Raw genomic sequence first — 106,808 nt, forward strand, 5'->3', positions numbered from 1 at the left:
AGATTTGTTGTTGGAATAAGGCTATTTGCTATAGCTAATACAGGCAGTGCATGGAACTATTGCCTACACTTTAGCACTTTGAAGAAGAGTACCAATGTTCAAATGTAAGTGGATTATACACATTGCACCATATACATTTAGGAAGGAAATTGGTGGCACCACAAATCATTTTCAAAGAGTCAGTGATAGAGTTGTGTCTAGTGTGCATACACCCAGAAGTGTTTATCTTGCTAAGAAATTCCATGTACACAATGAAAGTCTTTGAAACAAAATAATGGATTAGGGCATGCAGGAACAGTCTTTTGTCCTCCAGTTCTATAGCTTGAATGTTACATGGGATTGATATGAGTCTGGCACATACAAGAACTGATTGATTGCCTGTTTTGTTGTTCAGACTATACATACAGTAAATTGCTTCATACACACAGACTGCCTGTTTGGAAATTGCAAACTGTAACAATAGTTAATTTGAGAATACAAATCAACTGTCAAACTGATTATGTTTTGTGATCTAATGCAGTGGTGATTCTAGACTTGAAGGGGCATAGCATGAATGTTGCTGTACAACTGCAGAATTTCAAAGGGTTTTGGGGTACAACCCTGGAAGTTGCAGGATTTTTTTTTTTGCAATTTAAAGACTTTAAATGGCTTAAAATTGATGATAAAACATACTTAGAAAATTGCTAACAGTTACTGCAATGGCAATCTATGCTGCAACCTTTCCCCTTGAGTTTTTTCACCAGAAGGAGGCGTGGTATCCTCTTTAAAATTGCCTATCCATTCATGGTTAACTATACTTACTACTGTTCAGTTTACTTTTGTCAACTGGGTATCGGATTGTGTAGGAGTGGGTGAGATCATTTGAAAAAAGGTTCTTCAGCACTGGACATATTGAAACTATGAAAGGGAACATAGTTGTAGTAGTGAAAATTTCATGGCTGTATTGTCCTTTGCAAGCTGCACTGAAACATATCAAGTTGTGATTGGAACAAATTGTCCCAAGGTAAAATATGAATATGTAAAAATATACAATTGACCTGGTCTGACAAAACCAGCCTTCTCAATTGGCTGACAACTGTATGGACAAATTATTATTTGGGTTGTGAAAAAGGAACAACTTAAAACTTGGACAGCAATAATGTGGTAATGTGTCAAGTAGATTTGGAAAGTTACATTTTGATACTTGGAAAGGCTAGAGAAGATGACATGGATTTTGTCAGATCAGGTCACTATAATATGAATTATATGCAATATTATATTGTTGATACTTCAGTGGAATGGTTAAACCCATGATGAAATAGTGCATAGGCAGCCATCCAACATAGAGAGTTTTCTGTGGTCAAGTCCATGTAACACTGTGAGAAATCCATAATGAAAACAGATCAGTGTTATATTGTTGCTTCTCTTCAATAGATTCATTAAATGCATAACATTGAAGTATGCAACCATCTAACATGAACAACTTTCTATGAGAAAACATTTGTTTTAGTTTGACTATGAATTCTTCAGGTGGAATTAGTCTTGCTTTGTCAATCAAAATTCCATCATACATACTTATATGAAGTGTCAATAAGTCAGGAGAGTTCTCTACAAGTACTGTGATGCCTCTATTGGTCACTGTTTTCCGACACAACACTACATGTACCAGTCCACCGTGAGCCGATATGCTACTCATAAAGGTGTCGGGAAAGTCAAAATAAAGACATCGGACACATATCTGCTGTAGCTTACAAATGTCTACAAATGACACCGGATGACTAGCACTAGCATAGTAAAAATATTTAAGCTTCCCACAGTTGATCAATATATAGTGAAAAACAGTACTATTGTAGCTACTGAAATCAATAAATATACAGTGAATAAGTGAAGGGAAATGGGACAGAATAAACAGACTCTTTGCATTTAATTTTGCTATGCATTCATTGCAAAATAATGATAGTTGTAATGCTTGTAACCATAGGCGGATCTAGGAGGCACTGTCAGGGGGGGCCAAGGGGGGGGCAAAAAGTTTTAGTGTACAACAGTGTCTATCCCACTAAGAGGAATTCTAATACACAGGTTATACTCAGTTGCATAACTATATTCAGTATAGCTGGATGAATGATAGACATACAATTGTAAGATTGTAGTTAGGGAAAATTTTTAAAAATTAGACCTCCTAGGTTTGGATTTGGGAGCATTTTTGGTAACATTTAGCTAAAAAGTGTATGCTTGCAATGTATATAAAGATTAGTTAGCCTATCTGAGATAAAACCTGTTTGATGGTAAAGTGTGCTAAATCAAAATAGCTATAAAGGTGTACGTAGCTAGTATTGTTATAATGACATTAGAATTGTGACTGTTGTATTAGAGTAGTGACTACTCTATTAGAGTATCTCGATCTTGGCACAAAAACTTAAACTTACTTTCTTTACAGTGTACAGTATAACTGTAAAGTACATTTATAACTGTTGTCTTCTATTTGTCCATTGGCTTTCTATACTTCTGAATACTGTGTGAATGCATGATTCCACGGTTTCTAGTATCAATATAGTACTGTGAATCCAAGGGGGGCAAGAGAAGGGCCAGGGGGGGCACAGCACCCCTTGGCCCCCCCTCAGATCCGCCTATGCTTGTAACCTCCTACATTTGCTAAATAAGTTAATCAAATTTTGTTCATCATTCACAGTTGGTAACAACACACACAGTTCTACTGCTAGGTGAGTAAACTTCATGCCACTCAATATTTCCCACAATTGTGTCTGATTCTCTACCTCATTGACTGGTATATTCAACAAGTTTAGTCCTTGTAGGTTGTGGCATAAATTGGCAATGGCATGGAGACCTCGTAAACTTATTAAACACTGTGTACTGTGCACTCCCAAATCATGATCATGTGACATTTTTTGCCTCAAGTTAAGTCGTTGAAGGTTAGGACATGCAATGGCTAGTTGTTCAAGATGCTCAGAGCACAGTCTACCAGAAGAAACATCAAATTCAACCACAGACCCAAGATTAGAGATACACAGACTCATTGAAGCAATCTTCTTTGTAAACAACTGAAGGAATTGATGTCAAAACTGCCTTCTGCATTACCTTATCACCACAAGTGCAGTCAGTTATGCCTAAAACACAATCCTTTGATCCCAATAATAAACCAACACTGCTGGGTTTCACAATAGGTAGTGTTAACTTTTTACCAAAGTCTAGCTGAAATTCTGGTAGTACAGGATACATGTTCAATTGGGCTTTCAAGCTTTTGTAAACCTTAGTATGACCAGCAAAGGCAGCAGGTGATCTGTGCTTTAATTTTTCCCAACCATGGCACGGTACTTTAACAAACGTGGATGTTGGACAAGTTACAATCATTAAATTTTGTGGAACAAAACCTGTTGACAACCAGTAATCTAAAAATGAGTTCTTACCAGCTATGTTGTATACAATAGATGGTTTTAGTCTAATTGTAAGTTGTCTCAAGCTGAAGTTCATGCCGATGACCTGAAGTAGGTCTTTAATATTTATATCCCATTGGACATCCAGTCTCTGTAGTCGTCTCATGTGGTGTAAAATCGCACCTAGTTGTTTAGGCTCTAACTTAGTTCTTGATAGACTAAGCTCTATCAGATTGTTACAATGCTTCAACTCAACATACTCATGCATGCTAGTGGTGTCACGTGATGTGGAAAGGATAATAATTTCACATGGTGTCCATACATCTTCAACACTTTCTTCAGACAACCTTCATCACCAGTGTAGTAATAAGGCCATACGAACTTCCTCCAAAGTGATGGTGTTTCGCATACAATTCGCTCCATGACACGTGTCGCACGTGCTTCACCTTGTCATGTGTTGTTAAAAACGATATGATATAAACTAGCAACTTCACTGGAACAGGTTGCCTTGGCCATTACCTTACAGAGACAGTAACATCTATGAAAAGAGTTTCAAATCTGAGTTTTTCCAAGACGAAAGCATTGCTTGATAGAGCAGCTGCTGTGGCTATAACTTCCTCTCAGAGAATCTTTTATGCACGTAGTAATCCAACCTGGACACTTTAAGTTAAGTTTTGTAGTTAATTATTTTTGTATGTATCCTTGCCATGCCTACGCGGATCTTATCTTTGTAGTCGCATGTGTCCGAGGCTCTGTATGTAATTTTGTCATTTCATCATTATTCTGATGGTTAAAAAAAAATAAATAAATAAAAAAAAATAAATAAAAAAGTTAGAAGATGATTTGTCTCAGTTTCCATTTCCAAAGTGCATATACGATGCCCCACCCCGGAGCTCCTCCCATAAAATCGCTATCAAATAACAGTTCAGATAGCATGCGCCACTCCAAATAAATTCTCTGTTTCCCGTCCTGGACTCTAGCACATTTTCATGCGGGCGGGCGGTTCATTTCCATTATTCATTATGAGATTGGCAGCTTTTCAAGCCATTACAACCATAAAAAAAACTGCATAAAAGCATGCTTAAGCTTGTTCCTTCCCTTTTAAGTTGCAAAAATAGCACAAACCTGAAGTTTGTGCCGAATTCATAACACTGCTGACACGTGAGCTGACCTTGTTTCAAGATGGTTTTTACTGAGCCTGTCAGTATGCAAGAATAACCGGAAAATAATGGAAGAATACGAAATAATGGAGCATTTAGAGCTGACAGTAACTAGATGCGGGCGGTGGAGAATTTAGGCCTAATGGTCAATGCCACTGCAGTGCAGCAGCCCTTCAGTTCCTCAAACCTTAATATTGTCAAAAAGTTTCCCAGGAGGTAGCTACACCCCGAGGTACACCAGTCCCAGACTCTTTAGTATAGAGAATGCTTCAAGACATGATGTACTCCATCATCCTCAATGACTATCAACTCTGGACTCATCTAGCTGATCATGCAGTCCTGACAACATACCAGCTACATACTGTTGTGATGAAATAGCTCCAGTTTTAACAGTATGTAGTATTTACCCAACTATTAAATCCAGGCAGCTTACCAGAAGACTGGCTAACAGCCAATGTATTAAACACCAAATAATATTCAAAAAAGACACAGAGTTAACCCTATACCAATTATCGACCTATCTCTTTAACATCCACATGTTGTGAAGTGTTGGAAGTTGGAACATATTCTCTATCATTGCATAGCAAGAACACCTAAAGACCTATCAAATAAGTGATAAACAATACTGCTTTAGACTCAATCATTTATGTGAGACCAAGTTATTTAGTGTTGTAGAAGAAATACAACTAGCAATGCCATGGACCTTCAGTTGACTTAATATTAATTTTATTGACTTTTGCAAAGCGTTTGATATTGTACCACATCAACGTTTGCATAAGAAATTACGCCACTATGCATGGAATTCAAGGAACTGTCTATAACTGGATATCCACCTGGCTTACCAAAAGAACACAACGTTCTGTCATCAAAGGTCACCCTTTACAACCATTCCTTAGCAATATATATGCATGCAGTTTGTAGTGCACCAAACTTTTGTATAATAAGACAGTATCAACAATAATTAATAAATAAATATTAATTTGTGGAACAAAACCCAATAATGCAAGATATAGATGTGGAGATGGCTTCTAGTTCTTTCAAGTTCATGCCAACCACCTGGCACCTGCAGTAATTGTCTGATATTTGTATCCCACTGAACATTCAGTCTCTACAGTATAATCTCATGTGCTGTAAAACTGTACCTGGTTGCTTAGGCTCTAACATAGTTCTCGATAGACTAGCTAAATATGCTGCACCAGAAAAGGCATTTTAAAGTAATTTATCTGAGTTGTGACCTGCTCCTACATGGAGAATGCATGGTGTCGCTTTAAGGAATAATTTATGATGAAGAATTTGATGAAATACAGTCAGTGAAAATCAATTGTAGCTACCATATTTATTGCTCCAAAAAAGGTTTGCTGTTTATAGTTATTCAGGGTGAGCTACAATGTGAAACTATTGATAAATTCATTTATACTTTCTGTATTCAATCTGTGATTACAACAATCTCTTTATCAGAATCATTGTCAGAAACAAATTCCCTGCATGGAATTTGATTACTGAATATTGATATAGCTATTACTCATCGTAACTTTGATTGTCACAAATTAAATTTGTGCATATAATATATCATATAGCTATACATCTCTCATTTAGACTAAGCATGTGTTGTTTGGCTACCTTATCTTCTTAAAAATATCAGAGCATTGGAAAGAGTTACTAGTCTTCATTGTATTACAGAAGATTGAGGATGGACATGAATATGATACACAAAATACCGCATGGCTTTATGGATATACCATTAGTTTTTTAAACAACATTGGCTCCTGTACAAGATCTGAAGTTATGTTAAAACAAACGTGATGAAATAATTATAGTTTCGCATGTAATAAAATAATGATTGAAATTCTTTATCATCTGATGTAGTTATGGCTACTAACACCAGTTCTTTTAAAATTTACATTGGACAAATTGTAGATTTACTATATTGTAATGTGTGGTATTATAAGCTTTGCTTTTTTAGAACTAGCTACTACTAAATAAAAATATATACCATACATAATAGTCATGCTGTTCCCTGTACAAATACTGTCTGTGCAGTAATTCAAATTGAAAAAGTTTGTACATGTTGCAATGATGAATGTGATTATGCACAAGAAAGCTTGCTGGAAGAGAAGATCGCAAATTATATTGCAGTATGATATGCCCCCCTATACTACACTATGATGCATAATACAGCAGACCGGCTACTCTAGTACATTATTCAATGTTCAAGTGTAACATATTCCAAACTAAATAAGAAACCAAAACTTTAAGTTGTGGCAATTTTTTCTCAAAAACACAGCAAATTTTCTATGATGCACCAAAATTTACCCTTGTGTAGGAAGCATGGTTCCTACACATGTAGGGCAACATTAAGAAATTTTGTAGGAAATATTCCTGCACTGTTGAGTTTTGTAAGAAAGATTTCTACACATGACATAATGTGTAGGAATAATTCATACAAGTGTAGGAATTATAGGAACAATTCCTACACTTGTAAGAATGATTCCTACACTGCAAGAAGATGTCTTATACTTTGTGCCAAGTGTAGGAATCTTTCTTACAAAATTCAACAGTGTGGGAATATTTCCTACAAAATTCTGGCAAAATTCTCAATAAAGCACTACACGTGTAGGAACCATGTTTCCTACACAAGTGTAAAATTCCTTCCAGCACTTTACCTCAAAATTATGATTTCTTATTTAGTTTGGAATATATTGTGTATGTTGTAATTGTAATTGCAAGTGGCATGGCTGAAAAATGATCATTTCGACCCTGTTGAGCAGCTTGAGCTATTGTACCCCAGCAGCCATTCTCAGCCTATTGTTTCATAGAATGAAGTACATGTATATATATAGTATAGATACAATACAAATTAATGCTTATTTTGTATATATATATATGAATTATACGTAACTTTTCACTCTTCATCCATATATTGACTATGTACTCCAGCAGCACCAGAAATATTGTCTCGATCAGAAAATTATGCTGGCACAATTAACAGCCGGTCACCAATAATATGGATCAAGGTACATGACAACCATGTACGCAGAATTAACTATTGTCAAATATTAAAATACTTTGTCAGAAATGCTGTGTAAGGATGACAGCATACAAGCAGATGCATTTGTAAGAGCTTTTATAGCAAACTGATTAGTGTAACACTCAATTCTCACTATGTTACTTGTGTATTAAGCTTTCATTTTTCTTGATACTTTTACCATATTTGCATATGTGACCAAAATTTCAAAAAAGTCTTCCACTTATAATGACGATTAATAACTACCAATTGATAAACATTATTGGCTTGAAATGTAGTCAGAAGTGAGCAATAAGATAGCTCAGTGGATAGAACAACATTCAGACTGAATGGTTATAAAGATATGGCTTTTCAAGTTCATAGAATTGGATGTGCATGTGTGCCCATTTGCAAATCCACTCACATGATAATTATGTGCAACAGTAGTGTATGTGGCATACCACATCTACAAAAATAAAGTTAATATTCTTTATGTTTTCGGTTATACTTTCTAGCGTACTTCACTCTTGAAATCCTCTGTTGAAGTACAAAATGATAGACTAAGGACAGCTATACCATACAGCGTAATAATTTGACAGGGGAAAAGTTTGACAAATTCTTTATCTCTTGAATATTGACGATTGTCCTGCATCAGAAGTTTTCTAATTATTATAGTCACGTGAACTTTGACGAGGAAAATTTTGACAAATGGCAAGCATTTTGTTAAAATTTCCCCCATCAAATTTTATGCTGTACGGTATACTGTGCAACTGTACTACAGCTACCAAAAAAAAAAAATTGCTACAAAATGCAATATTCTGCACTTACTTTCATAATTCCAAACTATTTATTGTAAACTACATATTATAAAAATACATTGAATCCAAGTAGCACATTATTTTATAATCTTTCACAAGGAATTAGTCATTACAACACTTCCTAAATAATGTCCACCCAATTGTTTCATTTCCTGGACCGAGTCTTGTAAGGATACAGTGTGGTGGACATATGGCTTAACTATCCCATCTTCTAACTTGGATATTGTATTCATCAACATGTCTAAGTGATTGGTTGTTAAGGAAGTAAAGTATGTAGACCCTTATTATATATCTGACCATTACAGTACCTAAAATTGAAACAATTGTACTATAGAGTATTTGACTAGAGTTCTGTATAAATGAATGGGCTTCACTTATCCGAACACTTTATCATAAAATATTGGAGTTTGGATAACCAGTCAACTGCATAGTAAAGGTTTTCAAACTTTTCATGCAAAAAATTTTCTACAAGTTTTATTGATGAATGCTTGTATGCCAAGATGGAAAGTTGTTTAGCACAAATAGTTAGTTAAATTGGTCATTATCAAATCCTAGAAAATGATTTGAAACATATAATGTTATTATACCATTAATAAAAGATTTGGTGGTAAGGATACCAAGATATTTTCCTTGAAATCCTAAGGAAACAAACAAACAAACAAACAAAAAGTTTAGTTCAGGAAATATTATCATACTTGACTTACTTCCTGACAGTAACCAGGTGGCACTAAATAGAAAGTGCAGACTGATGGACTTGAGATACAAAGTTTGAGACTCAGGTGGATCCAACTAGGAAAAAAGTGTTAAAAATTCATGTCTTCCAAACAAAAGATACCATACAACAGGATACGATAATTACTATTATTATGCACAGGGTCTGAAATTTGCAAATTGTGCAAAAATTTTCATATTTTCGAGTGAGCAGAGTGGAGGTTGGAAGTGTAGTGATATGTAAATTGTATTTTTGAGATTGTAAAGTGGAGTATAGGATTGAAGGAGGGCAACAACAATATTGAATGGTGGCCACGAAACTCGTCTCCAACTTCTTCAAAGTGGTCAACTGTTGCTATCGTTTCTTTGTCTTGTGTGATTCTCACATGTTACTACAGTCTTTGTGAAGTACACAACATACGATGACTTGTTGGGTGTTTATTTATACCATTTCTTGACTAGGACTCCTCTCTGTATCTTTGTAGCTTGACAACAAGACATTTACTGCATCTTACTAGGTAGCCCAAGTTGAAAAAAAGTCTATTCAGGTCATTGTCATGTACTTGTTGTATTCCATCAATCTGAATTATTTCAGCACTCAAAGAGGTCCAGTATGCTTTTTAATATAAATATATTGGGTACACATGCACACTTCCAACCTCCTCTTAGCTTTGTCTAAACCTTCTGTGTTCTTAAGTTTTCATAATTTTTCCATAGTATCCAAGAGATGCATAGAATTACAAAGAAATCTTCTGTGTCTCGCATATTTCATGATTGTAGAAATATACGCTGGAGGCTATTTTAACTGCTCCACAAAAAATTGGACCTTGCAGCAATAACCCGCTATGCGTTACTCTAATACATAATTCAAGACCCTGTGGCTACTATTCAAGCACACACAGAATACCTGTAAGTCAGGTTGGGTGGTTACCCAGTGACCATGTACAGACATACAGTTGAGGATTTGTTGTTTGGTTGGTAACACTCTGGGTAGGGTCACCTCATTCTCATAGTCATGACGATTTTGTGCCTCCTCCAGTTCAGTACGGAAACTACGAGGCTCAATAACAAATGAGTCCAGTGAATAACCCGGAGCAACTGGAATTGAACAGGTTAAACAGGATTGGCACATACTGTAGAGTCGGGTTGTTAAGCGCATATTACTTGTTAAGCACATACACATTTCTTGTAATTAACCTGGTTGATAAACGCACATGATCAAATGCGAAGCTCAACATGCGACAAAGCTACACATAGGAAGAAAAGCTGGAAGTGCTGGAAAATTAATGTCTACTCGAGCGCTTACATCTACCTTGAGGTCTCCCTTCACTATGTATACAGCAAATCAGCCTTCTGGATTGCAATATTCTTGTTCATTACAAAGGATTTCGCCCAGAACTGGAGTCAAATATCCTATACACTGGTGTGGTGACCAGCATGAACTACTAGCTACTCTATTACATCGTAGTGATTCCGTGTTAACACACCATAATTATTTATTAGGCGTATGCTCCTGACAGATAACACGATTTTTACCAACAGTTTTCTCCGAAAATTATAAGCGCATGCGCTTAACAACCCGACTCTACAGTATACATCTACAGAAAATATATACACTACAGCTCAACTTTTATCTATATCAAATAGTAATCTCAAATTCCCAATATGTGCCACAGACCATACCCCTTTGAGACATCTATATACAATTAGGAACTTGTTCAAAATACTTGAACAATTAAAGAGTTTGCTATTTTTGAGTAAAGGTGTGAACAGTAATTATGTCTTAGCAGTGGAGAGTTGATCATCCAAGGGGGAAGCAGTGGCAGATTTAGGATTTTTAAAAGGGGGTTGGTGAAAGTTGGTATAAGGCACTTGATGACATTTCTTCAGAAAATTTTGAGATTTTAGGAACTCTCTGAGTGGATTTTAGGCTACTTTTAGTTAAGAAATTACAATAAATGCAGTAAACTGTAACTAACTATAGGGCAAAGATGGTGACTATAAGCTGTAGCTTTGATTGCTCTATTAGAGTAGTTACTTGACTGCTCTATTAGAATATTTTAATATTTTAATGCAGTGGGAGATGAAAAGTAAAGTGTTGCTGAGGGTTTAATAGCTATAAATGGTGTTAGTTAAGTGCAACTGCATGATACTGAAATATGGTGGTAATTGTTTGCTATGACAAATTTTCAGTACAACAACGTTTATGTATTTAGACTGCCACTGAGATAATTTTAAAAAGGGGTTTCCCAGAAACCCATCTAGATCTGCCACTGGGAAGGGTGTTCACATGATGCAAACCTCACTTAGCGGCCATCTTCAACAAGACCACCTCGTTATAGTGGGTGGTCCCAAACACAGATAAGGTTTACTTCATGATCTCATCAACAAGCCCGCCTCATTATAGTGACCATGTAAAGTAGGTACCAAACATAGCTAAGGTGTACTTCATGACCTCAAAAATAGGGCCACCTTAGTGGTATTAGTGAGTACAGGGTTTTGTTAAACTACTCTAATAGAGCATACACCTGTTGACAAAATACTCTATTTGAACAGTCATTACTGGTATCAGCAATGTATAATTGCTACATTGTATAATACAAGTTCCATACCTCCATCATCCACAACACAGTCCACTCCTAGTCCTCCAGTTTCCTGCAGGCAAATATCAACTAGTGACTTCTCTTGGGAGGACATATCAATGATCCGTGATGGACGTGGCTCCAAAGATGATAAGAGCTTAGCACCATCACTATTATCAACCACAGCAATCACCTTTGCACCATATGATGCAAACAGTTGCATCAGAATCACACCAGTGGCTGAACAACCAGAGAAAATGAGAACAGTGCTCCCGGGAGTGAGACGTGCTTGATGCAAGATTGCGGTCAGACCAATTATGCCAGGCTCCATTACTGCAGCACAGTCAATATGGCTGACTGTCTTGGGCTTCTTCACCAGACAATACTCTGGTATTACACAATGATCAGCACAACCTGAACATGTTGTGTCCATTGGCAACACGCCTGTAAATAAGACACACCATCAATTAATAGTGTAAACATAGTTGTCAAGGGTAACTAACAATACAGTACAGTACTTTTCATGGGAACATCAAAGTGCCAAAGCATGCAGTATCAGTAACAACTTTACAAGGATATTGTACGGATAATAGACATGCAGTCACATACAGTCTAATAAAGGAAAATACTTTTATTGATAGCACGATAACCATGAGTGTATCATTTTAAATCGTTAAAACTAGCCCAAATTGTGTTATGATTAGACCAAAGATTTTATGGACACACACATACTAATAGTCACAAAGAGTCACAGCTCTTTCAGTTCAACAGGTCAAATAACAACTTATCGCGTTACTTCGCAGTAACAAGTACTTCATCATGCATTACATGATGAAGTAGCGAGTAACCATCTGGAATTATAATGAATGTAATTTGTTACTTCTTTTTAAGGAATATTGTAGTCAGCCTCATGATTGGTCACATTTTGGACCCAGACAACACTGGAGACCTTGCTTGTGACAGAGTTGAAGACATGAACAAAGAGTGATACTACATGGGGAGTGCCTTTGAGGTGAAGACACTACAACAAAGTTTGTTTTAGTGGCTGAATTACAACCAGAGAAACCTGTATCATGCTCGTGTCACTAGGCTGGTAGCTTTCATTTAGAAGATTGGACTTACTATATAGCTAGTGACAAATAAATGTAATTTAATATATGACTGGTTATAGCCCTCAAAGTAACAAGTAACATGTACTGAAAACTGAAGCAGGTTGAGTACTCAACATCAAGGCTTTAAAGATGACTATTGGCAAGTACAGTAAAAAGCTCAAAGCAAATTTTAATCAATAAAACACCTGTGACAGAGTCTTGAGAACAGCATTTATTAATCTCTCAACTATACCAACTTGTGCATCATTTCCTTGTAACAACATTCACAAACAACATCCTTTGGAAACAAGTTGATGTTGTACTACTTCTAAACCAGCTGCAGTTATCCATTAATACTTTATAATAAAATACTACTATAGTAGGGACGTCAAAAGTGTGGGCGTGGCCTGAGATAAAATATCACCCAAAAATCTGCCTTGATTTTCCCTCATGATAACATGACAGAATTGGTTGGGTATAATCTAGCCAAAAAATGCCTTCAGATTGACTCAAAATGTTTTCGTCAAGTTGCTACAGAATTTAAATATGGAATTTTCTACTGCCTGATGCATTCAGTCAAGAAAAGTGGCTACAGCTACAGTCATATTTCTTTCACAGAAACACTTAGAATTCACTTAAGAAGAAACCTTTGGCATATTGTTAGCCATGTTTGTTATTGTCTTACCTTTATCCTTCCATACACTATGATGGCCATAGCACAGTAGTATGGCTTTAACCTCTGGGTGTGCATGTTTCACATTATTATTGCACCAACATATTGGAATACACATGTCTTGGTTCCAGGCGAGGTTCCAGGTGGGTAGTCAGTGAGCTGTGCTCCACTGTAAATGAAAAGTCGCCTGCCCCAGGAGATGGACTGCTAGTAGAATGGTATGCACAAAAAAGTGAGTTGTTCTCCGTTGCAGACAATACTGTATGTTGCCTACCACCAGGAATGGACTGGCTGTAGAATCACAAAGCGTATGTACTAAAGTAGAATACTGTTGTAAGTGAATTAGTCTGGGTTAGATGTGTGTAAGTGAATTAACGTCAGACCTTAGTACTTGGTGTTTCGCTTGGTGTGTATGTCAGTAGTAGGCTGATGTACAGGTGGCTGGAATGAAAGTGGACAGCCTTGCATATATCATAGCTGAAAGTGAATCGTAATGGCCACTACACTTTCAAGTCAGATAAATGGGATGCATGAATTGTCCATATTTTTATGGTGACTGGATCGATTGCAGAAACGCGTTTACTGTTCTTCACTTGTAGCATTGTGTAATGGACTGAAACATACGGTACTGCCCAAGTGCAATGTCGCACTCGCTCACACACGCAACTTTGCTCGAGATTTTAAAAATCGCTAATTGAGGGGCATGGCAACTGTTTCGCTCATGAGACAATGTGGCAGCTGTTTCGTTCACAAAAATCATGAGCAAAACAATTGCCATGCTCCTTAATTAGCGATTTTTAAAATCTTGAGCAAAGTGCGAGCGAGTGGGACGTTGCACTTGGGCGGTACCGTATATTGCAGAAAGCAAAGTGTAATGGCCACTTCACTTTCCAGTCAGGAATTGATAGTAGGGGTACATGTTCAGTCAAAAAAACCACCTCTGGTACCTTTTTTCTTTTGATGTAGTATGTACGAGTTCACCAGTCATAATAATGTTACAAACAAACACGTATCTGTATATCATAAGTTAGTGATCACAGAAATAACAAGGGAGGTCACCTACACCTGCAGATATACTAGGGAACATTTAATCCCTAATTCAGTCATGGTTTTAGACTGAATCAGGGATTAAATATCACCATTATATGCTCTCATTTGTCTGTGTGTGAGGTCCCCTAAGGAACCTTTCTAAAAATTATGATTAAACACAAAAGATGGAGTAAGGTATCCCTTCCCTTTGTCAAGGTTTTCACTGTACTTATATAGTAGTTCATGTAAGAAGAGATTGTGGGTTTCAGTTTATTTCACGTCTAAACAACAAAACTAAACAACAAAACTAAACAACAAAACTAAACAACAAAACTAAACAACAAAACTAAACAACAAAACTAAACAACACACAACACATATTTTACATGTTCCATTACATACCCCTAGTCCAGACCTTATCAACTCAACAAGTACAAGGAATTCCAAGTTCAATAATTTCAAGTTCGATAATTTCTAGTTCAATAATTTCAAGTTCAATAATTTCAAGTTCAACAATTTCAAGTTCAATAATTTCAAGTTCAATTAGGTATAATAGAAAAAAGTAGGGAAACAAGGAAGGTTTAGTATATCTGCAGGTGTAGGCAACCTCCCTTGTTTTCCTGCTGTTTTTCTATGATCCCTAAAATTAGGGATTACGTGTCCATGCACAAGTATATCTGCAGGTATAGGCAACTTCTCTTGTTTCACAACTTTCAGCTGTTCCATTGTTTCCCTGCTTTTTTGTTTTTTATCCCTAATCCAGCTTAAAATTCCTAATTTTCCCTTCTACTTGTTTGTTAACTTTTTAAATAACACAATTATGACTACTGAATCCACGTGTACCAGATTAAAAGAAAGAATGGCACCAGGCATTTCATAAAATAATTTGCACCTAAATGCACGTCCCAATAATCAATTACGCACTGAAAAATGAGGTGGCTAATACACTTCATTTGTAGCTATGCTCTGCTCGTTACATAGCGTTACAAATGAAGAAACAGTACAAGAAACTTCTCTGCAATGAATCCAGTCGTTGAGGAAAATTCAGGCGAAAAGCATGACACAGCCAGAGAGAAGCCATACCACGCTATTGCAAATTGACGCCTTGCGTTGTCAGCGAAAGAACTGGAACACAAAGGAGGACAAAGGTAACTCCATGATATGTGCATTGTACCTACCGCGGTTGGCAAAAAGGTACGTCTCTGGACGAAGCGACATCAAACAGTGAAAAACTCAACCCATAGTCTTATTCATTGCTGACTTATGCTTGGCTGAAGGCATCAGTTATTCAGAATAAAATTCTGTTAAATAGAAAATTTTTAAAATTCTGTAGAAATTTGTTGGAAGGGTTTGGGGTCACTCTGAAGGCATTTTTGGGCTTGGCTATGCCTAACCAAATCTGCCAAGCTGTTATGAAGGAAATTTGAGGCTGATTTTAGGGTGATATTTTTGGGCAAGAAAGCCCAAAACTGCACGATCCCTAATATACAGTACTACTGTACTGTATGATGTACATTATTTAGTGACTAAAATTGAACATATGTGACTGGATCTACAAAAACCGTTCTTATCGCCCAAGACAGGAAGTTTGATTTTTTCACACAAACACAAAGCTTAATGAATGCACTATCAAGTTACACTGCCACATTTGACCAGAGTGAAGCGGTCTGCTTTTGCTGGCTGCTTTTTTAAAGCACATTGGCAAGCCGTATGAGTGATCTGGGGTCTTGATGGAGCCCTGGCCAACCAGGAGATGGCTGTGTGTGGTTGTACAGCTCTGTGGTGCTGGACAATGACCTGTGCTGTAAATTTCCTTTCATTTTAGCCAGTTCTGAGCCCTGAATGGCCCATAACTTGGCATAATTCATCCCAACACGTTTCTTTTCAATTTTTGAACACCATCTTGCCCGCCTTCCAGGGCCCCCACCTCCCACCCTTCTGGAGCTCACCTGATACAGACAACCTCGGTTTAAAAACTATCTAAAATGGAGGGAAACTTAGCTATTGACTACTTCTTCAGTGGATGATCTGGAAGGTAAGAAATTGTTGTGAAACATGTGAAAATTTGGTATGCGTAGCTACCACCATTGGCCAGCTACAACACTCTGAATATTTAAAACCAACGTTTCTCAATACTTTTAAATGGGCGATACGACCGGTTCTCCCAGAGACAGTCACACATTCTAAAGGATATATCATACCCAGTAGTCTGCTTTAAAAGCTTACACATATGGTACGAGCAAGTTGTTGCAAAAGGTCACATGAAAACTGCAGTAACACAAAACTAAAAGGTTGGATGTGTAATTTTATGGTAGAGGAAACTTTATACAGAGCATGTTGACAATTACAATTTAACAGTACAGTAGAACCTCTCTTATACGGGCTAGGAAATGCTTGTGCCGAATAACAATGAGCTATAACAAGCAAACAATAATTAATAAGCTTTTGATTATTTAGGAGCTTAATAAAAACACACTGAAAGTGCTGCGAGGAAGTGTAGAACCAGCTGAAATTAGTCATGCAATGTAATAGCCACCATGCTTAAACTATTGGATACTCCTTTCACCAAGAATATTAATGCGTCTTCAGAGTGTATACGTCAAATAGTCTACTGATAGTATGGTATGTTGTAACCATTTTGTAGAACAGTTTAGCTTGCTGCATGGCCAACAGAAGAAAATATTCTTGGTAAGGCCGAGTTGGCCAGCCAAGAATGCATTCACACTGTATTCTATCCTGGGTCAACCCATGCCAGTCCACCTCTCCTTGTTGTATCATGCTGGACCTAGTTTGGGATGGTTCAATTGATCCGCCCTACAATTTATTTCGAGTTGCATTCGGGTCAGAAGGTAGTGTGAACGGGATATTAGAAAGCAGCATGAATAATTCTCTTTAATGTCGACACAGTTAATGAGGTTATCAATACACTTTGAGACCTGACGTTTCAGTTAGAGATCTGTGCTTCGGTACTTTATATTACCGCAGTACTGCATTGTCCCTACTCTAGTTGAAAATTCCTAAGTTTTCTTCTTATAGCTGTATAATAAGGAATCAAACAACTAATAATACAACTGTATAATAGGGATCACGGAGGTCTGGGTTTTCCAAATATATCACCAAAAAACCAGCTTCACAATACCTGTCCATCTTGGAATCTTGGCAGTTTTGCTTAGGTATAACCAAGCCTTCAATATGACCCTAAATGCTTCCAGTAGATTGCTACAAAATTTTAAAAATTTCATTCAGTGGAATATCTTACTGACTAACTGACTGCCTGCCTGACGCCTTCAGATAAGCGCAACTTGATAATGACTAAGGGCTTTTTCACTGTTCGACATCGCTTAAACCCAACAGGTGCCTTTTGACATATCACAGTACGTACAATGCATGCATCATGGACTTACCTTTGTCCTCCTTTATGTTCCATTTCCTTATCCCAAGGTGTTGATTAGCGGTAACTCGATGGCTTCCCTATGTTCGTAAACGAGAATTGTCTGCATTTTCTGTGGTGACTGGATTGGTTGCAGAGGTGTTTCTCCTACTGTTCTTCATTTGCAATGCTGTGAAATGGGCTGAACATAGCTGAAAGTGAATCATAATCGCCACTTTACTTAAGTCAGTAATTGATAAATGGGACGCATGAATTGTCTATACTGTTATGGTGACTGGATTGATTGCAGAAGCACCTTTACTGTTCTTCACTTGTAGCATTGTGTAATGGACTGAAACATATATAGCAGAAAGCAAAGTGTAATGGCCACTTCACTTTCCAGTCAGTAATTGATAGTAGGGGTACATGTTCAGTTGAAAACACCACCTCTGGTACCTTCCTTTCTTTTGATGTAGTATGCATGAGTTCACCAGTCATAATAATGTTACAAACAAACACGTATCTGTATATCATAAGTTAGTGATCACAGAAATAACAGGGGAGGTCACCTACACCTGCAGATATACTAGGGAACATTTAATCCATAATTCAGTCATGGGTTGATTAAATATCACTATTATATGTTCTCATTTGTCTGTGTGTGAGGTCCCCTAAGGAACCTTTCTAAAAATTATAAGTACAACAATTAAAAGTACAGCAATAAAGAGTTTATGTTTGTCAAGTTTTCATTGTTCTTATATAGTAGTACATGTGAGAAGTGATTGTGGGTTTTAGTTTATTTCACCATTAAACATGTCTACACACAACACATATTTTACATGTTCCAGTAGTCCAGACGTCATCAACTCAACAAGTATAAGGAATTTCAAGTTCAATAATTTCAAGTTCAATTAGGTATAATAGAAAAAAAGTAGGGAAACAAGGAAGGTCTAGTATATCTGCAGGTGTAAGTGACCTCCCTTGTTTTGTTTTCTATGATCCCTAGAACTTAAACGTCTTATCTAATCCACATACTTGTAAAATTAAGAAATAACATACACCATGCTGTTAACTATTTGTTAAATACAGTGGAACCTGTGTTACGGTCACCTGGATTAAGCGGTCACCTCTGCATAACGGCCATGGTCACGAGGCCCCAAATATTTTCCCATACAAATGTATGCATTGTGGTCTGCATTAAGCGGTCACCTGTCTAAAGCGTATAACGGCCAACCAACAATTTGCCTATGAATCACTGTATACATAACTTTCTCCTTCGTATAGCGGTCGCTACCTTTTATGGTGGCTTGTTAAGCCAATTTCCTGGTACCACGGCACTGTTTCAATTAATGCGCAATTATCACACTTCCTGCCTTTCAATGAATACTATATAATCAATCAGGCTTTATTGCTTAAGCGTATTCAATAGCTATAACCAACATTCATAGACTCACCTTACCCTTTCTGTACTAAATATTCAGACTGTATTGTGGTTGGCGCGAGCCTCTTAATAATAATTACTCATTTATTACGGTCATAGCCACTAAAATGCTGCTGACCACCTTATGCAGGTTTTCTCTATAACAGCCACCTGTATATAAAGGCCAGATATATCTGGTCCCAAGGTGACCGTTATAGACAGGTTCTACTGTACATGTAAATCATTCAGTAAATAAAATTAAACACATTCTAAAGGATATACCATACCCAGGGTAGAAGAAACTTTATACAGAGCATATTCACAATTACAATTTAACAGTACAGTAGAACCTCTCTTATCTTATACAGGCTAGGAATTGCTTGCACCAAATAAGAATGAACTATAACAAGCGCACAATAATTAATAAGCTTTGATTATTTAGGAGCTTAATAAAACACACTGAAAGTGCTGCAAAGAAGCGTAGAACCAGCTGAAATTAGTCATACAATGTAATAGCCACCATGCTTAAACTATTGGATACTCCTTTCACCAAAACTATCAATGTGTCTTCAGAGTGTATATGTCAAATAGTCTACTGATAGTATGGTATGTCGTAACCATTTGTAGAACAGTTTAGCTTGCTGCATAGCCAACAGAAGAAAATATTCTTTGTCAGGCTGAGTTGGCCAACCAAGAATGCATTCACACTGTATTCTATCCCGGGTCAACCCATGCTAGTCCACCTCTCCTTGTCATGCCATGCTGGACCTAGTTTGGGATGGTTTAATTGATCCGCCCTACAATTTATTTCAGGCTGCATCCGGGTCAGAAGGTAGTGTGAACGGGGTGTTAGAAAGCAGCATGAATAATTCTCTTCAATGTTGACACAGTTAATGAGGTTATCAATACACTTTCAGACCTGAGGTTTCATTTAGAGACCTGTGCTTCGCTACTTTATATTGCAGCAGTACTACATTGTCTCTACTCTAGCTTAAAATTTCTAATTTTCTTAATAGTTGTATAATAAGGAATCAAACAACTAATCATACAACTATATATTATGGATCACGGAGGTCTGAGTTTTCTGGCCAAAACTATTACCCAAAAACCAGCTTCACAATACCTGTCCATCCTGGCACCTTGGCAGTATTGGTTAGGTATAACCAAGGCTTCAATATGACCCTAAATGCTTCCAGTAGATTGCTACAAATTTTTAAAAATTTCATTCAGTGGAATATTTTATTGACAAACTGGCTGCCTGCCCGATGCATTCAGATAAGCATAACTTGATAACAACTAAGGCTTTTCACTGTTCAGCATTGCTTCAGGTGCCTTTTGGCATATCACAGTATGTACAATGCACGCATCACAGATTTACCTTTGTCCTCCTTTGAGTTCCGTTCTCTTTTGCTGACAGCCCAAGGTGTTAATTAGCGGTAATTTGATGGCTTCCCTACGTTTGTAAATGAGAATTGTCCAAATTATTCTGTGGTGACTGGATTGATTGCAGAGGTGTTCTCCTACTATTACTATTCTTCATTTGTAACAACTGTGAAATGGGCTGAGCATAGCTGAAAGTTATTAGAACCCTACATTTGTCAAGCTTTCCATTGTACTTAATAGTAGTACTTGTGAGAAGTGATTGTGGGTTTTAGTATAATTATGTCTAAACAACACACAACATATATTTTACATGTTCCATAACATACCCTTAGTCCACACCTACAACTAGTCATCAACTCAACAAGTATTACAAATTTCAAGTTGGATTAGGCATCATAGAAAAAAGATAGGTAAACAAGGGGGTCACCTACACCAGCGTTGAAACCAGGTCACCACTGCTGACCCGGATAGCAACCCGCATGTGACCCGGGTTAATTAAAGCCCAGGCGCGCGATAAGAGCTATGTTTCGGGTAGTCACGAGCGAGCGAGACAACGTGTTTTGAGCGTTCGATTCGTGTTGAGTAAACGAGTAGTTATGTGATAACTAAGCCGGTAAATTTATAATTTAAAATCAGCCAGTAGGTTTGGTTCCACGTAGCTACTGTTAGTTTACAGATAGAAATTGGGTATGGCTTCGTGCATACCTAGTATTACAATTTCCTGAGATATATTAAAGTGGGTGTGGCTCACAAAAGTACTTATCCTGTTGCAAGTCTAGACTATGTACAACTTGTACAATAATCAATTAGTGGGCGTGGCTCCACGTAAGCTTGCAGACAGCAATGGAAACGGTTTTGTGCTACCAACTGTACTTACTAATAAATGGGTGTGACTGAGCGTATGTTTGTAACGTGATAAGTGGGCGTGGCTCACGAATGAGCTGCACGATTAGCGTTATTAAGTTTCCACATCGTCAAACTAACAATTTAGTTTCTCACGTGATCCAATCCGGGTCAGACCTGGATACTCTGTAAACCGGGTCTGACCCGGAGAAAATGTGACCCGGTTGACCCGACCCGGTTTCAACGCTGACCTACACCTAGTATATCTGACCTTTTTTTTTTGGTCTTCAACCTACAGCTAGGCTGAAGTTGCGTCTGGATCCACCCCTGTTTACTCAACACGATTCGAACGCTCAAAAAGGTAGTCTCCCTTGCCTGAGACTAGCCGAAACATAGCTCTTATCACATGCCTCGGCTTTAATTAATCCGGGTCAGTGGGTCATCCGGGTCAGCAGTAGTGACCCGGATTCAACATTGGCCTACACTTGCATCACCTACTAACAATAGCTACCCCTCACCATAGATACCCTCAGTTTCGTGCTACATACTGCACTTACTAATAAATGGGCGTGGCTGAGCGTATGTTTGCATCGCGATAAGTGGGCATGGCTCATGAAAGAGCTACGCGATAGCATTAATAAGTTTCCACGTCGTCAAATGAACAATTTCGTTTCTCACGTGATCCAATCCGGGTCAGACCCGGATAACCCAGAGAAAATGTGACCCGGTTGACCCGACCCGGTTTCAACGCAGGTGTAGGCACATCATGCTGTTAACTATTTGTTATATACATGTACATTATTTAGTAACTAATATTCTAAAGGATATACCATACCCAGTAGCCTGCTAGATTTTTTGGTTGCTAAACAGCACATGCATAATAAACAGTTTTGGTGTTGGGCCTTACTTCCTTCAAGTAGACATGATGAAAACGGTATATAAGAAAGCTAAGAGGGTCCATGTACAGCCTTCATTCATAGAACTGAGGCTTATGTCTGCAACTTCAAGTTTGTTTGTTCATGTGAGTGTGTGGACTGACATGCATACATGCAGATCTACATTTTTCTTAACCTAATTTCAGCAAGAGTTTATAATAGCATAGGGAGAGTATCCAACTTTGCTTTACCTAATGAAAACTGAGCCTGCAAAGTAGCCCGTATATCTTTGTGTCCTTTTATAGGTAACCTGACTGCTAAAGATTGCCCAGATTTAACACCTTCTTAGTTTGGTTGGGTGGTCAGCACTGAATCCCTCTAGACGTGTCACTTTCATTATCAGTTACCAGAATGGCGACCATGATGAAATCTCATGATTAAATCTCGTACTAAGATGTAATCTCATACCAAGATGTCACACTCGAAGTTGATATTTATGGTTTTCCAGGTTAGTTGCCTGTGTCTTTCTCTTTGTACTAAGTTCCTCAGCTCATGTGTCATAGTTTTCTCGAGTACACTGTTCTTCACTCTGTAGCTTCAGTCTCTCAACCTGTATGTGTGCCCACTGTACTTATAATTAGTCACCAATCAACACAAATCACTGAGTCATTTGAACGATGCCATAGGACTTTACAGGCTCATTTTTTACAGGGTATAGCTTAGTTCGATACTCTCCCTGTGAACAGGGTATTAGAAAGCAGCATAAATAATTCTCTTCGATGTTGACACAGTTAATGAAGTTATCAATACACTTTAGAAACCTGATATGAGGTTTGTAAATTGACCTGTCCTGCTGTCAGGAGCTGTGGTAGATATATTTTAAACTGTTGTGAAGTTTTACAACTCTGCTAGTGTTTGCTTAGTAGTCACTGCTGCAACCACTACCCACAATTGTCCCCTTTGGCAATATTTGTCACAGTAAAAAAAACAACAAAAAAAACCATGATGTGGCTATAAACAAGGCTTAGTTGACTGTAATAAAGCTTGCTACTTTGTGGATAGCTGTAAAAAAAGCTTTCTCTTCATGGCCAGCTAAATAAAATCTTATCACTTTGTGGCTAGCTTGTTCCTGAACTTGCTTCATGGCCAGTTTCCCTGTAACAAGCTTTGTCCTTCATGGTTAGCTACAATAAAGTTCGCTGTTTTGTGGCCAGCTGTAACAAATCTTTTTTACAACCACAAAACAAGATGATGTGTTTACATGTAGTAAACAAGTCCTGGACAGTAAATAGCAGCTGCTAAAATACAAAACCATTTTTTTGAAACAAAACAATGCCACCTGTTTGGTGTTTAGGTTTTCTAATAATTGGTTGCTAATTGATAATATATCTTTTATGGCCAGGGAAGTGACCATGAATGCTCTGTAGCAACTTCCCTCTCTGTCTACTAAACTACATAGCACTAGTGAGTGATAACATTACTTGTATTTAACTCAGTACTTCAAAGCACACTAGCATGCATTAGTTGAACCCAAACAGTCTCAGCAAGAGTTATTAACTCTTGGTCTCAGGCATACGGAAGAGTACATTTCTGTGTATCTCTGCATATACGAACATACTCCACTGCAGGAAAAATTCAAGATTCATTCGTTAGGTCAAAACCCAGGTAGTGGAGCTTGACTTTAATAGGTGAATAACACATGACCTATATACAATACCTGCTACTTCGTCTCCTAGTGATATCAGCTTCACATCTGACCCAACTACAAAAAGGGAACATTAACAAGTGAGGTATAATAAACACATTGTGATACCTTTAGTAACACTGCCTGATATGGAGAATCCAATGGGAATCGGCTCATCTTTTCTTTGAGTGACTTGTAATATGGTCTATAATGATACAGAATTGTAGTCCAGGTTGGAGATTGTGTGGTAGTCTTGTACCCAGACCATCCACTGCAATGAGTGACAGGTTCTGGGCACGAGACTAATTGTGTGGTTTATTACCTTAGTGTCTACTCTTGTTAGCGCGCAGGCACTTATCTTGACCATCACGTCATTGCTACCGAGCTGTGGTAATGTAATCTAGAAATATTAAATAACGAATCTGGAACTTGAAAACAATCATCTTCTAACCTTTTCTCTCAATACCACTTCATATTTGGCTTTCCCTCCTGCAGTAGAGGCAGCAGGAATCTTGATAAGATATAACGCCTTCATTTAATCTACTATAATTAATTGCTGAGGCGTGTATAGTAAAATTTTACACGTGGCTCTACACGTGGAAATGTGCGTGGAAGGCTCGTGGAAGAGATGCATGATCGCATCTGATGTAAGTAGACAAGGTAGAGAGAAGGTACAATCACTGTAACAAAGGACCGCTGTTTTTTTACGAGCGCATTTAGTCATAAACCCGCGTCCTTTGTACGTAACGTTTGATCCCGCCTTGTGTACTTGTGTGGGTGAAAGTTTCGTGAGAATGTTCACTTGTTTCACACTAGTGTTTGATGATAATGTTGAGGAATGAAGATTGAAGACGTGGAAAAGTACAACACGCCGTTTATGCACCACTTTGTGATAACATACTGACACACTGGAGTGGTCCAGCCTTACAATCCAGATGTGAGTTACTAGTAGCTGCGTGTGTGGTGATGTAGAGGCGTGTATGTGTGGTGAATGAAAACAGTAGAATACTGTATTAATTAGGCCCCTATTCGGTGATTATTAGTTTCTCATCCAGCCTTTCTAATTGTTATGATGCGGGCGGAAGGGTATTACCATTATGCCATTATTTTATAGTATTAACACACTGATGTACAGACCTTGTCCAAATTGTCTTTCTTTCTTACTACAAACATTTCCTTCACCAGCTGATTCTACTTTTCGTGATCGCCAACTGTTTTTCGACAGTCAACTGAAAGCCTGCTTTGATGAAGTCGATAGAACACGATTGCAACTGGCACTGCAGCAATTTGCTAAGGAAAACAACAGTTCTCTTGACGATATATAGCGCATTGTAGCGTTCGTCAACAAAAATTATAACAGTTTGGTATCACGTGTTCTTCAGAGTAAATAATGGCTTACCATCAGGGGTTAATCTAGGGGGGGGCGGGGGGGGGCACAGGCCCCCTCTGGGTTAGCTATTGCCCCCCCTAGGTTTATACCTAAAGCCTTGAGAAATGGAAAGGTTTAATTGGTCCCAAAGTTGTATAATCCAATGGTCAATATTCAATGGCATCACAGTAAAATTTCACCAAAATTGAGTATATTTACACCTAAATTTTCAAAATTTTCCTGGGAGAGCATGCCCCCAGACCCCCCTAGAATCCGAAGCAACTTACTTCGCCCCCTCTAGGTTTATATTCTGGGTTGAGCCCTGCCCATGCGGTAGCTTGAGGAGGATGCGGGCGGTGGATGAGAAACTAATAATCACCAAATAGGAGCCTTAAATTGAAACTATTATCCTATGAGCTTTATCCGAAATCACATCACAAACATACAATGGCCGCTGTAGCGTGGGGACGTTCATAAAATTTGTATGGGCGACTGGGAAGAAAAAAATTTTGAATGGCGATATCTCAGCTAAGACAGAAGATGTTGAGCAGGTATGGTTATAAATTAGCTGAAAGAATAGGAATCTAGTGTTGTTTTGAAAATCAACCAAAAATCGTTTTTACGCACTTATTGTAATGTCCTATAGCCATACCTGCTAGTTAGAGTTCGATATCTTCCTTCTTGGCTGAGATATTGCCATTCAAAATTTTTCTTCCCATAGTTGCCCATACAAATTTACAAATGTCCCCACACTACAGCGACCATTTTTATGTCTGTGACATAATTTCGGATGAAGCTCATTGATACCATTAGCCATGGAAAGAAATAGCACATTTATTTCAGTAATAGTTTGTTAAATGGTAAAATATATGTATGTATTAGCAAGAGTAAATAATGGAAGAGAGAGTATCCAACTGCCATATACTGCATCAAAAATGAGCACTCAAGTAGAGAAGCCATCCTGTAGTGCTTTCAAAGACAGTGTTGAATGAAGTAATAAACACCTGCTAGGTCAGTCTGTTTGAAGTGCCCAGGCATGATTTGAAGTCAAACAGTCTGAGCTAGAAGTTGTTTATTACTTCATTCAACACTTACTTTGATAGCACTACGGGATGGCTTCTCTACTTGACCTGCTCATTTTTGATGCAGTATATGGCAGTTGGATACTCTCTCTTCCATTATTTACTCTTGGTATTAGATATTAAGTTGTTTAGTATATATTGGTGTAGTGACCAAGAAAGGGCTAGCTCTCAACTCCTCCCACTACTTTTTCCCTTTGACAATTCAACGTTAGAACAATCTTTGGAATCTTTAATTAATGTAATTTCCATTTGTCACTAGAAGCATTTCTACCAAAGCCAGATGATGTTTACACTTAACTGAATCTATACATGATCAACACAACTATTGTTAGCTTCCTCCAATTATCTAGTGTGCAGAGTTCACGAATCCTTCTAGTTAATTATTTAATTGGGTGCAGCATGGTAAAGAGGATATATTTACAGCTATATACGTAAAAATATGTATATTCTTTGACTTTTTCCGACTATGTGTTTAAATAATTATACAACCAAGTACTAAAGATAATACGAAATGCGGTTAAAATTACGTCATTAATAATTAATGAATGAATAAATAATGTTTGAGAAAACTACAAGACCTAAGGCTTTGCACTCACTGGGAATAGAATCCATGTTGTATGAAGAGACAGTCGTATAATGGACGGCTGTTTTCATGGAGGTGATATAAACATACTACAATTCTATTCAAAACAGTTAGCACGTGATGCCCACTAGACAAGCGAACTACTGTTCATTTGTGTTTAAAGTGGGCAACAGCGACTATTTTGATTGGAAGACGAGTGGTTGCTACGTCTGTTTAATAAACAATATGATAGTTGCTACTAATCGCTGGAGGTTAGTTTGTGTTGGTTAAAACACTTTAATAGTCTTGTTTCTTTAGTCTCACGTTACTAAGTTACCTTCACTCGTGTATGGGATGGGAGAAAGCCTCACCTGGCTTTCAGCCACTTTTGTTCTCAAATTTTTTTTGGTCTTGTAGCATATCCACAGCATCATGTGATCATCTTAGTACAAATGACCCAGCTCATGTTAAACTCAGATATTAGTTGTAGGTGACAGACAGTTGAATTACTCTGCTTTTATCCCGATCTTACTGTGGTCTGCTTTTGGCAACTCCAACCATGTCAGTGTTGAATGATAAGCTTTATAGTGGATAGTGTTGAATGATAAGCTTTATAGTGGATAGTAGAGTATTGAGTTGATGACTATAAGTTGTAGGTGTGGACCAGGGGTATGTTATGGAACATGTGTGTTGTGCGTTGTGTGTTGTGCGTTGTGTGTTGTACGTTGTGCGTTGTGCGTTGTGCGTTGTGCGTTGTGTGTTGCTTAGCCATGTTTAATGGTGAAATAAACTAAAACCCACAATCACTTCTTAGATGTACTACTATATAAGTACAGTGGAAACCTTGACAAAGTAGCCACAGTTACAAAATAACCTACTTTGTTCCATAATAATTTTTGCAAAGGTCCTTAGGGACCTCACACATACGTATACAATTGAAAACAAGTAGTGATGATTGGCATATTGAAGAGCTCATAGTACTAAGTAGTAAGGGAGAGTGTCTATATTTAGAAATTCAATATATAGAGCAAAGACTTTACTATTCAACAGTTTTCAACAATCCTCTATCACCAGAACAACTATTAATGTGATGAAAGATCATCATCTATTAAACCATACCCACAGTGATTTTTGTACATGCTGCTCTGGTAGTTACGTACTCTCCTTCATTATGAACTCTTGGTATAATATCCACCTTTTCAAACATACTTTATGTTGTGTGATACTTTTTGTGTGTGTGTGTGTGTGTGTGTGTGTGTGTGTGTGTGTGTGTGTGTGTGTGTGTGTGTGTGTGTGTGTGTGTGTGTGTGTGTGTGTGTGGGAGGGTGGGTGGGTGAGTGCAAATGTATAAGGTATGCTGAAGTTGGCCAGTGGCTATGATGCAAAAAGTGGACCATGTAGCTGTGCATAGTCAAAAATGTCTTCTTTTTCTTTCTATCAATATACCCATGATATGGTGCACCAGCTTTCTTAACCATATGACACTCTACCATGTGTCTTGATTATCACTTAAATAATCACTTCAAAATGCCACCATAATACAGATAACATTCAGTGTTGGGTCGCTACTTTTAACAAGCAATATACATGTATTCCTCATTGCTGCCACTGCAATGAAACGCGTTACTGTGATATGTGACCCATTGAATGAAAGGCTGTTTTCGCAAAATTTCATTTTCCCATAAAACCATACTGAAATACACTGTGTAGAAATATGCGTGCTACTTGAAAATTTACGCACACTTTAATCTCATTTGTATACACTGAAATTAAGCTTAAATTAATAAACCTATATACCACTGGATTTGTCTGTTTATGGAGAGTAAGAAAATCTTTGTTTCATGTTCGCACAGCAAAGGATACATGAGGTATGGGCGTTAATTTACAATGCGGTAAAAAAACAATGTTCACCGTTGTAATTTCTTAGTTGGAATGGCTTTCTTCTTTGTCAACATGGAGGAGTACAAGGAAAGCACTATACCTTGATTGATTTCCCAGTTCGTGGTGCACAGATTAAGCCAAGTCCCATCTTCATAGCTTGTTTCAATCGTGAGCTTTGATCGATTATCTAAGCACATGTAATTTATTTCCTGTATTGTTACTGTACAAATTGAGTTTATCACTGTTCCAACTGTCAAGTGCTATAACTGCAAGACCATTCATCATAAAAGGCTGAAACTTTGGCTGTCCACTCTTTTGTTACTATAAATTACAGAGATGTAATAAAATGGAATTCGAGGAATGTGTGAAAATGGCTGATTTTTGCTCAGCGGATCACATTACTACTAATATATTCTTATATATTGTATGAAGGTACTTTGTTCAGTACTTAGTTAGGTAATAATATTACAGTAACGAGTAGTAATGCTCTACTTTAGTAATGCATTATGTATGTAAAGTAATTGGGTTTATATGAACAAGGCAAAGTCAAGCATACCAATGGTGCTACAACTGGTTTCCTAGAGTTACAGCTAGTTGGTCGTTAATTAGAACAAGATACAATGCACGTAAGCTGTTGCTCATGCACAATGAATCCTGATAAAATTTGCCATGCTTTCACACCTTTGGCCTTTTGAGAGTGAGCATGGGTGGGTGGGACCATTGATATGGATGACTTCGCCTTCTTCATATAATCCCAAATGGCATGCAATCATTACATGATCTGAGCCATTTGGAAATTATATTCTAGCAGGCTCCGTCTCACATATCAATGGTGTTATTCATAGCTCTGAAGTTAAGCAAGTGTATTACACCTGAGAACACTAACACAATACATGATAGTTCAGATCTCACTACTTGATGAAGATAACACAGCCTGGCCATAACATGGGTCATATTTAGGATGATAGTAGAACTTCCTGAATACTGACTCTGTGTTCCAGTCTGCAGCACTCAGGATGCCACTGGTTGTTACTCCAGAGTCTGTAGTAGCTGATATTGATGCACTCCTTGTAGAGTGAGCTGTGCATATGTTGACATCAATACCTGAAAGTTTTAGCACTTCATTTAGCCATCAGACAATTATACAGGATGCCACTGGTTTGTGAGGTTTAACTATGGTCACTAAAGCTGATCAGACTCCTTTCTCACGAAATATGGTACTATCCGGTAACAACGAAGAGTCTCTACTGGGTACAGTTCTTTTGTTACCAGAAAAGGTAGCAAAAATATGTCAGTCAGGGACTTACCCTGTCTAGACTGTTTGGCCAGATTGCAGGGTAAGAAAGACACTCCCTCCGGTTTTAAATTGACATCCACTCATGAACTTATAATTCTTAATAATTCCTATTACAGTAGAACCTGTGTTACGGCCACCTGGATTAAGCGGTCACCTTTGCGTAAAGACCATGGTCACGAGGTCCCAAGTATTTTCCCATACAAATGTATGCATTATTGTCTGCATTAAGTAGTCACCTATCTGATGCATATAACGGCCAACCAAGAATTTGCTTATGAATCACCTTATACATAACTTCATACTTCGTATAGTGCTTTTACCTGGCTTGTTAAGCCAATTGTCTGGCACCAGGCAACATTTCAATTAATGCGCAATTATCACACTTCCCTCCTTTCATTGAATGCTATATAATCTATCAGGCTTCATTGCTTAAATGTTTTCAATAGCTATAATTCATAACAGGCTCATCACCTTGCCCTCTCTGTACTAAAAATTATGGTTGGCCCGAGCCTTTTAATATTAATTACTCATTTATAATGGTCATAGCCACTGAAATGCTACTGACCACCTTATTAAGGTTTTCTCTATAACGGCCACCTGTATATAAAGGCCAGATATGTCTAGTCCCAAGGTGACCATTATAGACAGGTTCCGCTGTAATTTCCCAGTAACTTGCAAAGCATTTTTTGGTTCATACATAATAAACAGTTTTGGTGTTGGGTAGAGCTGGGCGGTATGAGATTTGTCAAAGCTGGTATGGTATAGAAAATACCATAGTACAAATACATACCACGATTTGGATTGTAAATTTTACAAATTTATATGTCAAATGAACTTTGGTTTGGAAAGTGTAATATTTAGTTGATGAAACATTGCTAATATGACTTGAATGCAGTTAGAAGGTTATCTTTCACATTAGTAAAGGCTGGAAATAACAGGATGGTGTTATAAATCAACTGTCATCTACGTAACTCTAGACGGCATTCTTTAATCTGCTCAGTACGGTAACGGTATCATTAAAATACCTTCTCCCATAATACATACTGGCATATCGCCCGGCTCTAGTGTTGGGCTTCACTCCCTTCAAGTAGACACGATGAAATGGTGTATAAGAAAACTAACATCCAAGAGAGTCTGTGAACAGTCTTAATTCATACAATTGAGTCTTCTTAAAGCTTGCTTGCTCATGTGGGCATGTGGACTGACATGATCCACAGATCCACATTTTTCTCAAACCAATTTCAGGAAGCCTGGTTTAAAATTTTACACATACGGTATGAGCAAATTGTTACCAAAGGTCACATGAAAACTGCAGTAACACAAAACTAATTGTTGGATGCGTAATTTTATGGTAGAGGAAACTTATGAGCATGTTAGCATATTCACAATTAAACTTTGTACAAATTTTTAGAGCTTTCTATTTAACAGTACAGTAGAACCTCTCTTATCTGGACCTTTGCACCCCATTCATTCAACTCAGGCCAACCTGGGGTATCAAACTTGAATCAGCCCTTGTTTACACTATTACTCAACAAGCAGGCTAGGGATCGCACACACTGAATCACAATAGGCTACAATAATTAATAAGCTGTTGATTATTTAGGAGCTTAATATAAACACACTGAAATTGTAGTGAGGAAGCATAGAACCAGCTGAAATAAGTCATATAATGTAATAGTCACCATGTTTAAACTATTGGATACTCCTTTCACCAGAACATTAATGCATCGTTAGAGCGTATCCGTCACATAGTCTACTAACAGTACAGTATGTCGTAATCATTTTGTAGAACAGTTTTAATATACTTGCTGGTTGACCAACAGAAGCAAATATTATTGTCAGCCCAAGTTGGTCGGCCCAGAATGCATTCACACTAGTGTTTTTCTAGTATAGGTATAGTGTTCTAGTACAGTTCTAGTTCAGTTGCCAGAATTAGTGTTAGTTCTAGTATTCATTGTTTAAAACAATTTTAGTTAGTGTTAGTTCTAGTATTCTTGTTAGAAACAATAATAGTTTGTATTAGTTCTATAATATCCATGGCTGAAACAATTTTAGTTAGTATTATAGTACCTGCAATTTAGTAAGTGTTAGTTATAGTGCAGTACTGATGCTAATTGTCATACTTATTCATTGCTTTTACAAAAAACTGATCACTAACTAGGTGAATTAGAACTATCATCCTATACCACTTTGGGGAGTAGAACCTACGTAACCAAAGATATAAAAAACATCCTACCTGAACAATATACTTTTTGTTTCTACGTAAGAAGACCTCTCTAAGTTTTGTCTGTCACACAGTTTTGTTTCCCCTTGTCATGCACCTCTCCACCAGAAGAAAATATTCTTTCCACCGGAGCGGTGGCTGCTGAAGTGTCACAAACCACTTGAGCTAGTAATGGATAGCTACATGTCAATATGTACTTCAAAGTCAGGCTTTAATGTGCCAGATAGTTAGTTTACCAATCAGGTTCCTACTAATCTCAAACATTAGTTGCAGTATATAGTAGTTGCAGTACTAAAAGTTTTAGTTTAGTTCTTTTTTAAATATATTGTAATGGAATTATAGTCTAGTTCCTAGAACTAAAAAGAAAAGGCTGTACTAAAACCACTTTTGTTATTGTTATTAGTGCTTTACAGTGACCAGCACTGAAGGTCTGTAGCAACATGTGCTGCAGCCTTAGGATTACCTAACCTAATTGCAAGGACTTAGACTTAGTGACTTATAACTGAAAAGGTGTAACAGAAAAGGGGCCAAAGAAAGGAAAAAAATCCTTCCAACCCCAGGATTCGAACTGCAGGTCACCCAATGTCTAGTCGGGGCCACACTCAGTCTCCTCCAGGAGGGATGGATTTTCTTCCTTAAACCTAAAGTATTTATTGTTATTAGTGCTTTACAGTGACCAGCGCTGAAGGTCTGACAGCAACATGTTTTAGTTCTAGTTCTAGTATAGTAGAAAAACACTAGTTCACACTGTATTTTATTCCTGGCTAACCTGTGCCAGCCCATTTTTGTCATGCATGCTATACTGATTCGCACTACAATTTATATTGAGCTGTACCTCTATTGGAAGGTAGTGTGAACGGAGTATTGGAAAGCAGCATGAATAATTCTCTTCGATGTTGACACAGTTAATGAGGTTATCAATACACTTAGAGACTTGATACGAGGTTTGTAAATTTCATTTAGAGGCCTGCTCACTTAGTGGGCTGCTGTCAGATGTAACGCTACTTCAAAAGTGATGAATATGTCAGTGATTTAATTAGTGGTTGTATTATTCGGTCAAGTGATTTGGGCCTCTATTAGCTACAATAGCACTACAGTTATAGCAATAAGCCTTATTCACAACTATAGCTTGTCTATTAGCATTGCTAATACACCCACAAGCCACAAGCTACCTTTTAAACTGTTGTAAAGTTTTACAACTCTGCGATCACGTTTACTCACTACCCACACTTGTCCCTCTGTGGCAGTATTTGTCAACCCATGCCGTGGCTATAAACAAGATTTATGTAGTTGGCTGTAATAAAGCTTGTTGCCTTATGGCTTGCTGTAATAAAGCTTTTTCCTTCACGGCCAGCTACAGCAAACCCTATTGCTTGAACTTGGGTCATGGCCAACTTCCTTGTAACAAGCCTTGTTCTTCATGGCTAGCTGAAATAAAGCTTATTTCTTTGTGGCCAGCTGTAACAAACCATGTCACAGCCACGAAACAAGGATGGTGTAGTAAACACGTCCTGAACACTAAACAACAACTAACTGATTGTAATAAAAACATTACTTGTATTTAAGTACTTAAGGCCACTCCAAATATATTCTCTGTTGCCTGTCCTCCACCTGCATCTCTTTACTATCAACATTTTAATGTTCCATTATTTCATATTCTTCCATTATTTTCTGGTTATTCTTGCATACTATACTGTACAGGCTCAGTATATAAAATGATCTTGTAAGCATGTCAGCTCATGTGTAGGCATGCTATCAAGTCAGTGCAAATTCATCTTTGTGTTATTCCTGCAACTTAAATGATCAAAGAACAACTATAAGTATGCTTTCATACAGCTTGCTATGGTTGTGCCAGGCAAATAATAGCTTAAAAAGCTGCTAATCTCACAATGAAATTCTTGAAAACTGTTAATCTTACAATGAAATTAAGGAAATAAACTGCTTACCCACATGCAAGTATGTTTGAGTATACAGGATGGGAAACAAAGAATTTATTTGGAGTGGCCTTATAGCATATTAGTATACGGATCTTAGCTACGGACATTTCTGGGATATCAACAGTAGAATGTACCAGATAAGAGAAGTTCCACTGTACCTCTTATGACCTCACACACACATTAATCAATGACAAAGTTAACTTGGTTAATACCCAAATATTTTCAGGTATACGGAAAATTAAATTTCTGTGTATCTCTACGTAGTACAAACATACTCTAATTTCAGCACTGCAATTGTAAAATTCCAGCATTAGGTCAAAACCCACACCAATCTCTACAATGAGGATAGTAAAGCTTGGCTTCAATAGGTGAATAATATACAACCTATATACAATACATGCTACTTCTGATCATCTCTAGTGATATCAGCTTCACGTCTGGCCCAACTGAAATGGGAACATTAACAAGTGAGGTATAATTATGACTTATACATACACAATAAGACCTTTAGTAACACTGCCCAGTATGGAGAATCCAATGGGAATTGGTTAAGGGCGACAGAGAATGGGGGGCAAGGGGGGCTGCAACCCCTGTGGAAAAAATTATGGGGGGCTTAGTCCCTCTAAAATTATCTGTAACTGTGATACACTAGAGAAACCCATATCATGCTCGTGTCACTTGTAGTTGTAAGCTGGTAGCTTTTGTTTAGAAGCTTTATAGCTAGTGACAAACAAATGTAATATTTAATATTTGACTAGCTATAACCCTCAAAGTAACAAGTAACATATAACCATAGTGCATTACATGGCATAGAAGTATTGAGTAATATGTAACGAGTTATATTTTAATTCTAACAACCCCAACTCTGCTAATAGTTTAACTTCTGAAAACTGAAGCAGGTTGAGTACTCAACATCAAGGCTTTAAAGAAGACTATTGGCAAGTACAGTAAAAAGCTCAAAGCAAATTTTAATCAATAAAACACCTGTGACAGAGTATTAAGGACAGCATTTATTAATCTCTCAACTATACCAACTTGTGCATCATTTCCTTGTAACAACATTCACAAACAACATCCTTTGGAAACATGTTGATGTTGTACTACTTCTAAACCAGCTGCAGTTATCCATTTAACACTTTATAATAAAATACTATTATAGTAGGGATGTCAAATGTGTGGGTGTAGCCTGAGATAAAATATCACCCAAAAATCTGCCTTGATTTCCCCTCATGATGACATGACAGAATTGGTTGGGTAAAATCTAGTCAAAAAATGCCTTCAGATCGACTCAAAATGTTTTCACCAAGTTGCCACAGAATTTAAATACAGTCAAAGGAATTTTCTACTGCCTGCCTGCCCGATGCATTCGGTCAAGAAAATTGGCTATAGCTATGGTCATATTTCTTTCACAGAAACACTTAGAATTCACTTAAGAAGAAACCTTTGGCATATTAATAGCCATGTTTGCTATTGTCTTACCTTTATCCTTCCATATACTATGGTGGCCATAGCATAGTAGTTAGTAGTATGGCTTCGACCTCTGGGTGTGCATGTTTCACAATATTATTGCACCAACATATTGGAATACACATATGTCTTGGTTCCAGGCGAGGTTCCAGGTGGGTAGTCAGTGAGCTGTGCTCCACTGTAGATGAAAAGTCGCCTGCAACCAGGAGATGGACTGCTAGTAGAATGGTATGCACAAAGAAAGTGAGCTGTTCTCCGTTTAGGAATTTAAACTAGAGCGTAGTACCACTGCAATAAAAAGTACTGAAACAAGTTGGATCAGAGTAGTACATAATGTCCAGATACTGTTAAACAACAAGGAGTGAATATCCCTGCTGCGCTCAGTACTTTTTATTGTAGTAGTACTACATTGTTCCTACTCTAATTTAGTTTTCTTCTTATAGTAGAAATCAAACAACTAATTATACAAGTATATATTAGGATCACAGAGGTCTGGGTTTTCTGGCCAAAAGTATCACCCAAAAACCAGGTTCACAATACCTGACCATCCTGGCACCTTGGCAGTATTAGTTAGGTATAACCAAGCTTTCGGTATGACCCTAAATGCTAATCTACTACAAACTTTTAAAAATTTCATTCAGTGGAATATTTTACTGACTAACTGGCTGCCTGCCTGATGCCTTCAGATAAGCATAACTTGATAACGACTAAGGCTTTTTTCACTGTTCAACATTGCTTCAGCCCAACAGGTGCCTTTTGGCATATCACAGTAGGTACAATGCACGCATCACAGACTTACCTTTGTCCTCTTTTGGGTTCCATTTCCTTGTGCTGCCAGCCCAAGGTGTTAATTATCGGTAACTCGATGGCTTCCCTACATTTGTAAACGAGAATTGTCCGCATTTTCTGTGGTGACTGGATTGATTGCAGAACTGTTTCTCCTACTGTTCTTCATTTGCAACACTGTGAAATGGGCTGAACATAGCTGAAAGCAGGCCTTAAATTAACGTGCAGTCAACGGACAAAATCTACACAAATAGCACAATGTCTGCACATAATTAGTTTTGGGCAGACACACATGTCCTTGCAAAACCAATAGTGGTACCATAAAAGCTGATGTGTACAAGTTTGTTTGTAGTGCTAACAATAACTGTCACTTGGTTGCTAGGAGATCCTACATTTTCCCAACCCAATGCCACCTCCCTTTGTGTACTGCTATCACCAGCAGCTGTTATGACCACAGTCTGGTGATATGTTGCAGCTATTTGGTTGTGTTTAACCTCAAAACTTTCAATGGAAACTCCCTATTCCAATTCCAGCAGTCTATACAAAGTGCTCCTCTAGCTCATGTCTGTACAATTTGATGCTATGTCTGTACATTTGTGAATATGTAAGGACATTTGTCCTTGGCACCTTAAAAATTAAATTAAGGCCTGTGAAAGTGAATCATAATGGCCACTACACTTTCGAGTCAGTAATTGATAAATGGGATGCATGAATTGTCCATATTGTTATGGTGACTGGATTGATTGCAGAAGTCCCTTTACTGTTCTTCACTTGTAGCATTGTGTAATGGACTGAAAAACATATGGCAGAAAGGAAAGTGTAATGGTCACTTCACTTTCCAGTCAGTAATTGATAGTAGGGATACATGTTCAGTTGAAAACACCACCTCTGGTACCTTCCTTTCTTTTGATGTAGTATGTACAAGTTCACTAGTCATAATAATGTTACAATAAGCAAACAAACAAGTATCTGTATATCATAAGTTAGTGATCACAGAAATAACAAGGGAGGTCACCTACACCTGCAGATATACTAGGGAACATTTAATCCATAATTCAGTTAACAAGCGCACAATAATTAATAAGCTTTTGATTATTTAGGAGCTTAATAAAAACACTGAAAGTGCTGCAAGGAAGCGTAGAACCAGCTGAAATTAGTCATACAATGTAATAGCCACCATGCTTAAACTATTGGATACTCCTTTCACCAAAACTATCAATGTTTCTTCAGAGTGTATATGTCAAATAGTCTACTGATAGTATGGTATGTCGTAACCATTTTGTAGAACAGTTTAACTTGCTGCATGGCCAACAGAAGCAAATATTCTTTGTCAGGCTGAGTTGGCCAGCCAAGAATGCATTCACACTGTATTCTATCCCTGGTCAACCCATGCCAGTCCACCTCTCCTTGTTGTACCATGCTGGACCTAGTTTGGGACGGTTCAATTGATCCGCCCTACAATTTATTTCGAGCTGCATCCGGGTCAGAAGGTAGTGTGAACGGGGTGTTAGAAAGCAGCATGAATAATTCTCTTCAATATTGACACAGTTAATGAGGTTATCAATACATTTTGAGACCTGAGGTTTCATTTAGAGACCTGTACTTTGGTCCTTTGTATTTCAGCAGTACTACATTGTCCCTACTCTAGTTTAAAACTCCTAATTTTCTTATAGTTGTATAATAAGGAAGCAAACAACTAATCATACAACTATATATTAGGGATCACGGAGGTCTGGGTTTTCTGGCCAAAACTATTACCCAAAAACCAGCTTCACAATACCTGTCCATCCTGGCACCTTGGCAGTATTGATTAGGTATAACCAAGGCTTCAATATGACCCTAAATGCTTCCAGTAGATTGCTACAAATTTCATCTTGTGGAATATTTTACTGACTAACTGGCTGCCTGCCTGATGCCTTCAGATAAGTGTAACTTGCTAACGACTAAGCCTTTTTCATTGTTCCGACATCGCTTCAGCCCAACAGGTGCCTTTTGGCATATCACAGTACGTACAATGCACGCATCACTGACTTACCTTTGTCCTCCTTTGAGTTCCATTTCCTTTTGCTGACAGCCCAAGGTGTTAATTAGTGGTAATTTGATGGCTTCTTTATGTTTGTAAATGAGAATCGTCCGCATTTTCCATGGTGACTGGATTGATTGCAGAGATGTTCTCCTACTATTCTTCATTTGTAACAACTATGAAACAGGCTGAACATAGCTGAAAGTGAATTGTAATGGCTACTTCACTTTCGAGTCAATAATTGATAGCAGGAGTACATGTTCAGTTGAAAACACCACCTCTGGTGCCTTCCTTTCTTTTGATGTAGTATGCACGAGTTCACCAGTCATAATAATGTTACAAAAAATGTATAAGGAATCTTAAGGATTGATTAGGGATTGCAGAAAAAACAAGGGAGGTCACCTACACCTGCAGATATTGGGGACCATTTAATCCCTAATTCAGTCATGGGTTTAGACTGAATCAGGGATTAAATGTCACCATTATATGTACTCGTCTGTCTGTGTGTGAGGTCCCCTAAGGAACCATTCAAAAAATTATGATAAACCAGTTCAGACTATGATGCAAATACACATTTATCAAGGTTTCCACTGTACTTATATAGTAGTACATGTGAGAACTGATTGTGGGTTTTAGTATATTTCACCATTAAACATGTCTGAACAACACACAATACATATTTTACATGTTTCATTATATACCCCTCAGGTGTAGGCACACCATGCTGTTAACTATTTGTTAAATACATGTACAGTAACTGAACATATTCTAAAGGATATACCCTGTACTATACCCAGTAGCCTGCTACAATTTTTGGTTGTTAAACAGCACATACATAATAAACAGTTTTGGCGTTGGGCCTCACTCCCTTCAAGTAGACATGATAAAAACGAAAGTTTAAGAGGGTCCGTGTACAGCCTTCATTCATAGAACTGAGGCTTATGTCTGCAACTTCAAGCTTGTTTGTTCATGTGGGTGTGTGGACTGACATGCATACATGCAGATCTACATTTTTCTCAAACTTATTTCAGCAAGAGTTTAAAATGGCGTAGGGAGAGTATTCAACTTTGCTTTACCCAATGAAAATTGAGCCTGCAAAGTAGCCCGCATATCTTTGTGTCCTTTTATAAGAAACCTGACTGCTAAAGATTGCCCAGATTTAACACCTTCTTAGTTTGGTTGGGTGGTCAGCACTGAATCCCTATATATATGGCTAAAACCCCATCTAGACGTGTCACTTTCATTATCAGTTACTAGAATGGTAGCCATGATGAAATCTCATGATTACATCTTGTACTAAGATGTAATCTCGTACCAAGATGTCACACTCAAAGTTAATATTTATGGCTTTCCAGGTTAGTTGGCTGTGTCTTTCTCTTTGTACTAAGTTCCTCAGCTCACGTGTCATAGTTTTCTCGAGTACACTGTTCTTCACTCTGTAGCTTCAGTCTCTCAATGTGTATGTGTGCCCACTGTACTTATAATTAGTCACCAATCAACACAAATCACTGAGTCATTTGAACAATGCCATATGACTTTACATGCTCATTTTTCACAGGGTATAGCTTAGTTCAACATTCTCCCTAAACCATTATAAACTCTTGATTTCAGGAAGCCTGATTTAAAAGCTTACACATATGTTATGATCAAGTTGTTGTAAAAGGCCACATGAAAACTGCAGTAACACAAAACTAAGAGGTTAGATGTGTAATTTTATGGTAGAGGAAACGTTATACAGAGCATGTTCACAATTACAATTTGTACAGATTTTTAGAGCTTTTAATTAAACAGTACAGTAGAACCTTTCTTATCTGGACCTTTACACCCCATTAACATTGTCCCGGGTTACTTTCAACTCGGACCAACCTGGGTTATCGAAATCGAGTCAGCCCTTGTTCCCACTACCGCTCAACAAGCAGACTAGGCATTGTGCTTGCCAAATAACAATGAGCTATAACAAGCACACAACAATTAATAAGCTTTTGATTATTTAGGAGCTTACTTACTGAAATTGTAGTGAGGAAGCGTAAAACCAGCTGAAAAAGTCATACAATGTAATAAGTCATACAACATAATGGCCATCATGTTTAAACTACTGGATACTAACCACGTATATTCGAATAGTTTGATGCAATGTTAAACTAACTACGTATATTCAAATAGTTTGATGCAATGTTAAACTAACCACGTATATTCGAATAGTTTGATGCAATGTTAAACTAACCACGTATATTCGAATAGTTTGATGCAATGTTAAACTAACCACGTATATTCGAATAGTTTGATGCAATGTTAAACTAACGACGTATATTCGAATAGTTTGATGCAATGTTAAACTAATGGACTCACGGACTGGACTCACACACTGAGCTGGAAACAGCTTTTAAACAATAATCCAGACATTATCCATCTCTTGCAACACTGGAGACACCACTATCGAGCTACAACTGCTGATACTGCTCTTCCTTACAGGTAAACAAACTAGCGGTGCACTAATTAATTAGAATACACTTATGATACACGAGTACTAGCAGTGATAAAGCGTGGTAGAGGCTATATTGTTGTAGCTTAGATGTTTTTCGTTTATTGCTTTAGCACTAGTGCTAGGGTTGTAGAGATGAGCCAGTAATAATTCTTAGCAGGATAGCTACAGGTGGCACTGCCCAGCGAGGTGATGGGGCTATGCAAATAAACTGACTCATCACTACAGTCCTAACACCAGTGCTAAGTACTGGAGCAACAAAGGAAAAACAGCTGAGCTACAACAATAGCCTGTATCACACTTTATCACCGCTAGTACTCGTGTATCGTAAGTGTATTCTAATAAATTAGTGCAATCGCTAGTTTTTTAACTTGTAAGGAAGAGCAGTATCAGCAGTTGTAACTCGATAGTGGTGTATCCAGTGTTGCAAGAAATGGATAATTCCTGGGTTATTGTTTAAAAATTGTTTCCAGCTCAGTGCGTGAGTCCAGTCCGCGAAATACATTAGGCCTATTTGACTAGAGTTCTGTATAAATGAATGGGCTTCACTTATCCGAACATTTTTATCATAAAATATTGGAGTTTGGATAACCAGTCAACTGCATAGTAAAGGTTTTCAAACTTTTCATGCAAAAAATTTTCTACAAGTTTTATTGACGAATGCTTGTATACCAAGATGACAAGTTGTTTAGCACAAAATAGTTAGTTAAATTGGTCATTATCAAATCCTAGAAAATGATTTGAAACATATAATGTTATTATACCATTAATAAAAGATTTGGTGGTAAGGATACCAAGATATTTTCCTTGAAATCCTAAGGAAACAAACAAACAAACAAACAAACAAAAGTTTAGTTCAGGTAAATATTATCATACTTGACTTACTTCCTGACAGTAACCAGGTGGCACTAAATAGAAAGTGCAGACTGATGGACTTGAGATACAAAGTCTGAGACTCAGGTGGATCCAACTAGGAAAAAAGTGTTAAAAATTCATGTCTTCCAAACAAAAGATACCATATAACAGGATACGATAAGTTATAGTTATATCCCGGTACGAGGGTGATATCATTGTTATTACACGAGTCCGAGGCGGAGCCGAGGACGAGTGTAATAACAATGATATCATCCGAGTATACGGGATATAACTGTTTTATATCCCAGTGCGCGGGAGTGCGCAGAAGTTTACGGATAGTAAATTAAGTTCCGGTTTGAGTTCCTGTCACTGTGCTCAAGATTTCGTCCGAATTGTGTGGAGATTCTACTTCGTAGCCACAAGAGAGACCTTACATACTGCCTAAAAACTGTAGCGAAGGGCGGTGTTATGAAGTAGCGGTTCCAGGTACGATTCGCCTTCGTCAGAAATTGGTATAGTGGTGTCGCGTGGTGTGCAAGAGAAAAATAAAGACCAACAAGTGGATACCATAGTCCAAGATAGAACGATGAAACTAGAGGAAGTTAGTTCTTCACCAGTAACCGTTGGGAGTGATTGCTGGAGCGAAAATCGTCACGTTCTATATATGACATTTGTTAAACTATCGTATTGGTAACTTGTAGTGTTATTATGTAAAGGATTAACAGTTTTCTTGTAAAATTTAGTTAGTTTTAAGTGCTGTATTGGTGTGTTTTGTATCAATATTTCCTTATTTGGCTCTTTGTTCCATTGGTAAACAATGCCATTCGCGGTTATTATGATGAAAGAGACTGAGTGGCTCCGGAACAGGGTGATAAGTTAGTTATCACTGGGTGATAACTAATATATTGTACAGTAGCAGCGCCGCTCTGTCTAGCTGTATGGTAGTTATAACCCAGCGCGACGCTTTGATACTCCCACGCACTGGGGTTTAATTGCTATTATTATGCACAGGGTCTGAAATTTGCAAATTGTGCAAAAAATTTCATATTTTCGAGTGAGCAGAGTGGAGGTTGGAAGTGTAGTGATATGTAAATTGTATTTTTGAGATTGTAAAGTGGAGTATAGGATTGAAGGAGGGCAACAACAATATTGAATGGTGGCCACGAAACTCGTCTCTGACTTCTTCAAAGTGGTCAACTGTTGCTATCGTTTCTTTGTCTTGTGTGATTCTCACATGTTACTACAGTCTTTGTGAAGTACACAACATAAGATGACTTGTTGGGTGTTTATTTATACTATTTCTTGACTAGGACTCCTCTCTGTATCTTTGTAGCTTGACAACAAGACATTTACTGCATCTTACTAGGTAGCCCAATTAAAAAAGTCTATTCAGGTCATTGTCATGTACTTGTTGTATTCCATCAATCTGAATTATTTCAGCACTCAAAGAGGTCTAGTATGCTTTTTAATATAAATATATTGGGCACACATGCACACTTCCAACCTCCTCTTAGCTTTATCTAAACCTTCTGTATTCTTAAGTTTTCATAATTTTTCCATAGTATCCAAGAGATACATAGAATTACAAAGAAATCTTCTGTGTCTCGCATATTTCGTGATTGTAGAAATATACGCTGGAGGCTATTTTAATTGCTCCACAAAAAATTGGACCTTGCAGCAATAACCGGCTATGCATTACTCTAATACATAATTCAAGACCCTGTGGCTACTATTCAAACACACACAGAATACCTGTAAGTCAGGTTGGGTGGTTACCCAGTGACCATGTACAGACATACAGTTGAGGATTTGTTGTTTGGTTGGTAACACTCTGGGTAGGGTCACCTCATTCTCATAGTCATGACGATTTTGTGCCTCCTCCAGTTCAGTACGGAAACTACGAGGCTCAATAACAAATGAGTCCAGTGATTAACCCGGAGCAACTGGAATTGAACAGGTTAAACAGGATTGGCACATACTGTAGAGTCGGGTTGTTAAGCGCATATTGCACATACACATTTCTTGTAATTAACCTGGTTGATAAACGTACATGATCAAATGCGAAGCTCAACATGCGACAAAGCTACACATAGGAAGAAAAGCTGGAAGTGCTTGAAAATTAATGTCTACTCGAGTGCTTACATCTACCTTGAGGTCTCCCTTCACTATGTATACAGCAAATCACCCATCTGGATTGTAATATTCTTGTTCATTACAAAGGATTTCGCCCAGAACTGGAGTCAAATATCCTATACACTGGCATGGTGACCAGCATGAACTACTAGCTACTCTATTACATCATATTACATCATAGTGATTCCGTGTTAGCACACCATAATTATTTATTAGGCGTATGCTCCTGACAGATAACACGATTTTTACCAACAGTTTTCTCCGAAAATTATAAGCGCATGCGCTCTACAGTATACATCTACAGAAAATATATACACTACAGTTCAACTTTTATCTATATCAAATAGTAATCTCAAATTCCCAATATGTGCCACAGACCATACCCCTTTGAGACATCTATATACAATTAGGAACTTGTTCAAAATACTTGAACAATTAAAGAGTTTGCTATTTTTGAGTACAGGTGTGAACAGTAATTATGTCTTAGCAGTGGAGAGTTGATCATCAAAGGGGGAAGCAGTGGCGGATTTAGGATTTTTAAAAGGGGGTTTGTGAAAGTTGGTATAAGGCACTTGATGACATTTCTTCAGAAACTTTTGAGATTTTAGGAACTCTCGGAGTGGATTTTAGGCTACTTTTAGTTAGAAATTACAATAAATGCAGTAAACTGTAACTAACTATAGGGCAAAGATGGTGACTATAAGCTGTAGCTTTGATTGTTCTATTAGAGTAGTTACTTGACTGCTCTATTAGAGTATTTCGATCATTTTTAATGCAGTGGGAGATGAAAAGTGAAGTGTTGCTGAGGGTTTAATAGCTATAAATGGTGTTAGTTAAGTGCAACTGCATGATACTGAAATATGGTGGTAATTGTTTGCTATGACAAATTGTCAGTACAACAAAGTTTATGTATTTAGACTGCCACTGAGCCAATTTTAAAAAAGGAGTTTCTGTCGAAACCCCAGAAACCCATCTAGATCCGCCACTGGGAAGGGTGTTCACATGATGCAAACCTCACTTAGCAGGAGTGTACGGAGGGGGGTTTCCAGGGGTTTCAGGAAACCCCTTACAGTGCTTTAAACATTAAGAAATTGACACTTCAGGTTTCCAGAATCTGGAATCTGTCATTGAACAGGACACATTTCAAACTTTTATCTTAGTTAAATAATAGTTTCTAACATGATAGCAACGTTTATAGCATTGTTCTGAATTATGATTTTGGTAAAAAGATCAAGATACTCTAATAGAGCAGTCAAGCAATTATAAACTACTCTAATATAACAGTCACTTAGCTGTAGTGGAAACCCCTTTTCAAAATTCCTGTGTACGCCCCTGCTTAGCAGCCATCTTCAACAAGACCACCTCGTTATAGTGGGTAGTCCCAAACACAGATAAGGTTTACTTCATGATCTCATCAACAAGCCCGCCTCATTATAGTGACCATGTAAAGTAGGTACCAAACATAACTAAGGTGTACTTCATGACCTCAAAAATAAGGCCACCTTAGTGGTATTAGTGAGTACAGGGTTTTGTTAAACTACTCTAATAGAGCATACACCTGTTGACAAAATACTCTAACAGAACAGTCATTACTGGTATCAGCAATGTATAATTGTTACAATGTATAAAACAGGTTCCATACCTCCATCATCCACAACACAGTCCACTCCTAGTCCTCCAGTTTCCTGCAGACAAATATCAACTAGTGACTTCCCTTGGGAGGACATATCAATGATCCGTGATGGACGTGGCTCCAAAGATGATAAGAGCTTAGCACCATCACTATTATCAACCACAGCAATCACCTTTGCACCGTATGATGTAAACAGTTGCATCAGAATCACACCAGTGGCTGAACAACCAGAGAAAATGAGAACAGTACTCCCGGAAGTGAGACGTGCTTGATGCAAGATGGCGGTCAGACCCATTATACTGGGCTCCATTATTGCAGCACAGTCAATATGGCTGACTGCCTTGGGCTTCTTCACCAGACAATACTCTGGTATTACACAATGATCAGCACAACCTGAGCATGTTGTGTCCATTGGCAACACACCTGTAAATAAGACACACCATCAATTAATAGTGTAAACATAGTCGTCAAGGGTAAGAATACAGTACAGTATTTTTCATGGGAACATCAAAGTGCCAAAGCATGCAGTATCAGTAACAAGGATGTTGTATGGATAATAGCCATGCAGTCACATACAATCTTTTAAAGGAAAATACTTCTACTGATAGCATGATAACCACAAGTGTATCATTGTAAATCGCCAAAAAGTTTATGAACACTCATATACTAATAGTCACAATTAGGGATTTATTTATTTATTTTTTGGAAACAAGTTGATGTTGTACTACTTCTAAACCAGCTGCAGTTATCCATTTAACACTTTATAATAAAATACTATTATAGTAGGGACGTCAAAAGTGTGGGCGTGGTCTGAGATCAAATATCACCCAAAAATCTGCCTCAGTTTCCCCTCATGATGACATGACAGAATTGGTTGGGTAAAATCTAGCCAAAAAATGCCTTCAGATCGACTCCTTCCATATACTATGGTGGCCATAGTACAGTAGTATGGCTTTGACTTCTGGGTGTGCATGTTTCACAATATTATTGCACCAACATATTGGAATACACATATGTCTTGGTTCCAGGCGAGGTTCCAGGTGGGTAGTGAAGTGAGCTGAGCTCCTAAATAATCAAAAGCTTATTAATTATTGTGCGCTTGTTATAGCTCATTGTTATTCAGCGCAAACAATTCCTAGCCCGTATAAGAGAGGTTCTACTGTACTGTTAAATTGTAATTGTGAACATGCTCTGTATAAAGTTTCCCCTATCATAAAATTACACATCTAACCTTTCAGTTTTGTGTCACTGCAGTTTTTATGTGACATTTTGCAACAACTTGCTTGTACCATATGTGTAAGCTTTTAAAGCAGACTACTGGGTATGGTATATTCTTTGAATATGTTCAATTTTAGTTACTAAATAATGTACATCATACAGTGTGGTAGTACTGTATATTAGAGATCATGCAGTTTTGGGCTTTCTTTCCCAAAAATATCACCCTAAAACCAGTCTCAAATTTCCTTCATAACAGCTTGGCAGATTTGGTTAGGCATAGTCAAGCCCTAAAATGCCTTTAGAGTGATCCCAAACCTTTCCAACAAACTTCTACAATTTTTTTAAAATTTTCTATTTAACAGAATTTTATTCTGACTAACTAGCTGATGCCTTCAGCCAAGCATAAGTCAACAATGAATAAGGCTAGGGGTTGAGTTTTTAACTATTTGATGTCACTTCGTCCCGAGACGTGCCTTTTTGCCAACCGCAGTAGGTACAATGCACATATCATGGACTTACCTTTGTCCTCCTTTGTGTTCCAGTTCTTTCGCTGACAAAGCAAGGCGTCAATTTGCGATAGCGCGGTATGGCTTCCCTCTGGTTGTGTCATGCTTTTTGCCTGAATTTTCCATAATGACTGGATTCATTGCAGAGAAGTTTCTTGTACTGTTTCTTCATTTGTAACTCTGTGTAACAAGCAGAGCATAGCTACAAACGAAGTGTATTAGCCACCTCACTTTTCAGTGCGTAATTGATTATTGGGACGTACGTTTAGGTGCAAATTATTTTATGGAATGCCTGGTGCCATTCTTTCTTTTAATCTGGTACACGTGGATTCAGTAGTCATAATTGTGTTATCAAAAAAGTTAACAAACAAGTAGAAGGAAAAATTAGGAATTTTAAGCTGGATTAGGGATAAAAAACAAAAAAGCAGGGAAACAATGGAACAGCTGAAAGTTGTGAAACAAGGGAAGTTGCCTATACCTGCAGATATACTTGTGCATGGACATGTAATCCCTAGGTTATAGACTGAAGAGTAGGGGTTTGATGTCCACCAGTAGATCTGCAGATATAGGCAACCTCCCTTGTTTCACAACTTTTATCTGTTCCCTTGTTTCCCTCCTTTTTTTTTTGTTTTTGGGTCCATAATCCAGCTTAAAATTCCTAAACAGCAGGGAAACAAGGGAGGTTGCCTACACCTGCAGATATACTAGACCTTCCTTGTTTCCCTACTTTTTTCTATTGAACTTGAAATTATTGACCTTGGAATTCCTTGTACTTGTTGAGTTGATAAGGTCTAGACCAGGGGTATGTAATGGAACATGTAAAATATGTGTTGTGTGTTGTGTGTTGTGTGTTGTGTGTTGTGTGTTGTGTGTTGTGTGTTGTGTGTTGTGTGTTGTGTGTTGTGTGTTGTTTAGACATGTTCAATGGTGAAATAAACTAAAACCCACAATCACTTCTCACATGTACTACTATATAAGTACAGTGGAAACCTTGACAAAGTTGCATCTGAACATCACAATCCTTAGTTAATCATAATTTTTAGAAAGGCTCCTTAGGGGACCTCACACACAGACAAATGAGAGTATATGATTCAGTCTGAACCCATGACTGAATTAGGGATTAAATGTTCCCTAGTATATCTGCAGGTGTAGGTGACCTCCCTTGTTATTTCTGTGATCCCTAACTTATGATATACAGATACTTGTTTATATTATATAGTTATACAACGGCCACGAGTGCTCTGCCTGATATAAACGCACGAGCCTGAGGGCCGTTAGGCCCGAAGGCAAGTGCGTTCATACAGGCAGAGCACGAGTGCACGTCGTATAACTGTTATGTACCACTCACCTAATAGGTGGGGAGAGTCTCACAAGACAGCTGTAACACTTATAAAGGCCAGGTTTCTAACATTGATTGTGGGTAACCAAGCCGGACGTTGCGATGACGTTCCCCTTGCAGTACTGCAGCCACCTGAGATATTGAAAGCTAGTACACTATGGGCTATATCACTAACCTGCATTTGCTGTTCGACTCTCATCATGTAGTGCTCAGCATCCCATATAGACTAAGCACCAGACTAATCGCCATAGTGATTCTCTCGAGCGAAAAAAAGCAGCTAAATAGACGGTTTAAGTAAACAAAACCTAACTACTAAACGATACTAGTATAATTCTTACTATTCACACTGGCTAAACTCGAATCTGGTGGCATGACAAAACTGGTTACCACAATCGAACGTAAAGGTTAGTATTATTTAGAATATATTTGTTTTATTGAGTCATTGTCGAAGTGGACTACAGTTTAATCTGGGCTAAGGTGGCACCAGACTAGTAAGGTGTATAAGTACGTTTATATATATGTAGACTAGAGTTGTGGCCACCCGCGTTGGCTTTTTCGATCGCCATTGGCTGCTTGTAAACATTATACGTATTGGTGATGTTATGGCCCACAATCGACCTTTACATGTCAGGCTATAAAAGAATTCAAGTGATCTGTGAAGTGTCTTTCCACCTATTAGGTGAGGTGTCGTAGTGGTCTTCACCACCGGCACTTGTGCTATGCTGCACAAAACCGCAGCCAGTGCAATATCTGTATATTGCACTGCGGTCGGTGCATTATAACTTATAATGCACTCGTTGTGGTCTACAAAACCGCAACCAGTGCGTTATAAGTTATAATGCACTCGCTGCGGTCTGCAGCAGTGCAATATACAAATTATGGCACTGGCGGTGCCTTTGAACTGCCCACGCAGAGTGGTACATATGCAGTATGAGTATGCAATATGCAGTGTATGCAGTATGCAACTTATGATATACAGATACTTGTTTGTTTGCTTTTTGTAACATTATTATGACTGGTGAGCTCATGCATACTACATCAAAAAAAAGAAATGCACAAGAGGTGGTGTTTTCAACTGAACATGTACCCCTACTATCAATTATTGACTCGAAAGTGAAGTGGCCATTACACTTTGCTTTCTGCTATATATGTTTCAGTCCACTACACAATGCTACAAGTGAAGAACAGTAAATGCGTTTCTGCAATCAATCCAGTCACCATAAAAGTACGGACAATTCATACGTCCCATTTATTTGACTTGAAAGTGTAGTGGCCATTACGATTCCCTTTCAGCTATGATATATGCAAGGCTGTCCACTTTCATTCCAGCTACCTGTACATCAGCCTACTACTGACATACACACCAAGCGAAATACCAAGTACTAAGGTCTGACGTTAATTCACGTACACACATCTAAGCCAGACTATATCACTTACAACAGTAGTCTACTTTAATACATACGCTTTGTGATTCTACAACCAGTCCATTCTTAGTGGCAGGCAACATATGTGACCGGATCTGCGAAAACAGGACATAATCGCATTTTTTCTGAATTCCTGTTTATTGAATATTTATGATCTATGTAACCAAGTGTACCCCCTGGCAAAATTACAGCTTCCATATGCCAAATACTCTGGGAGTTACAGCCCTACAAAGTAGCAACAACAGAAAAATCGATTTGTACAGTAAGTATAGGGAGAATAAATTACAGGTGCTTACAAAAACGGTTGTAACTTACCAACAGATCGAGGTACAGAGCTAAACCTTTCACCATCGTGTTCGCCATGAACAGGGGAATACATTACTGGGTAAGTTTTTCCTTTACTCACCCTTCTTCACTGCATACAAAGGCAAAATTCATGAAGAAAAATCGATCGCGTACGATCGCTTCGACATGACGTAAACAGACGCTCATAATTTATGTATCCTTGGGTCTACTGCAACTAAACAAAGAGTTTCCAACTCCTCTTGAGCAGGCGAATAAGATGATATCCAGGTTTTTATTGTTAGTCCCTTCCTTCACTAAAAAAGAGGGATTAACAAAATTTATGGAATTTTTCAATAATACGCAAGTATTTCACCCAATGTATTCAATGCTTTACACTGTAAATTTAGGCTTGTGCAATTATGTCCCTTTTTCGCAGATCCGGTCACATATTGTCTGCAACAGAGAACAGCTCACTTTCTTTGTGCATACCATTCTACTAGCAGTCCATCTCCTGGTGGCAGGCGACTTCTCATCTACAGTGGAGCTAATAAAAACACTGAAAGTGCTGCAAGGAAGCGTAGAACCAGCTGAAATTTTTCATGCAATGTAATAGCCACCATGTTTAAACTATTGGATACTCCTTTCACCAAGAATATTAATACATCTTCAAAATGTATATGTCAAATAGTCCACTGATGGTATGGTATGTCATAACCATTTTGCAGAACAGTTTAGCTTGCTGCGTAGCCAACAGAAGCAAATATTCTTTGTCAGGCCAAGTTGGCCAGCCAAGAATGCATTCACACTGTATTCTATCCCGGGACAACCCATGCCAGTCAACCTCTCCTTGTCGTGTCATGCTGAACCTAGTTTGGGACGGTTTAATTGATCCGCCCTACAATTTATTTTGAGTTGCATTCGAGTCAGAAGGTAGTGTGAACGGGATATCAGAAAGCAGCATGAATAATTCTCTTCAATGTCGACACAGTTAATGAGATTATCAATACACTTTGAGACCTGAGGTTTCATTTAGAGACCTGTGCTTCGGTACTTTTTATTGCCCTACTCTAGTTTAAAAATTCCTAATTTTTATTCTTACAGTTGTATAATAGGGAATTAAACAACTAATCATACAACTGTATAATAGGGATCACGGAGGTCTGGGTTTTCCAAATATATAACCCAAAAACCAGCTTCACAATACCTGTCCATCCTGGCACCTTGGCAGTATTGGTAAGGTATAACCAAGCCTTCAATATGACCCTAAATGCTTCCAGTAGATTGCTACAAATTTTAAAAAATTTCATTCAGTGGAATATTTTACCGACTAACTGACTGCCTGCCTGATGCCTTCAGATAAGCGTAACTTGAGGGTTTTTTCACTGTTTGACATCACTTCAACCCAACAGGTGTCTTTTGACATACCACAGTTAGTTTCTGTGCGTACAATGCATGCATAAGGGACTTACCTTTGTCCTCCTTTGGGTTCCATTTCCTTTTTGCTGTCATCCCAAGGTGTTGATTAGCGGTAACTCGAAGACTTCCCTATGTTTGTAAACAAGAATTGTCTGCATTTTCTGTGGTGACTGGATTGATTACAGAAGTGTTTCTCCTACTGTTCTTCATTTGCAATGCTCTGAAACAGGCTGAGCATAGCTGAAAGTGAATCGTAATGGCTACTACACGTTCGAGTCAGTAATTGTGACCCAGTCTGAGAAAACCGGTCTTATCGCCCATGTCAGCAGATTCGATTTTTAACCCAGGACACACAGCTACATGAATAAACTATCTAATTCCACATTCAAAATCAGCTAGACTTGAGTGGTCTGGTTTTGCTGGCTGCTTTTCCCGAGCCCAGTGGCGATCCGTATGTGTGGTGTGGGGCCTTAATGGAGCTCTGGTCAACCTGAGAATGACTGTATGTGGCTGTACAGCTCTGTGGTGTTGAATAACTACCTCTGCTGTGAATTTCCTTTCATTTTAGCCAGTTTTGAGACATCAATGGCTCAAAACTTGGCCTAATTCATCCCTTGGCCTTCCTTTTCAATTTTTGAACACCATCATGCCCGCCTTCCAGGGCCCGCCTCCAACCCAATTTGCAGCTCACCTGATACAGTCAACCTCGGTTTAAAAACTATCCTCGGTTTAAAAACTATCTAAAATGGCGGGAAACTTAGTTGTTGGCTACTTGCTCAGTGGATGCTCTGGAAGGTAAGGATTTGGTATAAAACGTGTGAAAATTTGGTACACATAGCTTCAACCATTGGCGAGCTACAGCACACTAAATACTTAAAACTGGCATTTCTCGATACTTTTAAATAGGTGATAAGCCCGGTTTTGTCAGACTGGGTCACATACAACTACGGAGTTACAGCCAGGTACTCCAGAACAGTTAACTTCCCTATTTCAGCCATGAAAGACACCCAGAGGTAGTGCCAGCCACTTAGAACAGCCACAGCAGCCAGTTTATAACTTTATATTATTGGGTGGATCACGTGATCTCACGTGACACAGTTGTATGTGACCCCCAGCCTGAGAAAACCGGTCTTATCGCTCATGTCAGCAGATTCGATTTTTCACCCAGGACACACAGCTACATGAATAAACTATCTAATTCCACATTCAAAATCAGCTAGACTTGAATGGTCTGGTTTTGCTGGCTGCTTTTCCCGAGCCCAGTGGCGATCCGTATGTGTGGTGTGGGGCCTTAATGGAGCTCTGGTCAGCCTGGGAATGACTGTATGTGGCTGTACAGCTCTGTGATGTTGAATAACTACCTCTGCTGTGAATTTCCTTTCATTTTAGCCAGTTTTGAGACATCAATGGCTCAAAACGTGGCCTAATTCATCCCTTGGCCTTCCTTTTCAATTTTTGAACACCATCTTGCCTGCCTTCCAGGGCCCCCGCCTCCCACCCAATTCGCAGCTCGCCTGATACAGTCAACCTCGGTTTAAAAACTATCTAAAATGGCAGGAAACTTAGTTGTTGGCTACTTGCACAGTGGATGCTCTGGAAAGTAAGGAATTGGTATAAAACGTGTGAAAATTTGGTACACATAGCTTCAACCATTGCTACAACACACTAAATACTTAAAACCGGCGTTTCTCAATACTTTTAAATAGGTGATAAGCCCGGTTTTGTCAGACTGGGTCACAATTGATAAATGGGATGCATGAATTGTCCATATTGTTATGGTGACTGGATTTATTGCAGAAACGTGTTTACTGTTCTTCACTTGTAGCATTGTGTAATGGACTGAAACATATATAGCAGAAAGCAAAGTGTAGTGGCCACTTCACTTTCCAGTCAGTAATTGATAGAGTTTATAGTGTGTTAGGGAGAGTATCAAACTTCGCCATAGCAATGAAAAATGAGCCCGTAAAGTAGCCCGCATACCTTTGTGTCCTCTCGTAAATCTGACCGCTGTTGATTGCCCAGATTTAACACCTTCTTTGTTTGGTCAGGTAGTCCGAATTGAATCCCTATAGCTAAAGCCCCATCTAGATGTGTCACTTTCACTATCAGAACTGTCGAGGCATGGAATGCCAACCATGATGAAACCTTGAATTAAGACGTCACGTGTGAAGTTGATATCTATGGCTTTCGAGGTTAGATGGCTGTGCCTTTCTCTTTGTATTGAGTTCCTCAGCACGTTGTGTCATACTTTTACAATGTTCGTATGGGTGCGCCCATGTACTTATAATTAGCCACCAATCAACGCAAATCACCGAGTCGTTTAAACGATGCCATAGGACTTTACGGGCTCATATTTCACAGGGTATGGCGTAGTTCGATACTCTCCCTACACCATTATAAACTCTTGATAGTAGGGAGACATATTCAGTTGAAAACACCACCTCTGGTGCCTTCCTTTCTTTTGATGTAGTATGCATGAGCTCACCAGTCATAATAATGTTACAAAAAGCAAACAAACAAGTATCTGTATATCATAAGTTGCATACTGCATACACTGCATATTGCATACTCATACTGCATATATAAACAAGTATCTGTATATCATAAGTTAGGGATCACAGAGATAACAAGGGAGGTCACCTACACCTACAGATATACTAGGGAACATTTAATCCCTAATTTAGTCATGGGTTTAGACTGAATCAGGGATTAAATATCACCATCATATGCTCTCATGAGTGTGTGTGAGGTCCCCTAAGGAACCTTTCTAAAAATATATGATTAACCAAGTACAATCACTTTAAAGAGGACATTTATCAAGTTTCCGCTGTACTTATACTAGAAGAATAAAAAATTAGAAATTTTAAAATGGGAATAGGGATCGCTAAAAAAAGCCACCAAACAAGAAGGGATCGCTGGGGTGGTAATGCAAACCACAAATCCCTATTTTGACTCTCTGTCATAAATATTTAGTTACATGCTCCCCTGAATCATTTTAAAATGAGTCAAAATAGGGATTTGTGGTTTGCATTACCACCCCAGCGATCCCTTCTTGTTTGGTGGCTTTTTTTAGCGATCCCTATTCCCATTTTAAAATTTCCAATTTTTTATTCATCTAGTTTGTGTACTTTATATTAATCCAGTGATGGATTTGTTTTATTGATAATGATAATTGTTGTAGATACGTAGAGCAGTTTACAATTAGTGGCTAGCTGTCAAGTTCAGTGTAAGCTTTGTTGTTATCAGACACACTTGACTGCATTATTAGAGTATTTACCTGACTGGGACAAGGCTATACATTACACACAACAGTGAGCAGCTGTTGTACTTATCTTACTATACATGTACATGTGTCAGGACTCTAGTCTCTTAGTCACATTAGCATCCTAATGCAGTGTTCATGAATATACACACACCAAATGGTATGATACTGAGCTAGCTACCTGTCATAAGACAACTGAAGACATGGAACTCTGACAAACATATAATTATAAGTTAAAATAGTCAGTGGCTGTGCATTTATTATTTCAGCCAAGACTGTACACAATAAGAAGAATCATATACAGATTTTCCATGGGTGCATGGACTACAACATTGGCTCACTGGTGCACAGTAGTATAAATGCTAAGTACAATATAGTTTGTACAGCTAGAGTTTGTTGTTCATGTGAGTATTGTATTCATTGACTTTATCACAGTGAAGAAATCTATGTTGACTTGCGTATATGAATGCATGATTTCCCACAAAGTGTTATTAACACTTTGATCAGCACTGAAGGTCTGAAGCTAATCTGCATGCACACACATCATTCACAACAACAAAGTCAGGTACTGTGTATAGCTGCAATGTCTATTGTAAACCATGGGTTATCAACAGCATGAAGCCATGTTGTTTACACAATGTGGTCAGACAATTATGGCACTCAAAAATAGTTTTAATTAACACTAACACTGACTCCACCCAACTTTAGGCTTTACGTGGAAAGGAAATATGGTTTATAGAAACTATATTCATAACAATGAATAATCTCTGGTATCAGCGCTATCACTTCTTTATGTCTCTGAGAGAGCACTTGTATGGTCGCTCGTAGCAAATTGCGACAGTGTGCTTACAGGAAGAAGTAGACTATACTCACCACGCAGAGACGCTATGCGCGATCTAAGTCTAAGAAGTGCTGTTGAGTACTTGATTAACTCTGCAACAAAACCCAAAGAGCTCACACGATGGAATCCTGTAATTTTATTGTTATACGGCTTCTTTAGTATACGGAGCTGCTGCCAATATAGTGTAATGGCGAAGAGAACTTAGAAAATTTTCGAGGTGTAGGGTGGTTGGCGATATGTGGAATAAGGGCTTATTTATAGGTCATGGACACGCAGAAGGACTCAGTAAACATGGCTATATAGTTTTTAGCGCGAAAAAGTGGTGTACATGAGTGAAACAAAATAATATTATGAATAATAAGAATAATATGAACAAAACGGCAAATTTCAGTTTTGTCCCAAATACACGTACTGTTTCCTTTTCACTTGATACTTACTAGTGGACCAATACTAATTGCAAATAACCACTAGAGGGTTGTTTTGAGTTGGAGGATGCTTTCCAAGGTAGTTTTTAGGCGTGCGTTCTATTAGAGTTTTTGCAAAAAACATGGGCGATCCCTATTATGAACCCACTATCGTGGTTCATGATAGTAGTACATGTGAAAAGTGATTGTTTATTTCACCATTAAACATGTCTAAACTACACACAACACATATTTTACATGTTCCAGTAGTCCAGACCTCATCAACTCAACAAGTATAAGGAATTCCAAGTTCAATAATGTCAAGTTCAATTAGGTACAATAGAAAGAAGTAGGGAAACAAGGAAGGTTTAGTATATCTGCAGGTGTAGGCGACTTCCCTTGTTTCCCCGCTGTTTTTCTATGATCCTTAAAACTTAATTTTTTTATAAAATCTGTATACTTGTAAAATCAAGAAATAACACACACCATGCTGTTAACTGTTTGTTAAATACACGTAAATTATTTAGTAAATAAAATTGAATACATTCTAAAGGATATACCATACTCAGGGTAGACGAAACTTTATACAGAGCACATTCACAATTACAGTTTAACAGGACAGTAGAACTTCTCTTATACAGGCTAGGAGTTGCTTGTGCTGAATAACAATGAGCTATAACAAGCACACATAATTAAGAAGCTTTTAATTATTTAGGAGCTTAATAAAAACACACTGAAAGTGTTGTGAGGAAGCATAGAACCAGCTGAAATAAATCAAACAATGTGATAGCCACCATGTTTACACTATTGGATACTCCTTTCACCAAGAATATTAATGCATCTTCAGAGCATATGTGTCAAATAGTCTACTGATAGCATGGTATGTCGTAACTATTTTGTAGAACAGTTTAGCTTGCTGCATGGCCAACAGAAGCAAATATTCTTTGTCAGGCTGAGTTGGCCAGCCAAGAATGCATTCACACTGTATTCTATCCTGGGTCAACCCATGCCAGCCCACCTATCCTTGTCGTGCCAAGCTGGACCTAGTTTGGGATGGTTCAATTGATCCGCCCTAAGATTTATTTCGAGCTGCATCTGGGTCAGAAGGTAGTGTGAACGGGGTGTTAGAAAGCAGCATGAATAATTCCCTTCGATGTTGACACAGTTTATGAGGTTATCAATACACTTTGAGACCTGACATTTCAGTTAGAGACCTGTGCTTCAGTACTTTTTATTGCAGCAGTACTACATTGTTCTTACTCTAGTTTAAAATTCCTAATTTTTCTCTTATAGTTGTATAATAAGGAATCAAAGAACTAATTATACAACTATATATTAGGGATCATGGAGGTCTGGGTTTTCTGGCCAAAACTATTACCCAAAAACCAGCTTCACAATACAAGTCCATCCTGGCACCTTGGCAGTAATGGTTAGGTATAAACAAGGCTTCAATATGATCCTAAATGCTTCCAGTAGATTGCTACAAATTTTAAACAATTTCATCCAGGGGAATATTTTACTGACCAACTGCCTGCTTGATGCCTTCAGATAAGTGTAACTTGATAACGACTAAGCCTTTTTCACTGTTTGAATCACTTCAGCCCAACAGGTGCCTTTTGGCATATCATAGTACGTACAATGCACACATCACAGACTTACCTTTGTCCTCCTTTGGGTTCCATTTCCTCTTGCTGACAGCCCAAGGTATTAATTGGTGGGAATTTGATGGCTTCTTTATGTTTGTAAAAGAGAATCGTCCGCATTTTCCATGGTGACAGGATTGATTGCAGTACTATTCTTCATTTGTAACAACTGTGAAACGGCCTGAACATAGCTAAAAGTGAATTGTAATGGTCACTACACTTTCAAGTCAGATAAATGGGACGCATGAATTGTCTATACTGTTATGGTGACTGGATTGATCGCAGAAGCGCGCTTACTGTTCTTCACTTGTAGCATTGTGTAATGGACTGAAACATATATAGCAGAAAGCAAAGTGTAGTGGCCACTTCACTTTCCAGTCAGTAATTGATAGTAGGGGTACATGTTCAGTTGAAACCACCACCTCTGGTGCCTTCTTTTCTTTTGATGCAATATGCACGAGTTCACCAGTCATAATAATGTTACAAACAAACAAGTATCTGTATAACATAAGTCAGGGATCACAGAAATAACAAGGGAGGTCACCTACACCTGCAGATATACTAGGGAACATTTAATGCATAATTCATTCATGGGTTTAGACTGAATCAGAATTAAATATCACCATTATATGTCTGTGTGTGAGGTTCTATTAGAAATTCCATGTTTGTCAAGTTTCCATTGTTCTTATATAGTAGTACACGTGAGAAGTGATTGTGGGTTTTAATTTATTTCACCATTAAACATGTCTACACTACACACAACACATATTTTACATGTTCCAGTAGTCCAGACCTCACCAACTCAACAAGTATAAGGAATTTCAAGTTCAACAATTTCTAGGTATAATAGAAAAAAGTAGGGAAACAAGGAAGGTCTAGTATATCTGCAGGTGTAAGCGACCTCCCTTGTTTTGTTTTTCTATGATCCCTAAAACTTAAACTTCTTATCCAATCCGTATACTTGTAAAATTAAGAAATAACACACACCATGCTGTTAACTATTATTTTGTCAAATACATGTAAATTATTCAGTAAATAAAATTGAACACATTCTAAAGGATAGACCATCCCCAGGGTAGAAGAAACTTTACACAGAGCATATAAAAACACACTGAAAGTGCTGCGAGGAAGCGTAGAATCAGCTGAAATTCAGGCCTTAATTTAATTTTTAAGGTGCTGAGGACAAATGTCCTTACGTATTCATAAATGTACAGACATGAGCTAGAGTATAGACTGCTGGAATTGGAATAGGGAGTTTTCATTGAAAGTTTTGAGGTTAAGGGTGCTAGCGGGTTTTTGAAGCCATTCAAGGGACAACCCACATAACCACGTGCGGCTGTTACATCATAATTGGCAATATTACGCATACTCAAAGTATCCGTGTTAGGCGGGCCAAAGAAATTGGCCAAGAAACAGCCTGTTTCATTTGAAAACCATCACGAAAATGATCATCTAGGTGCCCAAGAGTGACAATAGAGTAAATTAACCCAAAAGTAAGTGCTGGTTTTGAAGACACATGCGAAGAATGCAAGCTGATTGTAGCCAACACACGTTCTTCCTGTGTTTTCTCAAGTGATAGTGTATGCTGATAAGTTATATTTGTAATGGTACACCTGTTCTTAGGTAGAGAAGATGTTCCAGCTGGATTTATCACTCATTACAAGACACTGACTGTGTATTATGAGGTGTTACCTATCGAAGAGCAGGCTTGGCGACTCCACAACCAACAGGAAGGTGTCCCAGTGTGTAAAGAAAAGGAACAATAACTTTTCTTTAGTTCAGAACTTCATTTATAACTTGTTGTTTGATAAAGTTGGCATTTGTGATTTATTGAATTTGTTGTAATAACTGGTCGGCGTGAGCATGTTCTACACTGCATTGTAAAAAGCGATATTCTGGAATACACGATAGTTGGATCTCTACCAAACTTTTGGTGGACCATCAGTGATAAATTTGCAAACTTTTAGCGCATGGAATTATAATTGTTGTGATCCAGCATGAAGTTACAGGGCCCGGAAGTCAAAATTTCTCTCGTGGCACCCACTCTTTGTTTTATAACTTAAGATAGAAGAAGTGCAAAGACAAATCCCTGCGATAAGTTTCCACAAGTTTATTGAAGAATCTTCACAGCGAATTTGATGCTTGTGCAAGCAGCCAGTATCTCGGAATAAAAAATGTATGGGTTAACTTTGAGAGACTATAGCGTGTGAATGAAACAAAGTATAATCTTATACTTTGGTCTCTGTATAGTGGAAAGTTAGGTCAATCTTTGAAGCAGTAGTTTAGATTCCTGTAGCTTTCTTTTTGCCTGTATCAAAGATAAAAAGAACAGCATTTATGTGGCTTCAAAAAGGCGCTAGCACCTGGTAAATCCTTGGGTTGGGAAAATGTAGCATCTCCTAGCAACCAAGTGACAGTTAGTGTTAGCACTACAAACAAACATGTACACATCAGCTTTTATGGTACCACTATTGGTTTTGCAAGGACATGTGTGTCTGCCCAAAACTAATTATGTGCAGACATTGTGCTTTTTGTGCGGATTTTGTCAGTTGACTGCATGTTAATTTAAGGCCTGAAATTAGTCATACAATGTAATAGCCACCATGTTTACACTATTGGATACTCCTTTCACTAAAATTATCAATGCGTCTTCAGAGTGTATATGTCAAATAGTCTACTGATAGTATGGTATGTCATAACCATTTTGTAGAACAGTTTAACTTGCTGCATAGCCAACAGAAGAAAATATTCTTTGTAAGGCCGAGTTGGCCAACCAAGAATGCATTCACACTGTATTCTATCCCGGGTCAACCCATGCCAGTCCACCTCTCCTTGTTGTACCATGCTGGACCTAGTTCGGGATGGTCCAATTGATCTGCCCTATGATTTATTTCGAGCTGCATCCGGGTCAGAAGGTAGTGTGAACGGGGTGTTAGAAAGCAGCATGAATAATTCTCTTCAATATTGACACAGTTAATGAGGTTATCAATACATTTTGAGACCTGAGGTTTCATTTAGAGACCTGTACTTTGGTACTTTTTATTGCAGCAGTACTACATTGTCCCTACTCTAGTTTAAAACTCCTAATTTTTTTTCTTGTAGTTGTATAATAAGGAATTAAACAACTAATCATACAACTGTATATTAGGGATCACAGAGGTCTGGGTTTTCTGGCCTAAACTATTACCCAAAAACCAGCTTCACAATACAAGTCCATCCTGGCACCTTGGCAGTAATGGTTAGGTATAAACAAGGCTTCAATATGATCCTAAATGCTTCCAGTAGATTGCTACAAATTTTAAAAATTTCATCCAGTGGAATATTTTACTGACGAACTGCCTGCTTGATGCCTTCAGATAAGTGTAACTTGATAACAACTAAGGCTTTTTCACTGTTCGACATCGCTTCAGCCCAACAGGTGCCTTTTGGCATATCACAGTACGTACAATGCACGTATCACTGACTTACCTTTGTCCTCCTTTGTGCTCCATTTCCTTTTGCTGACAGCGCAAGGTATTAATTTGCGGTAATTTGATGGCTTCTTTATGTTTGTAAATGAGAATCATCCGCATTTTCCATGGTGACTGGATTGATTGCAGAGATGTTCTCCTACTATTCTTCATTTGTAACAACTGTGAAACAGGCTGAACATAGCTGAAAGTGAATTGTAATGGCTACTTCACTTTCAAGTCAATAATTGATAGCAGTGGTACATGTTCAGTTGAAAACACCACCTCTGGTGCCTTCCTTTCTTTTGATGTAGTATGCACGAGTTCACCAGTCATAATAATGTTACAAGAAAAGTATAAGGAATCTTAAGGATTGATTAGGGATTGCAGAAAAACAAGGGAGGTCATCTACTCCTGCAGATATCGGGGACCATTTTATCCCTAAATTTTCCACTTTAGCGTGGACGTTCAAAGGCGCCGCTCGGTGTTTAACTTGCATATTGCCTGGGCAATATCATGGGAAAGCGGATTGCCAATGACTTTGATACCCAGCCAGTTCAAAGAATCGATGCACTTTGACTCATTATATTGAGTGACATAGAGGTTTGTATTGTGGGACTCGTTTTTGTAGTAGTTGCTAAGCTTAGCACATTTGTTAAGATAGGGTAGTTGGTTGTTACTAAAAGTTAACGAAGGCATAAAATAATCGTTAGGGCAATTGTGGATGCGTATTTCTACCCACCACGTATCAGCCTTTGAACAGACCACGGAACAGCAAAGCTACTACTGCTACGTTGAAATAGTAACTTACAGTCCTGCCATGGTAGAACTATTACTTCCGTCAAGGGTTTAGACTGATCAAGTGTCACCATTATATGCACTCATCTGTTCGCGTGTGAGGTCCCCTAAGGAACCATTCAAAAAATTATGATAGAAAAAATTTAAGAATTCCTGAACACATTTGTCAAGGTTTCCACTGTACTTATATAGTAGTACATGAGAGAAGTGATTATGGGTTTTAGTATATTTCACCATTAAACATATGTCTAAACAACACACAACACATATTTTACATGTTTCATTACATACCCCTCAGGTGTAGGCACACTATGCTGTTAACTATTTGTTAAATACATTTACATTGTTTAGTAACTAAAATTGAACATATTCTAAAGGATATATCATACCCAGTTGCCTGCTAGATTTTTTGGTTGTTAAACAGCACATACATAATAAACAGTTTTGGTGTTAGGCCTCACTCCCTTCAAGTAGACATGATAAAAATGGTGTATAAGAAAGCTAAGAGGGCCCGTGTACAGCCTTCATTCATAGAACTGAGGCTTATGTCTGCAACTTCAAACTTGTTTGTTCATGTGGATCTGTGGACTGACACGTATACATGCAGATCTACATTTTTCAAAACTATTTCAGCAAGAGTTTAGAATGGCGTAGGGAGAGTATCCAACTTTGCTTTACCCAATGAAAACTGAGCCTGCAAAGTAGCCCGCATATCTTTGTGTCCTTTTATACGCAACCTGACTGCTATTGATTGCCCAGATTTAACACCTTCTTAGTTTGGTTGGGTGGTCAGCACTGAATCCCTATATAGATATGGCTAAAACCCCATCTAGACATGCCACTTTCATTATCAGTTACGAGAATGGCGACCATGATGAATCTCATGATTAAATCTCGTACTAAGATGTAATCTCGTCACATGCGAAGTTGATATTTATGGCTTTCCAGGTTAGTTAGCTGTGTCTTTCTCTTTGTACTAAATTCCTCAGCTCATGTGTCATACTTTTCTTGAGTACACTGTTCTTCACTCTGCAGCTTCAGTCTCTCAATGTGTATGTGTGCCCACTGTACTTATAATCAGTCACCAATCAACACAAATCACTGAGTCATTTAACGATGCCATAGGACTTTACGGGCTCATTTTTTACAGGGTATAGCTTAGTTCAACACTCTGTCTACACCATTATAAACTCTTGATTTCAGGAAGCCTGATTTGAAAGCTTACACATATGGTATGAGCAAGTGTTGCAAAAGGTCACATGAAAACTGCAGTAACACAAAACTAAGATTAGATGTGTAATTTTATGGTGGAGGAAACTTTATACAGAGCATATTCACAATTAAAATTTGTACGGATTATTAGAGCTTTTAATTTAACAGTACAGTAGAGCCTCTCTTTCCAGACCTTTACATCCCATTTACATTGTTTCAGGTTACTTTCAACTCGGGCCAACCTGGGTTATCGAACTCGAGTCAGCCCTTGTTCCCACTACCGCTCAACAAGCAGACTAGGGATTGTGCTTGCCAAATAACAATGAGCTATAACAAGCACACAATAATTAATAAGCTTTTGATTATTTAGGAGCTTACTTACTGGAATTGTAGCAAGAAGCATAGAACCAGCTGAAATAAGTCATACAATGTACTGTAATAGCCACCATGTTTAAACTACTGGATACTCCTTTCACCAAGAATATGAATGCATCTTCAGAGCGTATCCGTCAAATAGTCTACTGAAAGTACGGTACGTAGTAACCATTTTGTAGAACAGCTTTAATATACTTGCCATGTGACCAACAGAAATAATTACTATTGTCAGGCCGAGTTTGCCAACTTAAAATGTGTTCACTTTGCCTGGCCAACCTGTGCCAGCCCATCTCTCCCTGTCATGCCATACTGGGCCTGGTGTGGTTCAATTGATTCACACTACAATTTATACTGAACTGTACCTGGGTCAAAAGGTAGTGTGAACAGGGTATTAGAAAGCAGCATAAATAATTCTCTTTGATGTTGACACAGTTAATGAGGTTATCAATACACTTTAGAGACCTAATATGAGGTTTGTAAATTGACCTGTCCTGCTGTCAGGAGCTGTGGTAAATGTTCACAAGCCACATCCTACCTTTTAAACTGTTGTGAAGTTTTACAACTCTGCTAGCGTTTGCTTAGTAGTCACTGCTACAACCATTACCCACAATTGTCCCTCTTTGGCAATATTTGTCACAGTAAAAAAAAACCAAAAAAAAACCATGATGTGGCTATAAACAAGGCTTAGTTGACTGTAATAAAGCTTGTTGCTTTGTGGATAGCTGTAAAAATGCTTTCCCTTCATGGCCAGCTAAATAAAACCTTATCACTTTGTGGCTAGCTTGTTCCTGAGCTTGCTTCATGGCCAGCTTTTGTCCTTCATGGTTAGCTGCAATAAAACTTGCTGCTTCGTGGCCAGCTGTAACAAACCTTTTTTACAACCACAAAACAAGATGATGTGTTTACATGTAGTAAACAAGTCCTGGACAGTAAATAGCAGCTGCTAAAATATATAACCATTTTTTTTGAAACAAAACAAGGCCACCTGTTTGGTATTTAGGTTTTCTAATAATTGGTTGCTAATTGATATATCTTTTATGGCCAGGGAAGTGACCATGAATGCTCTGTAGCGACTTCCCTCTCTGCCTACTAAACTACATAGCACTAGTGAGTGATAACATTACTTGTGTTTACCTCAATACTTCATAGCACACTAGCATGCATTAGTTGAACCCAGGTATACGGAAGAGTACATTTCTATATATCTCTGCATATACGAACATACTCTATAATTTCAGCACTGCAGGAAAAATTCAAGATTCATTCATTAGGTCAAAACCCATATAATGAGGGTAGTGGAGCTTGACTCCAATAGGTGAATAACACATGACCTATATACAATACCTGCTACTTCGTCTCCTAGTGATATCAGCTTCACGTCTGACCCAACTATAAAAAGGGAACATTAACAAGTGAGGTGTACTAAACACATTGTGATACCTTTAGTAACACTGCCTGATATGGAGAATCCAATGGGAATTGGCTCATCTTTTCTTTGAGTGACTTGTAATATGGTCTATAATGATACAGAATTGTAGTCCAGGTTGGAGATTGTGTGATAGTCTTGTACCCAGACCATCCACCGCATTGAGTGACAGGTTCTGGGCACGAGACTAATTGTGTGGCTTATTACCTTAGTGTCTACTCTTGTTAGCGCGCAGGCACTTATCTTGACCATCACGTCATTGCTACCGAGCTGTGGTAATGTAATCTAGAAATATTAAATAACGAATCTGGAACTTGAAAACAATCATCTTCTAACCTTTTCTCTCAATACCACTTCATATTTGGCTTTCCCTCCTGCAGTAGAGGCCGCGGGAATCTTAATAAGATATAACGCCTTCATTTAATCTACTATAATTAATTGCTGAGGCGTGTATAGTAGTAACATTTTACACGTGGAAATGTGCGTGGAAGGCTCGTGGAAGAGATGCACGATCGCATCTGATGTAAGTAGACAAGGTAGAGAGAAGGTACAATCACTGTAACAAAAGACCGCTGTTTTTTTACGAGCGCATTTAGTCATAAACCCAAGTCCTTTGTACATACCCGCCTTGTGTACTTGTGTGGGTGAAAGTCTCGTGAGAATGTTCGCTTGTTTCACACTAGGGTTTGATGATAATGTTGAGGAATGAAGATTAAAGACGTGGAAAAGTACAATACGCCGTTTATGCACCACTTTGTGATGACACACTGGAGTGGTCCAGACTTGCAATCCAGAGTTACTAGTAGCTATGTGTGTGGTGATGTAGAGGTGTGTAATGAAAACAGTAGAATACTGGATTAATTAAATTGAGACTATTATCCTATGAGCCTTATCCGAAATCACGTCACAAACATAAAACGGCTGCTGTAGTGTGGGGATGTTTGTAAAATTTGTGTGGGCGACTATGGGAAGAAAAATTTTGAATGGCGATATCTCAGCTAAGGCGGAAGATATTGAGCAGGTGTGGTTATAAATTAACTGAAAGGATAGGAATCTAGCGTTGTTTTGAAATCAACCAAAAATCATTTTTACGCACTTATTGTAATGTCCTATAGCCATACCTGCTAGTTAGAGTTTGATATCTTCCTTCTTGGCTGAGATATTGCCATTCAAAATTTTTCTTCCCATAGTCGCCCATACAAATTTTACAAATATCCCCACACTACAGCGACCATTTTTATGTCTGTGACGTAATTTCGGATAAAACTCAGTGATACCATTAGCCATTGGAAAGAACTAGCACATTTATTTCAGTAATAGTTTGTTAAATGGTAAAATATATGTATGTACTGGATATTAAGTTGTTTAGTATATATTGGTGTAGTGACCAAGAAAGGGCTAGCTCTCAACTCCTCCCACTACTTTTTCCCTTTGACAATTCAACGTTAGAACAATCTTTGGAATCTTTAATTAATATAATTTCCATTTGTCACTAGATCGAAGCATTTCTACCAAAGCCAGATGATGTTTACACTTAACTGAATCTATACATGATCAACACAACTATTGTTAGCTTCCTCTAATTATCTATTGTGCAGAGTTCATGAATCCTTCCTAGTTAATTATTTAATTGGGTGCAGCATGGTAAAGAGGATATATTTACAGCTATACGTAAAAATATGTATATTCTTTGACTTTTTCCCACTATGTGTTTATAATAATTATACAACCAAATACTAAAGATAATACGAAATGTGGTTAAAATTATGTCATTAATAATGAATAAAAATGTTTGAGAAAACTACAAGGTCTAATGCTTTGCACTCACCGGGAATAGAATCCATGTTGTATGAAGAGACAGTCGTATATTGTATGGCTGTTTTCATGGAGGTGATAGAAACGTACAGTAATTCTATTTAATGCTGATCAAAACAGTTAGCACGTGACACCCACTAGACAAGCGAACTAATGTTCATTTGTTTGAAAGTGAGCAACAGCGACTATTTTGATTGGAAGACGAGTGGTTGCTACGTCTGTTTAATAAACAAAATGATAGTTGCTACTAATCGCTGGAGGTTAGTTTGTGTTGGTTAAAACACTTTGATAGTCTTGTTTCTTTAGTCTCACGTAACTAAGTTACCTTTACTTGTGTATGGGATGGGTCACCGGCTTTCAGCCATGTTTGTTCTTAAAATTTTTTTTGGTCTTGCAGCATATTCACAGCATCATGTGATCATCTTAGTACAAATGACCCAGCTCATGTTAAACTCAGATATTAGTTGTAGGTGACAGACAGTTGAATTACTCTGCTTTTATCCCGATCTTACTGTGGTCTACTTTTGGCAACTCCAACCATGTCTTAATCCAGCACTCTAATCCATCCTCGTTTAAACATATCATGTAACACAAAGTGTGTACAATTACATAAAATTAATGTAATAAGTATTTGTTGGATGTTTAAGCTTTACTGCTTGTAGGTGTCAGATTCAATACCATGATTCTCACAATTTAAAGTGCAATCTCACATTCTCACATCTTCATAGTGTGTATGCGTGCGTGCATGCGAACTGTTTGGATTAGACCTTATGCGAGAAAGGCAATGCACAATTTCAGACAATACCTCATAAACCTCCTTCATTAAAGTTTCTTATATACCCTCTCATATACAATTTTTGTGGGTTTTAGTTATCATGATTATTATATGTACTCTCATCATTATTAAAAAATGGTGTTATACCGATAATTGGCAACAAACAATTTTAGTTTTGGTATTGCTTACGAAGTGGAAATAATTACCACAGTCAGTCATCAATGATGGCAACAAACAGGTTTAAGTAACTTAAAGAAAGCAGTGTATGCAGCAGTAAGTGGCACAATATTTTTGCTATAGCTGTTTTACTGTTTAAGCTTTGAAAGTATGGCTGCAAGGCTATCGCAGGTTGTGTATATTGATCAGCCGCCCATGCAATTAGTTGATCACTCTTTACAAAGGGTCTGGAATCCCACTAAAACTGCTGTCTGATAAGCTGTTTTATGACTAGTTGGCTTCCTATTCTGTGAAAGTGCAAAACTTACACAAATATTAATTTTTAAAAAGGCCGCCCACGCATTAGATTACATCGTTGTTAACAAATCACATAAAATTTTAAATGATTTTTCTACTTGTTCTGAAGAATTGAAGAATATCAGTTAATATCAGCATATTGGTTACAGGAGTAGGCAAATAATCAGTATCAGTAAATGTGAAAAAAAAATGTATATCAGTGTAACAATACTTATAAACAAAATGTGTATTAATGTTGTCTACTATGGTCTGTTATCCTTCAACCAGCTCCTGTGATAGTCAGTAATATCAAAGAGGTGGACATGTTCACTATCCATTATCATGATAATTGTGATTATTTTGTTGGCAATAATCGACATTGTCAAATTTCATCCACTAGTGATAATTGAAATTGGTAATTATCGTAACAATCATAATAATTGAGATTTCAAATTGAATAGTCATTTCTTAATTACCCTTTTACCGCCATAACTGCTGACTTTCTCAATTTATAAACCTTCAGAAAATTTATTATGCTATGACATTGTTACACTATGCATTGCCTTAGTGTATGGATCAGGTTGAGCATAAACAACTTTTTAATTCTTCAACTTCTTCAGCAACATTTGTAACTGTGCTTTGCCAATAGTGATGGGTGTGTTTACTTTGGCAAACAAGTTAATTAGCTCAGAAACTACCCAAACAGCTATCAGCTTCATTTACAACTAGCTCCAATTACCTTCTAGTGTCTCAAGCATAACTCTCCATGGCGAAAAATGATTCACTTTGTGATGAGCAGTTGGTTTCCTGGAGACAGTTTTAACACAGGGGGGTGCATGACAAACTTTTGTGCCGAAAAGAAGATTTCTATCACCATAGTCCTTTCTGTTTGTTACTTTCATTAGCATCGTCTTCCACTTCGTTAATTACCGACAGCTAATCACGTGTCACCATATAAATGATCACGTGTGAATAATTGTTTGTTAATTTATTATTCGGCTACAAAGCAAACGAATATTAATCCGAATATTCGGCTAATCGTTTGAGCCTTACTGCTGATCATGAAGGTCTAGCCATTGTCATTAACATGACCAGTTTGTAGGTCGGTAACTTGAGTGCTGGGTGTCACCCCACTTTGATATACACTCTGTGAACATTCCAAGTAGTAGTGCAACGTGGAAGAGGTGGTCTGACACGGAAGGTTCCTTTTAGGATCCTGGCCACTAGTGCACATCCACATCATCCACTCTGTCATATGGTAGACCTGTAAGCATTAAAGTAACTTGTTTGATACTCCCGACCATGTAAATCTGCCAAGAAACTGACTACATCAGTAATGGGTCCTGAAACAGGATAGAAACCCCATTCAGTACACCAGCCCGACCATTTCTTGAAGTGAGAGTCATAGGCTCTTGAGGTTTTGCTTCTCCAGGATGCGAGTATGAGCTCTTTAGCTGACTCTGAAAGATCTCCGTGTCCGAATTTTTTGTCGGAAATAAGCCATACGGCTAGTTGGGGTAGAAGATCCATTTGACTGGCATTGAATGTCTGTTGGAACAGGCTTGACATGCGAGGAAGTTGCTGAGGATAGTCGTACAGCATTTCCAACAGTACTGGGCACCATGGCTGGCCCTTCCACACTGGAGCCACTAGTATCATTTGAGCTCACTGTTGCTACAGCTGAGACAGGACTCTGCCCACCAAGCATCATGGAGGGCTCGTATATCCTTTGAATGTCTCCCATCGCTGGCTGAATGCTTCTGTTGCCTCTGTCAGTAGATCCGGCCTCCAGCTGAAGTAGCAAGGCAGTTGGGTGGATAGGCGAGATGCAAACAGGTCCACCTGCAGTGGTCCCCACTTCTGGTGGATCTGTTGGAACAACTTGGGATGAAGTTTCCAGTCTGTCCTGTCTTTCATCGATCTGGACTTAGCATCTGCCACAATATTCACTACCCCTAGTATGTACTCTGATCTGTCAGTTGGGGAGACACTGTGCCTCCCATGTTGTTGATATATGCTACAGCTGTCTGGTTGTCCAGTTGTAGTAACACTGATATTCCTGTGTGATCCTTCAGGAACGTTTTTGCTGCCAAGGTTGCAGCCAATAGTTCCAGACAGTTTATGTGCAACCCCTGTTCTGGGAGGCCCCATGGACCCTCTGTCCTGTTGCCATCGCAAACTATTCCCCAACCCTGGAGAGAGGCATCTGAGGTGATAATTATATTCTGTTGTCTGAATAGCAGAGCTTTGCCATTGCCATTCCATTGCGCCAGCTTCTCTTTCCACCAAGCTAGCTCCTCTCTGGCTTGAGTTGACAGTGACAGAATACCCATGGTACTCATGATAGACCAAACGGTAGACACGTAAACTAATAATCTTCTTGTCCCACCATGAACCTCAGGTAGGTTTGGTGATCTGCTTGTATTGGAATTGTAAAGTAGACATCTTTGAGGTCTACTTTCACCATCCAGTCATTCACCTTTAGTAATTCCTTCAGTGTCCCCATGCCTTCCATTTTGAAGTGCTGGGGTACCACCCATTTGTTCAGTTTCTTGAGGTTGATAACTGGCCCCCTTTCTTGGGAACTAGGAAGAGGGTCGAGTAAAAGCCCTTGTGATCCAAGGGGTGTTACAATATAAGGTAATTGCTCCCTTTCCTAGAGTAAGTATTTGCATTATTAAGTTTACTAGTGTGTAAACAAATAATTACACAGTTGAGAAAACACTTATTTGTGCCAACTGAGAGAATGGTGAGTGCAACGATAGAATGAAAGGAATAGCTTGTAGTAAAACATAGCATAGCTTGTAGAACTATTTTCTAGCAGCATAGATTTCTGCAAATGAAGCAATGCTTGATATGACTGTCAGAAACTTCATGATAAGTATCGTGGTGTTTGTGAATTTTTCTACTGTGTTCAGATATGGAGTTATAAAAGTTTATACAAGCCCATGTGCTTGTGTCCAATATATTGGAATTTGGCTTGTAAAGGGTTAACGTTTCTCGTACTATATGAGTATTATGTTTATTGATTTGGCCTTTATGAAAAATGCATGTAAAGTTTCATTACACCAAGAGAAGTAAGACGAACACATTGTAATCACTCTACCCTATCATACATGATTCGATTGTGGGTATTTTAAAAGTGGAAAGATGAAGGTGGCCTGCTCTTTTAGAAGTGCAACCACTTTCCCGGGGTATATTTCAATGTACATTGGTATACATGTAGATGTCTTCCTGTAAAGAGGTATAGTATCCTCTGGAATTCCTTTGATCTGAGGTGTGAAAGTGTTACATTCTCTATTGTATCATGGTATGGGGATCAACATAATATATATTGTGTTGTGTAATGGTCACTTTATGTAATTGATAGTTGGGGAACAAGTTCAGACGAAAACATGAATTCCGGTGCCATTCTTGCTTTTGTTGTGGTATGCGTCAGTTCACCAGTCATAAGTACAAGGAATGTTAAGTTCAATAAAAAGTTGTGAAACAATCCTACTGCTATGCGTATGTACTAGAAGAATTAATCCCTAATTCAGTCATGGGTATAGACAGAAGTAGTGATTTAATGTCCACTAGTATATCTGCAGGTGTAGGCAACCCCCTACCTTTTCTTCTGTGATCTTTTCCTTTTACAGTGAAACCTCACCTAGCGGCCACCTCATTGATGAGACCACCTCGTTATAACGACCAGGTATAGAAAGTCCCAATAAAGTTTCCAATACTTTTCATTGATTTACTTTCCGTTAATACGGCCACCTCAATAATAAGGCCAGTGGCCACATATGACAGGACCAAACTGTTTAACTGGTGTACAACAGGCCCTCGATAAAGCGACCAGGATCACGTGAGCCAGTGACTCTGAAGCCGGTAAGCTGTACTAGGCTCAGTAGCTACAACTTAATTAGCTAGTATGTCATGTCATTGTACACACAGTTTATACTTTAACAATAAGGTTATTTATTATTGACGAAAGTTTCTTCACATAAATGTTCTTGCCGTGAAGACGGTATTTGCATGGAATTTCCAATCCTACACCAATTCCACGATTTATTCTCTCACCGGTGACTTCACAGTAGCCGTTATGGCCATCCCTTTGAAGAAAGTGGAATAACTGTGTATTAAACAACTCAGGAACATGGCCAACAATCACGTCTTCGCCAGTCACGATGGCTACTGTGAGCGAATCCTTAGGGTTGTCGGGCTCGCAGTGAAGGTATAAAGCTTCACCAATCGTCGGAGTCCAAACATCCATATAGTCATGATATCCACGAGTATAATGATTAAATTCAACAACGGTTTCGTCCCCTGAGACAGCCATGGCATGTACCACCGGCGTCACACATGCACCTGTGAACCACAAACTCCACGTGGAGCGAAGCACTGCACCAATTGAAGGGAGCTAGCTATGTCTAAGAAGGAAAGAAGAGAATTGACTCTTAAGGAGTGAATAGATGTGCTAGAGTACAGCAAGTAAAATCCAAAAGTTGGTACTCGTAGTATAGCAGCGACTTTTAACTGTGGGAACACACAAATTCAAAGAATTCTGCAACAAAAGGACGAAATCAAGGCATCGTACGAAGCTAATCAATCAGAATCCAGGAAAAGAATGCGCCTCTCGCAGTTTGATGATATTGATGGAACAGTGTACCATTGGTTCAAATTAGCAAGACAGCGCCAAGTACCAGTAAATGGCCCAATGCTGCAGGAAGAAGCACTAAAGATTGCTGAAGCATTGGGTAATAGGGTGTTTAAGGCTTCCCTTGTTTCCCTAATCTTTTTTATGATTCCTTATGAACTTATAATTCTTAATAATTCCTATTACAGTGGAACCTGTGTTACGGTCACCTGGATTAAGCGGTCACCTTTGCATAAAGACCATGGTCACGAGGTCCCAAGTATTTTCCCATACAAATGTATGCATTATTGTCTGCATTAAGTAGTCACCTATCTGATGCATATAACGGCCAACCAAGAATTTGCTTATGAATCACCTTATACATAACTTCATACTTCGTATAGTGCTTTTACCTGGCTTCTTAAGCCAATTGTCTGGCACCAGGCACCATTTCAATTAATGCTCAATTATCACACTTCCCTCCTTTCATTGAATGCTATATAATCTATCAGGCTTCATTGCGTAAATGTTTTCAATAGCTATAATTCATAACAAGCTCATCACCTTGCCCTCTCTGTACTAAAAATTATGGTTGGCACGAGCCTTTTAATATTAATTACTCATTTATAATGGTCATAGCCACTAAAATGCTACTGACCACTTTATTAAGGTTTTCTCTATAACAGCCACCTGTATATAAAGGCCAGATACACTGTATGTCTAGTCCCAAGGTGACCATTATAGACAGGTTCCACTGTAATTTCCCAGTAACTTGCAAAGCATTTTTTGGTTGTCAAACAGCACATCATAATAAACAGTTTTGGTGTTGGGTAGAGCTGGGCGGTATGAGATTTGTCAAAGCTGGTATGGTATAGAAAATACCATGGTACAAATACATACCACGATTTGGATTGTAAATTTTACAAATTTATATGTCAAATGAACTTTGGTTTGGAAAGTGTAATAGTTAGTTGATGAAACATTGCTAATATGACTTGAATGCAGTTAGAAGGTTATCTTTCACATTAGTAAAGGCTGGAAATAACAGGATGGTGTTATAGATCAGCTGTCATCTACGTAACTCTAGACGGCATTCTTTAATCTGCTCAGTACGGTAACGGTATCATTAAAATACCTTCTCCCATAATACATACTGGCATATCGCCCGGCTCTAGTGTTGGGCTTCACTCCCTTCAAGTAGACACGATGAAATGGTGTATAAGAAAACTAACATCCAAGAGAGTCTGTGAACAGTCTTAATTCATACAATTGAGTCTTCTTAAAGCTTGTTTGCTCATGTGGGCATGTGGACTGACATGATCCACAGATCCACATTTTTCTCAAACCAATTTCAGGAAGCCTGGTTTAAAATTTTACACATACGGTACGAGCAAATTGTTACCATAGGTCACATGAAAACTGCAGTAACACAAAACTAAATGTTGGATGCGTAATTTTATGGTAGAGGAAACTTATGAGCATATTAGCATATTCACAATTAAACTTTGTACAAATTTTTAGAGCTTTCAATTTAACAGTACAGTAGAACCTCTCTTATCTGGACCTTTACACCCCATTCATTCAGCTCAGGCCAACCTGGGTTATCGAACTTGAATCAGCCCTTGTTTACACTATTACTCAACAAGCAGGCTAGGGATCGCACACACTGAATCACAATGAGCTACAATAATTAATAAGCTTTTGATTATTTAGGAGCTTAATATAAACACACTGAAATTGTAGTGAGGAAGCATAGAACCAGCTGAAATAAGTCATATAATGTCATAGTCACCATGTTTAAACTATTGGATACTCCTTTCACCAGAACATTAATGCATCGTTAGAGCGTATCCGTCACATAGTCTACTAACAGTACAGTATGTCGTAATCATTTTGTAGAACAGTTTTAATATACTTGCTGGTTGACCAACAGAAGCAAATACTATTGTCAGCCCAAGTTGGTCGGCCCGGAATGCATTCACACTAGTGTTATTCTAGTATGGGTATAGTGTTCTAGTACAGTTCTAGTTCAGTTGCCAGAAATATTTTAAGTTAGTGTTAGTTCTAGTATTCTTGTTAGAAACAATAATAGTTTGTATTAGTTCTATAGTATCCATGGCTGAAACAATTTTAGTTAGTATTATAGTACCTGCAATTTAGTAAGTGTTAGTTATAGTGCAGTACTGATGCTAATTGTCATACTTATTCATTGCTTTTACAAAAAACTGATCACTAACTAGGTGAATTAGAACTATCATCCTATACCACTTTGGGGAGTAGAACCTAATCAAAGATATAAAAAACACCCTACCTGAACAATATACTTTTTGTTTCTACGTAAGAAGACCTCTCTAAGTTTTGTCTGTCACACAGTTTTGTTTCCCCTTGTCACCTCTCCACCAGAAGAAAATATTCTTTCCACCGGAGCGATGGCTGCCGAAGTGTCACAAACCACTTGAGCTAGTAATGGATAGCTACATGTCAATATGTACTTCAAAGTCAAGCTTTAATGTGCCAGATAGTTAATTTACCAATCAGATTCCTACTAATCTCAAACATTAGTTGCAGTACTAAAAGTTTTGGTTTAGTTCTAGTATTGGTACTATAAAGCTATTAATTTTACTTGTTCAATAACTTAAAAACAACACTTTTCTAGTATAGTTCCAGTTTTTAAAATATATTGTAATGGAATTATAGTCTAGTTCCTAGAACTAAAAAGAAAAGGCTGTACTAAAACCACTTTTGTTATTGTTATTAGTGCTTTACAGTGACCAGCACTGAAGGTCTGTAGCAACATGTGCTGCAGCCTTTGAATTACCTAACCTAATTTCAAGGACTTAGACTTAGTGACTTATAGCTGAAAAGGTGTAACAGAAAAGGGGCCAAAGTAAGGAAAAAAATCACTCCAACCCCAGGATTTGAACTGCAGGTCACCCAATGTCTAGTCTGGGCCACACTCAGTCTCCTCTAGGAGGGATGGATTTTTTTCCTTAAACCTATTGTTATTAGTGCTTTACAGTGACCAGCACTGAAGGTCTGACAGCAACATGTTTTAGTTCTAGTTCTAGTATAGTAGAAAAACACTAGTTCACACTGTATTTTATTCCTGGCTAACCTGTGCCAGCCCATTTTTGTCATGCATGCCGTACTGATTCGCACTACAATTTATATTGAGCTGTACCTCTATTGGAAGGTAGTGTGAACGGAGCATTGGAAAGCAGCATTAATAATTCTCTTTGATGTTGACACAGTTAGTGAGGTTATCAATAAACTTAGAGATCTAATATGAGGTTTGTAAATTTCATTTAGAGGCCTGCTCACTTAGTTGGCTGCTGTCAGATGTAACAAGTGATGAATATGTCAGTGATTTAATTAGTGGTTGTATTATTCTGTCAAGTGATTTGGGCCTCTATTAGCTATAATAGCACTACAGTTATAACAATAAGCTTTATTCACAACTATAGCTTGTCTATTAGCATTGCTAATACACTCACAAGTTACCTTTTAAATTGTTGTAAATTTTACAACTCTGCAACCACGTTTACTCACTACCCACACTTGTCCCTCTGTGGCAGTATTTGTCAACCCATGCCGTGGCTATAAACAAGGTTTATGTAGTTGGCTGTAATAAAGCTTGTTTCTTCGTGGCTAGCTGTAACAAACCATGTCACAACCACGAAACAAGGATGGTGTAGTAAACAAGTCCTGAACACTAAACAACAACTAACTGATTGCAATAAAAACATTACTTGTATTTAAGTACTTAAGGCCACTCCAAATATATTCTCTGTTGCCTGTCCTCCACCTGCATCTCTTTACTATCAACATTTTAATGTTCCATTATTTCATATTCTTCCATTATTTTATGGTTATTCTTGCATACTGTACAGGCTCAGTATATAAAATGATCTTGTAAGCATGTCAGCTCATGTGTAGGTATGCTATCAAGTTAGTGCAAATTCATCTTTGTGTTATTCCTGCAACTTAAATGATCAAAGGACAACCATAAGTGTGCTTTCATACAGCTTGCTATGGTTGTGCCAGGCAAATAATAGCTTAAAAAGCTGCTAATCTCACAATGAAATTCTTGAAAACTGTTAATCTTACAATGAAATTAAGGAAATAAACTGCTTACCCACATGCAAGTATGTTTGAGTATACAGGACGGGAAACAAAGAATTTATTTGGAGTGGCCTTATCAGGGGCGTAGGGAGGGGGGGGGGGGGGGGGGGGTTCCGGGGGGTTCAGGAACCCCCCCCCCCCCCCCCCCCCCCCTGTAAAATTTAGACTTCTGCAAGCAGGATCCTAACACACCATTTAGTGCGGCAGGACAAAATGAGTGAGTTGATAAAACTTACATTCATCTCTCAGGGAAGGATTTACAGAAGTAACATGAACCCTCTTCAAAACTTGTTAAAAAGATCGATATACTCTAATAGAGCAGTCAGGTATACTCTAATAGAACATGCATGTAAATATCCATGTCCATATGAAGTTTTTCAGACATTCCAACATTAAATGCAAAACTTAGCACGACCTTATACTGCTATAGCTTTGGTGTGCAGTGTTTAAAGATATAGAGCTCCAGTAATTTATCACTTTTGTTATGCAAAATGAATTCATGCTATGCATATTTGTATAGTTATATTGTTTTGGTTGTCATTTGTATCAGTGGATTCATGGCTCCTATACCACAGTGAGATATAACCATCACTTACAGATTACTATATGTGTCTCTATGTGTTATGCTGTCTGTTTCCACTAGGTGACTTTATCTAGTACTACCTTCATCCCTGGGGCACTTAATGCATCATAATTAATGTACTTTTTGCATAAAATATAGTAATTTGCTGAGTTTTGATTTATTAAAATATTGAAAGTCTCTCAGCGGCTGGGGGCTGTGCCCCCAGACCCCTGCTTCTAGTAACTCAATGCTGGTGCTGGAACCCCCCTTCAAAAAATCCTGGTTACGCCCCTGCTTATAGCATATTAGTATACGGATCTTAGTTACGGACATTTCTGGGATATCAACAGTAGAATGTACCAGATAAGAGAGGTTCCACTGTACCTCTTATGACCTCACACACACATTAATCAATGGCCAAAGTTTAACTTGGTTAATACCCAAATATTTTCAGGTATACAAAAAATTTAATTTCTGTGTATCTCTATGTAGTACAAACATACTCTAATTTCAGCACTGCAATTGTAAAATTCCAACATTAGGTCAAAACCCACACCAATCCCTACAATGAGGATAGTAAAGCTTGGCTTCAATAGGTGAATAATATACAACCTATATACAATACATGCTACTTCTGATCATCTCTAATGATATCAGCTTCACGTCTGGCCCAACTGAAATGGGAACATTAACAAGTGAGGTATAATTATGGCTTATACATACACAATAAGACCTTTAGTAACACTGCCCAGTATAGAGAATCCAATGGGAATTGGTTAGGGGCGACAGAGAATGGGGGGCTGCAACCCCTGTGGAAAAAATTATGGGGGGCTTATCCCCATAAAATTATCTGTAACTGTGATACACTAGAGAAACCCATATCATGCTCGTGTCACTTGTAGTTGTAGGCTGGTAGCTTTTGTTTAGAAGCTCTATAGCTAGTGACAAACAAATGTAATATTTAATATTTGACTAGCTATAACCCTCAAAGTAACAAGTAACATATAACCATAGTGCATTACATGGCATAGAAGTATTGAGTAATATGTAACGAGTTGTATTTTAATTCTAACAACCCCAACTCTGCTAATAGTTTAGCTTCTGAAAACTGAAGCAGGTTGAGTACTCAACATCAAGGCTTTAAAGAAGACTATTGGCAAGTACAGTATAAAGCTCAAATCAAATTTTAATCAATAAAACACCTGTGATAGAGTATTAAGAACAGCATTTATTAATCTCTCAACCATACCAACTTGTGCATCATTTCCTTGTAACAACATTCACAAACAACATCCTTTGGAAACAACATTTTCCTCCTGTGCCTCTAATTATTGCAGAATCTTCTCCATGGCTTCGTAGGTACATTTTATATCGTTAACTGATTCATTGCCAATGGAAGACGCTGTAATCGAGAATACAAGGCTTCAATAATATCTTCGCTTTTCCCAAATTTATCCTTCAATATATCTATCGCCACCCTATAATTGTCATTCGTCACTGAAATTCCAGATATGGCAGAAACAGCAGAAGCACGAAGTGAACTCTTGAGATAACTGAACTTGGTGACATCTGGGATATTGTGCTCGTGAACTGAAGTTGTAAAAATATCCTAAAACTCTTGCCAATAGAGGATGTTTCCATCAAATGTAGGAAGGTTAAGCTTAGGTAACTTCACCTTTACATGGTTTTGTCCTCACAGGTATCTGTAGGGCTTCCAGAGGGCTGTGCTAGGGTCACTGCTAAGGTCACAGGTCGCTGAGTCAGGTATGCATTAGACCTCTCCACTTTCCTTAATACTCGTGCCAAACAGCCTTCAAGACGAGAGGCAATCTCCTTAGAGTCCAGCAATAGTTCAATTAAGTCTTTACTTCCATCTGTGACCCACAAATATTCTTTCTCTTCGGCTGCCTTTTCCTCAGAGTCGCTTTCCATTACATTCAGTAGCATGGTCCACTCCTGGTTACATCGCTCTAGAAGAGTAATGTTCGTTGAAAATCGATGAATGAGGTCATCCAGTTCCATTTCTTCTTTATCCAAATCACTATTGTCCACTGGACGCTCCAGAATCGATTTGCCCATCTTGACATAAACTTGTAGTCTCGCCTTCGTAGGTCCAAGCAGCCTTCGAATGGGTCCTGACACCCTGCTCGCAATGCCATAAACTGTCGTGGAGGAGAGTGCTTTTCTTGCTCCAACTTGTATCGGGATTGTGTCAAGACCAATGATTTAAAACAAACATGGCAATTTATACAATAATTAGTAATTGTCATAGTTTCATAAATATAGTAAAGAATTATAAATATGTAAATTATCAAGTCCAGCTTGAACTCCATGACAACAGCAGTACGAATCAAGAACTGTTCAAAAAGCACCTCTGCAATCAAAATAGCCACTAAGAAAAATTAGGACGATTTCTGTTATGAAGGGAAGCCATCACGTGCTACTACCAAATCGACACTTTTCACTGTCAGCAAAGATGAATGGGACACAAAGGAGGACACTGGTAAATCAATGAAGAATGCTTTATATGTACTGCGGTATGCCATAAGGCACCAGTCGGGCCGAAGCGACGTCGAACAGTGAAAAAATCAAGCCCATAGCCTTAGTCGTTATTGAGTTACGCTTGTCTGAAGGCATCAGTCAGTCAATCAGTCAGTAGAAAATTTCGTTAAATAAATAATTTTTAAAATTCTGTAGTAACTTGTTGAAAGTGTTTTGGGTTGATCTGAAAGCTTGTTTGGGTTTAGTTTTATCCAACCAATACTGCCTCATCGTCGTCAGGGAAAATTGACGTTGGTTTTTGGGTGATATTATTTTGTGGGCCACACCTACTCCTTTGTGGTTCCTACTATACAATAACTATCGTACTGTATCATATCATGATAACAATACGTATTATGATGGTATCTAAATGACAGATGAGTAGTTAGCTGCTTGTACAATTGAGAATTTTGTAAACAAACGTGCTAATTTATACATTGTTTATACCTAAACATTGCTCCTTTCTTGTGAAAAGACAAGAATATGGTTTATGAATAGATAATAGTTAGACACCAAGACCAAGGGAACTAAGCGATTTAGTAACCCCAATGGCCCGAGGCTATAGCGTCCTGAGCACAGCGAGGGCGCTACTAAGGGCCAGAGGGGTTACTAAATCGCTTAGTTCCCGTTGGTCGCGGTGTCTAACTTATTTAGACTATGGTTTAAAGTACATACCTTTATAGCCAGAGCATTAGAGTGGAGTGAAAGAGCAATGCAGAATAGTGGAACAGTTTCTTCCTGAAGCCCTTACAGCGCCCACAAAAAATAATTATTCAATCAGTAACCAGAGTAATGGCTAGAGCTACAGTAGATACGCCGCTTAGTCTACTATTTGTCCAGAATTATTTGCAGAACACAAAGAAGAATTGTATTACAGTATTATCAAGTACTCCAGTGTACCTTTCATGTTATAATTATTTATCATGTACAAAATTGCTTGAGGGCAGGTTACTAAATGAACATGTGTAGGTGACTAAATGAGCATGTCAGGTGACTAAGTGATTTAGTAAACCTGTAAATGAGCCATACCCTAGTCTAAAACTACTTATTAGTCATTTAGAAGTGTTACATCCATCACGATAGTGTAGAGGCTAAATATCACAATATGATTTGAAAATCCACGATACTCTATATTTTTTTTTACTATCTATTGCCCAGCTCTAACTAGGATAATAATATTCTGTCTATTTAGATGATATCACTGCTGTTAAATGATAAGCTTTATAGTGGATAGTAGAGTATTGAGTTGATGACTAGTTGTAGGTCTGGACTAGGGGTATGTGTGTTCTGTGTTCTTTAGACATGTTTAATGGTGAAATAAATTAAAACCCACAATCACTATTCACATTTACTATTATATAAGTACAGTGAAAACCTTGACAATTGAGCAACGATGTAAAGTTTTTTCTATACATAATTTTTGCAAAGGTCCTTAGGGGACCTCACACACATATACAATTGACAACAAGTAGTGATAATTGGCATATTGAAGAGTTCATAGTACCAAGTAGTAAGGGAGGGTGTCTATATTTAGAAAATCACATACCTCAGTAGAGACTTTACTATTCAACAGTTTTCAACAATTCTTTATCACCAGAAAAACTGTTAATGTGATGAAAGATCATTATCTATTAAACCATACCCACAGTGATTTTTTGTACAGGCTGCTCTGGCAATTACGTACTCTCCTTCATTATGAACTCTTGGTATAATATCCACCTTTTCAAACATACTTTATGTTATGTGTTTGTTTGTGTGTGTGGGTGCGTGTGTGTGCAAACGTATAAAGTAATTTTACTAGAATGTGAAGTGCCGAAGTTGGCCAGTGGTTATGATACAAAAATTGGACCATGTAGCTGTGCATAGTCTAAACTATCTTTTTTTCTTCCTGTCAATATACCCATGATATGGTGCACCAGCTTTCTTAGCCATATGGCACTCTACCATGTGTCTTGATTATCACTTAAACAGTCACTTCAAAATGCCACCATAATCACAGATAACATTCAGTGTTGGGCTGCTACTTTTAACAAGTAATATACAGAAGGCTCCGTCCCACATATCAATGGTGTTATCTGTAGCTATGAAGTCAAGCAAGTGTATTACACCTGAGTACACTAACAAAACAAAACTACATGATAGTTCAGATCTCACTACTTGATAAAGATAACACAGCCTGGCCATAACAAGGGTCATGGTTAGGACGATAGTAGAACTTCCTGAACACTGACTCTGTGCTCCAGTCTGCAACCCTCAGGATGTCACTGGGTGTTGCTCCAGAGTCTGCAACAGCTGACATTGATGCACTCCTCATAGAGTGAGCTGTGAAAATGTTGACATCAATACCTGAAAGTTTTAGCAATTCCTTTAGCCATCAGGCAATTGTACAGGATGCCACTGGATTGTGAGGTTTAACTATGGTCACAAAAGCTGATCAGACTCCTTTCTCATGCAAGATGTTACTATCCGATAACAACGAAGAGTCTCTACTGGGTACAGTTCTTTGTTACCAGAAAAGGTAGCAAAAATATGTCAGTCAGGCCTGTGTAGACTGTTTGGCCAGATTGCAGGGTAAGAATGACACTCCCTCTGGTTTTAAATTGACATCTACTCAAGGCTAAGGATGCCAAATCTGCTGATCATGAAGGTCTAGCCAGTGCCATTAACATGACCAGTTTGTATGTCAGTAACTTGAATGCTGTGTGTCACCCCACTTTGATATACACTCTAGCAGTACCTGAACATTCCAAGTAGTAGTGTAGCATGGAAGAGGTGGTCTGACATGGAAGGCTCCTTTTAGGATCCTGGCCACTAGTGGATGCTTGCCTTGTCCACATCATCCACTCTATCATGTACACTGGATATGGCAGACCTGTAAGCATTATGTGAACTTGTTTGATACTCCTGACCGTGTAAATCTGTCAAGAAATCGACTACATCAGAAATGAGTCCTGAAATGGGATCGAGACCCCATTCAGTACACCAGCCCGACCATTTCTTGAAGTGAGAGTCATAGGCTCTTGAGGTTTTGCTCCTCCAGGATGCGATTATGAGCTCTTTAGCTGACTCTGAAAGATCTCCGTGTCCAAATTTTTGTCGGAAATAGGCTAGTTGGGGTAAAAGATCCATTTGACTGGCATTGAACGTCTGCTGGAACAGGCTCGATGTGCGAGGAAGTTGCTGCATGAGGATGGTCGTACAGCATTTCCAACAGTACTGGGTACCATGGCTGGCCCTTCCACACTGGAGCCACTAGTACCACCTGAGCTCGCTGTTGCTGCAACCGAGACAGGACTCTGCCCACCAAACACCATGGAGGGTTTGCATATCCTTTAAATGTCTCTCATCGCTGGCTGAATGCTTCTGTTGCCTCTGCTAGTGGATCCGGCCTCCAGCTGAAGTAACAAGGCATTTGGGTGGATAGGCGAGATGCAAACAGGTCCACCTGCAGTGGCCCCCATATCTGGTTGATCTGTTGGAACAACTTAGGATGAAGTTTCCAGTTTGTCCTGTCTTTTATCAATCTGGATTTGGTATCTGCCACAACATTCACTACCCCTAGTATGTACTCTGATCTGTCAGTTGGGGGGACACTGTGCCTCCCATGTTGTTGATATATGCTACAGCTGTCTGGTTGTCCAGTTGTAGTAACACTGATATTCCTGTGTGATCCTTCAGGAATGTTTTTGCTGCCAAGGTTGCAGCCAATAGTTCCAGACAGTTTATGTGCAACCCCTGCTCTGGGAGGTCCCATGGACCATTTGTCCTGGTGCCATTTCAAACTGCTCCCCAACCCTGGAGAGAGGCATCTGAGGTGATGATTATATTCTGTTGTCTGAATAGCAGAGCTTTGCCATTGCCATTCCATTGCGCCAACTTCTCTTGCCACCAAGCTAGCTCCTCTCTGCTTGAGTTGACAGTGACAGCTTGGCATTGTAGTTCTGGTTGGTATGAATTAGAGCCCTCTGTAGATCTCCCTGTAATCACCAGTAATATAGAGGGGCAGGGAGAACTGCTTGTGATGCTGCATGCAGCTTCCCTATTAATTGAACTAACTATTGTGCTGTCAGCTGTGATCTCTGTAGATGCTGACTGACCTCCATCCATATGTGATGGAGTTTCTCTCCTGGAAAACTTAGTTTTATGGAGGTAGAGTCTACCTTCAGGCCGATCTGCTGGGCTGGGGTGGTGACAGACTTTGGTACATTGATGATAAACACTAGACCTGTTAGTAGGACATCAGTGCTTCTAGGTGATTTTCCACCTGAGCTGCTGTGTCCGTCATCACTAGACTGTCGTCTATGTAAACTATCATTCGTACCCCCATGGCATGAAGAAAGATTGCAACAGGTTTCATCACTTTGGTGAATACCCATGGTGCTCATGATAGACAGAATGGTAGACAAGTAAACCAATAATCTTCTTGTCCCACCATGAACATCTGGTAGGGTTGGTGATCTGCGTGTATTGGAATTGTAAAGTAGACATCTTTGAGGTCTACTTTCACCATCCAGTCGTTCACCTTTAGTAATTCCTTCAGTGTCCCCATGCCTTCTATTTTGAAGTGCTGGGGTACCACCCATTCGTTCAGTTTCTTGAGGTTGATAACTGGCCTCATCTGGCCCCCTTTCTTGGGAACTAGGAAGAGGGTCGCGTAAAAGCCCTTGTAATCCAAGGGGTGTTGCAATAAGGTAATTGCTCCCTTTCCTAGTATTCGTATTATTAAGTTAACTAGTGTATAAACCGATAATTGCACAGTTGAGAAAACGCTTATTTGTGCCAACCGAGAGAATAGTGAGTGTAACAATAGAATGAAAGGAGTAGCTTGTAGTAATACATAGCATAGCTTGTAGAACTATTTTCTATTGGTGGGTGGCCTAGCAGCAGAGATTTTCTGCAAATGAAGCAATGCTTGATATGACTGTCAGAAATTTCATGATAAGTATCGTAGTGTTTGTGAATTTTTTTCTACTGTGTTCAGATATGGAGTTATAAAAGTTTATACAAGCCCATGTGCTTGTGTCCAATATATTGGAATTTGGCTTGTAAAGGGTTAACGTTTCTCCTACTATATGAGTATTATGTGTATTGATTTGGCCTTTATGAAAAATACATGTGAAGTTTCATTACACAAAGAAAAGTAAGACGAACGCATTTGATTGTAAGCACTGTACCCTATCATGCATGATTTGATTGTGGGGTTTTAAAAGTGGAAAGATGAAGGTGGCCTGCTCTTTTAGAAGTGCAACCACTTTCCCAGGATACATTTCAATGTACACCGGTATACATTTAGATGTCTTCCTGTAAAGAGGTACATAGTAAACGTATCCTGGAATTCCTTTGATCTGAGGTGTGAAAGTGTTACATTCTCTATTGTATCATGGTATGGAGACCAACATAATATATAATGTGTTGCATAATGGCCACTTTATGTAATTGATAGTTGGGGAACAAGTTCAGATGAAAACATGAATTCCGGTGCCATTCTTGCCTTTATTGTGGTATGCGTCAGTTCACCAGTCATAAGTACAAGGGATTTTAAGTTCAATAAAAAGTTGTGAAACAATCCTACTGCTATACGTACGTACTAGGAGAATTAATCTCTAATTCAGTCATGGGTATAGACTGATGTAGTGATTTAATGTCCACTAGTATATTTGCAGGTGTAGGCGACCTCCCTTTTTTCCCTACCTTTTCTTCTGTGATTTTTTCCATTTACTTGCAGTTTTCAACTTATGACTGTTAAAACAGAGGTATGTACATGTGCTGTTTGGTTGTTGAAGGATTAACATAAAGAAGTGGTCGATACAGTACTATTGGATAGGGAACACAATCATAGATCTTCGTGGATTTTAAAAACTGGAGGTGAAGCTAAGAGAGTGATGTTTCATTAATGGTACCAAAGTCAGACCTTTCAGGCTCACACGCATACTTTCAACCTCCTTGGGACCTCAGGTTGTGGAGAACATGCCAAAGATGATGTGGCATTAGGTTGTGTGATAGCTAGGAGATTGTGTCTGATGATTAGTCACACATGTGTTGTTTGTGTAACAATACAGCCCATGACTGACCTGTATATTTCTCCTGTCTGACATCTTGTAAGTGAATTAGTGAAGTGAGTTAGTGATGATAAAATGAGAACTGTTAGGTTAGGTGTTTGTGTATTAGAGATTGGTGATACGGTACCAAAAGTATCGATACCACCGATACGATACAATTCAAGGTGAATATCGATACCTGATACCAAAAGGGTTGATACTGATACAGGTAGCTCACATGATCAATTGATAAAATTTTATTATACAGTTTAACCGAATACCAAATCGACTGTTCAATTAGGATATTTTGTTAACAAGTGTATGCTTTATTAGAGTAGTTGAGCAAAACTCTGTATATATATACGTAAGTATAAATGTATGGATGTTCAAATTTACATACTATTCGATTGTATGAACACCAGTTTAGTTCGGATAATCGAGGTTCCACTGTATATGGGTAGTGGATGCTATTTTGAACATCACAATCAATACCTTTAGATGACACTTTTAAGCTATCTAAAGCATTGTTTGTAGTGATGGCTATGGCCAGCAATAAAACTTGTGTTGTATTCCAAGATACTTTCATTTCAGCAAGTTTTCAACTACTTTGGTATTGTATCGTAGCATTGATATTTTCCATGAAATAGTGTTGTAATTGTTAAAAAATATAACTAAATCAAAACTAGTTTTTGTATAGCAGGTTAAAAATTATTGTTAACAATAACAAACAATAACTTACAATATTTTAATCCAACGCAACAATTAATAACAATAAGGTAACATTAGGAAAATTATTGCACTGGCAATGAATTTATAACAATGCACTTTTGACTTATTTACAGCAGAATACCAAATCACAAATGAAGTATATTTAAGCACAAGTTAAGCCTTATTACCGTATTGTAAAAACCCTTATCGGTAAAAAAGTTTGGTGAAAACCCACTATTGCAAGAATTGACAAAAAAAAACTTTGACGAATGGGACTACAACATCACTACATATGAGTACGAGTGATTACACAACTTGCCAATTAAGGGGCATGGCAGTCATTTCGATCACAAGTCTTTATCCCTTGCATTGAGGGATGATAACTCACGATGGAAATGGCTGCCACACCCCTTAATTAGCAAGTCTTGTAATCACTTGTACTTGTGCGTAGTAATGTTGCATTCGAGTGGTAGCTACCTGACTGGTAACTACCGTACAAGTGTAAGCATCGTTTGCTGGTTCTTGTAATGTTAAGAGCAATGTTTGGATTTTCGTGAACTCTTTAAAAAAAACAAAAAAAAAACTTAATGGTTCCACAGGAGTTCGTGAACTCAAACGTCACAACAATGAAATACCCATAGTACAGTATCTCATAAATACAGTACCTGTCATGATACTTCAATGCCCATCCTTTCAACATGGCTAATCTACTCATGTGATTGCTAGAAATAATGGGTGGATAAAACGTTGGCAATTGTACTGCTATTGATGTCCAGACAGAGGCTGATATGCAGCAAAATCAACAGAAAAAATATTTGGCCAACAATAACAGGCCATCCACCGGTAAACCACTATTTCTTGCCAAGCCGGGCCCAGAAAACAAGACATCTGTTAAAACAGCCTCAAGTAGTTTGGGTAGTACTGAGGGTCAAAACTAGTAGTACGATACTATCAGTCTGATGTGCAATTTGGATAGTTTGTAAATCTGGTCACATTTCTGGTGCCATTGTTTTGATGCTGATCTCAGGTTCATTAACCATAACTAGTAACAAGCGTATAAGGAATTTAAGGATCATAAGAGAAAAATAATGTAGTGAAACAAGAGAGGTTGCAGAGATTACTGATGAACATTTAATCCCTAATTTAGTCATAGTTTGACTAAAGGTTAGGATTAATGTCCCTAGTATATCTGCTGTGACAGCCTCTCTTGTTTCAGCTATTCCTCTTTGATCAACTATTCCCTTCTACCAAGAGTATATAGTGGGAGGGAGAGTGTCAAAACATTATATGCCGTAAAAATGAGCCCATAAAGTCCTGTGGTGTCGTTCAAACAGCTCAGTAATTTGTGTTGATTGTTAAGTAATTATAAGTGAGTACACACAAGCATACATGTGAAGCTAATGAGTGAAAGAACAGTGTACTCGAGAAAAGTATGGAACTTGGTACAAAAGAAAGACACAGACATCTAACTTTGAAGCATGTACATTGACACTACCCACATGCGCTGTACTGTTTAGTTGTCAAGAATATCAATCTCACACGTAATGTCTTCATTCGACATTTCATCAAGGTCACTATCTGCTACTTTGACAGTTTTGCTAGTGAAACTGACACGTCAAGATGGAGTTTCAGCTATTGTGATCAATGTAGACTACCTGCCTTGAATTACACTGTAGTATCGTGTTGATCTGGAACAATCAACAGCTGTCAGGTTTACAAGAGGAAATTAAGGAATGTGGGTTACTTTACAGGCTCATTTTTCACAGTCTATAAAGCATTTCAGCACTGTCCCTCCCCATAATATACTCTTGCTTCCACTTGTTACAATTTTTACAACCATTAGAATAAATAGTCTCATTGGTAGAGATTTGATACTACACACTTCTAACATTTACAATATGATATACTGTCCTTTAGTAATACCGAGGGTATATAATTAGGAGAGTGATTCCATGCGGACCACCAGTTAAAATTATTAAGGTGCTGCTAAATCTAAGTAATCAACAGCGGTCAGGTTTATGAGAAGAAACAAAGGTATGCAGGATACTTTACAGGCTTGTTTTTCACAGGTTATAATGCAGTTTGACACTTCCTCCCTATAATATACTCTTGGTATAATACTTCATGTGTAACATCAAACATTAAAACATGTAGTTCTGTACTTTTATCTTTTTCTTCCTGTTGCAGTTGTTCACACTTGTACACTACATAGGGTGTGGGTGATGGGGACCTAGCAAATGTCGTCTACATGTGACCATTAACAAAACAGTTTGTATGTATACCTTTGTGAATGTACTAGGGTTGGAACAAGGCCAACTTTTAAACTCCAAAGCTTCTTGCAAGAAAGCTACCGAAGCTCTATATCAGTTAGTGATCATAACTGATGGATATACACTTATATGGTCTCATACTTTGTTACAGCTAAGCAGCCTGTGCTTAGAGTAGTACAAACTGCTTAGACTACAAATATACCAAAATTTGTTAATGGTAGTTGCATGCTCACGAGTACTAACAAGTTTCCACTTGTGTCAGTTTGTGATTATCAATGTTGAGATGACTCTGAATAGATGTGAGTTTATCAGTTGCTTTGGTACTCTTATGAAAATAGCTCACAATATGTTTGCAGCGTTGCAGTAAAGCTTACCACTTTGGGCACATCTTGTAAAGAATTCATTTGGTCACTATTAGATTAAGAGTATGCACAAAGCAAGGCATATGATTCTACTTATTGTGGTGTATTACTGCAACTATGTTGCTAGCATTATCTGTGACTGCACAGCAAAGCTTGTCTGTAATGCCCCACTTATCTGTAATGCTAAGAAGTAGGGCTCCAATGTTCTCAGCAGTATGTGAATCCTGAATCTGAACAGTGTCTAGCACAACTGACTTTAACTTCCAGTCATCTGTGAGAAAGTGGCAGGTTACAGTTTCATATCCCGTGGTGGCTTGAGAGGTCCATAAGTCTGTAGTGATAGAACAATACTCCACATTCACAAGCTGACTATGTAATTCTTCTGTGGCATTTTTATACAAGCCAGGCATGTAATCTCTCATTATTGTACAATGGCTAGGAGGTATGTACTTAGGATCAATTACTTTAATAAACTCCTGGAGTCCTTTATCTTCAACAATGCTACCAGGTTGCATATCAATAGCTAGCATTTTCACCAGGGCTTTGTTGATAGCTTTGCAACGCAGTGAATCTTCTGTAATGTCATAATGTATAATATGCTACGTGAGTATAACACGTGACATACTTCCATAGCCAACTGTGTGACTAAAACTCTGTGTCAGTGAGGTCTGCTTGTGGCGTGATGACAATTTTTGTTTTTTAACAGCTAGTACAGCCTGCTGTTGTTGTAGTAGCTCTTCATCTTCCTCCTTGTGGTGGTAAGAAAGGTGCTGCAAGATTACCAGAAACATTCAGTAAACATAATGTTAGATTCATAATTAAAGTTCAGGCTGATGTGTGTCAACCTTGATAAAAAAATTATCACCATCATGGCAGCCACCACAAGCCACAACCCATGGGAATTTTGTGATTGACTACACTCGAAGTCACAACTCTGTTTGTTGCAAAGCACACTGATGGCTAATACAATACCTACACTAATACAATAGTTACAACTACAAACCTTGTAGCAGCATCATTAATATAAACCAGCTGCAAAGACTACCATCACATAATAGCCAAGCCAATAAAAGCCTATAAGGTGGCGTAACTATCAGTGACCTAAACAAATGGTTTTTAGTACAAATAAAACATCACTAACCTTGACCATATTTGTAGTATTACCACTGATAGATACTTTCTCCTCGCACTTGTTACATATTGCCTCCTTGTCCACAGCATGCATTGTTGATTCCCTGGAATATGATCATACTAGAAATCTCTTTTTCTTACAGTGTGAGGCAGCTACATTACTAGGCTGGTCAGATATAATGACAAGCTCAGGCTGCTCTGCCCTCAGCTCTGCCATACAAGTGCTGAAACAACTAACTACCGTCGCTATACGCCAGAACAGTACCAGCCAAACACCAGGGATGCCTTGAGCCATATAGGTTTAAGATATTAACTCCACTTCAAAACTAGTACTAACAGTGAGAAAACACAGACACCAAACAACGAACTCTAGCAACAAACAAACAAAGCTGTGAAAGCATCACGTGACACAATTAACAATTAATCAACGCACACTGCGCATCCTCTCTAGCGCATCCTTGTGAAGGTTGTGAGTTGGACAGTGCAGATCATGTGAGATATCATATAGAAATATCAAGATTTTAAAAACTTATTGATACCTTTCGATATTGACAAACTTCAAATGATATTGATATAATATCGATATATTGTCCAACACTATAACCTAGCAGTTATTGTTTTATCATCACTAACTCATTTGGCTAATTCACTGACAAGGTGTCAGACAGGAGAAATATCACAGGATGGTTGTGGGCTGTTTTGTCAAACAACATGTGTGTCTGATCATAACAAAGTTTAGTCAGACATATTCTTCTAGCCATTAAACAACAAGGAGAGAATCTAATGGGATAGTACTAACCGAGGTTTCATTTGGAGGGGAACACTCACCACCCTTGACAAATTCTTCCCTTCCCTTCCTCTCTCCCACCTTCACCCCTCTTAACTTTTAAACAATAGTTTAAATAAAAGTGCCTCAATGCATCAGATACAATCTACAAGAGTCTAAAATGCAAAGATTTTCTGGAGTAGCATAGAACAAATGTACAAATACATCCTCTGAAGGTTCTTCTAAAACGTTTTACCAAGCTTTTGAAATTTTTACCAGAGCTTCAAAGCATTGTTACAAATATCATGTCAACAATTTATGAACACAACTGGTAGTACAAACTCCTACACTTTGTTGTAGCTCCAGTATGTTTAAACCATAACTACACCAAAAGAATACATAAATAGCAGCTTCTACAAGGAGTGACAATACTTGTGGAACTGGTTTAACTTGTTAATATCCATGATAATGAAACTTTGCTAGAGTAAAGCAACATCCAATGTTATTAAATCAAGCCTATTTGTCTCAACCCTAATTCTCAGGTACTGTACGTGAGAATGCACCAGAAGCAATCTAACAGTGTAGTGGGATGGCCCCCTAGATGCTATGCACATAAAAGTAAGCACAAAGATGCTTATACTCCTCCCCCCCCCCCCCCCCCCATTACACTGAAAAGCCTGCTAACAATAACTAACCAACCAATTGTTGAAGGTGTTGTAATAATAAATGTACACTAGTACATATCAGCAGGCATGGGCAACCTCTCTTGTATTCTCACTTTTTATTTCTATGATCCCTAATCGAACTTCCTAATATTTCCTTATACTTGTAGAACATATGCCTGTTGACAAAGTACCTTTTCATTGAGGTGGTAATAGTGTACTAGTGGAAACTTTCCGCAGAGGTGTTATTAGTGCTACTCTCGCTACTTCTTTCCTCACTTTGGTGAGGCAATGGTATATCAAGCACCATGGGGGATTGGCAAATCCTCAACTGGAGGCCCAATTCTGCTTGAATGCATCTGTTTCCTCCATGTCTGGATCCGGTCTCCAGTTGTAAAAGTGGGAAAGCTGTTTTGTCAGGTGTGATGCAAGCAAATCCACCCATTACCATTTCTATCTGCTGGACCACTGAAAAAAATTTACGCAAGTGATACAGTGTATGTCATTTCATCTATTACCTATTGTCTGTCCATTACTTAACTTTCTCTCTAGTACTTATGTAGTAGTTGTAACATGGGCACGAATGATTTGCCTGAAATATACGCACAAGCACGAGGGCACAGCCTGAGTGCGTATATTTCAGACAAATCACAAGTGCCCATGTTACAACTAATATATTCCACTTGGGTGATTCACCTGCAAGTGCGGGGAAACTGCAGGAATGCTTTGCAAGTGTTTACAGTGTGAAGTTCGATTGTGGATAATGTTGTAAGAGCAATGACAAGGTGTTGCTGAGAGGCCCAACGTAAGTGTATCAACATGAGTATGCAGATTGCTTCAATTGTGGGTATGCAATTAAACACAGGAAACCCAAATACAAGCTGAACAGCTAATAATGAAGCTTGAGTGGCAGTATAAAGTACTTACTATACTATCCATGAATAAACTAAAGTAGTGAATATGTTTACAGCGCTATAATGGCCTAGTCAATTAAGCGCCACGCCCAGTCACTACGCACCTGTGTGACATTGCGCCAGGTGTCAAAACAGCAATATTCAAGCCATGAATAAACTAAAGTAGTGAGTAATAATGTTAACACTAATGGCCAAATCAATTTAGTGTTATGCCTAGTGTCTGGACATTACCACGTGACTATACAATCAAAACAGCAATATAAACTAACCTGTGACCATCTTCATTCAGTAAAGCAATGAACTATCTTCTTCCCCAAGTCCATGATCTATGCTTTGGCTCACTTTACAAAATTAAAACCCACTATCGATCCTGTGAAGTGTCACTATATTAAAGCAGAGGAGATCACACATTTTCATCAAAGAAATCAGATGATTTCTGAGAATGCTTGGAATGCATTAATGAGAATAGGAGGTAGTATATACAAGTTATATCCCTCCTAGGAGGGATATAACTTGTATATACTACCTCCATTTCTTGTTAATGCATTCCTGAGCACTGATAGCAGTGCTATTATACCACTTGTACACCTTTTCTTCCCTTTGAAGTGAGGTGTGAAAGTGGTATATATGCATATTATGTGTGTTGATTTGGCCTTTGTGAAGTTTCATTATACCCATTTTACAGTTTTAAGCATTGGATATGTGTTTGTATTAATTGTTTGTATTGGGCCTTTATAAGAAAAAGGCCTTGCAAAAATTTCAATTACAAAGGTTATACCTCTCATGTGATCAACGTACATTAACGTTTATACACTGCTTATATACCCTCTCATACATAATTTGATTGTGGGTTTTAGTTAACATGATTATTAACTATATTGTCGTCACTTATAAACAAAATGTGTATTAATGTTGTCTACTATTGTCTGTTATCCTTCACCTAGCTCCTGTGATAGTCAGTAATATCAAAGAGGTGAACATATTCCCCATCCAAGAATAGTTTACAGGCCTTCATTTAGAAAATGACTTGAGGGGGAGGGGGGACAAAATACAGTTTTGTCAGAGTAAGGGGGGCAATAGTGTAAACATCTGTGTGCATACTTTTATGTGCATGGCAGCTAGGAGCAGGAAGTTTTTTGTATTTTAAACTCTTATATGTACACTGCTACTGGTACATTCTGAGGTACCTGTGAAATTGACATTCCACTCCAGAAAGTTTTGGATTTTAGACTCTCTTAGATTGCTTCTGGGGTAGGGGGGCGAGAATTTGTGAAGGGGGGCAAGTGTCCCCCACCCCCTCCCTAAATGAAACCCTGGTTTAGCATTAGAACAACCACTTCTTCATGTTGACATGTTCAATACACCCTCTAGTTGGTACGCGTTCACCTGAGCCCCTGCCAAATATAGTAATATCAAAGAGGTGAACATGTGTTCACTCCCAATGGTTTTGTACTGGAACAAGCATGTTTTCATGTTATAAACATGTTTACGCGCCTGAATTGTCCATACTAAATGTATGGAATATTTTTAAAGCCTCATAACTCTCTTGTTCTTGCCTGTATCAAGGCACTTTTTTGATTAACGTTCCAGCGTTCAAAGGGCTTCACAGCACTACTAAATGTTTGGGCAGCTGGCCCATGTAACAAGTGTTATTAACAAGAAATGAGAGCTCAGGTGAACACAAACGGACTATAGTGATGGGGTAATTATACCAACTTTTTGAATAATGTGTGTGTGCGTGTGTGTGTGTGCGTGCGCACACGCGTATGTACTTGTGTGTGTGTTTGAGATCAGGTATTAAGCTAGTATTAGTAAGTTGAAGTGATTATTCTGAACAAAAGAGACGAAAATTATTTTTTATGGCATGCCTGGTGCCATTCTTTTGATGCTGTACGCTCTGGTCCATTAATAAACAAACAACTATAGGGAATAATAAGAATTTTAAGATGGATTAGGGATCAAAGAGAAAAAAGTAGGGAAACAAGAGAGGTTGCAGTATGCTAACACAATTATAGACTGAAATTTAGGCATTAAATGTCCCATATGTCTGCAGTTAGCCACAAATGGTGGACAAGTTGTTTATAGTGTAAACTTAACATGGTAATGTAAACCATGGAAAGTTTACCTGCTGTAAATTATCAACAGCAAAAAAAGAGAAATATATTAAACTAGTCCCATAGGCATCTGATCAATGGGAAAATGATAATTGATTTTCTCTGCGCTTAAGGTTCCTATTCCCTTAGCAAGGTTGTACAGAACATCTGTCTGTCCAGCATCTGATAGCCGTACCATAGCATTACGGTATTGCTCAAAAAGTCTTGAGGGACTGTAAGGGAAATCTTAGGATGAAAACAGCTTTGATAGCACTGATTGACCCTCCAGTTGCAATTGTATTCTGCTAAGCTCAGATCCACCGGAGTTGTTTGTACACCTTCTGTACATCATACACTATGAGAAGGGGTTTATGGTTTGCTAGGTGGACTCTTTTCTCTTGCCTGATAGGAATGCACCCTGTAGGAAGACCTCTAGGTCACTTCCCAACAACAGCTAAACCTTCGTTTTCGTGGTCCTCTACTGGTGTCACTGATCTCATGCAATTCTTTGCTGCCATTGACGGACTCATGTGACCCAACAAACTTCTAATTGCTACTTTAGCGCTTTAAATGTTGTGGATGAGTTGGAGATAATCATATGACCTTATGTGATTATGATTATGATTATTATGATTATTTACTGGAAAGACAGCATAATACAGCTAGTTCCATCCAGGAGGAGTAAACCCTCAGGGAGTAAAAGTTAGTTACAACAAATCTAAGCTATGAATATCATACACTATGATAGTAGTGTATAGTAGGGACCACAAAGGAGTAGGCGTGGTCTACGAAATAAAATTACCCAATAAGCAACCTCAATTTTCCCTGACGACGATGAGGCAGTATTGGTTAGGTAAAACTAAGCCCAAAAAAGCTTTCAGATCGACCCGAAACGCTTTCAACAAGTTGCTACGGAATTTAAAAATAATTTATTTAACGGAATTTTTATTATTATATTTTATTACTGTGCAAGACCTCAAAATAGAGTATAAAAGCACACTATAGTTATAAATTAAGTAAGGATTTAAAATGTTCTACACTTGATGAATTAATTACAGATTTCGGAAGATTGTTCCATTGTCGAATTGTTGAAGGGAAAAAGGAGTAGTGGTAGGAGTTGATTCTGGTGGAAGGTGGTAAAAATCGCAGTTGGTGCCCTCTTGTATTATGAATAGGTGGTCGGGGGAAAAGGATATCATCTGTGTTTATTTCTACTAAATCATTAACAATCTTGTACAAATACATCAATTTTGATTCATTTCTTCTCTTTGCTAAAGTCTTAAAATCAAGTCTTTCCAACATTTTTGTAACACTAGCATAAGGAGAGTAATTATTAAATATAAACCTCACTGATCGTCTTTGGACAGCTTCTACTAAGTCAACATTCTTTTGAGTATATGGAGACCAGATGGCAGAGACATATTCTAGTATAGGCCTAATCATGCTGCTATAACATCTTGCTTTAATACTAGTTGGACAGTGCTTAAGATTACGCTGGAGAAAACCTTTCACTTTGTTTGCTTTACTGGTGACAGTCTTAACATGATCATTCCACGTGAGATGTTCATCAATTGTTATGCCAAGATATTGAGCTGATGTATCGTGCTTAATTTCTTGTCCTTGAATATAATAATGCGTTAATATATTTTCTACTGACTGACTGAGTAACTGACTGATGCCTTCAGACAAGCGTAACTCAATAGCGGCTAACACTACGGGCTTGATTTTTTCACTGTTCGATGTCACTTCGGCCCGACAGGTGCCTTTTGGCATACCGCAGTACATGCAATGCCTTCTTCATGGACTAACCAGTGTCCTTTTTTGTGTCCCATTCATCTTTTCTGACAACGAAGTGTCGATATGGCGATAGCACATGGTGCCTTCCCTTCGTAACGGAAATCGTCCGTATTTGTCATAGTGGCTATTTTGATAGCAGCAGCGCTTTTCAAACAGTTCTTGATTCGTACTGCTATGTAACGGGTTGAACATAGCCGACAACGAAGCGTAATGGATACTTAACTTTTCAGACGATAATTATTAATATAATCCGGGGCGCGCAGTACCATTTCTTTCGATATGCATGGATTGCAGAGGTGCTTTCCGACCAATTCTTGATTCGAAATGCTGCGTAGCGGGTTGAACATAGCTGACAACGAAGTGTAATGGATACTTTCTTTTCAGACGATAATTGGGGTGTGCGGTGTCATTTCAGATGCGGTATGCGTGGGTTCACCAGTCATAATAATTATTTATAAAAAAAAGTTAACAAACAAGTACACAGAAAATTTTGGAATTTTCAATTAGAGTAGGGACCATAGCACATTGATAAAAAGTACTGAAACAAGCTGGAGTAGTGCATGATATTAAATCACAATAAAACAATAAGAAGTGTTAGCTATATCCCTACTGTGCTCAAGATACCATTATGGAAATGCACAGTAGGGATATAACACTTCTTATTGTTTTACTGTGATTTAATATCGTACACTACTCCAGCCTGTTTCAGTACTTTTTATCAATGTGCTATGGTCCCTACTCTAGTTGAAAATTCCAAATTTTTCTGTGTACTTGTAATTATTAAAGCTTCTGCTTCAATAACAGAGTTTGGTAGGTTATTCCATTGCTTGATGGTTCGAGGAAAGTAACCCTGTTGGTAAACAGTTGTCTTGGTTGTAGGGAAAGTCTGGTTGGATACACTGTGGGCTTATAATGTAGGGGGAGTTGAATGGATGGTAAATCTTGGTGTAGTACTACAATAAAGTTAGACGACTAACACTTCTTCTACTCTGTAAACTCTTCGAATTTAGCTGGTCTAGCAGATGTGTAACACTACTCATTGGATTATACTCTGATGTGACCCATCTTGCAGCATGTTTTTGGACCTTCTCTAGAGTATTTATTAAATATTGTTGGTGGTGGTCCCAAACGCAGTTGGCATATTCTAGTAGAGGACGTACTGATGTTAAATACGCTGTTATCTTTACTTCTTTGGAACATTTACTTAAGTTTCATTTAAGAAAGTTGAGACTCTTTGTTGCTTTATTGTGAAGATGATCAATGTGGTGGGACCAAGACATTGATTGAGGGAATATGACTCCTAAATATGGATGCTGAGTCTTTAGTATTATCGATGCTGTAAGTGGTTGGTGTAGGAGATTTATTTCTAGAACATCGTAGGAAAACACATTAATACAGTCATCTGCAAAAAGGCAAATTGAAGAATTAATGTTTGTGGCTATGTCATTGATGTAAAGTAAAGACATTAATGGCGGAGGACGGTGCCTTGAGGAACCTCTGACTTGACTGAAACAAAGTTGGACACTTCATTATTCAATATTATTCTTTGTTTACGTTGTGCTAGCCAAGCTTTGATCATTGATGAAGATTTCCTTGTATTCCATTGTGTGATAGTTTCTGTAATAAACGATTATGTGGAACGGAGTCTAAGGCTTTCGAAAATCTAGTAAAATTAAGTATTTTTGTTTCTGCTGGTCCATTGCCTTAACAATTTCTTCTGTTAGCATTACTAGTTGGGACTAGCAAGAATAGTTTGGCCTAAAGCCATGTTGGTAATCATTGAGGATGTTGTTTTGGTCTAGATGGTGCATAATTGAGTGAAAATAATATGTTGCATTGTCTTGCAACAAGTAGAAGTAAAAGCACCTCTGCTAGCAAAATAGCCACCATGAAAAATACGGATGATTTCCATTACGAAGGGAAGCCATCATGCGCTACCACCAAATCACCACTTTTCGCTGTCAGCAAAGATGAATGGGACACAAAGGAGGACACTGGTAAGTTCATGAAGAAAGAATGCATTGTATGTACTGTGGTATGCCAAAAGGCACCTCTCGGGCCGAAGCAATGTCGAAAAGTGAAAAAAGCCTTAGCCGTTATAGAGTTTCACTTGTCTGAAGACATCAGTCAGTCATTTACTTAGTCAGTAGAAAATTCCGTTAGATGAATTTAAAGAATTCTGTAGCAACTAGTTGAAAGCGTTTTGGGTCGATCTGAAAGCTGTTTGGGCTTAGTTTTACCCAATCAATACTGCCTCATCATCGTCAGGGGAAATTGAGGCTGTTTTTTGGATGATGTCATTTTGTGGGCCACACCTACTCCTTTGTGGTCTCTACTATACAGTACTATTGTACTGTATGATACCAAAAATACATAAATGGTAGCTGCCAAAGAGTAACAACACTTGTGCAACTGGTTTAACTTGTTAGTATCCATGGTGATGAAGCTTTGGTGGGGTAAAGCAGCATCCGAATGTTATGAAATCAAATGAGCTTCAAATTATTTGTCTCTTACCTTCATTATCCAATGGTTCCATTTCGTGAAAACCACAAAATCTAGTTTTATTCTACGTGATGAAGTCCTCACACTATTACGGCCATTTTATCATTGTTATACATTTCTCTCATACACAATTTGATACCATATAGGACATATTTGCGAGGGACGTTAATTTCATGGTTGCTTGGCTGTCCGCAAAATTTTCATCTCCGAAAATTAACTATTATCAGGATTAGCTCTATGCTTGTAAGCTCAGTGATCAGGTGATAAAACGAATAATATAATACCAAAATCCTAAAATTTGTTGATCTGCAAAAATTACGTACCTCAAAAATTTGTATGTATATGGTAGTTTTCAAAGGAACTCTACTGTATGTAACTGAAAAGGATTGTAACAAGTGTACATTTCATAGAGTAGCTAGTGTTTTCAGAAACTAGTATTATATCAACCCAACAACCTGTATTAACAGGATCACCTCATTTTTGAGGTTAACACATGTTATATTGACTCAGGCGATTTAAATTATCAAGTTGATGTTGTGTTACTATAAACCAGGCACCTATGTAGTACTAACCCTTTTGACAATTGTGGTTTCCTTCAGAGCAAATAAATCTTTTGACTTTTACAATATAATAAAGATTTCCATGGAGGAGGATAAATCTAGCCAGCCAATTAAATTTTGTATGCAATGTAATTCAATGTATTTCATAATTCATGAATTGTTTTGTAGTTTGTTAATTATGCTAAGGAAGTGTGACTTGAACAATCCACATTGAACCAAATTATGCACAGATCTATCTTTCAACTGTTTTGTAGTCTGTCTGTTGTTTTTTCTTTTACAAAAGAAAGACTTGTGATTGCTAACACAAACAAATACGCAGTTTAAATGTGATTGCTATAAACAGCATTACCATGTGTGCCTGATTTTCTGGCATTGTGTACTCCTGGTTGTATACATTAGGTTGTACAACTAGTATAAATAAAACAATAGTGAAGTACAACTTATTCCTGTAAACGTTTTAGCTGCATGTGTATGCACCATCAGAATTCAAATGTTTATGAATACTGCGTTTACACTTGCCTCATATCGCATGCTGGCTCGGTTTGGCGCGACTCATCTTGGTTTTCACTGCGGTATAAACACCCACTGAACTGAGCCGAACCAAACCGGGCCAGCCCGCATAAAATTGCCGTGCCAGCATGACTCGGTTCGGTTTTCTATATTCAATGTGTCCACTAGATATTATATCAAAATAAAGCTTAAATGGATAAAAGAAACACTATATCGAACGAACAATTCAACACTTCATGGAAGGAAGAGCACACATTTACAGGTATCAACCACATCATAAATAAGGGTATTAATGGCTGGTATAAGCCATTAGAGCATAACCGTGCTAATTCGCCACTGCCTTTCTTCCCAACCACCTGTTAACTGAGCTCTACTTTATGCCATTTTCCAGGCTAGCACACTTCATTATAGTGGTCTAAACACATGCCCATAAATGGGATGTCACAGTTTCATAAACCGAATTGCAAAACCGTAAACGCAGTATAACATTGTTGTGACCCCACAAAGATATGTAACTCTACATGTTGAACATGTGTTGCTAGTTCAGTAACATTAATGGCGTGTTGTTTTGTTTCCCTGTTCAAGATGGGACATACATACCAACAATCCTAACAAGCCAAGCCACATGGTGGATGCTCACAATGCTGAGGTGAGTTGTGCTCAATGGATCATGTGTTTATTGGTAGTTATTTGTTGTAGGTCAACTGTTTGTCATTTAATCCGTTCAGTGCATACATTTCAGCCACGGGTTCTGCTAATAAGGTGTGTTTGTGTGTGTGTGTGTGTGTGTGTGTGTGTTGGTGGTGTGTGTGTGCGTGTGTGTATAGTGGGGTGTGTAGTGTCGTGTGTTTGTGTGTAGTACGTGTACATGCATGAACGTGTGTACATCTCAGAGGTTCATTTATTGGTTATCCACAAATGATTACCATTACAAGTCTTTGGACAGCTGCTTTTAGAATTAGGTGTCGTATACTTTAAAAGTTTGTTATCAGTGTTCTGTCACTACATTGGTTGTTTCATCTACAGTAGAACTTTGCGGTTTTCCTCTCACTGGAGACATAAAGACTTACTGGGAGCAACAATTTTGTCCATTTTATAGAGATATTCCATTGTTCCCACTTCTTGTAGTTACTTTGTTGATGTACCACTGATGGTGGAATTGATGATGTTGTGTGGTAAAATTAGTGAGGATCAGTCACCAGAAGATGCTGAGGATGGACCACCAGAACTGCTGGTAATGTGTTGACTGTCTACCTGTTTGTTAGTTTACATGTGTGTTTGTATATATATACAGCTGTATGTCTATTTGTATGGTATGTGTATATGTCTGACTGTGTTTAACTCTGTCTGTATGTCCGTATATGTGGTAGCAATAGTCAAGTAGTTAGAGCATCGGCTTAGTAATCAAAAGGTTCCAAAGTTTGATGCCGATTGATGTTGTTGTTCATTGAAGAAGAAACTTTACTCACATTGTTCCAGTCTACCTAGTTATCAGTTGAGGTCCTGGTGACCTGGTGTTAACTGGGCCACATAGCTGTAACATCAGTGGGCACCTGGTATTAACTGGCAAGCAAATATCGACTTTATGTGTGTGGGTGTAGGCTCAGGTGGGACTTCAGGTGCCCACACCTTCACCTGTGAGTTATGATACAGCCTCCTGCAGTTTACTAGTCCTGTCCCAGGAGGATTTGCCTGACTCATAGCATCTGAATAGCACACAGGTGTTCCAGTCATGGTTGATTGGTTGATTAAGTAGGCATGATCATGCCAGCATAGTAGCCGAAAGCTTTGCTTTGATCTGTCTGTGTGTGACTGTGTCTGTCTTTGTGTGTGTACATGTGTCTGTCCGTCTGTCTCTGTGTCTGACTATGTCTGTCTGTGTGTATGTGTCTGACTATGTCTGTGTGCATGTCTGTATGTGTATTTCTGACTGTAAATTTGCTTTGTGCCTGACTATGCATGACTGTATTAAAGTTTATGGCATACAGACCCAACCTTATGCATGGTCTCAACAAGGTTGTGGCTTGTCAAAATATTGTCAACAAACTTTACTACAGTAAAGAAGAAGTTGATTGGCAGCTACTATTGAAGGTGCAGCATTTGATCAAAGAAATACAGTACATACAAATGGGACCATCTGTGAAACTGTCATCATTACTATCAAAGTGTCCCTGTCTGGTGATGTCCTTTCTAAGATGCTTTCCAAGGGACTCCCCATACTGTACAAACAATACATATCATACAGGCTTCTATACAATAATAGCACAGTACATGTGTTTATACAATGTGTACTTTAAAGGGTGTGACAATTTTGTATGCTGCAGTGAGACAGCTCAGCATTTATTGTACAATTATAGGCTTGCGTGAACATATTGAATTTAGCAGATCCAGTCACAAATGAGATCATGTAGTAATGGTCAGTGTTGAATGATAAGCTTTATAGTGGATAGTAGAGTATTGAGTCGATGACTAGTTGTAGGTCTGGACTAGGGGTATGGTATGGTATGGAGCGTGTAAAATATGTGTTGTGTGTTGTTTATACTAAATAAACTAAAACCCACAATCACTTCTCACATGTACTACTATATAAGTAGAGTGGAAATTTTGAGAAATTAATGTCCATAATAATATATGTTATTGTCTATGCATAATTTTTACAAAGGTCCCTAGGGACCTCACACACACAAAATGAGTCAGGATGAGTAATACTAAAATTTTGATTCAGTTCAATGTGTTGATACTTTCTTGCTAATTAGGCCACTTCAGCTAAATCTTTTGTTTTTCAGGCCTAACAGACCCTATATTTTTCAGCATAAAATAATTATGTTAATCACATGATCACCTTTCAAAGAGTGATATCACCATGAAAGAGTTGCAAATTTACCTTTAAGGGTACTCTGTACAGTTTGCGTAAGGCTTCCCAATTCACATGGCAAAACAGGGTTATCTTTTACGTTGATGGAAATATTATGGTTGTTAATTAGTCTGTGGCTTATTACTGAATTTTTAACACCTGTGTGTTAGGCAACACGCACGCCCCTTGCTATTCTACATCCTTATGTTTAAAATAGAATTAGTCTGTCATTTTTCACCCAAAGGCATGAAAATTTTGGATGAGTTACTGTAGTAATTTTGCTAAACAAGAGCACTTGCAGTTTTTGATAGCAACTTCAGGTGACAAATAGCATGGAAGTGAAAAGAAAGATTGGTGGCAGTGTCAAACCGGAAGTTAACCAGAAGTTGAGTATCTGATGATTGAGAAGGCAAAAGACAAAAATAAAACGCACAATAGTTTGTACTGTTTTGTATAGTGTATCATGAAAGTGTCAAGGCTTTAGTGTGTAAACTGTAAGACTAGTTCTAGTTTAAAGGGAAAAATTATAACTTGCATTCTACAGCAAATTAGCAGTTGGGTTTGGAATAAAGTGTGCTCAAGTGTTAGCTTATAATCAAATAAGAAAGTACAGTATATTTTCCCAAACCATTTGTGAGTTATGGTAATTTCATGGGAGCCGTACATGAACTGTATAGAGCACCCTTAAGTTCTCAAAAAGTAAGTAACACTCAATATCTCACCATATAACTGCCTACTCACAAGTGATACAGCAACCATAATGTAGCTTAGCCACTGTTTGACTAGTAGAATCACTCTTCAGCTAGCACAATGAGTATTTTTTTTTTTTTTATCGACCTACCGACCTTTATTTGGTTGAATTTCATCCGAGAAACATAAGATTTAGTTGAAGTGGCCTTATTGATATGATACAGCTAGTTCAAACCTGTCAGTAGAACATTCTGTTAAATAATTTTTAAAGAAATTTCGTAACAACTTTTTAAAGGTGTTTCGGGTCGATCTGAAAGCTTGGTTGGGCTTAGTTTTACCTAACCTATACTGCCTCGTTGTCGTCTGGGAAAATTGAGGCTGGTTTTTGAGTGATATTATTTTGTAGGCCACGCCCACTCCTTTGTGGTCCCTAACATACAGTACTATCGTACTGTATGATAGCTTTGTTTGTACTTATGACTAGTAAAACTTTACACACCAAGATACCTTCAAATCAGTTGACTGACTAAGTAACTGACTGATGTCTTCAGACAAACATAAATCGATAACAGCTAAGGCTACGGGCTTGATTTTTTCACTATTCGGTGTCGCTTGGTGAAGAAAATTCCACTTTGTTGAATCCCAAAATGTAAAGTTTACATGCTGCTACTCTTTCATACACAATTTGATTGTGAGTTTTAGTTATTGTAATGTTGCATGCAATTTTGTTTTGTCAAGTTGAAGCAAAAGCTATAACACGGTGACAACTTCTTTTACCTTATTTCTGAGGTTGTATTTTAATTTTAACTCCACAGTCACTTAAAAATTTTCACTGTACACATATGACAATTTGAATAACATCACTTGTGAATTGTTTTCTTTTCCTCTTCCAGATGGGACATACCAACAACTCCAACAAGCCAACCCATATATGGTGGATGCTTACAATGCTGAGGTGATTTCTGCTCAATGGATCATGTGTTTATTGGTAGTTATTTGTTGTAGGTTGTCTCCTTTGCTGACCTGGACAAGTAGTGACAAACATCCAAAGAACACATTGCCATATATGGGATGTCAATGGTGATGAATTTGGTCAGATTTAACATATTTATCAGGATGATGCGCCTGTGAACAAACAAACTTTTAAAATCAGAGAACTAGCAGACTTGATGGTGACTAGCTCTCAAAGAAAACAAGTCCTACCATGGCTATAATGCCTTCAAAGGTCTTCAAGTAATACGTGAAGGACAACCAAGTGCAGCATAAAAGTGTTTGGATCTGTGAATGGTTGGTATTATACAAATACAAGTTACATTATTATAGACTGAATTTATATCTACAAGTGTGATTATGTAATTACTGCCTGTAAACCACACGGTTGTTTGAATAATCAGAAACCTTTATTTCATAAATTTTCATCTATGAGTTGTATATATTGTTTCATATTTAATATAGTGATGTGCGATATTAGGATTTTGGTTTTGGTATGATATTGATACAATAATTGGTAAAGTATTGAAATTTCGATACTTTTTTAGTATTTTTTCTTTTGATTAATTGTGTGGGGCAAATGTTTATAATTAATGGCTATGCTTTATGTTGAAGGTAATAACAAGCCTTGGAAAGTGGTAGACGCTTTTTAAAATGGCTAAACTGTACAGAACTGAGCTTCATTTCTACCGTGATTGCACAATCACACACCAAGAGTTTTAAATTACCAAAATATTACTCAATAATATATTATATTGAAAATTTTAGCAAAATATTGTCTATACGATAAATATTGATATCAGTTATAAAAATATCAAGATTCGATACGATATCGGTATTGGAAAAAATATTGCAATGTCGATAATTTTTCGGTATATTGCACATCACTAATTTAATAGTCCGGTAGAAGAAGGGGCTTTTTTGGCTGAACCTTGCAATGTGGTCTATAGTTTATTTTATGTCACAAAATATTTCTCCATACTATGGACTACTCAAAACCACCTGCTGGACCTCCGTCAGCATTGGGCAAATTGAGATATTAACTCAGGAAATTCTAGTATTTTAGTCAATCCATGTTAAATTATCAAAGAAATTAAAATGTTAACCCACTCTTTTCAAATTTCTTCAAACCTGACATTAAGACAGTGCATCATGAGTCAAAGTCATACACCAAGTTTCATTTGATAGCTTTGATCACATTTCATGTTATGCCTGTTTGCTTTACCCTAGGTATTCTAATGTATTTGTGATTGTGCAATACTTCTAATACTTCAACTATGCAGCTAAGCCTGTCTAGTTGGATCATTGCATAAAATGTCACCTGATCATTGTACAACCTGCCTAATTGTGTCATTTGTGTACACAATGGCATTAACACATTTGATGTAACCACCTCCTTAATAAGGCAGGCCCAGATGTGACCGGAATGGACATGTTCACTATTACTTTTATGCTTGGTGATTAAGTACAATTGTAGTAGTTAATGTAATCTCCTTAACTAAATGTAAGTAAATTGTACAATTTATGTTTTCAATGTCAGCTTGACTTTCTGCCTTGTTGGACCTTGAATAGAGCACATGTAAAGTGATGAGTTATGGGAAGCAAAGATGCCAAACTGCAGACAGAATAGCAAAGATGTGACAGATTTTAAGTTAGCTGTGACAGACTTTAAGTTTAATCAAAACCATGCAGCAACCAAGAAATTGCTGCAATGATTAAATTTCAGCTAGAC

General features: G+C 38.1%; 3 protein-coding genes across 5 annotated transcripts; 1 reads left to right on the forward strand and 2 right to left on the reverse strand.

The window, feature by feature from the left end:
• Positions 1–8,311: 8,311 nt before the first annotated feature.
• LOC136257741 (quinone oxidoreductase-like protein 1) lies at positions 8,312–24,593 on the reverse strand. The gene is made up of 9 exons (XM_066051035.1): positions 24,466–24,593; positions 24,337–24,414; positions 24,144–24,219; positions 24,048–24,092; positions 11,677–12,090; positions 9,972–10,162; positions 9,058–9,142; positions 8,971–8,991; positions 8,312–8,594 (listed from the first exon to the last, which is right to left on the reverse strand). The coding sequence occupies exons 1-9, from the start codon at positions 24,547–24,549 to the stop codon at positions 8,446–8,448; spliced, it is 1,143 nt and encodes a 380-aa protein (XP_065907107.1). The 5' UTR covers positions 24,550–24,593; the 3' UTR covers positions 8,312–8,445.
• On the forward strand, positions 24,578–105,540 carry LOC136257743 (uncharacterized). Of its 3 annotated transcripts, none has more exons than XR_010702137.1 (7): positions 24,578–24,661; positions 24,831–24,951; positions 101,128–101,191; positions 101,242–101,304; positions 101,569–101,776; positions 104,980–105,041; positions 105,092–105,540. XR_010702137.1 is itself a non-coding variant. In XM_066051037.1 (7 exons), exons 3-7 carry the CDS (start codon positions 101,175–101,177, stop codon positions 105,168–105,170), a joined length of 327 nt encoding a protein of 108 aa, XP_065907109.1. In that variant the 5' UTR covers positions 24,578–24,661; positions 24,831–24,951; positions 101,128–101,174; the 3' UTR covers positions 105,171–105,540. The 3 variants fall into 3 exon arrangements, 2 of the variants coding, with proteins under 2 accessions (XP_065907109.1, XP_065907110.1); XM_066051037.1 differs by having other exon boundaries at positions 101,671–101,776; XM_066051038.1 differs by having other exon boundaries at positions 24,585–24,674; positions 101,671–101,776.
• Positions 41,845–65,789, reverse strand: LOC136257742 (quinone oxidoreductase-like protein 1). The gene is made up of 7 exons (XM_066051036.1): positions 65,680–65,789; positions 65,551–65,628; positions 65,358–65,433; positions 65,262–65,306; positions 45,755–46,168; positions 43,732–43,922; positions 41,845–42,094 (listed from the first exon to the last, which is right to left on the reverse strand). The coding sequence occupies exons 1-6, from the start codon at positions 65,761–65,763 to the stop codon at positions 43,909–43,911; spliced, it is 711 nt and encodes a 236-aa protein (XP_065907108.1). The 5' UTR covers positions 65,764–65,789; the 3' UTR covers positions 41,845–42,094; positions 43,732–43,908.
• Positions 105,541–106,808: the final 1,268 nt, after the last annotated feature.

The sequence above is a fragment of the Dysidea avara genome, chromosome 6 (assembly GCF_963678975.1).
Source record: "Dysidea avara chromosome 6, odDysAvar1.4, whole genome shotgun sequence".
Taxonomy (NCBI): Eukaryota; Metazoa; Porifera; class Demospongiae; order Dictyoceratida; family Dysideidae; genus Dysidea; species Dysidea avara.

Bases quoted from the DNA above. Each gene is read 5' to 3' on its own strand.
- LOC136257741 (XM_066051035.1), bottom strand. From the start codon at position 24,549: ATGAAGGCGTTATATCTTATCAAGATTCCTGCTGCCTCTACTGCAGGA. The intron at 24,093-24,143 runs GTATCACAATGT...CCCTTTTTGTAG, and splicing joins ATCAGGCAGTGTTACTAAAG to TTGGGTCAGATGTGAAGCTG. The intron at 12,091-24,047 runs GTATTGTATATA...TCTTATTTACAG, and splicing joins ACTAGGAGACGAAGTAGCAG to GCGTGTTGCCAATGGACACA.
- LOC136257742 (XM_066051036.1), bottom strand. From the start codon at position 65,763: ATGAAGGCGTTATATCTTATTAAGATTCCCGCGGCCTCTACTGCAGGA. The intron at 65,307-65,357 runs GTATCACAATGT...CCCTTTTTATAG, and splicing joins ATCAGGCAGTGTTACTAAAG to TTGGGTCAGACGTGAAGCTG. The intron at 46,169-65,261 runs GTATTGTATATA...TCTTATTTACAG, and splicing joins ACTAGGAGACGAAGTAGCAG to GTGTGTTGCCAATGGACACA.
- LOC136257743 (XM_066051037.1), top strand. The intron at 101,777-104,979 runs GTAATGTGTTGA...TTCCTCTTCCAG, and splicing joins ATGGACCACCAGAACTGCTG to ATGGGACATACCAACAACTC. The intron at 105,042-105,091 runs GTGATTTCTGCT...TATTTGTTGTAG, and splicing joins TGGATGCTTACAATGCTGAG to GTTGTCTCCTTTGCTGACCT.